The sequence below is a fragment of the Mobula birostris genome, chromosome 3 (assembly GCF_030028105.1).
Source record: "Mobula birostris isolate sMobBir1 chromosome 3, sMobBir1.hap1, whole genome shotgun sequence".
Lineage (NCBI taxonomy): Eukaryota > Metazoa > Chordata > Chondrichthyes > Myliobatiformes > Myliobatidae > Mobula > Mobula birostris.
In genome coordinates this window covers 52,280,502-52,424,680 of record NC_092372.1, presented here as the reverse complement: position 1 = coordinate 52,424,680, position 144,179 = coordinate 52,280,502, and positions in this window count along the sequence as shown.

Sequence of the window (144,179 nt, the reverse complement as noted above, 5' to 3'; positions counted from 1 at the left end):
TGATGTATGTTCTCAGCTTAAAATATCAACAGTTTATTCAAATTGTCCAAATTGTTGTTACAACAGTCCACAGAAGATACAATTTCATTGTTTTTTCCACTCAGTTCTGGAACACCTAGATAATGAAGATGCATAAGTCAGGATGTTCTTCATTGACTATAGCTCAGCATTTAACACTATCATCCTCCTGACTCATCACTAAGCTCCAAGACCTGGACCTCAGAACCTCCCTAAGTAACTGGATCCTCTATTTCCCCGTTAGTACAGATTGGCAATAAAATCTCTTCCACACTGGTTATCAGCACAGGTGCACTAGAGGGCTCAGCCCCTGGATCTGCTTATTTTATACTTATGATAATAGCTCCAATGCAGTCTTTAAGTCTGCTCAGGACACCACTTTTGTAGGCTGCATCAAGGATAATGATTCTGCATATAAAAGGGAGATTGAACATCTGGTTGAGTGGTGCCCCAACAACAATCTTTCACTCAATGTCAGCAAGACTAAAGAGCTGATTATAGACTACAGGAAGAAGCTGGAGGTCCATGAGCCGGCCCTCATTCGGCAAACAGAAGTGGGAATGGCCAGTAGCTTTAACTTCCTAGCTATCAACATAACAGAGGATTGTCCTTGGACCAGTACATAAGTATTACCACGAAGGAGACACGGCAGTGTCTCTGCTTTCTTAGAAGTTTGCGTAGATTGGGCAATCCAGCGAAAACTTTGACCAATTTCCATAGATGCTCAGTGGAGAGTATCTATTTTGACTGCATCAAAGCCTGGTATGGAAACACCAATGCCCAGGAAGGGTAAAGGCAACACAAAGTGGTAGGTACAGCCCACTCCATAACCGGCAAAGTACTCCCTACTATTGGGTATATTTACATGGAGCACTGCCACGAGAAGCAGAATTCATAATCAAAGACCCCCACTATCCATGCTGTTCTCTCTATACCATTGGGCAGGAGATACAGAAGCCTTGGTGCAGTAACAGTTGGTATCGTACAACCATCAGGCTCTTGAACCAGTGTGGGTAACTTCATTCACCAATACTCTGAACTGATTCTACGATCTATAGGCTCACTTTCAAGGATTCTTTACAACTTACATTCTCAGTTTTATTTTTATTCGTAGTTTGTCATATTATGCTATTGGTGTTTGTCAGTCTTGGCCCATTTATGTAGTTTTTCAAAAAATTCTACTGTATTTCTTTTTCTATAAATGTCTGTAAGAAAATCAATCTCCCACGGTAGATTTAGATTTATTTATTAATCACATGTATATCAAAACATGCAGTGACATGCGTTCTTTGCATTTAACAAGCAGCATAGTTTGTGGATGTGCTGAGGGTGGCCCAGAAGTGTTGCCACATTTTCTGGCTCCAACTTAGCATGCCTACAATGTTCATCAGAACAACGCTCACCCGACATACAAGCAAAAACAATAAAACAGCCGTCTCCCACACACCCCCCCCAACCCATATGCACAGACATCCACCCTGAGGAGACAACACCTCCAGGTCTCTGAACTTCATATTATGGGCCAGAACTTACTGAAATTGGGTCTCCTATCACTGGATTTGCTGACCCAGTGGCTTCGGCCTCCAAACTAGAGGAACTCTGAGCTATAATCCAAGACTCGCCAATCATGGACATCTGACCTCAAAACCACTGACCAATCAGTGCCCTCCAGTTTCAGGACCCGCTGACCTCAGAGCTCCAACCCCAGGACTCACTGATCTTGTGAATCACCTGCCATTTTCTTGGGGTCTCATAAACCTCAGGTCTTCATCCTTGGGCATTGCTGGCCTCTGACTTTGGAATGCTTCAACTTTGAATAAGATGTCATAGTTGTCATCAAGGTAATATTCAGGAATATTGTCATGGAGCAGATGTAAATTCAGAAGAGGTTCTCTTGTTTGTGGCATAAGGATCATAGCTGGTGAGAGTCAAATTAAGCTCCCAGTGGGAGGACATCTGTGACTTTGACTGGTGTTATCTGGAACTTCTCTCTGTGTCTACTGCAGGGATAAAGGGAATGAAAAATTAATGATGGAGAGCAGTGCCAGTGCCTTAAAATCTGAATCAAAATGGTACTAATATAAAAGTTTTTAATTTGTTTACTGGATAATGAGATATTAAAAGTAGCTCAGTCATGAAATTAATATATATGAGTTAACATTTTAAAAATGGCACACAACGGATTTTATATCCACATATTTGTGTTCTACAGAGAAGTAACTTATCAATGCATGTAATTTGCTTCATGAACATTTTCAAAAGAGATCCTTTGAAGTATTATCAAAAGCTTCAGTGGGGTGGGAAAGGTAGTAGCTGAACTAAAGAGATTTTTTAAAAATCTAATATCACAATTCTCTATAATAAACTTTAAACCTAATGCACTGCTTGCCACATGAACATCATTGGTGGTGCATCTCAAGGTTGCAAAATTTAAAGAAAGTTAAGGCACAAATTCTTCAGGAATTGACGGTTTGCAGAATTTTGCTGACCTCTTACTCTCACACAAAATTCATTGGGTGTGTAAATACAGCCTCACATGTGCTTTCCTGTATAAGTACAGTGGTGAGCATTTGGTCCATGATGACAGATGAGAAAAGCTCAGTCATCTCATCTGACATCTTTACTGTGACAAGCACAAAAACATACCAGGCACAATATCCCAGCGAGGGAACCCACTCAGTCACATACAGATGGGACAGGTGATTATTACACACCCTACCTACAGTCAGGGTGACCCACAAACACACCAGTAAATTACTGTATAACCCAAGCGAAAACGTAACAATAAATGAGCTTGAACATCTCACCATAATCCCAAGAACAATAAATAACTAGGGCCAGCTGTCGACCATGCCTCTGGGGTGCCAAACTGCCCCCACCTGAGGGGTCACCCATCCCTGGAAGCCCTAAGAGTCCACAACAAAATCCAAGAATCATGGTGGTGGTCGCCACGGAGGGGAGGGAGCTGGGGGGAGAGGGTGGAGAGGCACTGTTTGGTGAGGCACAAGGCGGGGCATTCGGACCGTCACTTCCTTCCTTCATGCTCCTTAGTAGGTGGTGGCCAAGGGCTGACGCCGAGCCAGCTGATCCCAGTGCAGCATGACTGCCTTCCGCTCTGGCAACCACACCAGTTGTACCACATTGGAGATGAGGTCGAGTTGATCTCCCGGCCCCTTCCAGTGGCTTTCCAGCTTGGGAAGTTGTCCTTTCCTCCAGGAGGGGCAGTAGACCCAAATCTGTCCACCCCCAGTAAAGCCCTGTCCTGGCTGCGGGCATCATAAGCCCATTTTTAGCAGCCGCTGGCTGTGCTTTGGTTCTGCCGAGCCGGGTGCTGCAGATACTCCAACCCAGCCTCCCCAGGAATCTTTAGCTCAGGAGTCGGGGGCAAATAACAGATCTACCGGTGTGTGCAGCTCCCACCCAAACATGAGCACAGCCGGCGTACACCTGGTGCTCTCCTGAATTGCCGTGTGGTATGTCCACAATACTAGAGTGGGTGGTAATGCAAATCGCCTTGATGCCAGGATGCAGTCAAAACACTGCACCAGCCTGTCACTTTGTGGGTGAAAAGAGGTGGTCCACATTTTGTTGATTCCCAGCTGCTGGCAGACCTCACCAAAAACCAGAACCTCAAAGTTGTGCCTCTGGTCTCTGTGGAGTTCCTCAGAGGCACTGGAATGGTAGAAGAACTCCCCCATGGGTCTCTCAATGGTGGGCAGGCACCCTGTATGCCTCTGGCCACTTTCTGAAGTGATCCGTGGCTATGAGGACATAGCAATTCTCAGCACCTGTGCAGGGGAAAGGACACACAATGTCAACCAGTATGTGCTCCATTTGGGCCCCCACATGGTGCCCTTCACTGGCTGCCCGGCTGCTTCTGGTTCGTGGAAGCATTGCAGCAGTGCACGGACAGCTCCACATCCTGCCTGCACCCCGGCCAATAGAAGCGCTCTTGCAGCTTGCCTAATAACTTTGCAATCCCGAAATGGCTGCCCCCCACCAGCTCGTGCACCAACCACAGCACCGTGGTGCGGAGCTCCCGGGGGACCGCCAGCTGCAGGAGATGTCCGTTGCCGCCGGGAAACTGCCACCACCAGAACAGCAACCAGTCGTGCACCTTCAGCGCGCCCACTGAGAGCACAGGGCTTTGGTCTCTGGATCCATTGCAGAGAACTCGCTGACCGTCGTCCCACTCTTAGCCATCCCCTCACCTGGGCAGCAGGGGATCGCTCACCTGCTCGCTGCGCAGCTGCTGCAGGTCCACGGTGGGGGAGGGGGGCGTCGCTGCTGGCTGCCACCACTACCGCTGCTTGCCCCTGGCTCGGCTCCTCGAAGGGGCAACAGTAGCGACACTCGGTGGCCTCACAGGGAGAGTGAGAGAAGGCGTCAGCCTTTCAGCATGCTGTTGTATCTCAGGATCGTAGTCCTGGAGAGCTTCCAATGCTGCGCTAGCTGCTCCTCGCGAAGCCCGATAGACAGGTCGGTAATGCGTGGTCTGTGTGAAGCAGGAACCATCAGCCGATCTGTCCCGAAGCTGCCCTGCCGCAAAGCCACGGCTTCAGTGCTGGGGTAGAGTGTTGCCCCCGGCACATCCGCACCGGCCCCCCGGTGAGGCAGCAGGTCTTGTCCAGTGTTGCAGGAGTCGCGCACGTTGGCGAGCCACACCTCATGCTCTGCCGTCATGAGCAGCCACCTCTTCCCTCTCTTCGCTAAACCGTCACCGGTGATGGTAGCCAGCTGGACTGCCATCGTTGTGTACCCCGGTGGGGTTGGCTGTTCCGTGTATGGGAGGACACGCTGACAGATGATGGTGATGGTTGACCCCGTGTCCACCAACGCACGGCATCTGATACCCTCCACCATGCAGTCCACGTACAAGCCTTGCTCTTCACCCAGATGGCCCACCCAGGGAGGCAACAACGGAGAAATACTGCTGGAGATCTTGGGCAACACTGGAATGCCTTTGGGGCCAGGAGGCTAAAACTGCTTCTGCCCTCTCTGCCTCTGCCAGCACCTTGGCCAGCAATGACGGTGATGTCAGGCGAATGTGCTGCTGAAGGCGCTTTGGGGCAGCACCTTAACAAAGGTGTAAAGGGCAAGCTCTTCCTGGGCCACGGAAGGGAACTGGAGGTAGACGTGCTGAGCACAGTAGCGGAGATCTGCTGCAAATGTCACCAAGCTTTTCCCACTCAGTGCCACCTGCTGTCCAGTTCTTCGCTCATTGCTTCCTCCAGTGACCTCAGCTCGAAACATTGCTCCAGCGCCACTGTGAGAGCCCTGCTTAGCCAGCAATTGGTCAATCAGGGCCCGCAGGGCAACCCCCTCCAGTGCCAAGGCAAGATGCTCTGCCACCTCGTGGAGCTCCACCCATTGTGCCATGCGGCAAGTTGGACTTGCACCAGGTAAGGTTCCAGGCAGCTAGTACTTTTGCATTTGGGGAGCTTCAGGGTGGACCTTGTGGCATTAGTTTCTGGAGCCCCTTGGTCCTCCTCTTTCTTCAGCGGAATTGGTGGTGCTTCCCGCGTTGCTCATCCTGCCATGGCTGTGGCGTCTTGGGTTCCCCAGGCCGGGCCACGAGAGTGGCAGGTGATGCACTCTGCTGTGTCTCCTGGGTTGGGGGCCTGAGTACGCTGGCCCGGTCGGGGTCCACTGGGAAGGCACAGGACCTCCCTCCTGGTCGATGACCCGTCTTTCAGAGCCCAGCTCAGGTGTGCAGGTGAGGCATACTGCTCAGGTCTTAAGATGTTCCATCTGACATTGTAGCTCCTCGATTTCGCCGTCAATTTCCGATCTCACTCCTGACACCAATGTGGCGAGCACTCAGTCCATGATGACAGACAGGAAAAGCTTGTTCATCTCAACTAACGTCTTTACTGCAACAAACACAAAAACAGACTGGGTGCTATGACCCAGTAAGAGAACCCATTCAGTCACATACAGAAGGGAGAGGTGATGATCACACATCCTGGTTACAGTCAGGGTGACCCACAAACACACAAGAATAACTGTATATCCCATGCTAAAATCTAACAATAAATGAACTTGAACATCCCATCATAATCCCATGAATGCATTTTAAAACGAGAACAATAAATAGAATCGGTCACTAGGAATGCTGGAGCAGGCTATCGACCATACCCCTGGAACAACACAATACATTTTCAGGATATTCATTAAAAATAGAACGTTACATTAGAACGCGTGCTGCGTTCACCAGCAACTTTGATGTGTGTTACGTTATATTAGATGTTTGAGGACATTGTTAATTAATTACATTTTCCAGATTTCAAGCAAAATGTAATTTATATTGCAAGACCTGACTATTATAATTCTATCTATTTTTACAACTAACAATTTCAGCAGGCAGGTACAGCTGTGATATCTTTCTTTATGCAAATTGTTAGGAAATAACAATTAGCAGCTTTGAGGCCTCACAGTACTGAAATAAGAGGTTAGAACTATTTCTGCTAAAGTTCAGTTTCACTGGAATACACAAATAAGTTTCTGTTGTGTTCTTTCAAAGTGATGGAATCATCTTCCTAGGTAATCCCTTGGAGCTGAGGATAACTTGCTTTCATTTGCAAAAATGGGGGTTCCACAAACTCTGTCACTGGTGGGACACGTGGAGCTTAATGAGGCAGGTAGATAGATAGCCGGATTGAGGGCTTCTTCCACTGTGCTTGGACTTCATGTACACTGTTAAAGAGATCCGAGATGGTTGGTGCCTTACTGTAAATTTCCCTGCTGGTTTGAATGATATTGGGTTAGGGACTACCATGTGTTTGTGAGGATGTCATATTTCTTAAAAGGCACTCTGAGGCTGTCCTTGAAGTGCGCCCTGTCCAACTGCTAATGTCTTCTCTGGCTCTGTAATGGAGAATATGGTGCCCCACCAGGGCAGGCTGAGGGTGATCAGTGTATCATTGCTGAATGTGTTCACCACAGACAAGATACAGAGGGTTTTTCAGAGGCACAGTTGGTTTAGTTTGGCTGCAGGAGAGACTTTGATATCTGATGAATGCAAGAAGGTGGAACTCAGTGTGGATTGGCAGACCTTGAGCTCGGTGCTAGGTTTGACGTCTTGGTTATCTTATGCTCCTTTTCCGTGTTTGGCTGACAGATGCATTGATGGATTTGATCTTGACATATACGTGTGCCCTTGTTGAGAGGTAGCTCCTGAATAATGAGAAGTGATCCAACTTGATCAGGGTTTCATCATAGTATTTAATTACTGGGGAGTGATATTGTGTGGCAAAGTAGTCGATGAAGACCTTTGTCTTCCAGATATTTAGTCTGCAGTCCTTCCTCTTATTTAACTAGTGGAAGGCTTTCTGTGGAAAGAATAAATGAGAGATTAAAAAGAACCAGAACTTGGCACTCCGTCTCACTTACTTACAGTTCCATAATAAACCTGAATTATTGTGTATTAGTTTATTAATTCATTTTATATTACCAGATTCATTAATCCGCTTAATCCTGAAATTATTTCTAGTTAGTGCCAGCTAATTATTGCTTTGTTTAAGAAAGCATTTATTTATATTTCTGTCATTTTATCCTTGAGGCACCCTGTCAGTCGGAGGTTTAACATGGATGTTGCTACCCAGCTGTCTGCAAGATACGCAAGCCTGTATGCAAGCTTGGGCAGTACGATATGAGGACAAACCTGCTGCCTGTGTAGCAGGCTCCCCCAGTCCATGCACCTGATGAATCCAAAGGAAAAGTAGAGACCGATACAGTTTGGCACCAGTGGCATTGCAGGAGTTGCCAGTCAGCGTTGAACTCAATGTGGGACTGCCTTAGGGACTCCAGCTCCAGATATTTCTCTCAGGTTTTACTCCTGAAGCCTTCCCCATGAATGGGCATAGTTGCAAGGCAGTGAAGGTTTAAGATCGGAGCTGTCCTTCACCTAGGTGAGCTGCCAACCATGGCTGCCAGGCCTCATCTGCCTAAACTGACTAATTTTAAGGTGCCAGTAACCTGAGTTTGCCCCATCTCCTGTCAGTGGAAATGGTTCTGCTGGGCTTATCAGCTAAGCCATATATGAAGGCCAGGAGCTGGACTTGGTTGTCAGAGGCTATTTGAGATGCACACCGTTAGGAATATTTAATAGGTGATGGGAGCTTATCCCCACTACCACCTCCAGCTATAGCAACATTGATGAACCAATGACTTTATATTAAATGAAAAAAAAACACTTAATAAACAGGCTATATTTAACAGCGTTCAACAAAGCAAGGTGTGATGCCAAAGCAGAATTTCCATCTTCATTATTTCATTATTTGCTTAAAAGGTACCAGATTGTAGACTTTTCTGAGTTCTGTTGTGTTGTTTTTATGTTGTTCTTAAAGGTTTTGTTGAAAAAACAACCGAGAGTGAGAAAGTACAATAGAAGGAATACTTGCCCAAGGGCGCAAATAAAATTTGATACCACTAAGTCATCAACAATATGGTGGTGTGCCACAATCAGTGCATTTCCTGCCAGTGAATGGCAAAAATGACGCAGTTCTCAAAGAGTGCATGCCCAAATGATTCATAGGAGAAAATAATGACAGCTATAAGGTTTGGAAATTTGTTTTTGTTTGGATAGGGAAGTGGATTTGATTAGATTGAATCAAGGGGAGACATGACTGATGTTCACAAACAGGTATCCATAGACAAGTACATCATTATAGTTTGTAGAAGGCAAAAGCATGCAAGTTGTCTGGAATCGTTATAACATGCATAGTGAATTGCCTGCAAGTTTCTGTGGCCATCATTATGGTATAAATTATATACCTGAATGTGTTTGGTGTTATTTTAGTGTGTTTCGAAGATATGAGGAAATGAGTGGCCGGTCTGGGTTAATTTGACAATCCATAGCTAAGGACAGAAAAAGGACAGTTGTTGTCAACTTTATTCTCCAAGCATTATATATAGATATGGTGTAGCTTCAGTAAACAAAATCCTCTAATCATCTCTTTTTCTCATCCATAGAGTTACACAATGTGTTATATTTCAATAATTGAAAGATTTCTTGCAAATGGTGATGAATATTTGTTTATGGCAGTGAGGTAGACACAGCTTTCAATACATTTCCAGCCCCTGTTTTTTCAAACCAAAATGTTTCATCTCTGTGCCAATGGAATACAGAAGATAGATGGGTTGGATGGATTAAAACTTTCTAACAGCAAATTGCTTTGTAAATCTTCCTGTAAGCCTATGGTAGGAACAGAAGACTGTATTTGAGATGTGTCTAACTGAAGTTCTAAACTTTTTAAAGGGTGTTTGATCAATATAACCTCATATATAATTTATGTTAGTAATAGTTTTGTGGTACAATATTGTAGACTTTCAGTAATTTTTGAAATAAACTGCACAGATCATTGATTTGGTCAAAGTCAAAAGTATGCAATTTCGCATTATGGACTCATTCTTGTACTTTAATGAAAGGCTTTCTGAAAATCCAAATAAACAACATCCACTGACTCTCCTTTGACTATGTTGCTTGTTATTTCCCTAAAGAATTCCAACAGATTTGTCAGGTAAAATTTCTCCTTAAGGAAACCATGCTGTCTTTGGCTTAATTTATCACATGTCTCCAAGTACTCTGAAACTTCATCCTCAATTGTGGACTCCAAAAATCTTCCCAACAACCAAGATCAGGCTAACTGGCCTACAATTTCCTTTTTTCTGCCTCCCTCCCTTCTTAAAGAGTGGAGTGACATTTGTAGTTTTGCAGTCCTCTGGAACCATTCCAGAATCTAATGATTCTTGAAAGATCATTATTAATACCTCCACAATCTGTTCAATGTTGCAGGCTGTCATGTCTTGAGGCACTGCTCCCTCTATCCAGCGTACAGTAGTTCGTGCAGGTGGTTTAGCAGGATGCCCTTTGCACATTTGATGGCCTCTGGTGGAATGCCATCCAATCCTGGTGCCTTCCCAGTGGGCAGGCTGTCGATGGCTTTACCCAGCTCTTCGGCAGTCAGCAATTCATCAAGTTCCTCCATGATAAATAGACGGATCGGACGAGCAGCCTCAACTTTCGCCAGGCTGACAAAGAGAGTCTGGGAGAACAGAAAGCTGATGACGCACACCAAAGTTGCAGTCTACAGGGCCTGCGTCCTCAGCACACTGCTTTACGGCAGCGAGACCTGGAGCTTCTACTACAGACAAGAGCGGCGTCTCAACGCCTTCCACCTTCGCAGCCGGAGACGCATCCTGGACATCACATAGACTGACCGAGTCACCAACAATGAGGTCCTGGCCCGTGCCCAGATACCCAGCCTCTTCACCCTGCTCCAACAACACCGTCTCCACTGGCTGGGCCACGTACACCGCATGTCAGACAGAAGGATCCCGAAAGACCTGCTGTACGGGGAACTGGCCTCAGGCAAGAGAGCACAAGGGCGGCCCCATCTTCGTTTCAAAGACGTTTGCAAGAGAGACATGAAGTCACTGAAAATGAACATCGAGAGGTGGGAGGATATCATAAGCGATCGTTCTCACTGGAGGCTGGTACTACGCAGAGGTCTAAAAAGAGGAGAAGAGAAGCTGAGGCTTGCTGCTGAAGAGAAGCACACTCATCAGAAAAACAGCATCAAGTCAACACTGGAGGACAGCGCCTTCAAGTGCAGTCGCTGCAGCCGAGACTGTCACTCCCGTGTGGGCCTCTACAGCCACAACAGACGGTGCTCTAACAGAGACTGAAGCAAGACTTTCCAGGCGCAGATCCATGGTCTCGCAAGACTAACGGATGCTACCACTACCACAATCTGTTCAGCTCCCTTTTTCAGAACCCAGTCCATTTGATCGAAGTGCCTCATCTACCTTCAGACCTTTCATCTTCCCAAGCGCCTTGTCTTTATTATCGACAACTAGACTTATTTCTGCCCTCTGAAACCCTCAATGTAGAATCTTTGTGGGCAGAGACTGGGCAAGTCCTGATGAATGGTCTCACTCAAAACATCAACTGTTTATTCCTTTCCATAGATGCTGCCTAACCTGCTGAGTTCCTTCAGCATTTTGTGTGTATTGCAAATGCTTTGTCCTTGTAATAATATTTATGTATATAAATGGCCTTCTGCAATGGCCTTCCTTATAAAGCTACTGTATTATATAATTTCTGAGGATTGGGCACAAAGTGGGCCTGTTCACCTCTGATAAGTTTTTGTTGTACCTGGTTGTGTGACATATTATTCTCCAATGAAAAATATGAGCAGGTTGAGGAGGTTCCTTTGCTAGGTTTGGGTTGGACAACTGGCAGTTTTCGGTACAAGAATTAGGCCCAGAAATAGAATTAATAAGCTTGCCAATATACTACTGAGATGGTCACAAATCATGGAGTGGATATTTTGGTTCATCAAGTCTATACATTTTATGGAAGAGTAATCTAGCTTGTCTCACACTCACAGCCTCCCCTCATATTCCTGTTTTATTTTCCTTTCAAATACTTATCTAGTTTTTTTCAGAAAGTCATTGGTTGAATCTGCATTCACTGTTTCCCTGGTAATGTATGCTAGATCCTAGCCAATCATTACATGAAAAGATTATTGTCTAGAAGCAACTACAGTCTTCATATTAGTGGATTTGAATGAGGCAAGGACAGGGGAAGTAGACAAAAAGAAATGAAGTCTACAAATTAGTGGATTCAGATGAATCAAGAACAGGGGAACCCTACAAATCAATAGTCTTTGTCCATCCATCCCCCATTGTGTGAAATCTGAACTGATTCTTTCTCTAGGACAATTTAATCAGAGCAATTCAACGTGGATACAAAGACCTACAGTGAATGACCTGCTAAACCTGAGACTATTTTCAGATGAGTAGCTATATATTATATAATGCCTCTAATAAATCTGACCAGTGATCTGTAATCTCACTAGACTTTGTGTCTGGATCACCTAGTTTGCTGATTTGGACCTGTCGGAGTTGAAAGGAGCAAATACACAAGACTGTTGGTTGTAACCCTGGACTAGAGTCAGGAAGGTGACCCAAGTAGGTCAGGTGACCTTGAACCAATGGGGTGGAGATCCACCAGTTCAACTGATGAAGAACACTTTAAGAGTTAGGAGATCCAAATCTATAGCGCTGATAACTCTCCAGCAACCAGAGACCAACCATCGCAAACACGTGATCGGGACCACAGGGAATATCTGGCCAGTGTAGGCTTCTTTCCTAGGTAATACCTTTCGCTCCATTGACTGCTCATGGAAGGTCAGGGAATCCTAGTGGGTGTGCATATAGTTAGTTAGTTTGTGAACCCATGTGCTTTTTAGTTGAAACAATAAAATTTACTTGTTGGCAAATACAAATTCTCTCTGTGCCTCTCTGATCATTATTACAAAGGGCAATTCCTATAAGAGAATTGGTGTCCTATAACAAGGTATTCCCCCAAACAGCTTTGGCTATTTTATCAGTCATCTTCATTGTAAGATTTTAATCTTCACTCCTGATCTTGTTTTTATGAAAACTGATGCAGTTTGGAAAATGATAGTTGTATTCAAATAATGATATGAAAAGTTAGGACAATGGTGCATTTGTAGCTGCATTTACATGCAAGTTATACATGAACATGGGAAAAATTAAAGAACAATGCCCTGACTTTAACAAAATTATATTAACAATTATAAGTGTGATAAAAATGAAAATAAGCCTGTAATGTAAATTGGCACAGAACTCACTAATATGTATTTAATATTTCAGTAATATTGTAAACATATTGCTTGATTAAGCATTCTTTATTGTCTATATAATTCATTATGCATTATATGTAAAAGTACAAACGAAAGAAATTCTGTAGATGCTGCAAATCCGAACAATACACACACAAAATGCTGGAGGAACTCAGCAGGCCAGGCAGCATCCACGGAAAGAGTACACTCGATGTTTCCGGCCAAAAGCCTTCAGTAGAACTGGAGAACAAAGCTAGGGAGTAGATTTAAAAAGGTGGGGGGGGGAGAGGAGAGATAAACACCAGGTGATAGATGAAATCTGAAGGGGAGGGATGAAGTAAAGAGCTGGGAACTTGATTGGTGGAAGAGACAGAGGCCATGGAAGAAAGAACGGGGGTGGGGGAGGAGTACCAGAGGGAGGCAGTGGGCGGGCAAGAAGATAAGGTGAGAAACGGAAAAGGGGATGAGAAATGGTGAAGGAGAGGGGGTGGGGGTCATTACTGGAAATTTGAGAAATCACCATTTATGCTATAAAGTTGGAGGCTACCCAAACAGAATACAAGGTATTGTTCCTCCAACCTACGTGTGGCCTCATTACGACAGTGGAGGATGCCATGGATAGACATTTTGGAATGGAAATGGGAAGTGGAAATAAAAACGTTGGCCACTGGGGGATCCTGCTTTTTCTGGAGGACAGAATGCAGGTGCTCGATGAAGCGGTCTCCCAATCTACGTTGGGTCTCACCGATATACAAGAGGCCACACTGTGAGCACTGAACACAGTATATGACCCCAGCAGACTCACAGGTGAAATGTCTTCTCACCTGGAAGGACTGTTTAGGGCCCTGAATGGTAGTGAGTGAGGAGGTGTAGGGGCAGGCGCAGCACTTGTCTGCTTGCAAGGATAAGTGCCAGGAGGGAGATTAATGCTTAGGGATGAATGGACGAGGTAGTCGTGCAGGGAGCGATTCCTGCAGAAAGCAGGAAGTGGGGGGGGGGCGTAGGGAAAGATGTGGTGGGATCCGTTGGAGGTGGCAGAAGTGTCAGAGAATTGTGCTGTAAGGTATGTGGATGGCATATGTCATTCTGTCAGCATGTCATATGTGCACACCTCACTGAATGTAAAAGTGAAGTAGGCATGTTTATCCATGGGCCCCCATGTTTTTTCTTTTGGATCAGTTTTATAGTTACAAAACATCAGTGGTGACGAGGTAGTTTTATATTGAATGCAAGATGATTACCTACCTGTTGAAGTGCAGCGAATCATCCAAGTTAAAAAAAAACACAGCACGTTTTCTTCACAAGAGGAGAGAAATGGTTGAGTAAATTACTCATGATGGACTGAACCATATTCACGATGTTTAGTAGGATTTTATGTACAAGGGGATTGCTGTACAGAAACAAGACATTAGATAAAACAAAGAATCTCTTTGGTTCAGCTACCGTCTCTCCCACCCCATTGCAGCTTTAGATAGTATTTCAAAGGATCTCTTTTGAAAATGTTCATGATGCAAATTACATGCATTGATAAGTTCTCTGCAGAACGGAAATAGGGGGATTTAAAATCCATTATGTGCCATTTTAAAAATGTTAGCTCATTAATTTCATGACTGAGCAACTTTTAATATGTCATTATTCAGTAAACAAATTAAAAATGTTTATATCAGTGCCATTTTGATTCAGATTTTAAGGCACTGGCACTGCTCTCCATCATTAATTATTCATTCTCCTTATCCCTGCAGTAGACACAGAGAGGGATTCCAGTTGACACCAGTCAAAGTCACAGATGGCATCCACTTTCTTCATCTTTTTAATGGTCAGTCACACCTACCCATACTTAAACTTCAATGCCCCGCTTAGCTTAATTTGATTCTCACCAGCTATGATTCTTATTCCACAAACAAGAGAATCTCTAGAATACACACCCGCTCCATGACACTGTTCCTGAAATCAGAACGCATCTAAGCTTGATGACAACCGCAGCATCTTATTCAAAGTAAATTTACTGTCGAAGCACTTACAGCATTTGTTCCCTTAGGAGGGTGAGAGACAAGGACAGTAAATGAGTTAGGGGAAAGAGCCAGAGATCAAGTTCAGGTTGCCGCCCCCAGCACATTGTACTGTTTGTTAAACACAAACACATTTCACTGTATGTTTTGATACACATGTGATTAATAAATCTAAATCTAAATTTATGGCTGGGTGGAGAATTTTCTTACAGAAATTTATAGAAAAAGAAGAAGCGTAATAGAATTTTTTGAAAAATAAAACAGAGAATGGAAGTTGTAAAGAATCCTTGAAAGTGATCCTATAGATCGTAGAATCTGTTCAGAGCAGTGGTGAATGAAGCTACCCACAGTGGTTCAGGAGCCTGATGGTTGTACAGTAACAACTGTTACTGAACCTGGTGCAGTGAGACCCAAGGCTTCTGTACCTCCTGCTCAATGGTAGTAGAGAGAAGAGACCATGGCATGTATGGTGTAGGTCTTCGATTATGGATTCTGCTTTCTGGTGGCAGTCCTCCATGTAAATAGACTAAATGGTGGGAGGACCTTGCCTGTGATTGAGTGGGTTCTATCCACAAAATTCTGTAGTATTCACAGTCCCTGGGCATTGGTGTTTCCAATAACAGGTTGTGATGCAGCCAGTCGATATTCTCTCCACCACATATCTATAGAAATTTGTCAAAATTTAAGATATTATGCCAAATCTTCACAAAATCCCAAGTAGAGGTGCTGCCATGCTTTTTTTGTAATGGCACTTACACGCTGGGCCCAGGACAGGTCCTCTGAAATAACAACACTGAGGAATTTAAAGTTGCTGACCTCCTCCACCTCTGATCCTCCAATGAAAATGGCTCATTGGCCCCTGGTTTCCTCCTCCTGAAGTCAATAAGCAGCTCCTTGGTCTTGCTGATATTGATTAAGAGGTTGTTGTTGTGGCACCACTCAGCCAGATTTTCAATCTCCCTCCTTTATGCTGATTTGGCACCAGCTTTGAGATGGCCTACAACAGTTGTGTCATCACCAAACTTGAATATGGCATTGTAGCTGTGTTTAGCTGCACAGTCATAAGTGTAAAGGAAATAGAGTGGGGCATGAAGCACACAGTCTTGTGGTGCACCTGCGATGATGGAGATTGTGGAGGAAATGTTACTGCCAATCCAGAATGACTGGGGTCTACAAGTGAGGACTTGAGGATCTCATTGCACAAGGATCTATTGAGGCCAAGGTCTTGGAGCTTATTGATGAGTTTTGAGGGGATAATGGTATTGAATGTCAAGTTGAAGTCGATAAAGAGCATCCTGACGTACGCATCTTCGCTGTCCAGATGTTCCAGGGTTGAATGAAAAGCCAATGAAATTGCATCTGCTGTGGACCTGTTGCGCCAGTAGGCAAACTGGAGTGGATCCAAGTCACTTCTCAGGCAGGGAGTTGATATTTCATCAACCACCCCTCAAAATATTTCATTTCAGTGGATGTATGTGTGACTGGATGATAGTCATTGAGGCAGGTTTTCACATTCTTCTCAGGCATCGGTACAAGCGAAGCCTGCTTGAAGGAGGTGGGTACCTCAGACAGCCAAAACAGCGGTTAAAGATCTCAGTGAATACTCCAGACCTGATCAGCACAGGTCTTTAGTACTTGGCCAAGTACGCTGTCTGTGCCGGATGCTTTTTAGTGGGGTTACCCTTCTGTAGGGTGCTCACACCTTGGCCTCAGAGACTGAAATCACCGGATCACTGGGTGCTCTGTGTGTTCATGATGGTTCCTTCATGCCTTGAGGGTCAAAGTGAGCATGGAAAGCATTGAGCTCTTCTGGAAGCAAAATCCTGTTGTCACCCATGTCACTTGATATTACCTTGTAAGAGGTGATAGCATTCAAGCCCTGCCACATCTGCGGAGCATCCTTTGTTGATTCAAGTTTAGTCTGGAATTACCTCTTCGTCCATGAGATGGCTTTCTGGAGATCGTACCTGTACCAGGTACCGTGCTATAATAGGTTCCTGCTGAACCTGGCTACTGTGCTCCTCCTCTTGAACTCATTACGATAGGATGGGAAGGAATAGCAATGGACAAAGCAGTGTGAGGTGGCTTTCCAAAAGACAAAATTAAATACTGATGTCAGACACTGTACTCACACATTATGATCCATATCTGTTTCTTGGAGAACAGAATTACAAGACTGAATTCAAAAAAGAAGGGTCAGAGCCGTCTCTATTTCATGAGGACACTGAGGTCCTTTAACATCTGTCGGAGGATGCTGAGGATGTTCTACGAGTCTGTGGTGGCCAGTGTGATCATGTTTGCTGTTGTGTGCTGGGGCAGCAGGCTGAGGGTAGCAGACACCAACAGAATCAACAAACTCATTCGTAAGGCCAGTAATGTTGTGGGGATGGAACTGGACTCTCCGACGGTGGTGTCTGAAAAGAGGATGCTGTCCAAGTTGCATGCCATCTTGGACAATGTCTCCCATCCACTGCATAATGTACTGGGTGGGCATAGGAGTACATTCAGCCAGAGACTCATTCCACCGAGATGCAGCACAGAGCGTAATAGGAAGTCATTCCTGCCTGTGGCCATCAAACTTTACAACTCCTCCCTTGGAGGGTCAGACACCCTGAGCCAATAGGCTGGTCCTGGACTTATTACATAATTTATTGGCATAATTTACATATTACTATTTAATTATTTATGGTTTTATTACTATTTAATTAGTTATGGTGCAACTGTAACGAAAACCAATTCCCCCTGGGATCAATAAAGTATGACTATGACTATGACTAAAAAGAACAACTAATCATGGAAATGCTGATGGATTGTTCCGTTTACCCTGGAAAAAGGAAAGACCTGTAAAATTGAGAAAAAGAGGACACTCCTCTTTATGTTTTCTCCCTAATACATGTTGAAAGTCTCCCTATTATGGCAAAGATGATCAAAAGGCGTTTGAACAGCAGCAAATCAGAGGTTGGGAGCAAGAGAAGGAGCAACTCATGCAAGTTGGTGAGTGTGCATTAAAAAGCAGTGCTTTGCAGGAGTTTGTGTTTGAATAGCGGTGAATCAGAGATTGAGATCATTAGCAAGTGCAAAATAAAAATAAGGCAGGGGCAAGTGTGAGCTTTGTTAGAGTGGACATTGTTACAGTGGGGATATTGAGGCTTTAGCTCTTCCAGAAGCTTGTTTGAGGGAAGATGAAAGCTGTCAACTTCTAGTTTGTTTATTGTTTATTTTTCAGTTTTTTTTATTGTTTCCTTCTTCATAATTGCACAGTTAGAGCAGTAAGGATGCCTGGCAGGATAGCTGAATGCTCCTCTGCGGGATGTGGGAAGACAGGGAGATCTCCAGTGTCCCTAACGACTTTGCCTGCAAGAAATGCATCCAGCTGCAGCTTCTAACAGGCCACATTAAGGAGTGGGAACTGGATGAACTCCAGATTGTTTAGGAGGCTGAGGGCATGATAGACAGGACATAGAGAGGTAGTTACACTCAATGGCACAGGACACAGGAAACTGGGCGACAGTCGGGAGGGTGAAAGGGATTAAATAGCCATTGCAGAGTACCCCCTTTAATAACAGGATACTGTTGGGGGGTGGGGGGGGGAGGTGGAAGGTGGAGATGACCTAGCAGAGGTAAGTCACAGTGGTTATATCTCTGGCTCTATGGCTCAGGAGAAAAGGGGGGAGAAGAGGCAATCTGTGTGATAGGTGATTCATTAGTTGGGTGAACAGAAAGGAGGTTTAGTGGATGAGGACAGGATTCCCAGATGGTATGCTGCATCCCGGGTACCAGGGTCTGGGACATCTTGGATCGAGTGCTCAGCATTCTTTAGAAGGAGTGTGAGCAGCCAGAGGTCATGGTCTACAAAGGTACCAATGGCATAGGTAGGAAGAGGGATGAGGTTTTGCAAAGTAAGTTTAAGGCATTGGGAGCTAAGTTAAGGACAGGATCTCCTGGGATGTTATCTCAGGATTGCTACCTCGTGCTAGTAAGGCCAGAAATAGAAAGATCATACAGTTTAACAACAGGCTAAGGAGTTGGTGTAGGAGGAAGGGCTTCAGATTTTTTTGATCATTTGGCTCTCTTCAAGGGAAGGTGGGATCTATACAGAAGAGATAAACCTTCCTATAAGGATACTAGTCCCCTTCCAGCTCAGGCTGAAATATCCTTGCAGGCAGATTTGCTAGTACTGCACGGGGAGGTGGTGTGGAGATGTGGATTAAGGTAGAGTTGCTGGGGATGGGAACCAGAGTGGCAGAAAAGACATTACAGTGGTTGAGGTGAAAGATAGTGTTAAGACCCCAGGCAAAAAATCAGGAAGTAAATGGTTGATACTGGTGGGACTAATGTTCTCCGTTGTGTATATTTCAATGCAAGTAGTACTGTGGGAAAGGCGGACATGTTCAGGACATATTTAGACTCTTCAGGCATGGCCATCCCCCAGCTTGCAAGACACCATCTTCAAGTACTGGTGAAAATATGGCAGTTCCTTTTCACACTTTCTCCCCTTTGAAAACTTGAGAATTCATCTGGAAATCTCTTTCTTTGGCAAAACCCATTGATCTCCATTTCAGCCTTTCTGAGCTCCTCCACTGAGAGACGACCTCTGCCAATCTGACCCTGGCGTTCTCAATCTCTCTCTCCAAAGAACACTCTTGTTGTTCTTCATCCAAGTCAGACTGAGCAAACATGATGTTCAATTGCTTCCTCATCCAATTAAGAAATGAGAGCAGGTTCTTAAATCTAAGAATCCAAGCCACTGTCTTTCTCAAACAGATCCACGATGAGAAGAGATGGATTATACGTGTTACTGCATACACCTCCTCTTCAATCTGCATGGTATTCATTGTAACACGCCTCTTGACTTTTGGATCATCTAGCAGGAGTTCTTCTGATCAATAGAGAATTCTCACAGACCGTTTCCATTCAGGCTGAAGATATTGAGAGTCCTGACATCCATTTTTCATTCTTCAAGAATGCTTTCATCCTCAACCCGCTAGGGGACACATCTGTTGGGTTGCTTGAAGTGTTTACATACCTCCATTGAGACACCTGTGAGACCTTTAGAGTTCCTGGAGCTCTGCGACAATAGTTTGGAACCTAGAAGTTTAATTCATGACATAGATCAATACAAAAGTATTACCAGTCCAAAAAACTGAGTCATGAAGCTGCATGTGCAATTCTTCCTCCACAATGTGTTCATATAGTTTGCCATTGTAGTGGCAGTGAGCTCCATACAAAAGATGAAAACTGACTTCAGTGGAGCTGCTTTAGATTTTCCCATGACAAAAGCACTGTGCCTGAGAGCCCATGTTGTGCAATATAGGTGGGTTACTACTCCATAACCATCTTTGCTTCCATCTGTAAAGTGGTGAAATTGTGCAGCAGTAACTTCTCCAAAATCTGTGGTCTTCAAGCATCTAACAACCTCAATGTTTTCCAACTGGCTGAGCTCTTGCAGCCAACTTATGAACGACTGACGTTGGCACTGTATAGTGTAGTCCTAGCCAAATTCGTTTGTACATAGAGCTTGTAGGATCTTCTAAGCAGGTGGAACCACTGGACTTAAGACTCCTAAAGGATCATAGATGGAACTAACTGTGGAGAGGATTTCCCTTCTGGTGAGGGGTCCATCTTGGATTGAGACCTTTAAACTTGAAAGTACCAATCTGGATGCACCATTGCACATCCTACACCCTCTTCACCGAAGGTATATCTTGATCCAAATCCAAATCCTTCATGTCTTTCACTCTTCGTTCTTCTGGTATCACGGCTAGCACATCATGTCTGTTGCTTATACACTTTGAGAGTCAAAAGCTGCCTTTTGTTCATATGGATACAAGGTCACAATAGAGAGACACCGCTTCTTCCTCAGCGGATACAGACACAAGGCAGTCATTGACACGGGCAAAGCAAAACTGTCTTACAGCTGAACTGTTCTTCATTGTCTTCTGTGCATTTCCTAAGGGTGGAGTAGGCATTGCTCAGCGATGAAGTTGCTTCATAGAGACATACCACTATTCTAAAGTCCACCAAAGAACCCTCAGCAGATCTGCATCTTCTGCTGCTGTTATAACCTGGTGAAACATTGATTCAATATCTGCTCTGATCACCACTGGTTCTTTTCCAATTCTGGTTATGACTCCAATCAGTGAATTAGCAAGATCTGGTCCCTGTAGCTGGTCATTAAGTGATATTCCCTAAAAGGTCAGTCCACAATCAAACATAAACCAAGTTTCCCTTTTTTGGGGTGTTAAATACCATGATGTGGAATATACCAGACTGTCTGATTATTGCAGTCCGGATCCTCTGCTGACACTCTTTCACCATAACCTTTGGAGATGACATCCTGCATGAAAGCTGTGTGGTCAGTGTGAAATGACAAATCCCTCTTAAACCTCTCCCTTAGATTTACAGCATGCTGTTATTTGGTATGTTAACCTTCTTTCTCATAAGGTAAACTAATCTGGTAGTGGCCATCCAACAGTTTTGCAGAATTTGTAACCGGCTGTATGAACTTGTGGCCTTCTCTTGACTAACCAGGTTGCTCATCTTAAACTGCATTCAGGGAGTCTGCCTCGAACTGCGGCTGGCAAAACTCAACCAGGTTCAAAACTGAGGTCCTGTTTACTGTCAACTCAGGCTGAGCAGTCTCTCCAAACACCATTGTCTCCTTTCAGTGTCCATTCGCAGTCCAAACCAACAATGTTCTAATTGCATAAGGACCATTATTAACACTACAAATCACTTACAACAGTTTCAATGCTTTGGACACATTCATCCCCATCAGCAGCTCAATTTCTGAACCAGTATCTGGCAAATGGACATGTTTCAGTTGAAACCATCTCTGGAGAACCGTCTGACGTGAAATGTTCCCTCCAGGATCAGGCAGACTTTCCTGTGTACAAATATTAGGTAGTTCACTATAGTTTCCACAATTTAAGCCAGCCACTTCCAATCCTGAAACAAAGTAGCTACCCACGGCCTTCTCTTGACCCACGGTGTGTAAGAGAATGTGCCAACTTTTTCCTGTGAGCTTGAGCACGTTCATGAGGCCCACTGTGCAGAACACTGCTGTACTTCATAAGTAACCACTGTCTTGTTAGCCTTTTTGACTTCACTTGAATTGGAATAATGGGAAGTTTACAACCATGATCGCCATCCCCTGTAAGGCCATTGGATACCAGGGCACTACTCACTGCTGTGTCTGATTCTTTCACGGCTTGTTTTGATTCTGCACCCTTTTCCTCAGAGTGAATGCTGGGATGCTTGCTGCTGTATACCCTGCATGAAAGATGCTTCCTGCAATCCTGGCTGATCTGTCCTGTACACAAACAACCATAGTAATAGGGGCTGTGCACAATCCTGATTTGATGGAGACGGACGTGAGAAGCACAAAGGAACATCTGGAGAAACTTCTGAAATGCCCGCTTCGCTGCTGCTACTACTGTGCGATTGAGAATCTCCGGAGGGGAAGGTCCCAAATCCTCGGCTTTGCCTACTGCCTGTTGCCGGGGCCGGGGTCGAAGCACTCGGCAGAGATGGTGCTCGGTGCTTGGTGTCGGAGGACCAGTCGGAGCCTCGAGGTTTTCAGACAGACTCAGAGTCGGACTGTGGTCGGGTGCGTCCAGGATGCTGCATCAGCAAGTTTGCAGCGCTGGAAGCTCATGGCAGGGAGAGTTTCTCCCTTTAACTGTCTGCGTGAGATGATGGGACTTTCGAGAGACTTTGAGACTTTTTTTACTGTGCCCATGGTCTGTTCTTCATCAAATTATGGTATTGCTTTGCACTGTTGTAACTATATGTTATAATTATGTGGTTTTTGTCAGTTTTTTTTTAGTCTTGGTTTGTCTTCTGTTTCTGTGATATCATTCTGGAGGAACAAATTGTATCATTTCTTAATGCATGCATTACTAAATGACAATAAAAGAGGACCACGTGTCCTCATAATCTAATCTAATCTAATCTTTATGAAGGCAGTCTTTTCACTCGGAGCCCTTTTCTCCAGCTGAAGGTACAAACCAAGTGCGTAGTCACCCTCTCAGAATGGACAAACCCCTTTGGCTTCGGCTGTTGAGACCATTTCCCTTCCATTACTTCCAAGTTCAGTTTTAGCTTTATTTTTCACAGTGGCCACTTTAGTGACAAAGCTGTTTCCTTTAGACTTGGAATGAAATTATGACTTAGTTTTGATCACACCTTTGCTTATTGCAGGTTATGGAGCATCCAGTATATTCACAAATACTGTGATTGTTGCAATCTTTGCTTACCTTTCAATAAAAACAACAGTATCAATGAAAGTAGTCTTATGGTTGTGCCTTTCATGCAGTTTACGGACCACCATTCTCCATTTGTCTCTCAGCATTTAGGGCAATCTTTTTACAACAATCTACATATTAGCAGGAATGCCCAGCTCACACATGTACTGCACTTCTTCTATGGCATTGCAATAGCCTCCAAGAAAAAGACTGTAGCCTTGAAGAGCTTTTGTTTCTTCAGATTTGATAGGTACCCCAAAAAGAGCCTTTTGTATGTGGGCAAATGCAACTTTCTGTTCATTACCAAAATGTCCCTAAAGTAAAGTCTGAAGTTTGACATATTTGGGGTCGACATGCTGAGAACTTCTGACAAGTTCTCTATGGTGACCCTTAGTGTACTGTTTAAGGACCTAGAGGCAGTCACTATGTCTTGCCTTCAACACTATTTTCTAAGGCCTTCATGAATGCATGATACTGCAATAGATTCCATTGAAGATTTGAATCTCTCTTTTGGGCAAAGATGAAATACATTTTTGTTGTGCCAAAAGTGTTTTGTTTTCTCCATTTTGCTTCCTCATAATATCAATAATACCGTTTTGTCCTCCATCGTCTGAAACCAGAATGTTTCTGTGCTGTAAATCAACGTCACCATGAGCCCTTTGAGTTGTTGGGTATGGCATCTCTTCAGAATGCTTCATTAGAGCAGTCAGAGAGTAAGCACCCTGAACTACCTTTTGGTGGTCTTGTTCCACGAAACCATAAGGCATAGGAGCAGACATCAACGTTGCTGGTGAACGCAGCAGGCCAGGCAGCATCTCGAGGAAGAGGTACAGTCGACGTTTCAGGCCGAGACCCTTCGTCAGGACTAACTGAAGGAAGAGTTAGTAAGAGATTTGAAAGTGGGAGGGGGAGGAGGAGATTCAAAATGATAGGAGAAGACAGGAGGAGGAGGGATGGAGACAAGAGCTGGACAGGTGATTGGCAAAGGGGATACGAGAGGATCATGGGACAGGAGGTCCGGGAAGAAAGACAAGGGGGGGGGAACCCAGAGGATGGGCAAGGGGTATAGTCAGAGGGACAGAGGGAGAAAAAGGAGAGTGAGAGAAAGAATGTGTGTATAAAAATAAATAACAGATGGGGTATGAGGGGGAGCTGGGGCATTAGCGGAAGTTAGGGAAGTCGATGTTCATGCCATCAGGTTGGAGGCTACCCAGACGGAATATAAGGTGTTGTGCCTCCAACCTGAGTGTGGCTTCATCTTTACAGTAGAGGAGGCCATGGATAGACATGTCAGAATGGGAATGGGATGTGGAATTAAAATGTGTGGCCACTGGGAGATCCTGCTTTCTCTGGCGGACAGAGCGTAGGTGTTCAGCAAGGCGGTCTCCCCGTCTGCGTTGGGTCTCGCCAATATATAGAAGGCCACATCGGGAGCACTGGACACAGTATATCACCCCAGCTGACTCACAGGTGAAGTGTCGCCTCACCTGGAAGGACTGTTTGGGGCCCTGAATGGTGGAAAGGGAGGAAGTGTAAGGGCATGTGTAGCACTTGTTCCACTTACAAGGGTAAGTGCCAGGAGGGAGATCAGTGGGGAGGGATGGGGGGGACGAATGGACAAGGGAGTCGCGTAGGGAGCGATCCCTGCGGAAAGCAGAGGGGAGGGGGAGGGAAAGATGTGCTTAATGGTGGGATCCCGTTGGAGGTGAATTTCCAGCATCTGCAGAATTCCTGTTGTTGACATAGGAGCAGAATTAGGGCATTCAGCCCTTCGAGTCTGCTCCGCCATTCCATCATGGCTGATCCTGGATCCTACTTAACCCCACACAACTGCCCTCTCACCATATCCTTTGATGCCCTGACTGCTCAGGAAACGATCAACTACTGCCTTAAAAATACCACCATCTTGGCCTCCACCACAGACTGTGGCAGAGCATTCCATAGACTCACTATACTGTGACTAAAAAAATTCCTCCTTACCTCTGTTCTAAAAGGTTGCCCCTCAAGGTTGAGGCTGTGCCCTGTAGTTCTGGATAACCCCCACCTTAAGAAAGATTCTCTCCACATCCTCCCCATCTAGTCCTTTCAACATTCAGTGGGCTTTAATGAGATCCATCCACATTCTTCTGAATTCCAGTGAGTACAGGACCAAAGTTGTCAAACGCTCCTCATATGTTAACCCCTTCATTCCTGGAATCATCCTTGTAAACCTCCTCTGGAATCTCTCCAATGACAGCTCATCCTTTCTGAGATATGGGGCCCAAAACTGTTGACAGTACTCCAAGTGCAGTCTGACTAGTGTCTTATAAAACCTCAGCATTATTTCCTTGCTTTTATATTATATTTCCCTTCAAATAAATGCCAACATTGCATTTGCCTTCTTTACCATAGACTCAGCCAATAAACTAACCTTCTGGGTGTCTTCCACGAGGACTCCCAAGTCCCCCTGCACCTCTAATGCTTAAACCTTGTCCCCGTTTAGGTATTAGTCCGCACTATTGTTCCTTTCACCAAAGTACATTATTATACGTTTCCCACTGTATTCCATTTGCCACTTTTTTGCCCATTCTTCCAATTTGTCTAAGTCCTGCTGCAATCGCATTGCTTCCTCAGCACTACCTACCCCTCCACCTATCTTCATAATGTCCACAACTTTGCCACAAAACCAACAATTCCATTATCCAAATCATTTACAAACAATGTGAAAAGTAGCAGTCCCAATACTCACCCCTGAGGAACACCACTAGTCATTGACAGTCAACCAGAAAAAGCTCCCTTTATTCCCATTCACTGCCTCCTGCCTGTCAGCCATTCTTCTAGTCATACCAGTATCTTTTCTGTAGCACCTAGGGATTTTATGTTGTTAAGCAGCCTCATTTGTCACACCTTATCAAATGCCTCTGAAAATCCAGTTAAATGACATTCACTACCTCTTTGACCACCCTGCTTGTTACTTCCTTAAAGAACTCCAACAGATTTGTCAGGATTTCCTTATACAGAAACCATGCTGACTTTGACTTAGTTTATCATTAGTCTCCAAGTACCCAGAAACCTCATCCTTAATAATGGACTCCCAACACCTTCCCAACCACTGGCCTATAATTTCCTTTCTCCCAGTCCTCCATAACCATGCCAGAATCAAGTGTTTCTTGGAACATCATGACCAATGTATTCGTTATCTCTCCAGCAACCTCTCTGAGGACTCTGGGATGTAGTCCATCTGGTCCAGGTGATTTATTCACCTCAAGACCTTTGAGCATGCCTAGCACTTTTTCCCTTTGCAATGGCAACAGCACTCAATCCTTCTCCCTGACACTCACAAACCTCTGGCACACTGCTAGTCGTCTACCACAGTGAAGACTGGTGCAAAGTACCCATTAAGTTCATCGGCTACTTCTTTGTTCCCCCATTACTACCAAACCAGCATCATTTTCCAGTGGCCCAATATCAACTCTCACCTCCATTTTACTCTTTAGATAACTAAAAAGAAAACTTCTGGTATCCTGATTTATATTATTGACTAGTTTGCCCTCATATTCATCTTTTCTCCTCTTATAGATTTTTTAGTTGCCGTTTGTTGGATTTTAATAGCTTCCCAATCATCCAACTTCTCACTCACTTTTGTTATCTTACATGCTCTTTCCTTGGCTTTTATGCAATCCCTAACTTCCCTTGTCTGCCACGGTTGCCTAGCCCTGCCATTTGAAGACATCTTCTTCTGTGGGATACATCTATCCTGTGCCTTGTGAACCATTCCCAGAAACTTCAGCCATATCTATTCTGCTGTCATCCCCACCTGTATTTTTTAATTCCATTGCAATACTGATACATGTGACTTATGCTCCTCCCTTCCAAATTGCAGTATGAATTCAATCATATTGCTTAATCATGTCTCCTAAGGGTTCTTTTACATTAAACTCCATAATAAGATCTGGATTATTTCCCATATAGGTTCAAGCACAAGCTGATCTAAAAATCCATCCCGTAGACATTCAACAAGTTCCCTCTTGCGATCGGACACCAACCTGATTTTCCCCAATCTCCTTGCATATTGATGTCCCCCATTATAATTGTGCCATTACCCTTATTACATACCTTTTCCTGCCCCCTTTGTAATCTCAACCTCACATCTTGGCTACTACTCCCATAATGATTTTTTTCACCCTTGCAGTTTCTTAACTCCACCCTCAAAGATTCGACGTTCTTTGACTCTATGTCACCATTACCTCTTTCTAAAGACCTAATTCCATCTCTCATCAGCAGAGCCACACCACCGTCTATGTCTTCCTGTTTGTCCTTTTGATACAAAGTACATCTTTTGATGTTAAGTTCTCAACTGTGGCCTTCTTTCAGCCATGACTCAGTGACGCCCACAACTTCATACCGACCAATCTCTAATTGTGCCACAACTTCGTCCACCTTATTCTGAATGCTATGTGCATTTAAATACAGTACCCCAGAAGAGGTCCCAATTATCCATAAATCTGATTCCCTGCCCCCTGCTCCAATTCTTCAGCCACGCATTTATGTGCCACCTCATTCTATTCCTATCCTCACTGTAGCATGGCAAAAGCAGCAATCCCTAGATTACTAGCCTTGAGGTCCTGCTTCCCAGTTTCCTTCCTAATTTCTTGTAATTTTTTTTCCAGGACCTCCTCCCTTTTTCTTCCCATGTTATTGGTACCAATATGTACCACAATTTCAACCTGCTCCCTCTCCCTTTTCAGGATATCATGAACGCGTTCAGAAACATCGTGGACACTGGCACCTGGGAGGCAAACTACCATCCCCGTTTCCTTTTTGCATTCACAGAATCACCTATCTGCCTCCCTAGCTATAGAGTCCCCGATTGCTGCTATGTGTCCTGTATATCCCCTGTTGCTCATGTATCCTGAACACTTGAGAAACAAATGAATCAACATTGGCATTGGGTGTTTTTGTTTTTCTCTCTGCCTTTTCGATACAAGGCCTCACACCATAGAACTGTCCTGCTGGAGCACTTCCAGCACTTGCCACACTTGAAGCCATTAGCACATTAACTTTATCCATTTTTGCAGCAATTTCTTCCTCCAACTTAAGCTGTTCTTTCCTGCTCTGTGGTTCCATAGCAACTAATCTCTCCTCTTGATCCTCTAGCGCATGCTTGTCTTTCAATTATCGATGTGCTATTGATGCAGCTAAATCGGCCTCTGTTTTAATATGTGCAGAGGAGATAGTAGGTACAGAAGACTTTGTTCCTGCAGCAGAGCTTCGATTGCTGACATTTGATAGATAGACATTTGGTCTCATGTCATCCTGTGGGTCATCTGCAATATGCATAGTCAAAACATGCCTTGGAATTTGAGAAACGTTGCCTGATGGAAGGTGAGACACATGTTCTCTCATTGCAACAAGGCCTTCGCTGTAATATGTCTGGGTCAACCATTGTTTCACATTCTCTATGAATGCCTTTATAGCTGTCAATGCTTGAAAAACATCCATGCTGTTTAACCCATTTAGTAATGACATAAGTATTTGCTTAGAAACAGCTTTACAGAGATTAGTCAAGTCTTCAAGATGAGATTACACTTGTAAAGCATTTTCCTTATTTTTCCACAAGGTCCTTAATTTTGTTCACATTTGTTTTATAATTCTTTTGAAGACTTTCAACTCTACCCGCCAAAGCTTTTGCAGCAAGTTTAATTTCTCTTTTGCTAGCCCAGACTTCAGTAACGTGCTTCAATTCACTCGTTACTTTCTCTTTATTGTGCAACTCGCAATTAACTCCTTGTTCACCCATTGTACATTTGCAAAACGCACTGGCGATATTTTGTTCAATAATCATAGGCGACAAACAAACTGTCCAGGCATCCACAGCACTTAAACCAGACCAAAGAAACAGTGCTCAATACAAATATCCGCAACCAGAAGAACATTTCAACACTTCAATGAAACAAAGTGACTAACCCCCAGGCAAACACCACGTGATCGAGCAACGGTCCCCAGTGGACAGGCACACTGACCATTCAAAACTGTTCAAACCACAAATGCACGGCACGAATAAACAAAGATCACAGATAATCCTACTGCAAGCTGCTCCAGTTTCGCCAACAGGTCCAAGGCCATCCTTTGCCATAGACTGGTGTTCATTTGGTACAACTATGTTTTGTTGACAAAATGCAGTGGTTACTTGAAAAACAAATCAAAACTCCCAAGACTGAGAGAGGGGCTTGATACTGTATGATGTGCTTCCAAATAGCTGTGTTCCAGGTATGCTTGATCCTTTATTGCAAAACTAGCAAAGACAGAAAATCTTATATAGTGATAAAAAATAAAGCTAGCGTAGCAATAGTGAAATCAGCGAAGTTAGCGTAACCAAAGTAGCAGTCAACAGAAAGTACCCATTCCCTTGGTCTCTAACTAAAACTATGGCACAAAGTGTGAATAAGTGACTATACTCATTTGCTTCTACTATGCCCCAAACTATGTGGCAAATTGCCAACAAGAAATGTGCAACACAAAATGCAGTACAGACAGACAAAAAAATAATTACATGGCTCCTGCACCAGGGAATGGCCTGCATTGCCCTGGAAGAAGAATCTCGTGGATTTTGCTGGGCCATTCATGGGCACAAATTTCTTGCTAGTAGTGGGTACAGCTATAAAATGGCCAGAAGTGTTCCCAATAGCCTCCACCTGGTGTGCTGAGAAACCTCTTCAAGGATTGGTGTTCCAGAACACTTAGTCACTGACAATGGACCTGTTTGTTGAGGAACAGTTTCATTCATTCCTAAAAAAGAATGGAATAAGAAATATTACATCTGCACCCTACCACCCAGCTACATATGGCTTGGCAGAAAGGCTTATCCAGTGTCTAAAGAATGCACTGCAATCAATGTCAGCAGAACACACCACACCGGCACTGAATCAGAAGCTCACCAATTTCTGCCTTGCATATTGCAATGAAGAACATGCCACAACAAACAACTCACCAACTATGCTATTCCTGGGTTGTTCCTTGCACTCAAACTTGGATCTCCTCAAATCCAATCTCAGATGGAGTATGCAGGACAAACAGCTGAGACAAATTGAGGGCTCCTCAAACAAGGGGGTTATAAGTTTTACTCCAGGACAAGCATTCTAGTGAAGGACTACATAGGTGATCAAAAATGGGAGCTTGGAAAGATTAAGGACAGAACTGAACTATTCTCCTACACAGTGGAGATTGCATCTGGTGTCACCTGGAGACATCAGGTGAGAAGAGTCAATTGTTAGAGAAGAAAGGTGTCCAGAGCTGTCAGAACCACTTCCTGCACTCCCAGAGTCAACTCCTGCAATCAACATGAAGGAGTCCCCAGAACCTGAGGTTGTTTCACAGTCACAAGTCTCACCAGCCGAGCAGAGTGACCCCCCCTCCCCCTTGTCAAGAAAGACATTATTCCACAAGAGTAAGAAACTCTGTACAGCAATTAAATCTTTAGCCCGTAATGGGACAAATCAATGTTTACTATGCTACGGATGACTAATATATATATTTGTTGTTTTACAACATTGACTCACAGTGGATTTATTTTACCTGCTTTTGACACTGATCAACAGAAAAAGACTCTCATAGCAAAGTGAAAAAATATCTCATCTAATTTAATTACAAATATCAAACAGAAAATAATTGATTGCACAAGTATTCACCCCCTTCATGTAAGTATTTAGTAGATGCACCTTTGGCAGCAATTACAACCTTGAGTCTGTATGAATAGCTCGCTATCAGCTTTGCACATCTGGACACTGCAATTGTTCTCCATTCTTCTTTATGAAACTGCTCAAGCTCTGTCAGATTGCATGGGATTCGTGCATGAACAGCACTTTTCAAGTCCAGCAACAAATTCTCAGTTGGATTGAGGTCTGGACTCTGATTTGGCCTCTCTAGGACATTAAGTTCGTTTTTTTAAAGCCATTCCTGTGTAGCTTCAGCTTTATGCTTGGAGTCATTACCTTGCTGGAAAACAAATCTCCTAAGTCATGGTTCTGCTTCAGAGTTTCCTCCAGGATTTCCCTCTATTGTGCTGCATTCATTTTACCCTCTACATTCACAAGCCTTATAGTGCTTGCTGCAGTGAAGCATTAGCATAACATGATGCAGCCATCACCATGTTTCTCTGTAGGGACGGTGTGTCTTCAATGATGCGTGACATTTGGCTTACACCAAACATAACATTTAGTCTGATGGCCAATAAGCTCAATTTTGGTTTCATCAAACCATAGAACCTTTCTTCAGCTGACTTTAGAGTCTCCCTTCTGGCAAACTCAAGCTGAGATTTCATGGGAGATTTCTTTCAACAATGGCTTTCACTTTGCCACTGTCCCATAAAGCTGTGACTGGTGAAGCACCTGGGCAACAGTTGTATGCGCAGTCTCTCAGCCACTGAAGCTTGTAACTGCTCCAGATTTGTCGTAGATTTCTTGGTGGCCTCAATCACTAGTCCCCTTCTTGCACAGCCATTCAGTCTTTGAGGATGGTCTGGTCTAGGTAGATATACATCTGTGCCATATTTTTTTCCATTTCTTGATGATTGACTTAACTGTACTCCAAGGAATATTCAGTGACTTGAAAAATTTCTTGTATCCATCTCCTGACTTGTGCTTTTCAATAACTTTTTCACAACATTGCTTGGAATGTTATTTTGCCTTCATGGTGTGGTTTTTGCCAGGATACTGACTCACCAGCAGTTGGACCTTCCAGATACAGGTGTATTTTTACTACAATAAATTGAAACACCTTGTTTGCACACAGGTGATCTAATTTAACTTATTATGTGACTTCTAAAACCAACTGGCTGCACCAGTGATAATTTGGTGTGTCATGTTAAAGAGAGTGAATACTTATGCAATCAATTATTTTGTGTTTTATATTTGTCATTAACTTGGCTCACTTTGTAGTGATCTGTTTTCACTTTGACATGAAAGTGCCTTTTTCTGTTGATCAGTGTAAAAAAAGGCAAATTAAATCTATTGTAATTCAATGTTTTTCAAACAATAACAAAACATGAAAACTTCCAAGGCAAGAATACTTTTTATAGACACAGTATCTATGTATGTATATAAGTATATACTGTATAAGATGACTAGAGAGCAATACAATACATATCTAAGTTGAGATGCATTCTATATTGAGTTGGAGTTTATAGCTAAGCAGGGAGGAGTGTTGTGTATTTAACATTTCAGTAATATTTGAGTAATATTGTAAGTATATTGTTTGATTAAGCATTCTTTGTTGTTTAGGTAAATCATTACAGGTTATATGTACGATACAAGTACGTGAATGGCATACATCATTATGCCACCACATCATATGTGCACACCTCACTAAAAGTAAAAATGAAGTAGATATGTTTATCCATGGGCTCCATGTTTTTCTTTTGATTAGTTTTGGAGTTACAAAACATAACACTCACCAGAAAGGAACTTTACTGTAGGAAGGAATTCCACAAGATGCTATCTGGGAAATTGCTAGAGCTTCTCTGTTTCTTGGATGAGAAATGCGAAGTGAAATGCCCAAAGTATTGTGCAATAAGTGCACACGTGCTCCACTCTGGGAGACCAAGCATGCTCCATTGGTCAGTATGCTCTGAAAGTGTTGAACAACTTTCACATTGAAACTGTGTGCCGAGCACCCTGCAATCTGTTGTGACCTAGTGGCACCTCTGATACATCAATGGTCCAGGGCTAGTTTCCTAACCGGCTTCAGGACCAAATCACTGCAACCCCACATACAGCATGTGGAGGATTTTGAGGGCTTATCCTGTGACCTTACTTCAGTGTAGTAGTTGCCACCACTACTTGGAGAACCAATTTTTTTCTCTCTGTTTACTTCTCTGTTGCTCTTAAAGGGAAAATAATGGAGAATATGCAGGCCACTGGACATTGAAAATAGACTGTATGTGCCAGCATTGCTGATTTACCCAGAAAGAAGAATCTGAACGTTGTTGTGTTTGTTGAAGTGCATATGTCTGTTAATGATAAAATCTGATCTTCTATGAACTACAGCATTTCTGTTTGCTTCAGAGTAGGGACTCAGTTCATTGGTCAGCCAGGAATAATCATCACACTAAATTCCATACCCTCTTAAAATCTCAAGAGATTCTGCAGATGCTGGAAATCTTGAGCAAGGCACATAAAATGCTGGAGGAACTTAACAGGTCAGGAAGCATCTATGGAAGGGAATAAACAGTCAATGTTTTGAGCTGAGACCCATTAGGAAGATCCGATTATTTTGCTCCATAGATGCTGCCTGACCTGTTGAGTTCTGCCAGCATTTTGTTGTGTTGCTCGATACCTTCTTAGGTGTACATCCTCTCAGAGACATCTGTAGAGACTGTGAGAAGGAAACACAATGATACAATGCGCTGATAAGGCAATGGTAGAATTTTTGGATATTGATGATAATTGGCTGGTAAAGTTGGGCAATGCAAAATACTTAACAGAATCAGAATCGGAATCGGAATCAGGTTTAATATCATCGGAATATGTCATGAAATTTCTTAACTTTGAGGCAGCAGTACAATGCAATACATGGTAAGATAGATTAAAAAACAGAATTACAGGAAATATATATATCTATAAAATAGTTGAATTAAATAAGTGGTGCAAAAATTAGGGGAAAAGTGTAGTAAGTTAATTAATGGGTTCAATGTCCATTCAGAAATCGATGGCAGAGGGGAAGAAGCTGTTCCTAAATTATTGAGTGTGTGATTTCAGGCTTCTGTACCTCCTTCCTGATGGCAACAATTAGAAAAGGGCATGTCCAGGGTGGTGGAGGTCTTTAGTGATGGACACCATTTTCTGAGGCACCGCTTCTTGAAGATGACCTGGATATTACTGAGGCTAGTACCCATGATGGAGCTCGCTAAGTTTACAACTCTCTACAACTTACTTTGATCCTGTGCAGTAGCCCTCCCATACCAGACAGTGATGCCACTAGTCAGAATGCTCTCCACACTACATATGTAGACATTTTGCAGCTGTTTTAGGTGACATGCCAAATCTGCTCAAACTCCAAATGAAATATAGCTGCAGTCTTGCCTTCCTTATAGCTGCATTCATATGTTGGGACTAGGTTAGGTCCTCAGAGATATTAACACCCAGGAAACTGAAGTTGCTCACTCTCTCCACTTTTGATCCGTCTATGAGGACTGATCTCTATTCCCTCGTCTTACCCTTTCTGAAGTCCACAATCTGCTCTTTGGTCTTATTGCCATTGAGTACAAAGTTGTTGCTGCAACATCACTCAAAGAGCTGGTATATCTCACTCCTGTAACACTCTCTTGTCACCATCTGAATTTCTGCTTCCAATGGTTGTATCACCAGCAAATTTATAGATGCCATTTTTGCTCTGTCTAGCCACACACTCATGGGCATAGACAGAGTAGAGCAGTGGCTAAGCTCACATTCCTGAAGTGCACCAGTGTTGATTGTCAGTGAGAAGGAGAGTTATTTCCAATCCGTACAGATTGTGGTCTTCCAGTTAGGAAGTCAAAGGATCCAGTTGCAGATGGAGGTTCGAAGGTCCAGGTTCTGTAGCATTTTGATCAGGACTGTTGGAATGATAGTGTTAAATGCTGAGCTGTAGTCAATAATCAGCATCCTGACAAAGGTATCACCTTTTATGAAGTGCAAATTTGGTTTGAAGCAGAAGCTGTAAGGGCAATATTTTGAGGAAACTTTGTCTCCCCACATGGCAAGCTGGAAATTAGTGCAGGTGGTTGGACTCAGATCTTTTAATATATCCAAAAGTATTTCAAGAATTCTTTTGGCGCCCTGGTCAATGTTCATCTCTAGAATAGATTGTCTGGTCGAAGCCAATGTATTTGTGAGACTTTGCTGTACCCAAGGTTGCTGCCTGATTTGCTTACTTTAAAAGTGATTTGCACACCATTGGCTGGACCAGTGTAGGCCCGGCAGGTCAGATAACATTTTCTTGATTGTCTTTCATAATTACATTTCATAATTCAGTGAAAATTAAAAAATCTGCACATGCTAGAAATCCAGAATAAAAACAGAAACCTCAGCAGGTCTGGTCATAGCTGTGGGAAGAGAAACAGAGGTAAACATTCCAGGTTTTAAAACCTTCATTAGAACATGGAAGGAAAGAAAAGAAACTTGTTACCCTACAGGTTTCTCTTTTTCCAATGTATCCCCACATTTACCCTATCAGAGACTCTATCTCTCCTCTACACCCTCTAGAGCTTAAAAAGCATCTTTTCTCACTTCCCCAGTTCTGGTAAAAAGTCTTAGACCTGAAACAACAGCTCTCGTTCTTTTTCCATAGACACAGTCTGACCTGCTGAACATTTCCAGCATTTTCTGTTTTTATTTTACATTTCATATTACTTTCCTGAGCATGTTAATTATATTGCAACCACTTAGTAGAGGAAAGTCAACTCACAAACACGTGAAAGTCAGAAAAGTGAAGAGAGTGTAATTAATGCATAGTTCTGATATAATTTGTTATAATATCCAGACTTATTGGCAATAGTTCAGATCATTGGCTCCAACCACATTAATAACACATGGCTATACTTGGACAGTAGGGGATATTGTTTGAAATTTGAGCCAGTGTATTAAATCACTGCCAATAAGTCTGGGTACTATTAATAAAAGTTATCAAGATGGATGTGATTCCAGGCAATATCCTTGCTTTGGAGGTTTCCTTGTTTTTATGTTTATTTCCAACTGCCAAAACTTACTTTTGACCATAATAAGTCTTAGCAGTTAAAACTTACTGCTGAAACATATCATTTTTTCATTGATTGCTCATATAGCAAGAGTGTTATGATACAGTACTTGATAAAATATTACTAAAACCAAAATAACAATGACAATATTTGCATTTGTTACAAATTCAGGGGAACTTACTAAATATATATTGAGCTACTACAGTAAGTTGATGTTATAGTGCTTCAATATAATTTCAAGCTATTCTGGTTCTTCTCCAAATCAATAGAAGCACAAACCATTGGATATTGTCATTCTGTGCATAATGGAGCATCATGTGCTGTGATTAGAACTACAAAAAACAAGAAATCATTTGGAAATAAATGATAAAAATGCTGTACCTTTTTGTATATATTTGTTTGATGCAAAGGCACGCTGATACTGTAATTAATCAAACATTGCCTGATTTCCCCTGGAAATGGAATGTAATTGACCAGCAACCAATCCGACATTGAAAGTTTGAGAGGAGGGTATTTCACCCAGGTCCACTGCCTAAGTAGCAAAAGGCAGCAGCGAGTTGTGGCACTGTAATAGAACTTTGATCATCGACCGATCCGGGTATTAGAAATTTTAGAGGTGTGGATTTCACTCAGGATTTCATCGGGTGCCAATGACATGGGTAGGACGAGTGATGAGGTTCTGCATAGGAAGTTCAGGGAGTTAGGTGCTATGGTAAAGTTTCTGACATCCGGGTTGTGATCTCAGTATTGCTACCCGTGCCAGGTGCTAGTGAGGCAAGAACAAGGAAGATTATACAGTTTAACACATGGCTAAGGAGTTGATGTAGGAGGGAGGACATAAGATTGTTGGATCATTGGGCTCTCTTCCAGGGAAGGTGGGACCTGTACAGAAGGGACAGCTTGCACCAGAACTGGAAGGGGACTAACAAATTAGCAGGAAGTTTTGTCAATGCTGCATGGTGGGGTTTAAACTTGAGTTGCAGGGGGATGGGAACCAGAGTGCCAGAACAGTTAGTGGAAAGCACGTAGAGGCAGATGTTGGTAAGATCTCAGACAAAACTAGGAATCAAAAGGTTGAACGTGATGCAACTGGTGTCCTGAGCTGCATAATTTCAATGTAAGAAGTATCGTAGGAAAGCCAAATGAGCTCATGGCATGGATCAACACCTGCAACTGTGATGTTGTACCTATTAGTGAAACCTGGTTGCAGAAGGGGAAGGACTGACAGCTCAGTATTCTTGGATTTCATTGTCTTAGATGCCACCCAATGGGAGGGATTAAAGAGTGGGGGGGGGGGGTGGCATTACTAGTCAGGGAAAATATTACGGCAGTACTCTTTCAGGACAGACCGGAGAACTCGAGTAGTGCGGCGTTACAGGTAGAACTGAGAAATAAGAAAGGTATGACTATGTTAATGGGGCTATATTACAGACCACCCAACTGTCCTATGAATTTAGAGGAACAAGTTTGTAAAGAGATTGCAGACCACTGCAAGAAACTTAAGGTTGTTATATTAGTGATTTTAACTTTCCACATATTGACTGGAAATCCCATACTTTAAAAGGACTAGTTGGGACAGAGTTTGTCAAATGTGCTCAAGAACGTTTCCTTCATCAGTACGTCGAGGACCCAATGAGAGGATGTGCAATACTGGATCTGGTATTAGGGAATGAGACAGGTGACAGAAGTTTGTATAGCGGATCACTTTGCATCCAGTGACCACAATGCCATCAATTTCAAAGTAACTATGCAAAGAGATGGGACTAGTCCGTGGGTTGAGATTCTAAGTTGGAGAAAAGCAGGTTTTGATGGTATCAGAAATGATCTGGCATGTGTGGATTGCAACAAGCTGCTTTGTGGCAAAGATATACAAACGTACTTGGAAAGTGAGAGGCCTTCAAAACGAAATTTTAAGAGTACCTAGCTTGTATGTGCCTGTCAGAATAAAAAGTAAAGATAACAAGTGCAGGGAACTTTGGTTTTCAAGAAATATTGACGCCCTTGTTAAGAGAAAGAAGGAGGTGCAAAGCAGGTATAGGCAGGTAGGGACAAATGAGGTGCTTATGGAGTACAAGAAATGCGAGGAACAATTAACAAAGAAATCAGAAAAGCTAAAAGAAGGCAACAAGTTGCTCTCACAGACAAGGTGAAGGAGAATCCTAGGAGTTTCTACAGGTATGTTAAGAGCAAAAGGATTGCAAGGGACAAAACTGGTCCTCTGGAAGACCATAATGGTAATTCCTGTGAGGATCCAGAATAGATGGGGGAGATCCTAAATGATTTTTTGCATCTGTATTTACTCAGGAGACTGATATAGAGTCTATAGAAGTGAGGCAAAGCATCATCATCTTCATGGATGCTGTACACATTACAGAGGAAGAGGTGTTTGCTGCCCTGAGGCAAATCAGGATGCATAAATCCCCAGAGCCTGACAAGGTGTTCCCTCAGATCCTACAGGAGGTGTGCAGAAATTGCTGGGGCCCTAGCAGAGATACTTAAAACATCCTTGGTGACAGGAGAGTTACCAGAGGATTAAAGGATGAGCAATGTTGTTCCACTGTTTTAAAAAAGGCTCTAAATAGAAACCAGGAAATTATAGGCCAAGGAGTCTGACATCAGTTGTGGGAAAGTTATTGGAAGGTATTCTAAGGGATGGATATATAAGTACTTGGATAGGTATGGACTGGTTACGGATAGTCAGCATGGCTTCATGTCCGGTAGGTCACATCTAACCAATCTTATAGAGTATTTCGAGGAAGTTACCAGGAAAGTGGATGAAGGCAAGGCAGTGGATGTTGTCTGCAGGGACATTATTTGTCTGCATCTGACAAGGTCCTGCATGGGAGGTTGGTCAGGAAGGTTCAGTCACTTGGCATTCAGGATGAGGTAGTAAATTGGATTAAACATTGGCTTTGTGGGTGAAGCCAGAGGGTGGAAGTAGAGGGTCGCCTCTCTCACTAGAGGCCTGTGACTAGTAGAAGGTTTTGGTGCTAGGCCCTTTGTTGTTTGTTGTCTATATCAATGATCTGGATGATAATGTACTTAACTGGATCAACAAGTTTGTGGAAGACACCAAGACTGGGGGTGTAGTGGACGGTGAGGAAGGCTATCACAGGGATCCGCATCAGCTGGAAAATGGGCTGAAAAGTGACAGATGGAATCTAATGCAGTCAAGTGCGAGGTATTGCACCTCAGTTGGACTAACCAGGGTAAGTCTTACACAGTGAACTGTAGTGCACTCAGGACTGTGGTAGAGCAAGGTTTTCGGAAATGCAGGTACATAATTTATTGAAAATGGTGTCACAGTAGATAGGGTTGTAAAGAAGCCTTTTGGCATATTGACCTTCATAAATCAATGCATTGAGTACAGAAGATGGGATGTTATGTTGAAGTTGTATAAGATGTTGGTAAGGCCTGATTTGGAGTATTCTGTGCAGTTTTGATCACCTACCGACAGGAAAGATGTAAACAAGGTTGAAAGAGTGCAGAGAACATTTACAAGAATGTTGTTGGGTCTGGAGGACCTGATTTATAAGGAAAGATTGAACAGGTTCAGACTGTATTCCTTAGAACATAGAAGACTGAGAGGAGATTTGATAGAGATATACAGCAGTATGAGGGGTGTAGATTGGGTAAATGCAAGCAGGTTCTTTCCATTGAAGTTGGGTGGGACTACAACCAGAGGTCATGTGTTAAGGGTGAAAGCTGAGAAGTCTAAGGGGAACTAGAGGGGAAACTTCATCACTCAGAGGGTTGTGAGAGTGTGGAATGGGCTGCCAGCACAAGTGTGCGTATGAGCTTGGTTTCAATGTTTAAGAGAAATTTGGATAAGTACATGGATATAGGAGTATGGAGGGCTATGGTCTTGGTGCAGATTGATGCGATTAGGCAGTTTAAATGGTTTTGTCTTTGACCAGATGGGCTGAAGGGCCTGTTTCTGTGCTGTACTTTGCTATGACTCTAAATAACTCTAATTTGGGAATAAGAAACAATATACCATATACAGAAGCGACAACCTTGATACTAAAGTCTTATTCAGTGAAAACTTATGGTGTGTAATAGGAAATAAACCACCTTCCTGAGCAGCAATTAACGAAGTAATTCAACTTATTTGAACATGGATTTTTGGATCTGAATCTTTGCCTTTGAGTAAATTTGTTTAGCGCGTAAAAGTTTAAGTCAACCACTGTGAAGATTGCCTTTCTTTGGACCAAAGGCCATGAGATTGTTAGTGACACATGTGGGAAGTGTAGGAGGATGATGCTGAAATCGGTCATAACACATCTTTAGTTTGTGATTGATTTCCATAGATATTAGTTGCCCACAATATAAATCACTTTGTTCAAAGTGGATTGATAATGAGTGCTTTTATTGGTTAACAATAGCGATTCCCTGGACAAGAAGACAATATTAGCATTTTCAAAAACTGCAGTCTTGTAGCTATTTGTACTTTAAAATCCACATACTTGTTTTGAAGCTTGAGGATATTTTTGAAGGTGGGTCTGTAATCTTATACTGAACAAAAACAGACAATCTCTTGCAACTGAACACAGACAATCACTTAGGGTAGTCATACCTAAAATGGATGCAACATGCTGTGGCGCAGAAATGTGCATTTATTTTGTAGCATTGTATAGTTTGATGCTGCGATGTTTGCCTAGCTTGTCAATTAGCTTGCAGATATTTCATCGCCAGTCGAGGTGACATCTTCAGTGCACAGTTGGCATTTCTCACTGGGGGTGCTCTTGTTTATATAGGCCCCTGTTCACTTGCCTCCATTCTGATTGGCTATGCCTTCAGATGACCTTTGGATTCTATTGGCTCTTAGGGGTTCATAGATGGCGTCTATTTCGATACATTTGTTTATGGAGTACCACACTTCTGAAAATTCTTGTGCCTGCTTTGTATGTGCCTGCACCAGAATGTCCACGGTGTCCCAGTTAAAATGGTGTCTTTCTCCACAGGTGATCCTGTACACCACACTGCTTTTGTTGGCTGTCTTTACTGGTACCTTGGTTCTTGAGACAAGCTCCCCTAAAGTCGCTGTTGGTTTGTGGGCGATTGTGATGCCATGAGGTTCGAGCAGTCGAGCCAACATTTCTGCAATATTCTTGATGTTGGGCAAGGTCAAGGGTTGAGTAAGGTCAACTTTCTCTCCAAAGGAAGCAACTCCTGATGAAATCATGTGGGTAACTGTTGGGCTGGAGAACTTCTCTTCCCTGGCCTGAAGTTCAGTGGTGCTGCAGTGTGTTTGTGCTCCCTTAAGTAAGCTGTGAATGCATCTTCTCTTGTGGCAGGCTGGGTGGTTGCTGTGGTAGTTCAATACTTTGTTCGTGTGCGTACCCTTCCGGTGGATGGATGTCTCTAATGTACCATCTGTCCTTCTCGCGTCAATATATTGTACTCTGCCCATGAAACCATATTCCACTGAATTTAAAGCCATGAACTTCAGAGGCAAAGTGTAATGCACTATATATAGAATCAATTGGCACCACCAGGAGAGGTGAAGGAGGGAGGGGGAGGGGGAGAGTGAGAGGGAGAGGGAGAATGTTAATTATTCTGGAGTGAACTAACTGTTCTTGAATCTGGTGGTGTGGGATGTCAGGCTTCGGTAGCTGCTGCCCAGTGGTAGCTGTGGGAATATGCCATGGCCCAGGTGTTGCAGCTCCTTGATGATGGATGTTGCTTTGCTGAGGCAGTACCTCCTGTAGATGCAGCCAGAAGTGGGGAGGGATATGTCTTTGATGTATTGGGCTGAACTCACTACTCTCTGCAGCTTCTTACGTTCCTGCTCTTTGAAATTGCTATACAAGACCATGACGTCAGAATAATTTCAACAGTACATCTGCAGAAGCATGCTCGGTCGGCTGAGTTCCTCCAGCAGTTTTCCTTTTCTCTGGGTTCCAGAATCTGCTCCATCCATCTGTTCTGTTCAGGAAAATATTCTCGGTGAGATCTGCCAAGTAGTATAACTTTGTGATATTAGAAAAAAATGTCAAATGTTCCTGTGTTGTCGGTTAGTAATACACCCCATTAAATAACTTAAAGCACAAAAAATTCAAAAAGAACTATGTTGGAATGTTTTACACTCCAATAATTGTTTTATAGGGTTTGTTACAATTCTTAAAAAATGCAACCACATATTAAATCACCTTGAACAAACCGAGGTCAATCTCTGGAAATTATGAATTTTGCCCCTCACCCGATATACAAAGTCCTTTCCCCACTTTCCTTATCCCAAAATTTCCCTCCCCCTACTCTGTTTAAGGTAGCCACATTCTAGTGCAGGCCATTCCATTTGATTCCTGTCAAACTGAATGGGTTCCTCCTGAAAAATGGAGAAAAACATTTAACTTTGGCAAAACCTTTGTGCTATCAACCTTTGTTTTCTGCTGCTACCAGTGTAAGGGCTTGATTTGAGAACCCTGGTAGTTCTGCAAAGCAAGCCTAATACGGCAGGAAGCTCAGATCTGGGTGAAATCGGACAGTGGGTGGTTGACAAGTTTGATTGCATTAAACTGTCAAAGTAACCTGCTCTATTCTTTCCCACTTTGATAGATGGAAGCTCTATTATTCATCAACCAGTGTAAGCTTTGCTCATTCTGTGCCCTCAGTCACCAAGGTGTTTTTGACTCCTTATGGGTCTCAGAGTGGGTCAACACATTGGGAGGATCTATTTATTCTGTGTGATTAATAAGTCAGTAAATATGTCAACTGCCTTTTCAGATACACTTCCTTCCTAGAAAATATGCAAAATATACCATAGTGTAGAAGACATCTGTCTTTTCTTTCAACCTGTATGTGTACTGTTTTTTAAATACATTGCATGTTGCTTTGAATATCTTATTTCCACGTCTTTTCCCTCACATGGTTCTTCATCTAAAATATTTGGTATTATATTTGTGCTTCAGGTCGTAAATGATCCAATGTGAATGCATAAAAGAGGAAAGGGAATCTGTTTTCTGGTCCAAACAAAGCAGAATTTGGAACAACCGCAGTAAAGTGTCTGAAATTTGTTTCTTTTTCTGTCACGAAGTTAGCTTTCTGGAGGATGAATATTTTGAATACATTATAATAAACAAAAGAAACCCTTATCTTAAACCAATGTCAGGATTGTCTTCATTGAATATTCTTTGCTTTTATATTAAGAGAGTGAGTTGTTTTATTTTGTTTCCCAAAAAAGTGTCAGTGATAATCAAAGGAATGCAAGTGATTATTATTTTTCACAAGTAGTTCTAGGTGACATATCTCCAATTGTACTATAGCTTGTTTTCTCTCCAATTTTCTTCACTGAAAGCCCAAATTTCCCAGGTAAGATTTGCATGATTTTAGTTCCAAAGTGTTTAATCTGAACCAAGCAAATCTGCAATTGAATTCAGCTCTGCTGGGCCAAGGGGAGCAGAAAAATCAATTACAGTTCCTACTTCTGACTTCAATCCAATATATATTAAATATCTTCATTCTTCATTTTTTGTCCCCGCTGCCCAGAGATAACTCATGCCATCATCCTTTTGCCATCTTAGAGAGTGAAAATGAGTTGTGCCTCGGTCCACCCCAAGGCTGTTGTCAAAATCAGTTTGTGGCTGGATGACAAGCAGATGCTCTGATGTTGAGTTTGTCTGTATAAGGTGAAGTAACGTCATCCCTGCCACTGTAGCATTTATAAATCTCTTGATAAATGAACCGATTTCCAAAAGCAGATTGTAATTTAAGGCCATCTGTTTTATTTGGGCACTTAGATGGACCAGTATATGTTGGCGTAAGAGAGCATCTAGGCACTCTGTCAGATCTCCACTTTCACGGAGCGGATCTTCCAGCAGCAAATTGGTCTTCAGTTCTGCCTCTGACCTTATCAGTGAGGTTATGTGGAGCTTAGTTGCTGATGGTAAATCCCATCAAAGAGTTTTTACCATAGGTTAGGTTGATACTCCAGGTTAAACTGACTGTCAGATAGCCTGAAGTCAAAATAAATAAAGCTTCTAAAAAGTTTAAGGGTTGTTAAAATTAAAAATAAATAAAAAATATCTTAATTTTTTTTAAAATTTAAAAATTATTTACATCAGCTTAAATGAGCTTAGTTGTTAAAATATTTGGATATCAAAAGTATCCTAATATTTTATCTCTCTTTCACAGCCTTTCCTTCCCTTTGAAATGAATGGGAGCTCAGGATCTGCAACAGGTCTAATCTGAATACCACAAAATTCGCAACGTGTACATTGAGTGAATTGATACTTACGTGCAGGATAGTCACTCCTTTGAGGAAAATCTTTGCCAACTGCAAGCTGGATTAGTGTACAAGTGTGGTTTCACATAAGCAGGTGTGCCTTGTACAACTGAACGTGCAAGATATAAATTGATACATTGCCATCATTGCAATACTTTTCTGGGGAAAATTCCGAAGGCACAGGAAAGATACAGGACAGATAAAGGGAGTTGGAGGAAACTGTGGCTGACAAGGGAAGTCAAAGACAGCATAAAGGCATCCATTAGTCTCGCGGGACCATGGATCTGCACCTGGAAGGTCTTGCTTCAGTCTGTGTTGGCAGAGCATCATCTGTTGTGGCTGTAAAGGCCCACACAGGAGGAACAGTCTCAGCTGCAGCCACTGCACTTGAAGGCACTGTCCTTGTTCATGTCTCTCTTGCAAACATCTTTGAAACAAAGATGGGGCCGCCCTTGTGCTCTCTTGCCAGAGGCCAGTTCCCCGTACAGCAGGTCTTTCGGGATCCTCCCGTCTGACATGCGGTGTACGTGGCCCAGCCAGCAGAGATGGCATTGTTGGAGCAGGGTGAAGAGGCTGGGTATCTGGGCGCGGGCCAGGACCTCATTGTTGGCGACTCAGTCAGTCCACTTGATGTCCAGGATGCGTCTCAGGCTGCGAAGGTGGAAGGCGTTGAGATGCCGCTGTTGTCTGGAGTAGAGGCTCCAGGTCTCACTGCCGTAAAGCAGTGTGCTGAGGACGCAGGCCCTGTAGACTGCAACATTGGTGTATGTTGTCAGATTTCTGTTCTCCCAGACTCTCTTTGTCAGCCTGGCGAATGCTGAGGCTGCTCGTCCGATCTGTCTGTTGATCTCGGGGTCTAGGGAGAGACTGTTCGTGATGGTGGAGCCTAGGTATGTAAACTTGTGAACTACCTCCAGCTTGTAGTTGTTGATGGTAATGGCAGGAGGTGCCCAACGCCTTGGCCCAACACGTTGGTCTTCTTCAGGCTGATGGTCAAGCTGAAGTCCTGGCAGGCTCTTGAGAAGCTGTCCAAGAGGCGTTGTAGTTGCTCTTCAGAGTGTGTTGTCAATGCTACGTCGTCTGCAAACAACATGTCCCTAATGAGTACTTCACGAACCTTGGTTTTTGCCCTCAGCTGGGACAGACTGAACAGCCTCCCGTCCGATCTGGTGTGGAGGTAGACACAATCAGTTATGTTCCAAAGGCATGCTTCAACATGACTGCGAAGAAGATGCCGAACAGGGGGCAAGCACACAGCCCTGCTTCACACCGCTGAAAATTAGTGGGAAGGTAAGCAGCGGGAAGCTTTTAAAAACCAACAGAAGGGAACTAAAAACACCATAAAGAGAGAAAAGATGAAACATGAAGCTGGCCAACAGTATAAAACAGATACAAAAAGTTTTTTTTCAGATATATAAGGAGGGAAGAGAAATTAGAGTGGATATCGGACCACTGGAGAAGAGTCTGGATAGGTAATAATTGGGGAGAAGGAAATGGCCGAGGAACTTAATAAGTATTCTGCATTAGTCTTCACAGTGGAAGACACTAACAGAGTTCCAGACTTGTGAGAGTGACAGGGGCTGGAAGTGAGTGTCATGGCCTTTATTAAGGAAGAGGTACTTGTGAGGCTGATAAGTCACCTGGACCAGATGAACTACACCCTATCGTTCTGAAACATGTAGCTGAAGAAACTTTGGAGGCATTTTTCAAGAATCACTAGGTTCTGGATTTTTCCTGAGGATTGGAAAATTTCCAAGTCACTCCACTATTTAAGGGAGGGAAACAGAAGAAAGGAATTTTTAGGCCAGGTAGCCTGACTTCAGTGGTTGGAAAGATGTTGGAGTCTATTATCAACGATGAGGTTTCAGGTTATTTGGAGGCACATGATAAAATGGACCAAAGTCAGCATGGTTTTCTAAAAGGGAAAATTTGCCGAACAAATCTTTGAGGAAATAACAAGCAGGATAGACGAAGGAGAGTCAGTGTGTGTGGCCTCCGTCGGTCGTGGTCAACCATGGGTACTGTGCCTCTGGTAGTCACTGGTTTGTTGAGCAGCGTCGTCTGTGGCTATTGAGGCCGATCTTGGAACGGCAGGCTCTGCCACAGTTGCTGCATGTGTAGGGCGTCGTGGTATTGTTGTCCGCTGTGCTCTCCGGTTAGCTCTCCGCTCCTCAAACTGACTCAGGGTCACTCTTTCGCCTTGCTCTAGGTATTGCTGAAGAGTACCTCGCCATTTGTTGCGGACATCTGCTGTATCCTCCCAGCACTCTATGTTGATTTTTAAGGCTTTCATGTCGCACCTGCAGAGGTCCTTGAAGCGAAGCTGGGATCTACCAGTGTTCCTCTTACCTGTCCTCTTGCCTGTTGCTATTTCTCCATAAAGAAGAGTCTGCATTGTCTTAAAAGCGCGAACATTGTGGGAAGTCCAGCACGGAAGAGGACCTCAGAGTTTGGGAAGTTGTCTCTCCAGGTGATGCCGAGGATGCGGCGAAGGCTACGCAGGTGAAAACTATTGAGTTTTCCCTCCTGCTTGGAGTAGATGGTCCAAGTCTCGCTACCATACAGGAGGGTGCAGATAACACATGCACTGTACACAGCAGTCTTGGTCTTCGTAGCGAGTTTCAGATTCTCCCAGACCCGCGAGGAGAGTTGAACAAGGATCAATGCTGCTTTGCCGATACGCCTATTGATTTCAGCATCAAAGGAGAGAGTGTCACTAATGGTCAACCCCAGGTATGTGAACTTGTGGACCACTTCTAGATCTTAATTGGTGATGGTAATGACTGGTGTCTCCACTACGTTCTGCAAGGACATTTGTTTTCTTTAGGCTGATGGTAAACCCGAAGTCCTTACATGGATCAGAGAAATGGTCTATGAGAGTTTGTAGTTGCTGTTTGGTGTGTGAGGTTATAGCAGCATCATCGGCAAAGAGCATGTCACGCATTATGATCTTTCGCACCTTTGTTCTTGCTCTCAGGCATGCAGGGTTGAACAGGTGCCCATCAGACCTGGTGCGCATGTAGATGCCTTCTGTCGACATGCCAAAGGTGTGCTTCAATAGCAGAGAGAAGAAGATGCCGAATAATGTTGGGGCCAACACGCATCCTTATTTGACTCCACTACGAATAGCGAAGGGTTCTGATGAGCTGCCATCATACTGAACAGTAGCCCTCATGTCGTCATGAAATGACTTGATGATGCTTTGGAGCTTCGGGGGACAGCTGATCTTGAGGAGGATCGGAAAGAGCCCATCCCTGCTGACAAGGTCGAATACCTTGGTCAAGTCGATGAAAGCGACATAGAGGGGTTTCTGTTGTTCCCTGCACTTCTGGTGTTGATGGAGTGAGAAAATCATGTCGACAGTTGACCTCCTTGCGCGAAAACCACATTGGGACTCAAGGTAGACTCGTTCTGCCCGAGTTTGTAGACGTGCCAGAGCTACACGAGCAAGGACTTTGCCGACAATACTCAGGAGGGAGATACCCCCGTAGATGTTGCAGTTGCTCCTATCACCCTCGTTCTTGTATAAAGTGACGATTTTGGGGTCTCGCATATCCTGTGGTACAGCTCCTTCCTTCCAGCACTGACAGAGGACCTCGTGTAAAGGTTGGAGGAGTGAGCTCTTGCACTGTTTGATCAGATCAGGAGGAATCGCATCATTGCCAGGAGCTTTCCCTGGGGCCAGACTGTCAATTGACTTGCTGATGTCCTCAATGGTTGGTTCAGAGTCGAGTTCATCCATGTCTGCTAGACAATCGATGGCATCAATGGCTGAGCTAACAACATTTTCCCTCGAGTAGAGCTCAGAGTAGTGTTCTACCCAGCTTTCATTTATCGGTGATTATTTCACCACTGGATGACTTCAGAGGTGCTGTCTTGCTCTGCGATGGGCCAAGGGCCTTCTTGATACCATCATACATCGATCTGATGTTGCCTGTTACGGCTGCTGTCTGAATGTCCTCACTGAGCTGGAGCCAGTACTCATTTGCGCACTGACTTACAGTCTGTTCCATTTTGCTTCTAGCAGCTCGAAGTGCCTGGAGTGTTTGGTCGGATGGTGAACGCTTGTACTCTGTGAGAGCTGCACGCTTGGCTTCGATGACAGGAATCAAGGTGTTGGACTTTGCCTCAAACCAGTCACTGCTCTTTGTGGTCTTTCTTCCAAAGATAGAGAGTGCTGATTCGTGGATGGTGTCGCGAAGGTGTGACCATTGTTCTGTTGCAGTATCTCCTTGTGAGGAGGTAGTCATAGCACCCTGTACTGACTTGCCAATCTGGTCAACCTTTTCTGACTGTTTCATCTCTGTTGTGTGGGGGGGAACGTCGAGGTGGGGGGGAGTTGTGTTGACGCAAGGTTTTCCAGTTTGTTTGGCGTGGTGGATTTTCTTCGGACGTAGTTTGATCTTGCAGCGTACTAAGGCATGATCCGTATCGCAGACTGCACTGTGGTATGAGCGGGTGATTAGTACAGAGTTGATGAAAGAGCGCCTGGTGATGATCATGTCTAGCTGGTGCCAGTGTTTAGACCGTGGATGTTGCCATGAGACCTTGTACTGTGACTTCATCTGAAAGTAGGAGTTAGTTACACACAGGCCATGATAGGAGCAGAACTCCAGGAGATGTTGTCCATTGTCATTTATTTTGCCAATTCCAAAGTGGCCAAGACAAGACGGCCAGGACTCGTTATCGGCTCCCACTCTGGCATTGAAGTCACCAAGGAGAACGAGGTGCTCGTCACTGGGAATAATCTTGACAACATCTTCTAATTTGTCGTAGTACATGTCTTTTGCCTCAGAGGTGAAGTTCAAGTAGGGGCATACACACTGACGAGAGATACTGGGCCATTACTGGTGTGTAGGCGGAGAGTCATAAGTCATTCTGATCTATTTTCTGGTGTCCACCATTTACAACAAGGAGTTCCTAACGTCAAAACACACTCCATGCTCGCGGGGCTCGTCTTGGTTCTTTCCCTGCCAGAAAAATGTGTAGTCCCTTTCCTTCAGTGTACCTGAATCCGCCAAATGTGTTTCTTGTAGGATAGCTTGAGCCTTAGTAGCTCACTGTTAATGACCACTGTTTTTTGTGCATCTTCGATACCCTTGAGGTTTTTGACAAGTCCAGTCATCATTGTGCAGACACTCCAAATTGGATTCTCAGAAGGCTTTTGAGAAAATACTGCACATGAGGCTGCTTAACAAAATAAGAGCCATGGTATTACAAAAAAGGTGCTAGAATGGATAGAAGATTTGATAACCGGTAGAAGGCAAAGAGTGGGAATACAGGGGAGCTTAAAATAAAAATAAGTGGGAATAAAGGAGGCAAAGGGGATCTTTCTGGTTGGCTGCTGGTGAACAGCAGTATGCTGTAGGGATCAGTTTTAGGATAATTTCTTTTCATGTTCTACGTCAATGATTTGGATGAAGGAATTGATGGTTTTGAGACTAAGTTTGCAGATGATATAAAGATTAGTGGAAGGGCGGGTAGTGCTGAGGAAGCAGGGTGTCTGCAGAAGGACTTATTCAGATTAGGAGAATGGACAAAGAAGTGGCAGATGGTACATAATGTAGGGAGATGCATGGCCTTGCACTTTGGTAGAAGGAATAAAAGTATAGACTATTGTGTAAATGGGGAGAAAATTCAAAAATCAGAGTTGCAGAGGGACTTGGGAGTCCTTGTGCAGGATTCCTGATAGGTTAACTTGCAGCTTGAGTCAGTGGTAAGGAAGGCAAATACAATGTTCGTATTCATATTGAGAGGGCTAGAATACAAAAGCGAGAAATGCTGAAACTTTATAAGGCATTGGTCAGACCGCATGGAGTATTGTGAGTAATTTTGTGCCCTTATCTAAGAAAGGAATTACTGGTATTGGGGAATGTTCAGAAAAGGTTCAGGAGAATGATTCCGGGAATGAAAAGTTAATGTAAAAGGAGTATTTGATGGTTCTGGGTCTGTAGTTCCTGGAGTTTAGAAGCATGAGGGGCATCTCATTGAAACCTACCGAATATTGAAAGGTCTGGATAGATGGATGTGGAAAGGATATTTCATATAGTGGGGGAGTCTTGGAGCAGAGGGCACAGCCTGAAAGTTGAGGGATATCCATTTAGAAGAGATATGAGGACAAATTTCTTTAGCCAGGGAGTGGCTACAGACGACTGCACAGGCCAGTTCTTGATTAATCAGGGCATCAAAAGTTACGGGGAGAAGACAGGAGAATGGGGTTGAGTGGGATAATATAACAGCCATGATGGACTAGCAGATCAGACTCAATGGGCCGAATGGCCCAATTCTGCTCCCCAGTCTTATGATTAAATTTGATGTCCATGCTGTCAGATTGAAGGCTACTCAGGCGGAATATGAGATGTTGTTCCTCCAACCTGGGAGTGACCTCATTGTACTTCGAGCACCTTCAGTCCCTGCAACAAACAGGATTTTCCAGTGGGCAACCATGTGCGTTCCACTGCTCATTCCTATTCCAACGCGTCATTCCGTGGTCTCCTCTACTGCCATGATTGAGAAGGGCGAGAGGTGAACCAGAACAGGGACTGGATGCCACAGCACCAAAGTGGTTAGCTGCAAAGTTATTACAGCTTGGGTCACCCCGGAGTTCGAAGTTCAGCTCTGGTGCCATTCTGTAAGGAGTCTCTGTACGTGGCACACCGTGGATTATGTGTGCTTCCTCTGGGTGCTCCAGTTTCCGTCCACAGTCCAGTGACACACTGGGTAGGTTAACTGGTGATTGTAAATTGTCCTGTGATTAGGTTAAGTTTAATTGGGGTTGTCAGGGGTTGCTGGGGTGGTGTGCCTCGTAGGGCTGGAAGGTCCTACTCCATGCTGTACCACTAAATAAATAAATAATCTTTGGCATGTGAGAGGAAACTATTGCAACTGCTGGAAACCCCTGTGGGAGAATGTGCAAACCCCACATAGACAATGCTAGCGGTGTGGAACGTGGATATTGCTTGCAGAGCCGGAACTGTGTATGAATTCTGAAGTAGAGGGGAAATGCTACAGATTATCAGCAGGTTAGGCAGCATCTGTGGAAGGAGAAGCAAAATTAATGGTCAGTGACCTTTCATCAGAACTGAGAAAAGTGAGAAAATAAGCATGATTATAGACTCCCCTTCTTTGCAACCCAAGTTCAGACATGAGGAAGAAGAGTGGGATCCTTTTCTAGTTTTCATTTCTCCAGCCAGTTCTGAATCCTAGTACAAAGCAAAACTAGGGAGGCAGCAGTAACTCTCCTACTGCATCCTGGTCCAACAGTGATCTCCTGTTCCTCCACTTTAGTATAGAATAACCACTGTTCATGATGCATTCTCCTATAAAGTAAGAACCAAGCTCAAATTGTTTGACACTTTCAGTACATGAAGTCATAGTTGTTTAATAGTTATTTCGAACCCTTGAGAGTCACATGGTTCTACAAACAAATTTGCTGATAATATTAAATTGTGAGAAGTCACTTAGAACCTACAGTAGGATATAAATAAGGTTAAGTGAGTGGACAGTCACTTGCCATTTTGGAAATAGAATGAAACGACAAAATAAGACCATAAGACCATAAGATATAGGAGCAGAAGTAGGCCAGAGGAATCAGAGAATTCTAACATATGAAACACAAGAAGTACATTCAGGTATACTTATTAGAAAGGTTACTAGAACATTGGTCCTTATTCCAAGAGGTTTAAAAGTAGGAAAAAATTGTGTAACTTCACAGGGCATTGATAAGAATGCACCTGAATTAGTCTCCACATTTATTGGAATATGTGCTTACATGGGGCACAACACAGAGAAGGTTCACTGGGTTGATTCCCGGGATGAAGGGGCTGAATTATGATGAAACATTGAGCAGTTTGAAGTTGAGAAGGACGAGATGTTACCTTATTGAAATATAAGATTCTGAGGGGGAATAGACAAGGTGGACTCTGAGTAGGTATTTCCCTGGTAAAGTTATCTAGAACCAATGGTCATCAACTCAGAATGAATGGATTGCCCATTTCAGGCAAAGGTGTGGAGGGAATTCTCCACGGAGAGTGTTGTGACTCTGGAATTCCTTACCCCATGAAAGCTGTGGAGACTGAGATATTTCATATATACAAAGTAGAGACTGGCAGAGATTTATTTACAAGATAGGCATAGACTGAGGTATAGTTGTAGGAAAATGGAGGCCAAGATTGGATCAGTTCTGACCTTATTGAACCTCAGAATCAAGGGGCTGACTTTCATATCCTGCTCCCATTTCCTTTGCTGTTATGTCAATATCCTCTAAAATGCTTAATTTACTCATTTCAGTGATAACTGGGCCAGTCAATATCCGACATATTATTACAACTTTAGATTAATCACATTCATCTCTTCATGTGTTAGTCCTCCTAAAATAATGCTGACTTATTATTGCGGATTTTACTGTGTGCATTGCTGCTGAGCAACAGGAGGTGAGTTTATCACAGCTTGTGAAACCATGGACTTTGCCCTAGTCTCATGTTGGTTCTTGTCCACTTGGCCATGTATTGCACTTGTGATTAGCTGCTTCATAACATCTGTGAATTAGTGTTCATTTACATTTTAAAATTACTGTTACTTCAGGTAAACTAAACCCCAACCATACCCTATTCTCTCATCTTTTGGAATAGCCATAATTTTTTCGAAGTGGATTTTATACACTGCCAAGATCAGAACATGTGTTAGACCCCCAGGAGTCAAGGAGTTTAATCAATACCTTTCAGATAAAACCTTAGAAACATTCTATTCAAAGATTTGATATTAAATTGATTTATATTAAGGCTGACTCGGATATCTCTTCGCTGCATTAGTAGGTTCAGTTCTCCTGTACTCAATGAAAGTTTCCCTCTACCGCCATGTTGAGGCCACACTCTGGTTAAAGGAGCAGCATCTCACATTCCACCTGGGTAGCCTCCAATTTGATGCCATAAACATCGATTTCTCTAACTTTCAGTAACTTATCCCCCTCCTCTTCTCTCTTTTTCCTTACCCCATTCTGGCCTCCCTCTCATTCCTTTCCTCATCTGCCCATTAACTCCCTCTGGTACCCTTCCTTCTTCCCTTTCTCCCATGGTCCACTATCTTCTCCTATCAGATTCCTTCTTCTTCAGCCTTTCGCCTCTTCCACCTATCATCTCCCATCTTCTAACTTCATCCCCCTCCTCCACCCATCCACCTTCCCCCTCACCTTTTCTTACCTATCACCTACCAGCTTGTACCCTTCTCCCCCGCCCCCCCACCACCACTTCCACTTTCTTATTCTGGCTTCTTCTCTCTTCCTCTTATCCACAGATGCTGCCTGGTCTGCTGAGTTCTTTCAGCATTTTGTGTGTATTTATTAACAGGCTCAGTTTTACCTAAGATTTTAGGAGGTCCATAATGTTGATGGAGAACTGGTAATAATGTCTGTTCACCATGGACTGAAATTATACTTAGTACTCTGACAACCTCATCGATATACAGTACATCCTGAATTAAGTAAGTTTTTCTTTGCAGTTTATTTTGTGACAAGAATATTGTCTGCCAAAACTGGAAAATGTCATATGTCAGGCTACTGTTTATCAATTACAGCTCAGTGCTTAATGCAATGATCCCTTTAGTACAAATCACCAAGCTTCAGAACCTGAGTGTCTGTGCCTCCCTTTGCAACTGGATTCCCTCTTTCCTCACTGAAGGACCACAGTTAGTACAGATCAGTGATAATACCCTCTCCTCGCTGATGATCAATAGTAACACACCTCAAGGATGCACGCTTAGTAAACTGCTCTACTCTTTCTACACTCGTGACTGTGGCTAAGCACAGCTCAAACACCAGTTATAAATTCATAAATGACACCATTGTCATTGGTAAATTTTCAGTCAAGAACGAGGGGTCATACCTGAGTGAGGTAGATCGGCTAGTTGAGTGGTGTCACACCAGCAACCTTGCACTCAGCATCAACAAAGCCAAGAAATTGATTATGGACCAGGAAGGGAAAGTTAGGAGAACACACTGTTTATTTAAATTGTACTTTATAGTAATTTTATGTTTTCACACTGTACCGCTTCCACAGAAACAATTTTCATATCATATAAAATAGTGATAATAAATCTGATTCTGATTCTGCAATATCAGCGCTGTTGTAATTTCACTTCTACCTAAGTGAATGTCATAATTCTGAGATTTTAATTTGTAATTTCTCTTGAACTGTGATTGGAGTGAACAATCCTGTAGGATTTCCTAGTGGCCAACCATTTTATTTATGATTAAAGAAACAGCTTGTCTAATAAAAGGCTCCTGATGACAAATGTAATGGTGCTGTTAATGCCACTTGTTTTGGGCTTCTTGCTGGCTGGTGGTGCTGCTTATTTTTTATCAGCAGATGCCCCTGCTCCAACTTTTTCTAGACCTAGTGAAAGATTATTGGCCTGAAAGAGAGGGCCAAAAATTTGTTATTAGTTACAGGTGCTAAACATGTAATGTAGCATGTGCATTGAATTTTGTATCCAAAATGTGGTTTTGTTGAAGCTATTTTAGAAGCAGATTACAATGTGCTCATGCTACTACATGTTACACCTACTTTTTATGACTAAGAAGAAACTTCAATCCCTTTAATTGTTTCTTCTTCACAGATACTGTCTGACTTTTTGAGTGTTTCCAGGATTTTCTCTATTTGTTGTAGTACTAAAATTGCTCTGATGAAGATTAACCTACGTCTCAATAACTCTCATGGATCAGGTCTGAGCTGATAGAGGTATCAAGGGAGCTGACAGACTATACATAACTGTACCAGATTTTTAACTGTGTGCATATCTTTTAACAAAAGAGAACTCTTTAATGTAAATATTTTCATCTAGCAACTGTGATGTTTTGAAGATGTCATTACCTTTCATGAAGTCACTAAGATAGCTTGTATGTACAAATTGCTGGACCAGCATATGTAGCATTTTGTGTTGAATGGCATTCTTCTAACGATTTAGAGTACCTATTTTAAGGAAAAAAATTTTGATGCTATACCATCAAAAGTACTTATCGGATAATTCACTTCATATTGAACCTTTAAAATTTATTGCAAAGAATGGGGCAATTTGGTTCATCGTTATAATCTTACTGAAAGAGAGCTTTTGAAATGAATCCCACATTCTTTCAGATTTAGTTAAAAGTTAGAGCAATGTTGCTAGGATAGTAGTCTTAAATTACAATGTATCTCGACCTCATTCTGGTTCTTCTTAAGTTTGCTGAGAGCTTCTGTCTCACATACCTTTTCACATAGAAAACTTAAGTTCTCATCTCATCGAAATCTTTGGTTCTAGATGGGCTGAAGGGCCTGTTTCTGTACTGTAGTACTGTATCACTCTGGCTGATAACTCCTTTGCAAAGTAAAGACTGAAATCTCCTTGACATATGGACATAAAGTACTTAATATAATCTCTGGACCATGGCTTAACAGAACTATAATGACACTATGAGTAACTTCACTAAAACAACTGAAAACTACTGGAATGCTCAACATTTTGGAAATAACAACCAAGCATCTTCACTGCAACATTTAAAATGATTAGAACTCCAACAGAGCATGAAGCTGAAATCAAACCCAGGGCTATATAAACACAAAATAACACTTATTGATTAATCAGCCTTTCACTGTCATAGTTTACCATTTCACTTCTCAGTGCAATTTAAATGTTAATAACCCCATCATCAATCACCAGAAATAAACAAATCCAACAGTTACCCTCAAGCAAGACTGTCATTCACTAAGTCTGTACTTATCAGTTCCAAAGCAGCTTTGAGTCTATTTGATATGAATAACAAAATGCTTTCCACATTCATTCACTGAATGTAGGGATTACTGGCAGGGACAGTATTTATTTCCCATCCCATTGAATTCCTTGGGTGTGTTGGAGAGCTAACGTCTTGAACTACTGAAGCCTTTGGTACAGTGTAGACAATATATACTATGGTTGTGGTGATTTGGTAGTTCAAGGTGGTGATGTCTTGTCTCCCTTTCTCTTCACCATTTACACCTCGGACTTCAACTACTGCACAGAGTCTTGTCGTCTTCAGAAGTTTTCGGATGACTCTGCCGTAGTTGGATGCATCAGCAAGGGAGATGAGGCTGAGTACAAGGCTACAGTAGGAAACTTTGTCACATGGTGTGAGCAGAATTATCTGCAGCTTAATGTGAAAAAGACTAAGGAGCTGGTGGTAGACCTGAGGAGAGCTAAGGCACCGGTGACCCCTGTTTCCATCCAGGGGTTCAGTGTGGACATGGTGGAGGATTACAGATACCTGGGGATACAAATTGACAATAAACTGGACTGGTCAAAGAACACTGAGGCTGTCTACAAGAAGGGTCAGAGCCATCTCTATTTCCTGAGGAGACTGAGGTCCTTTAACATCTGCCAGACGATGCTGAGGATGTTCTACGAGTCTGTGGTGGCCAGTGCTGTCATGTTTGCTGTTGTGTGCTGGGGCAGCAGGCTGAGGGTGGCTGACACCAACAGAATCAACAAACTTATTCGAAAGGCCAGTGATGTTGTGGGGATGGAACTGGACTCTCTCAGGGCTGTGTCTGAAAAGAGGATGCTGTCTAAGTTGCATGCCATCTTGGTCAATGTCTCCCATCCACTACATAATGTACTGGGTGGGCACAGGAGTACATTCAGCCAGAGACACATTCCTCCGAGATGTAGCACAAAGCGTCATAGGAAGTCATTCCTGCCTGTGGCCATCAAACTTTACAACTCCTCCCTTGGAGAGTCAGACACCCTGTGCCGATAGGCTGGTCCTGGACTTATTTCATAATTTACTGGCATAATTTACATATTATTATTTAACTATTTATGGTTCTATTACTATTTATTATTTATGGTGCAACTGTAATGAAAACCAATTTCCCCATGGGATCAATAAGGTATGACTATGACTATGACTATGACGAGGTGTCAACCACTGCCACAAAAATAAGAGTAGTTGAATTTATCTGGTTCAATATTGATAGGATTTTATTGGCTATCCATTTTACATAGAGCAAATTTTTCTTCCTGTTCAACCCAATATAAAATAAATTCAGCCGTGTTAAGAGGGTAGTTAAAACTAAAATTACTGCATAATACTTAGTAGTACAGATGATGATATTTGATAAAATTAGATTTTCTCATTGTAACATTTATTGTTGACAGTCAAATGAGAACAGACTGCATAGCTGAGGTCGAGGGCATTACAGAGCACATGAGATTTAAAAAACAACTTCTCAAAAGCCGAGTTCTTACTCTTAATGTATTAGTTATCAATAGTAAATAGGCAGTAATTTGGATCAGACATTGGCTTTGTGGGAGAAGCCAGAGAGTGGTAGTCGAGGATTACAATAGACAATAGGTGCAGAAGTAGACCATTCGGCCCTTCGAGACTGCACTGCCATTCTGAGATCATGGCTGATCATCTACTATCAATACCCAGTTCCTGCCTTGTCCCCATAACCCTTGATTCTCCTATCCATAAGATACCTATCTAGCTCCTTCTTGAAAGCATCCAGAGAATTGGCCTCCACTGCCTTCTGAGGCAGCGCGTTCCACACCTCCACAACTCTCTGGGAGAAGAAGTTCCTCCTCAACTCTGTCCTAAATGACCTACCCCTTATTCTTAAACCATGCCCTCTGGTACTGGACTCTCCCAGCATCTGGAATGTATTTCTTGCCTCTATCTTGCCCAATCCCTTAATAATCTTATATATCTCAATCAGATCCCCCCTCAACCTCCTTAATTCCAGTGTGTACAAGCCCAGTCTCCCTAACCTCTCTGTGTAAGACAGTCTGGACATCCCAGGAATTAACCTAGCGAACCTACGCTGCACCTCCTCCACAGCCAGGATGTCCTTCCTTAACCCTGGAGACCAAAACTGCACACAATACTCCAGGTGTGGTCCCAGCAGGGCCCTGTACAAATGCAAAAGTACTTCCTTGCTCTTGTACTCAATTCCCTTTGTAATAAAGGCCAACATTCCATTAGCCTTCTTCACTGCCTGCTGCACTTGCTCATTCACCTTCAGAGACTGATGAACAAGTACTCCTAGATCTCTTTGTATTTCTCCCTTACCTAACTCCACACCTTTCAGATAATAATCTGCCTTCCTGTTCTTGCTCCCAAAGTGAATAACCTCACACTTATTCACATTAAACGCCATCTGCCAAGTTTCTGCCCACTAACCCAGACTATCCAAGTCACCTTGAATTCTTCTAACATCCTCATCACATGTCACACTGCCACTCAGCTTAGTATCATCAGCAAACTTGCTGATGTTATTCACAATGCCTTCCTCTAAATCATTGATGTAAATCGTAAACAGCTGTGGTCCCAATACCGAGCCCTGTGGCACCCCACTAGTCACCACCTGCCATTCCGAGAAACACCCATTCATTGCTACCCTTTGCTTTCTATCTGCCAACCAGTTTTCTATCCATGTCAATATCCTCCCCTCAATGCCATGAGCTCTGATTTTACCCACTAATCTCCTATGTGGTACCTTATCAAATGCCTTCTGAAAGTCAAGGTACACCACATCCGCTGGATCTCCCGCGTCTATCTTCCTGGTTACATCCTCGAAAATCTCCAATAGATTAGTCAAGCATGATTTGCCGTTGGTAAATCCATGCTGGCTCGGCCCAATCCTATCACTGCTATCAAGATTTGCCGCTATTTCATCTTTAATAATAAAGCATCTTCCCCACTGCTGATGTTAGGCTAACAGGGCGATAGTTCTCTGTTTTCTCCCTCCCTCCTTTCTTAAAAAGTGGGATAACATTAACCATTCGCCAATCCTCAGGAACTGATCCTGAATTTAAGGAACATTGGAAAATAATCACCAATGCATCTGCAATTTCCAGAGCCACCTCCTTTAGTACCCTAGGATACAGACCATCTGGACCTGGGGATTTGTTAGCTTTCACTCCCATCAGTCTACTCATCACCGTTTCCTTCCTAATGTCAATCTGTTTCAGTTCCTCTGTTACCCATGTCCTTGGCCCACCCATACATCTGGGAGATTGCTTGTGTCTTCCCTAGTGAAGACAGATCCAAAGTACTTATTAAATTTGTCTGCTATTTCTCTGTTTCCCATAACAATTTCTCCCAATTCATTCTTCAAGGGCCCAACATTGTTCTTAACTATCTTCCTTCTCTTCACATGCCTAAAAAAACTTTTGCTATCCTCCTTTATATTCCTAGCTAGCTTGCGTTTATACCTCATTTTTTCTCCCCGTATAGCCTTTTTAGTTAAGTTCTGTTGCTCCTTAAAAATTTCCCAATCATCCATCTTCCCACTCACCTTAGCTCTCTTATACTTCTTTTTTAATGCTATGCTATCTCTGACTTCCTTTGTCAACCACTGTGGCCACTTTCCCCCCTTTGAATCCTTCCTTCTCCGGGGGATGAACTGATTTTGCACCTTGTGCATTACTCCCAAGAATACCTGCCATTACTTTTCCACTGTCTTTTCTGCTAGGATATCCGACCAGTCAACTTTGGCCAGCTCCTCCCTCATGGCTCCATAGTCTCCTTTGTTCAACAGCAATACTGACACTTCAGATCTGCCCTTATCCCTTTCAACTTGCAAATAAAAGCTTATCATATTATGGTCACTACCTCCTAATGGTTTATGGTTACCACTCTGACTGGAGGCCTGTGACTAGTGGAGTGCCACAGTAATCAGTACTGGGTCCGTAGTTGTCATCTATATCAATGATCTGGATGATAATGCGGTTAACTGGATCAGCAAATTCGCAGATGACACCAAGATTGGGGGTGTGGTGGAGGAAGGCTATCATGGCCTGCAGAAGGATCTGGGCCAGCTGGAAAGATAGGCTGAAAAATGGCAAATGGAATTTAATACAGACAAGTGTGATGTGCTATACTTTTGGTAGGACCAGCCAGGGTAGGTTATACACAGTAAACAGCAGTTCACTGAGGAGTGTGGTAGAACGAAGGGTTCTGAGAATACAGGTCTATAATTTGTTGAAAGTAGCATCACAGATAGATAGGGTCATAAAAGGAAGTTTTGGCGCATAGGCCTTCATAAATCAAAGTCTTGAGTACAGGAAATGGGATGATATGTTGAAGTTGTATAAAATGTTGATGAGGCCTAATTTTGAGTGTTGTGTGCAGTTTTGGTCACCTACCTACAGGAAAGATGTAAACAAGGTTGAAAGAGTACAGAGAAAATTTACATGGATGTTGCCAGGTCTGGAGGACCTGAGTTATAAGGAAAGGTTGAATAGGTTAGGACTTTATTCCATAGAATGTAAAAAATTGAGTGGAAATTTGATAGAGGTATACAAAATTATGAAGGGTACAGACAGGGTAAATCCAAGCAGGCTTCTTCCACCGAGGTTGGGTGGGATTACAATCGGAGGTCATGGGTTAAGGGTGAAAGGTGAAAAGTTTAAGGAGAACATGAGAGTAAACTTCTTCACTCAGAGCATGGTGAGAGTGTGGAATGAGCAGCCAGCACAAGTGTTGGATGTGATTTTGATTTCAACATTGAAACGTAGTTGGATAAATACATGGACAGTAGGAGTACAGCAGGGTAGGCACGCTGCAGCTCAATGGGAGTAAGCAGTTCAAGTGGCTTGTTTCTGTGCTGTACTTCTCAATGACTTTGACTCTGTGACTCTAATAGACCAAAACATCTGAAAAAATTAGGAAGGAAGGATAGTATTCAAGTGTAGATGCACAACTAGGCATAGGAGCTCTGATATGCCTTAGTCCTGATCACTACATCTATAACTGTGAAGCAACAGAAATATATAAGAATACAAGAAAAAGAATCAGCAGTAAGCCATACATCCAATCATGCCTATTTCAATGCCCATTGAGATCATGACATTTGTTTTGGTCTTTTCCTACCCATATCCCCTATTTTCCCTTAATATGTAAACCATTTAACCACTTAGTAGCAAAGCCACTAAAACCACCTTAGGGGGGAAATTCCAAATGTTCACACAGGTGAAGAAATACATACCCAATCCATTCTTGAATAACCAATCACTTATTTGGAGTTTATTATCCCAGGTTCTAGTCACACCAAGGGTAACATCAGAGAATGTGGAATAACACAGAATGGCAAGGTATGGGGAGTAATACAGAATGGCAGGTATGGGGGGGTAATACAGAATGGCAGGGCATGGGGAGTAATACAGAATGGCAGGTATGGGGGGTAATACAGAATGGCAGGGCATGGGGAGTAATACAGAATGGCAGGTATGGGGGGTAATACAGAATGGCAGGGCATGGGGAGTAATACAGAATGGCAGGGCATGGGGAGTAATACAGAATGGCAGGGTATGGGGAGTAATGAAGAATGACAGGGCATGGGGAGTAATACAGAATGGCAGGTATTAGGAGTAATACAGAATGACAGGGTATGGGCAGTAATGCAGAATGACAGGGCATGGGGAGTAATACAGAATGGCAGGTATTGGGAGTAATACAGAATGACAGGGTATGGGGAGTAATACAGAATGACAGGGTATGGGGAGTAATAAAGAATGACAGAGTATGGGGAGTAATACAGAATGACAGATTATGGGGAATAATACAAAATGACAGGGTATGCGGAGTAATACAGAAAGACAGAAACGAGTGAATTTATTATGGGGAACAAGGAAATGGCAGACGAGTTGAACAGGTACTTTGGATCTGTCTTCACTAGGGAAGAAACAAACAATCTCCCAGATAGTGACCAAAGGACCTAGGGTAATGGATGAACTGAAGGAAATTTATATTAGGCAGGAAATGGTGTTGGATAGACTGTTGGGTCTGAAGGCTGATGAGTCCCCGGGACCTGATGGTCTGCATCCCAGGGTACTTAAGGAGGTGGCTTTAGAAATCGTGGACACATTGATAATCATTTTCAAATGTTCTATAGATTCAGGATCAGTTCCTGTGGATTGGAGGGTGGCTAATGTTGTCCTTGTCTTCAAGATGGGAGGAAGAGAGAAAACAGGGAATTATAGACCAGTTAGCCTGACGTCGGTGGTGGGAAAGATGCTGGAGTCAATTATAAAAGATGAAATTATGACACATCTGGATAGTAGTAACAGGATTGGTCCGAGTCAGCATGGATTTACGAAGGGGAAATCGTGCTTGACTAATCTTCTGGAATTTTTTGAGGATGTAACTATGAAAATGGACAAGGGAGAGCCAGTGGATGTAGTGTACCTGGACTTTCAGAAAGTCTTTGATAAAGCCCCAGATAGGAGATTAGTGGGCAAAATTAGGGCACATGGTATTGGGGGCAGAGTACTGACATGGATTGAAAATTGGCTGGCTGACAGAAAACAAAGAGTAGCGATTAATGGGTCCCTTTCGGAATGGCAGGCTGTGACCAGTGGGTACCGTAGGGTTCAGTGCTGGGACCGCAGCTGTTTACAATATATATTAATGATTTAGATGAGGGAATTAAAAGTAACATTAGAAAATTTGCCGATGACACAAAGCTGGGAGGCAGTGTGAAATGTGAGGAGGATGTTATGAGAATGCAGGGTGACTTGGACAGGCTGGGTGAGTGGGCAGATGCATAGCAGATGCAGTTTAATGTGGATAAATGTGAGGTTATCCACTTTGGTGGTAAGAACAGGAAGGCAAATTATTATCTAAATGGAGCCAACTTAGGAAAAGTGGAAGTACAACGAGATCTAGGTGATCTTGTACATCAGTCACTGAAAGCAAGCATGCAAGTACAGCAGGCTGTGAAGAAAGCTAATGGCATGCTGGCCTTCATAACAAGGGAAATTGAATATAAGAGCAAAGAGGTCCTTCTGCAGCTGTACAGGGTCCTGGTGAGACCACACCTGGAGTACTGTGTGCAGTTTTGGTCTCCAAATTTAAGGAAGGACATTCTAGTTATTGAGGGAGTGCAGCGTAGGTTCACAAGGTTAATTCCTGGGATGGCGGGACTGTCATATGTGGAAAGATTGGAGCGACTGGGCTTGTATGCTCTGGAATTTAGAAGGCTGAGAGGGTATCTTATTAAAACATTTAAGATTATTAAGGGATTGGACATGCTGGAGGCAGGAAGCATGTTCCCGTTGATGGGTGAGTCCAGAACCAGAGGCCACAGTTTAAGGATAAGGAGTAGGTCATTTAGAACAGAGTTGAGGAAAAACTTTTTCACCCAGAGAGTGGTGGATATATGGAATGCTCTGCCCCAGAAGGCCATGGAGGCCAAGTCTCTGGATGCTTTCAAGAAAGAGATAGATAGAGCTCTTAAAGATAGCAGAATCAAAGGTTATGACAGATTATGGGGAGTAATACAGAATGACAGGGTATGGGGAGTAATACAGAATGACAGAGTATGGGGGGTAATACAGAATGACAGATTATGGGGAGTAATACAGAATGACAGAGTATGGGGAGTAATAGAGAATGATAAACAGGAGACAAAAAAATGAATGGGATATGTGGAAATGCACAGAAACGCAGCAGAGGGGAAGAAAAATAAGATGACCAACAGAACATGGGGAAATGCAGAGAATGACCAGTAGGGAGAGGCACAGAATGGCTCACCCAGCACGGGAGATACAAGGAATGACTAAAAGAATGTAGGATACACACAGAAGAGAATGGAGGCATGCAGCAGGTCACAATCATCAAATTTCTAAAGCAGTTTAAGGATACCCACTGCAATTTTGCATGGCATAATGAGCTGGGTGATGTGAATGATCTTACTTATGACAGCTACTATTTGAAAGTGAATCAAAATAGTACTCTTGCTACTCATGCCAATAGGGCAGGGATAATAGTTTCCCACCTCTGGAAACTGGCTATCTTGTATCAGGAGAATTCACAAGAAGTAGAGTACTGTTTTCCTTTAATGACATAGGCACCCTTTCTAATTATATTGATGTTAGTAGGTTGTCAACATTAAGGATTTCTTTTTGAAATTCTAGTGAATTTGACCTGGACTAAAGCTACTAACGGAACGTAAACAAATGCTTATTGCTTTGTAAGTATATTTTTACTCAAAAAGCTTTTCATGTAATCAAGCATTTTGAGTCTTAGTCTGAGAACTAGATCAATACCGAGGTCTTTGATCTGACTAAAGTTGACTTTGGCAGTAATAAAAGATTAAGGTTAATGCTTTTAGAAACTCGAAAGATTTGTTGATTTAAGTATTTGAATATACACATATGAATCTTGCTGTGATGTGTAAGATTTTGATATCAATATAAAGAAGAGACCAAACTGTCATTATTTTGAGGTGGGATGGCAACAGTCTCAGATTGAGGGTGGGTATTTATGTATTGATCAGTTTACTCTGTCTCCAGTTTCCTCAGATTGAGGGAAATGGGTGGGTATTTATGTATTGGTCAATTTACTCTGCCCTTGATTTTATTTCTCCATTTTCTAATCTCCCATTAACTCCTAAAGACACCTAACCCTCAATGGAGTACTGCTACGCAGTAGTTACATGTCCAGGAATAAAACTCTCAGTTCAATTAATCTTTAAAGACTACTATTTTATATCCCTTTATTATGAATTTCCACTTCACAATATATTCGAGATTTGAAGCCAAACTTATTTAACTCGGTTGGCTTTTTCTCTCTATGATCCCATTACGTATGTCGGCAAATATACTCTTCAATTCACTTTACAGTTTACGTTGATATAATATGATAGATTTATTGCCAAATTAATTGTCACCCAAATTGAAGTAGCCACATAAATGTCACAAAGTACTTTAATTATGCCACAGGTTTTAATTAAATTATGCAAATATATTCCTTGATCGAGAGCTGTGAAATTTCAGTGATAGATGTCTGTAAACTATCTGATTCAGAGGATTTTTTTTGCATATTTGTACCAGGAGTGTGCCATCAGCTATTTTAATGAACTATAGGTAACTAGAACTCATGTCTGGAGCCGGCATTAAGTTTCTGCATGTAGGGATAGATGTGGTGTTTTAACACCCATTTCACGAAGTCTATCAAAAAGTGGGTTTTCCTTGTAATGATGAGCCAATGCAATACATAAAAGCACATTTGTAAGTAAGTTTGTATCGGTCCTAACCAGTCAGCTTTAAAGTGATTGCTCAAAGCCATCATCAAAAAGTACAAGTTAAATATTTTGCTTAAAAGGAGCTGTTGAATCAATCTCCTCAGAAGTCCAGATGTGGTCCTCAGCCCCCAAGAATGAGTGTTCCTTGGCTTTATCTCTTTCATTATTCTTACACCCGGTTTTCAGTGACCAGCTTGCATATACTGCATCCGGTGCTCCCGATGTGGCCTTTTATATATTGGCAAGACCCAACGCAGACTGGGAGACCGCTTTGCTGAACATCTACGCTCTGTCCACCAGAGAAAGCAGGATCTCCCAGTGGCCACACATTTTAATTCCACATCCCATTCCCGTTCTGACATGTCTATCCACGGCCTCCTGTACTGTAAAGATGAAGCCACACTCAGGTTGGAGGAACAACACCTTATATTCTGTCTGGGTAGCCTCCAACCTGATGGCATGAACATCGACTTCTCTAACTTCCGCTAATGCCCCAGCTCCCCCTCGTACCCCATCTGTTACTTATTTTTATACACATTCTTTCTCTCACTCTCCTTTTTCTCCCTCTGTCCCTCTGAATATACCCCTTGCCCATCCTTTGGGTTCCCCCCCCTTGTCTTTCTTCCCAGACCTCCTGTCCCATGATCCTCTCATATCCCTTTTGCCAATCACCTGTCCGGCTCTTGGCTCCATTCCTCCCCCTCCTGTCTTCTCCTATCATTTTGGATCTCCCCCTCCCCCTCCAACTTTCAAATCTCTTACTAACTCTTCCTTCAGTTAGTCCTGACGAAGGGTCTCAGCCTGAAACGTCGACTGCACCTCTTCCTAGAGATGCTGCCTGGCCTGCTGCGTTCACCAGCAACTTTTATGTGTGTTGCTTGAATTTCCAGCATCTGCAGAATTCCTGTAGCTTGCATAATCCTGTTGTAGCCCTTTAGCAGTCTAACTTTAGATCAAAAAGTTCATAGACACTTGGATTTGGTTTGTGAATGTCTGAACCTAAAGCTGAATTGACATGGGCTAACAGCTGCATATATCCTCACAATCCACATGCCCCTGCGTCTGGGCCAGATGTAGAGGGCTGGAAGATGCTGATCCACTGCACTTGATAGGTATCTGGAGAAGCCTCAGGGGCAATCAAGCTCTACGTAGTGTACCTTGTCCTCTAAATGCTCTGACAGTTTTGACAGGAGGTGAGGCTTGAGTAGAGCCACTCCTCCAGTAAAAAATTAATAAGGCATTGCAAGGGTTTTTAGATAGTTGAATCAATTAAAGTAAATTTTATTTTAAATAGATATTTTAAAATATAAAAATACATAAAATTATCAAGGAAATGTTTTGTAAAAAAGCAGGTTATTATTTATCTGCTCCTCTCCAGGCCACGATGAGTAGGAATTCACCACTCCAAACCTAATCAGACCTAGTATCACATGGCCAAAGCTTCACTGGTAGGCTCTGTGCAGTTCAGCAATGGGCCACATTGACAAGTTCATTGTCCCAGACTTGCAGCAGGTCCATTAAAATCCCAGATTTACCTACCTGAGAGCAGTTGAACGTCAATGGATTCTTTTAGAAGTACCTGCCATAAGTTGGCTCACATTTTCTTGTGCATGGATAGCCCTCTGCATTGACTGTTATATAAAGTACACTGCTATCAGACCAGCAAAGGTCAGCAGGCCTTACTTCTTGTCCATTTGCTACAGCAGCTCATGATAAAGTGCAATAAATTGCATGCCCCAGCATGCCCGAAAATACCCTTGATGTCACATTCTTTTATAAATAACATGGTTTTATTTCAACAGAGACATTGCATTAAATGTTAAAATCAGTCTGACCTTTGCTGTGACATTTATGAGCTAAATGTGACGCAGTAAAATTAGTCTTTCTCAAAAGTATTGTCAAAATAGATCATTATGTCATTTGAAGTTTACAGGCCTGAGAAAAGAACTTGGGGAACAAAATCCCGGTGAATTAAATTTAGGAAATATCCTCCTGGATATTAATCTGGAATATTAGAAAGAAATGTTTTTTGAAAACACCCGCACAGCAAAAAAAGTTCCTGCTCCCTTCTCAATTTTTCCAAATATAGAAGTATGGTAAGTATTTATCACTTGTGGTTTCGATGTCTGTTCTGCACCTGTTTCTATTGTCTTTGGGTGCATTACAATGTCTGCTTTCATTGTGCAGAACAAGTGTCCAATAGAAATTATTGATTAGCCACAGGCAATTTTAGCCGCAGTAAATTTCTTACAATAGACAGAAATAGGGAAGAGAAAAACATTTTCATAGACCACTTTAAAGCTAGGCGTCTCTTGGCCTGCTGTCTGATGCAGTGTAAATCAGTTTGGCATGTTCCATGCCAATATCTATGCCAGTATCCTACCTGATCTAAACTAAGTGATGAGAGTGTGTGGCGACAACGTACATATGAAATCTAACATTCCAGATTGCTCAAGATTTTGAGTGATAAGTCTACCCAAGCATAGGCCAGAATTGATGACATAAGGATCGGAAGATGCTGCAATCACGTGACACACAAACTGCTGGAGAATTTAGGGGTTAAGGTGGCAGTTGCGGAGGGAAGCAGGCAATCGACGATTTGGACTGAGTCCAGATGAAGGATCTCGACTAGAAATGTGAATTGCTTAAAAGACCAGATACACAGGAGCAGAATTAGACCATTCAGCCTATCGAGATGTTCTGCCATTCAATTATGTCGGATTTATTTTCCCTCTCAATGCCATTCTCCTGCTTTCTCCACAGAATTGTTGCTGCCTTTACTAATTAAGTACCTATCAACCTCTGCCTTAAATGAACCCGATGACTCCACAGCCATCTGTGGCAATGAATTCTACTGATTCAACACCATTTGGCTAAAGCAATTCCTCATCACCTCTGTTCTAAAGAAATGTCCTCCCATTAAGGCTCTCCCACTGTTGGAAACATCCTCTACATCTCCACTCTTTATAGGGCTCTCAATATTCAAAGTTTAAAGAAAATTTATTATCAAAGTACAGTACATATGCAGCCCTGAAATTTATTTTCTTGTGGGCATATTCCTTAAGTCCATAATATAATAATAATCATAATTGAAACAATAAAAGACCACACCAACTTGGGTTTTCAACCAGTGTGCAAAAGAAAACTGTGCAAATACAAAAAGAAGGAAATAATAATTAAAATAAATAAGTAATAAATATTGAGAACATGAGATGAAGAGTCCATAGGTTGTGGGAATATTTTAATGATGAGGGAAGTGAAGTTGAGTGAAGTTGTCCCCTCTGGTTCTAGACCCTGATGGCTGAGGAGTAATAGCTGTTCATGAACTTAGCGGTGTGAGTTCCGAGGCTCCTGTACCTTCTTTCTAATGGCAGCAGTAAGAAGAGAGCATGACCTGGGTGGTGGGGGTCCCTGATAATGGATACTGCTTTCCTGTGATAATGCTTCATGCAGGTGTGCTCATTGATGGGGAGGGATTTACCTGTGATAGACTGGGCTGTGTCTACTGCTTTTTGTAGGATTTTCCATTCAAGGGCATTGGTGTTTCAATACCAGGGTGTGATGCTGCCAGTCAATATGCTCTCCACTACACATGTATAGAAATTTGTCAGAGTTTTGAATATCATGCTGAATCTTTACAAACTCCCAAAGTAGTAGAGGTGCTGCGGTGCTTTCTTCATAATTGCACTTACGTGCTGGGCCCAGCACAGGTCTTCTGAAATGATAACACTGAGGAATTTAACATTCCTGACCCTCTCCACCTCTGATCCACGAATGTGTACTGGCTCATGGACCTCTGATTTCCTCCTCCTGAAGTCAATAATCAGCTTTTTGGTCTTGCTGACATTCAGTAAGTAATTGTTGCTGTGGCACCACTCAGCCAGATTTTGAATCTCCCTCATATATGTCGTTTTACCATCATCTTTGATTCGGCTGACAACAGTGATGTCATGAGCAAACTTGAATATGGCATTGGAGCTGTGCTTACCTCACAGTCATAAGTGTAAAGTGAGTAGAGCGAGAGGCTAAGCTCACAGCTTTGTGGTGCACCTGTGCTGGCGGAGATTGTGGAGGAGATGTTGCTGCCAATCCAAACTGATTTGAGATTGCAAGTGAAGAAAATGAAGATCCAATTGCACAAGGAGATATTGAAGCCAAGGTCTTGAAGCTTATTGATTAGTTTTGTGGGGATGATGGTACTGAATACTAAGCTGTGGTCGATAAAGAGCATCCCAGTGTATGCATCTTTGCTGTTCAGATGTTCCAGGTTTGAGTGAAAAGCCAATGAGATGGCATCTGCTGTGGACCTCTTGTGCTGGTAGGCAAATTGGAGCGGATCCATGTCGCTTCTCAAGTAGGAGTTGATATGTTTCATCACCAGCCTCTCAAAACATTGTGGATGTAAGTGCTACTGGACAATAGCCATTGAGGCAGGTTTCCAGGTTCTTTTTAGGCACTGGAATAGTGAAGTCTGCTTGATACAGGTGGGTACCACTGACTGCTGAAGCACAAGGTTAAAAATGTCAGAGAATACTGTAGCCAATTGACCAGCACAGATCTTTAGTACTTGGCCAGGTACCCCATCTGTGCCAAATAATTTTCTTGGGGTCACCCTCCTGAAGGTTTCATGCACATCAGTCTCAGAGAATGAAGTCATAGGATCATTGGGGCTGTGGGATTTAATGAACATTCCTCCACATTTTGATGGTCAAAGCAAGAATAGAGGACATTGAGCTCATCTGGAAATGTGAGCAGAGCCATCAAACACTCCTCATATGTTAACCATTTCATTCCCAGAAACATCCTCTGCACTCTCTTCTGTGGTGGTACTGGGTTTGCTGACTGCAATTTTTTAAACTCAAACTAAGACCTTAAGCCTTATCAGATATAAATAGCCATACGTACTCTCACTAATTGGAGATGATACTACAACTACCCAATCTTCAAAGACTAGTTCACTTCTGTGCTTATTCTCCTTGGTGAGTTGAGCTGCCCATACCCACTATTTGAGCAGTGGGTTGTCCCTGCCTACCAAGGAGAAGATACATCCAGCTAATAAAATAGTTCGAAACACAGTACATTTATTTTCAGTGATACAAATTTAAATCCAAGCAACATTTTTAAAACACATTTAAAACTCATCAATGATTTCTATCTTATAACACAATCTCAAATTGCAAACCATTTCTAAGAGACAAAACATTTTCAAAACAGATACAATTCCTATAAAGTAAAATGACACACAAATGATGCAGACAAACAAGCGAACAGATCATCTGTCACAGAAATCAAAGCCAGAGAAATGGATTATAGTTCATCCCATGTTCCCTTCATGCTCTTTGTTGTTTGTTACGCCACTCCTAATCAGCTTGAAGTGTTCTCTACATTTATACAGCTTCTTTGCCACTTCTGTGTTTTCACACGTATAAAATTTCCACAGATACCCTTTTTACACAAAAGTTTTAGAAGCTTTTTGGAGACTTAGTTCCCAACTACCCACCATTGAAGCTGTGAAACTAACTTCTGAGTACATAAAACAGCCAACTATAAACACATCAGTTATTTGATACACTAAATAATATTATCCATCTGGTCTGCAAGCTTCTCTGAACAAATCAACTTAGCCAGCATTATCTGCTTTGAAAAAAGCCAAATTAAGTAACTCATTGTCTTATACTGCACCTCTTGAGCAGTATGACAGATGTTGTTGGCTTGCAGTCTACTTCTATAGACAATGAGTCTGCTATATACATTGCTTGTTTGTAAAGCTGCTCTGTAGACACTATTTTGCCTTAACTGATTACTGCTTTCCATTTACATTTCAGGAAGTGAAAAATGGCTCCCGTTCATGACCAGAAGCTAAACAATGTTAATTGGAAGTTTACCTACATGTCATAAGGGTGGTGGCTGGGAGCGGACCCAAGAGCAAGACACAGACACTGAAGTACTAGGGACAGGACTAGGATGCAGGGCAATGGCAAGGACATGGACAGGAAATCCAGGAACCTGGAACAGGACTGAACAAGAGCTAGGAGCCCGGGCTTGGACTTTGAGCCAGAGACTGGACAAGGACCCAGTACCTGGGTCTTGCCTGTGGCTCGGACCCTAGAACTAGGCAAGGACGAGGCTTGGCAGGCAGGCAGGATGAGCCTGGAGACTTCAGGCTAGAAGCTAGAGGCTCGAGACTTGGCTTGGCTTGGCAAGAGACGAGGCGATGCTTGGCAGGAGGCTAGAGGCTTGAGACTAGAGGCGAAGCCGGGGGCCGGGGGCCGGAGACTAGAGGCGAAGCCGGGGGCCGGAGACTAGAGGCGAAGCCGGGGGCCGGGGGCCGGAGACTAGAGGCGAAGCCGGGGGCCGGGGGCCGGAGACTAGAGGCGAAGCCGGGGGCCGGGGGCCGGAGACTAGAGGCGAAGCCGGGGGCCGGGGGCCGGAGACTAGAGGCGAAGCCGGGGGCCGGGGGCCGGAGACTAGAGGCGAAGCCGGGGGCCGGGGGCCGGAGACTAGAGGCGAAGCCGGGGGCCGGGGGCCGGAGACTAGAGGCGAAGCCGGGGGCCGGGGGCCGGAGACTAGAGGCGAAGCCGGGGGCCGGGGGCCGGAGACTAGAGGCGAAGCCGGGGGCCGGGGGCCGGAGACTAGAGGCGAAGCCGGGGGCCGGGGGCCGGAGACTAGAGGCGAAGCCGGGGGCCGGGGGCCGGAGACTAGAGGCAAAGCTGGGGGCCGGGGGCCGGATGCAGGAGACTAGAGGCGAAGCTGGGGGCCGGGGGCCGGAGGCAGGAGACCTGAGGCGAAGCAAGGCTGGGGGCCGGAGGCAGGAGACCTGAGGCGAAGCAAGGCTGGGGGCCGGAGGCAGGAGACTTGAGGCGAAGCAAGGCTGGGGGCCGGAGGCAGGAGACTTGAGGCGAAGCAAAGCTGGAGGCTGGAGGCAGGAGACTTGAGGCGAGGCTTGGCAGGCTCCTCCTGGGCAGGGCGCGGTACTCCTGGGCAGGGCGCAGATCACCACCCGACAGAGGCAAGGGCCAGGAAGGGACAGAACCAACCCCAGGTAACAGCAAGACAGCCTGACTTACCTGGGCAGAGGCAAGGGACAGGAAAGGAGCTAGGTACAGGGTGACTCCAGGACCAGACAGCAAGACAAGGCAAGGCTACTGGCAAAGCAAGGCAAGACAAGAACTTCAGGTGAGGCAAGAGTTACCAGCAAGACAAAGCAGGGCTTCAGGCAAGGAAACAGAATGCAGGGGAAAGGATACAAGGAGTAAGGACAAGAACAATCCAGCCACCACACCCTGGTCTCTGGAGGTACTTATGCAGCCAACCCCAACGAGCATCAGCTGCCTCAATTTGCTCAACAAGGACAGAAACAGGGTAGATAGGGAAACCTGGAGCAAGGGTCAATGGACTGGACCGTGAACCAGAATACGGACTTCACGGACCGGACTATGACACTACAACCATTTAATCTTACAATTGACAGCTGCTGTGTTTCGAAAGCAAGCTTGGCAAAAACATGAGAAGCCTCTCCCCCCATCTAGAAAGTGAATATAAATCATACTCCAGTATCAGCACATCCATTCCTAGATAAGGGGCCCAACTGCTCATGATACTCCAAATGAGGTCTATTAATACCTTAGCATTATATCATTAATATTCTAGTCCTCTTGAAATTAATGCTGACATTGCACTTGCCTTCCTTACTACCAACTGCAAGTTAGCATTTAGGGAATCCTGCACTAGGACTCCAAAGTCACTTTGCACTCCAAATTTCTGAATTTGCTCCCTATTTAGAAAATAGTCTATGCCTTTATTCCTTCTACTGAGTGTATAACCATACACTTCCACTGCCACTTGTTTGCCCATTCTTCTGCTTCCTCAGAACCTTCTGTTCCTCCACCTACCTTTGCATGATCCACAAACAACCAAACATTCAAAATATATAACATGAAAAGAAGCAATTCCAACACCAACCCCTGTGGAAAACCACTAGTTCCCAGCAGCCAATCATAAAAAGCCCTTTTTATTCCCATTCTTTGCCTTCTGCCAGTCAGCCAATCTTTTATCCATGTGAGTAGCTTTCCTGAAAGACCGTGGCTCTTATCTCATTTAGCAGCCTCATGTGGGCTTCTTAGAACCTAGAACTTTACAACACAGTACTGGCCTTTTGAGATCACCATGTTGTGCTGACCTTTTAACCTACCCTAAGATTAATCAATCTGCTCTTTTCTGTTTCTTCCTGTGTAGTCCTCCATTTTTCTATCATATTTGAGCCTATCTGAGAATTTCTTAAATCCCCCTAATGTGTCTGCTTCTGCCATCATCCCTGACAGGGTGTTCCACACACTCTCCACTCTCTGTGTGAAAAAAAAAACTTACCACTGACATCTTCCCTAAAATTTCCCCAAGGCACCTTAAAATTATACCTTCTCATATTTGCTATTTCCAAGCTGGGAAATATACTCTGGCTTTGACGTAGTCAAAGGCCTTCTGAAGATCTGGAATTCCAAGTAAATATCCATTGATTCTCCGTTGTCTATCTTGCTTGTTACTTCCTTAAAGAATTCCAATGCACTTATCAGGTAAGATTTTCCCTTAAGGAAATGATGCTGACTTTGGCTCATTTCATTGTGTGCCTCTAAGTACCCTAAACCCTCATCTTTGATAATGGACTCTAATATCCTGCCAACCACTGAAGTCAGTGGAGTGAAATCTGTGATTTTCCAGTCCTCTGGAATTAATCCAGCATCCATTGATCCTTTAAAATATAACTACAAATGCCTTCACAATCTCTTCAGCTACAGCTTTCAGAACCCTGGGTGTAGTCCATCTGGTCCAGGTGGCTTATCCACATTCAGATCTTTCAGCTTCCCAAGCTTCCCTTATTAGTAATTGTTCTACAGTCACTTCTGCCTCTGACTGTCTTGAATTTCTGTCTTTCTTTTCCTGCTTAAAGCTGATGCAAAATATTTTTTCAATTCATCCAACATTTCCTTGTTCCCCATCACTATCTCTCCAGTAGTCTTACCTGCCGACTTTTGCCTCTATTTTACTCTTTATATACTGTATGTGAAGTTACTCTTTATATATTTAAAGCTTATATTCAGTGCCTCATTTTTCAGTATGTAAATAAAAACAAAACATGCACAAGGAGTTGCTTATGTTGGTCTAACGGTTTATAAAGATAAACGTTAATAAAGCCAGATAAGGTGTAATCCTGACTATAACAGAAGAGTTCTCTTTTGCCAATGATGCTAAAGGTTTTACAAATTACTTTAAGAAGATGGCACATTATAAATGGCTTTTTAGTTGTTTTGATGTCTCAGTGGGTTGATGTACTGTCCAGGAAGAAACTGAGCCACGAGCATTGGGGTAACTGCCAGATTTCATCACAGCCTGTTCTGAGTCAGCTGATAAAAATCCAAGCCAAGGTAGTGATGTTACAATTTGTCTTATTTGGCTAAAGAACAAACAACAAAATAAATCAACTATAGGCCGAGATTTCCCTTGCTATTCAATTATCCTGCTGGCAAATGCATGTGTCTGGAGACTGAGTGCAGATACAATTGGTCAACTTGCCCACCGGCATTTATTATCTTGATTCATTTATGAGAAGTAACTATTAGGATGAGATTTTCAAAGAGCCAACATCATCTGCATTCCAACATAACTCATAAGGAATAATATGATGATTCCACACTTCCAAAGGACCGACATATGGTCCGGGGACTGAAGGTTATAATCTTGTTTTCTTTATGTATAACTTAAACACTGTAACAGTAATAGTCCTGGTGAGGTTCTCAGCCCAAAATGTCGACTGTTTATTTCCTTCCATAGATGCTGCCTGAGCTCCTCCAGCATTATATGTGTGTTGCATAAGATTTCCAGCATCTGCAGAATCTTTTGTCTTTAACATTAACATTAACTTCTTCAGGAGAAAATGAATTACTAGAAAAGCATCGTGTTGGATCACGGCTGTGCTTCTCTTCCCCTTTTGCTGGATGGCAAGAGATGAACTTGCCTTTTGTGACCACAAGGCTCCCATGGTTCTGTTGAAGGTTAGGACACACATTGGAGGTAAAAATATAATTCTTTGCCAACTAAATGTCCTGATGGCTTTCTGACACAATTGTAAAATTCTTCATTTTTTAAATGAATAGCACTTTTAAATCAACTTCATGTAAATAAAATTCAACGTATTTAAAATATTAATAAAGTAAAAAGAACAGTGTGAAAGAACACATAAGAATCTATGAATATAGGAATGGATGTTACCTGTTTCCTCAAACTTGCTCCACCATTCAATATGATCTGCTCCAGCCTAATCACTTCTGCACCAGTTCTACACGTACCCTTTAATTCCTCAAACTTTCAAAACATTAATCTACATTTTATTCTTCAACAACCTAGCTGCCACATGCCTCTGTGATAGCAAAGTCCAGAGATTCATCATTATTTGTAAGAGAAAATTCCTGTGTAGCTCAACATCAAGTAATGACCCTCTTATGTTGTATCTATTCCCTTCAGTCAAGGATCTCCCACTATGAAAGTACTTCAACATCTACTCTGTTATGACTCCACACGATCTAATAGGTTTCAATAAGATCGCTCTTAATTCTGAACTTCAAAGTGTACAGCTTCTTTAGCCAGTCATGATAGGACTATCCTCTCATCTTAGTAATTAGTCTGGTGAATCACTTTTAGATTGCCTCCAGTGCCAGTATATAAGTTCTTGAATAAACTGACTAAAACTGTGCATAGCAATTCAGGTGTGGCCTCACCAATTACTCAGTACAATTGTAACAATTCTTCTAAGCTCTCAACTTCAAATCCATGTAAAAAATTGGCTGACCTGTCATTGCCTTCCTAACCACTTGCTCCAGCTGCCTGCTAAACTTTTGTGATCCTTACACAAGAACAGCTAAATCCCTCTGTACTGTATTACACCAATTTGCAGTGTTTTCCTTATTTTAGATAACAGTTTCCTTTTTGACTCCACTTTCCCATGTGTATAACCTCACACCTTCCAGCATTAAACTTAATTTGACAAGTTTTTGTCTACTCACTCTATCTATTATGCAGCACTCAAATATTCTCATTGCAAAATGGCCTTGCACCTATTTTTATTTGTCAGCTTTACCTATGCTCTCAATATACCTGCCATGGATGGCATAAATCTGTTGTCATGCACTGGGAACATCAATGTTCCCTTGCCTGTGAACTTCATGCTCTCATGTTGCAGTGTGCAAGTGCAGAGGTCCAACACTCCACTTACAGAACTAGTATCGAGTCATTGGTGCAATTTGTCTCAATAACGTAGACCAGCTTTTCTCAAAATTTTTTCCCTGGAGGAACCTTGGAATAAGTTTCATGTCTCAGGGAAACCCTGTGCAAAAATTATTATATCTGCAGCTCACGGCATGATCAGCAAGTTGTAGATATAATAATCCAAAAATAATTGTCAATGCTTTTTTGAGTACAGAATGAATTTTTAGCCAAGCTTTCTTAAAAAAAAGGTAGTTAAGCTTAGCTTACCTTTCTTGAAATTAATCTCTTTCTTTCACTTCCATAAATTTAAAGAACCTATAAGGCAAACATAAATACATTTCTGTTAAATAGCTCGCTTGACCCAAATTGCAATTTAATTTTTCTAAAGGTAGGCTCAGTAGATTTAATTTAAGTAAGGGTTGTAAATTGACTTTAATTAATGCTATTTACAACGTGAAAATTTATTGACAATGTTGAATAATAAAGTTACTAAAACTATAAGCTAAAGTATTATGAATAAAAATATAGCTTAAGACACAATTTTATAAAGAATTTGAAAAAACATTTTCTTAATAAGTGACATGATCAGGTTCAAATATAGGCCTAGCATGTGAAACCTGAGCTTGTTTTTTCAATTCTGGGTTGAGCTTGAGATAAGCACACACTGATTTCACCTTCAACTGAAATGAAACTATTTCTATCCTTACTCTTGATGTTTATTAAATAAGAAAAAGCTTGTTAACACATGTAAGAAGTTGAAAACCACACCAAAATGTTCATCGTTTTCCTATCAATGGCAGGATACTCTTCTTTCACAGAAATCCAGAACGTGTCCAGGGGCAGGTCAGTAAATCTCATCTTGAGTGCATGATCAGAGTGCATCTCACAAAGTTCTTCCTCTTCTCTCAAAGTCAAGTTCTCAAGCTGAGTAGAAGATTCAGAGAAAGGGTCCTCATACACTTGTTTTGAAAGGGAGCTAAAATATAGTTCAATTTTGTTTGCAAGTTCTTCCAGGTGGTTTTCAATAAGTCTCATATTTCCTCACTCTGAAACCCAAGCAGCAGTGGAAACATTTCAAGATTTCCTTTTGAAAAAATGATTTTTTCAAATATTCAAACTTGAGGAAATCTGCAGATGCTGGAAATTCAAGCAACACACACACAAAATGCTGGAGAATGCAGCAGGCCAGGCAGCATCAATAGGAAGAGGTACAGTCAACATTTTGGGCGGAGACCCTTCGTCAGGACTAACTGATAGAAGAGATAGTAAGAGATTTCTCCCCCCCCCCCCACCCCACTTTCAAATCTCTTACTATCTCTTCTTTCAGTTAGTCCTGACAAAGGGTTTCGGCCCGAAATGTTGACTGTGCTTCTTCCTATAGATGCTGCCTGGCCTGCTGCGTTCACCAGCATTTTTTGTGTGTGTTGCTTTCCAAATATTCAGTTTCCTTTTAAATCCAAGAATCTTGTCACTTGAAGTCAAAACGTTTTCTCCAGGACCTTGCAGAGACTTGTTCGTATGATGAAAAATATCTGCTAAGTAGGTGGGTTTCTGCAGCCATTCTTCATCTTCAAAGCACTCAGCAAAATCTGGCCTACTATTCTCTTGAAAGTACTTCTGCAATTCACCTTCCAGCTCAATCACCCTGTTGAGAACTCTTCTTCTGCAAAGACACCAGACTTCTGCATGCAGCAGGAGACTGGTCTGCTCTTTGTCCAGGTTTTCACACAGTTTTTTAAACATTCTCGAGTGAACTGGTCTTTGTTTAATAAAGTTAACCATTTTTGTAGCATCATCTAGAACTTCTTTTTATTTCACCTCCAAGAGGTTTTGGCATCAATACCTCTTTGTGAAGAAAGCAGCGTGTTGTGACAATGTCAGGATTTTCTTTTTTTACAAGAGAAACAAAACCTGTCATGGAGCCAACCATTGATGGGGCACCACCAATACAGATGCCAACACAGTTCCTCCAAGACAGATCTTTTGTTTCCAGATATGAAGAGAAAACATTAAACATATCTTGGCCTTCGCTTGTTTCAGGCAGCTCTTTGCAACAGAAAAAGTTTACAAATCTTACAAATGCTACAACATGACATTTATTGGTGAATTCTGTTGACTCATCAACTTGAATAGAGAAGCTGTTGTTTTTCAGTTTATCACACAAAAAAACCTCTTCGGCATCATGTGACATGTCATCAATAAGTCAATTTTTCATACTGTTTGAAGGTGGCTGCCTTCTTGTCCGAACAAAAGACATGCAAGAGCCCATTCTCAAGGTACATTATGTGGCTGACTGTGCTCTTCTCATGCACACAGAGGATGCACTACAGGTTGCAGAAAGTCAGTTTGCCAAGGCTGCAAGGACCTTTGGGTTAATGGTTATTCTTTCTTTCTTTTTCCAATATTTTTATTAAATTTCATATACACAAATACAGAATTCATAAGGATACTTATTATAAACCAAAATAAGGAGCACAGAATGCACTATATATAAATCACACTGATACAATCACGGTATCCCATATTCATGATCAATCAAATAAAATAAATTGAATTATGAAATACAATAATATGGTTAATTATACAGGTTTCCCCCGCCATCCAAAGGTAGAGCGTTCCTATGAAATGGTTCGTAAGCCGAAATGTCGTAAAGCGAAGAAGCAATTACCATTTAATTATATGGGAAAATTTTGTGAGCATTTGCAGACCAAAAAATAACCTACCAAATCATGCCAAATAACACATAAAACCTAAAATAACAGTAACATGTAGTAAAAGCAGGAATGATATGATAAATACACAGCCTATATAAAGTAGAAATACTTTTCCACAATCATTAATGAACTGTTCTCTGTAGTGAAAATCTCATGCAAGCGCCGTTGGCAGAAAATCTCACGCAAGCGCTGTTGGCAAAAACACGGCACAAGCGCTCTCCAGTAACCTTTAAACTATGAAGCTGCCAAATCATATTAAATAACACGTAAAAATACACAGCCTATATAAAGTAGAAATATGTATGTACAGTGTAGTATTACTTACCAGAATTGGGAAGACAGCACCGAGCACACTGTTGATAGTGTGTTAGGCTGAGTCGGAGTTTGGGTGGTGCAGTGGCCCTCACCCTCCAGGCCGCCGAGCAATACATTGCCGTGAAGCATGCAGGGGTACAGCGGTAGCCGGGAGGCACACAGCACATCTTTAAGAAAAAAGCCAAAACAAACATGCTAATTGATTAGGTGCCACCCGGCACGTAACCGTCGGCCCAGATTACGTGTCGGCGGCACCTAATTAATTAGCATGTTTATTTTGGCTTTTTTCTTAAAGATGTGCTATGTGCCTCCCGGCTACCGTTGCATTCTCCGCTAACCGGTGTCTGTCCGTGGCCTGGGGGTTGGGGTGTCATCTCGTCATCATCTATTTCCATTAGGGCAGACAGGTTATCTTCTATCACTGCCCGCCTCGATGTGGAAGGTCGAGGTTCATCGTCTGCTGTGGCAGATGTGGAAGGCTTGGTTGACTGCTGAGCCTCGAGCATTTTTCTATCACACAGTTCTTTGTAAGGACTCAAACCATCCTGAAAATATCCCCTAAACCGACGTACCCTTTCAAAATTAAAGTCGTACTTTATCATTACTTATTCGGTTTCGATTGTTATCCTTTCCCCTTCCAATTGCATCAGCTCTTCATCTATCAGATCTTGGTCATGGGATGCCAAAACCTCTTCAACATCATGTTCGTCAGCTTCCACAAGCCAAACTCATTTTGTCCTTACTTCGCTCACCACGATTGAAACGCTTAATTATGTCTAGTTTTACGCTAAGTGTAACACCCTTACGAGCTCTTTTAGGCTTTTCTGATACTATAGAACTCATCTTGCAAATGACTGTTCACAGGCATGTGTTTAAGCAATGCTGGCGAGAATGCAGTTCCGAATCCGGGGAGAGCGGCTGCTCGGGGCGCGCGCTGCCTTTTATTGGGCGCTGATTTTTTCACGCGCTGATTTTTTTATCGCGCGCTAATTTTTTTTCGTAACAGTGAAAACACCTTCTGAAAGCGAAAACAGGGTACTAATGTAGGTCTTTCGTAACAGTGAGATTTCGTAAAGCGAACGTTCGAAAAGTGGGGGACACCTGTATTGTAAAAAACATCTACACCCACTACCAAGACAAAGCTGGTTGGTAAAAAAAAGGAAAAAAGTGTACTTTACCATATAGTGTTTTATAATAATAGCCCAGATCTATATTTTAATAACAATAACAATTCGAAGATTTTCAAAATAGTTTTGAAAGGGTCCCCATAACGTTTGAAAATCTTGATTAGAATCAGAAATCGAACAACGAATCTTCTCTAAATTTAAACATGACATAACATCGCATAACCATTGAACATGTGTAGTGGGGGGCAGGCAACCTCCTTCCATTTAAGCAAGATTGCCCTCCTAGCCATAAGAGAAATAAAAACCAGTACCCGCAAATGAGAAGGCTGCGAAATTATAGCTCTTTCCTCAACAATACCAAATAAGGCAGTCAAAGTATTGGGCTTAAAATTAACTTTAAGATGTACAGAAAAAGTTTGGAATACATCTTTCCAATATTTTTCAAGGCTTGAACATGACCAAAACATACGAATTAGTGAAGCCTCTGCCGTATTATATCGGTCACAATAAGAAGATAAATCTGCAAAAAAACGAGAGAGCTTGTCTTTAGACATATGAGGCCTATGTACCACTTTAAATTGCAGGAAGGAATGACGAGCACATAATGATGAAGAATTAACCATTTTGAAAATAGCCCTCCAGGTCTCATCCGATAATGAAGTCTGTAAATCCTTTTCCCAATCTTTTTTTAACTTTGTCTGAAGGAATCATTCTCAATCCCAACAACAGACCATAAATATAAGATATTGAGCCATTATCAAAAGTTTTCAAATTAAAAATTACATCCATTATGTTCTTATCTGGGCTGGTAGGAAATATATGTAGTTTAGATCTTAAAAAATCTCTAATCTGTAGATATCGAAAAAGGTGGGTATTTGATAAGTTATATTTCACTGAGAGCTGCTCAAAAGAAGAAAGAATCCCTCCAACAAACAGATCCTGAAATTGTTTAAAGCCTAATCTATCCCATTCTTTAAAAAACAGATCAGTTGTAGATGCCTTAAAAAAATTAGGACAATTAGGACTAGAGAGAGAAAATCTCAATAAACCAAAATGTTTTCTAAACTGTAGCCAGTGTGTTTAACCACCAAACTATCAGTTAATTTATTTAAAGATAAAGGAAGAGAGAATCTGAGAAGAGAAATAATAGAAAATTTCGTTACAGTGTTGGCTTCCAAAAAGACCCATATTGGACAATCCTCATGATTAATATAATATAACCAGAACTAAGATTTTGTATGTTAATTGCCCAATAATGTAACCCAAAATTGGGTAGAGCAAGGCCTCCATGCTTTTTAATTTTTTGAAGGTGGGCTTTATTTAATTGGGGTTTTCTGTTCTTCCATAGGGGTTTTCTGTTCTTCCATATATAGGAAGAAAGAATCGAATCTAAAAAATCAAAAAAAGACCATCCTCTGGGTCCCCCCCCCCCCTTTTCTCCCTAGGCCTCCCGTCCCATGATCCTCTCCCTTCTCTAGCCTCGTATCCCTTTTGCCAATCAACTTTCTAGCTCTTAGCTCCATCTCTCTCCCTCCTGTCTTCTATCATTTCGGATCTCCCCCTCCCACTCCCACTTTCAAATATCTTACTATCTCTTCTTTCAGTTAATCCTGACGAAGGGTCTCAGCCCGAAATGTCGACTGTACCTCTTCCTATAGATGCTGCCCGGCCTGCTGCATTCACCAGCATTTTTTGTGTGTGTTGCTTAAATTTCCAGCATCTGCAGAATTCCTTGTGTTTGAGTTGTCAAATCACCATTGGTTTTGCAAATTTGTTTAATTTGCTGTTTAGCTATAAAGGTCTTCAATTGATTAGCCAATAGTTTACCAGTTTTTTCTCCATGTGTACAGAATTGGCTCCTATCTTTTAAAAGTTGGCTTTCCATTGGATATGTTATAAGAAGATCACATTTAGTTTTAATTTCAATATGCCTTTTGTGCAGTTCAGGATATGGTGCCAAAGCATATTTCTGGTCTAATTGTTTTAATTGATTAATTAAGTCAGTTCTCTCTTTACTAGCTTTTTTTCTTGATATATGCAGTATAGGAGATAATTTGTCCTCTAATATATGCCTTAAAAGTGTCCCAAATGATAAGACTAGAAGTCTCCTCCAACACATTTTCTTCAAAAAAAAGAGTAATTTGATTCTCCAGGATTTTTAGGAAGTCCTTATCAGATAACAAAGTTAAATTAAAACACCAAGATCTATTCATATGAGTGAAACCAGGAAGATTTAAAGATAGAAATACAGGAGAATGGTTGGATACAGCTATTTCTTTATATTCAATGGATCAAACTAATGGAATCATTTGACTATCAATAAAAAAAAATCAATCCTGGTTTAGGAATGATGGACATGAGAGAAGAATGAATACTCCCTTTCTGCTGGGTGAAAAAAAACCACCAGACATCAACAATATCACATTTCATTAGAAAGGATTGAATAAATAATGCTGATTTATTAGGTGTGACTGATTTAGGAGAAGAACGATCTAATACTGGGTCTAGACAACAATTAAAATCTCCTCCCATCACTAAAGAATAAAGACTCAAATCTGGCAGGAATGAAAAGAAGCGCTCAAAAAATCCCAGGTCATCCACATTGGGGGTGTACACATTAGCAAATACAATTAATTTATTATATAGTTTCCCTGACACTATGACAAATCGCCAATTAGGGTCAGAGACAACTTTATGTTGAACAAACAAAGTTGTATTGTCTATAAAAATCGAGACCCCTCAAGATTTTGCTCTGAATGAAGAATGAAATTGTAAACCCCTGCACCGATTAAAAAGGCATGCGTTGTCACAACTACGTACATGCGTTTCTTGTAGAAAAATAATGGGGGCCCTTAACTTTTTAATATAAGCAAAAATCTTATTCCATTTCATAGGATAATTTAACCCTTTCACATTAAAACTAAGTAAATTAATATTTCGATCCATTTTAAATAGTGGTTAACAGAAGAGTTAAAAGATCTGACCATAAATTATTAGAACCAGAGAACGAACCATAAAATAAGGTACTCAAACAGAAAATTTGGATGGTACCCCAACCCCAGCTTCCGGAGAAAAAAGATATAAAGAAAAAAAGAAACCCGTCCCCTCCCCCTCTTAAAGCCAAAAAGCCAGCCAAAGGATAGTCGGTATGCTAAACCCTAAAGACAACCCTCCCAAAGAAATCCTGTTGACAAAACTCCAATCATTCAAGGTTATTATGTTCCTACCAAGAGAAAACAGACAAAATAAACTCAGATCAGAAATCCAAAACTTAAGAGGATTCATTTTAACAATTTCAAAAAAAAATATATAGAAAAACTTCAAAAAAAAAGAATAAAGTAATAAAAAATAGCGAAGAAAATATCAAAAAGTAAAATATATAAACGGTCAAAATGTAAGTTTGTTAAAACCTTATTCTATCCAACATTAAAAAGATAATTGCTCTTGTAAGAGATATAACGCAATTAATCTTCTGCTTTCAAAAACTTCTGTGTGTGTTCAACTGATCCCAGCCATTTCTGCACACCATTTTTCTTAACGATTCTAAGATGTGCGGGGAAGCAAAGGGCTTAAACCCTTTGTTATAAAGCAGCGACATAACCTCTTTATACGGCACGTTCAGCTATAACCTCCGGTGTATAATCTTCCATGAATCTGATCATCTTCCCATTGTAATCGATCATTCCTACTCGACGGGTATAACGGATTAAAAGCTCCTTAGTATGAAATTCATGAAAACATAAAATAACTGACCTAGGTCGTTCCCCCGACTTTGGTTTTGGGGCCAATGACTGGTGGGCGCGATCCAACTTAGGCACAGACAGCAATAAGTCAGGGAATAGCTGCTTCAGAAAGCTTGCAAAGAACTCCATGGGGCGGGCATCATCAATTTATTCTTCAAGACCCAGAATACGTAGATTGTTCCTCCTGCTTCTGCTTTCCAGGTTGGTAATCTTCTTTGTTCATTTTTCATTAGATAATAATAATTTTTTGCAGAGCTTACTCATGTCTTCTAAGCCTATTTCCAGTATCGGCAAAGTTTCTTTATTCTCCTTAATTCGCTCATCATGTTCGATTAGAGTTTGTTGAATAGTATCCAACTTGATGTTAAGGCATCGAAATTCCTCAGAAAGTTCTGTTCTTTGCTTTTTAAAGAAATCTCCAATTGATGGCAAAGTGGTTGGAGAATCATCTTCTTTTTCTTTTGCAGAGGCTTTAGTCTTTCTCAAAGACATAATACAGCAATATTGAGATTTATAATAAGGTTTCAAAAAACTGGTAGGAAACAAAAAGATAGGTAAGGTAGGAGCAAGTTCAAAAAGATGTTACCCCATCGGCTGCCAGCAGGGCTCTGAACGGTAATTCTGAAGAAAACAATGATCCTCCATCAGAACCATCCTTGGGCTGTTTACAACCCATCTTGGCTCACCATTGACGACTACCTCTCACCATGGTTGAGCAGTTCACCTACCTGGGAATCGTCATCTCCAATGTCGCTATGGTGGTAAGGAACATTGACAATAGACTCGCCAGAGCCAGCAGTGCCTGGGGCGCCTCCAGAAACGCTTGTGAAAGAACTACTGACTGCGTCTGTCCGCAAAAAATCTAGGTGTGCAGGGCTCCCGTCGTCACATCTCAGCTGTGCGGCTCCAAAGCCTGGGTCTTGTACCGCAAGCAAATCCAGTTACACAAGTTCTTCCATCAGCACTGCCTCTGCTCCGTCATGGGTATCAGCTGGCAGGGTCGTGTCTCCAACAACGAAGTCTTTCAGAGGGCTCAGCTTCCAAGCATTGACGCCCCTTTGCTGCTCGAGCAGCTCTGCTGCTCTGGCCATGTGTCTCGTATGGACAACTCCAGGCTACCGCAAGCCATACCTTACGGAGAACTCTCTCAGGGCAAGAGAGATGGTGGTGCCCTGTGCAAGAAGTACAAAGACCAATGTAAGCAGCAGCTCTCTCAGCGAAATATCAAGTTCAAGGAGTGGCAGAAACTAAATTGTGACAGAGAACGCTGGAAGATGCAGATCCATGGTACAGCCAAGGATTTTGAGGAATCCAGAAGAACGACTGCTGAAGAGAAGAGGAGATGCAGGAAGGATTCTACTCCTCAAGTGTTGCATCCTAGCTGTTCCTGTATCCCAACTGCTCCAGAGTCTGCAGATCCAAAATTGGCCTCTACTGTCATTAATGATCGTGTCTTCGCTCCTGGGGACTATTCTTCCCTCCTGATCTTCACAAGTGAAGAATCAGCCATCATTACCATTGAGCATGAAACCTTTTCAATTTCTCATACTGCATCTTGTTCTGGCATTTTACCCACTATAATCTTACATGCTGCCATTATTAGGCTTCACCAACTGTGTGACTTCTCTTCTGCTGGGTAATAAGTCCTGCTACTATACAACTTCCCTGCTGTACATTTTAACTGACTGTGTCTTTATTAACAAAAACTTTATTCTTTTTGTTTTGCGATTCCAGTACCTGTTTAAAATAATCAGCACTTTTATGTGATTTGTAGTTCAGTGTCTTTTCAATTTTGCTGGAGTCATTGCTGCATTTGGAAGTTGTTTGCTGGGGACTAGGCACAATGGAATAGGACAACTTGGATCACCAGTCCATGTAAAACTATTGATAAGTCACTTTCATTGTAAAGATGGACTTTCTCCTGTCTGCTGTTGCTCTAGTGCAGTGAAATGACTCAGAAGATTGTAATTCAAAAATCGCCACATTGGACCTCAGACATGTTTGTAAAACACAGGGGTTAATAAAGTCTAAAAATGGATGAGTCCATTCAATGCTCGGAAAACACACTTCCCACCTGCATCAGCACTCTCCCCTCCATGCAATACAACGCTCACCAAGTCTCAACAGCCTTCCTTATCTCGCGTCAAAAACTGAGAATGGACTTAACCAAGTGAACACGATCCTACTGCACGCTGCCATACTGGGCTGAGGAAATTCTAACGAGATTGTTAAGGGGGCTGCTCAGTCACTGCTCAACGTTGCAAGTGCTAGCATTGCACTCCGCGTGAAGTTCAAAAATAATGTTTTTTTTAAATCACGATCTCTCGCGGAACCCGGGCAACCTCTTGTGGAACTCAAGGGTTCTGTGGAGAAACCCTGATGTAGACAATGAATGCATCTATCTTTAAAAATTGTTAATATTCTAGGAGTCAGCAGAAGAACAGTAGCAATTGCAAGTTTGGATTTTGTTTCTGTACTTTACCTTTGACCTGTTGAGTCTATGTGAAAGTCCATCACTTTCAAAGGCTGAGTACAGAAAAGCTCATCTTACTTATTAGCTGAGTGCGTGGAAATTTTATCTTATTCACTGGTTGAATGTTGAGAAAGCTTTTCTCACTTGTTGGCTGTGTGTGTTTATGAAAAACTCCCCTCATTCATTGGCTGATTATGTGGCAAACACACCTTATTTTTTTGCTGATTTTGTGGGAAAACTCACTTCATTCATTGACTCAGTGTGTGTGGAAAGCTCTCCTCATTCATTGGCTCAGTGTGTGTGGAAAGCTCTCCTCATTCATTGGCTCAGTGTGTGTAGAAAGCTCTCCTCATTCATTGGCTGATTGTATACCAAACTTATTCATTGGCTGATCTTTTTTTGGAAAACTCAACTCATTCGTTGGCTGGGTTTAAAATAGCTCTCCATGCCCCTGATAATTTAGGTATGCTTTAATGGACTACTGACAAATACCTTGGAAAACTTGGATATGAGGATTGAGAAAGTGTTTATTGAAAACAGTGACTATAATCAAATCCAATGAGCAGTCCTTTATTTTAAAGTTCAATGTTCAGAATTTAAGTACATTTATTATCAAGCTATGTATACTATATACAACCTTGAGATTCGTCTCCCTTGAAGACAGCCGCAAAACAAAGAAACAGAAAGAAAAACAAATCGTGCAAACACCAAAAGCAAGCAAGCAACTGAAGTTGACGAAAGTGTGTCCATGGCAACAAAGACAGTTATTAATGCAGCCAGTCCAGGAGCCACAGCCTCAGTTAAGTGTAGAGAACAGTAAACCTCGCTGATCAGGGAGCTGAACCAGCCCATCCCTCACCTCCGGCTCCAACATCCTGAACTTTTCAGTCTGGCTTGGTGCTTAAGTCGTCCAAACCTCAGGTTGTTTCTCACTCTCAGACCCAGTGTCTGCCACTTCACTATGATCTCAGGCCCAGATCCCACTTCTTTGATTCATCCTGTACCCAACCTGTCTAATTCAGCCTGGCACTTAAATCAATCAAACTTTAGGTCTCTCCACACTCTCTGGCCCAGGCCTGGGCCCCATCACCTCAGCTGTGTCTTGCCTCAGTTCTGCCACAGCAAATTGCCTCCTAGTTTGCTCTAGCAATAGTCAAACATTGGCTCATTTCCCACTCATAAGCCTGGGCCCAGCTGCCTCAGTTCAATCCCATAAATGTCATGCCTTAACCATCTTGCACCTTCAAGATTTTGAAACTGAAGAGAAGCAAAGGCACGATTCTTCTGTCAAATTAAATTCAGTCAACTCCGAGAGATACCATGAAAACATTTAAAACCAAGCAAGTCTCCATATGGTGTAAAATAGTTCCACTTGTATCTTACTTCTTTTACTTGTAAAACATGTGCACTTAAGGATGTGACAACTTCAAATGTTGTGTGCTGATTCTTTTCAGCTGACAGCTGTGTATTTGTTCAAGAAGTACACCAGTGGACAGTTTGCTTTACAGCACACCTTGGTCTTTGGTAACAGCTCATTTAATGGAAGTTTAAGTAAATGTTATACATCTGTTTCAGAGGATTGCTTCACTTAAAGCGAAGAAAAAAAGCAGGAGCAGCAACTAACAGGGAAAATGTCTACTTGTCATCCTGTCACAAATGATTTTGACTACAAACCAGGAGAGGATTGAGGTCTAAATTAATTTAAAATCGTTGGGAAGGAGAAAGGGTGGCATGAGTCAGTCCTAGGCTCTGGGGATCAAAGTGAGAAATAAAGATGTTTAATTCATGAGCAATTAGAAGCAGGAACTTAAACCCACTGATATTCTTAATCAGCTTTCTTATCCTTCAACGACCGGGAACCTGAAGCCATTTGTGGTATTCCGAAAACCTTTGCTTGAGATTAGCATTTTGCATTTGAACAATAACCATTGGCTCTTGGATCAATATGATTCAAAACCATATCCAAGGATTTCCTGTTGTAGGTACGATTGAGAGAAAAGGTCAAGATCTTTTCTTGTACTTATGCTGGAAGGTCTACAACTACAGCTATTTAATTCTATCTTTAACTATGAGTAATGCATGAGAATTTTTGAATAGTGGAATTAAGTGAATCTGTGAGCTCAGAACTATTTTGGTGAAAGCCTATTAAAACTTTGAGTGTTATTTTTATTTGAAAGTATAATTGCAAATGTCAATTAGACTTTGCTACAAAATCCAGATCCAATATATGAAAAGAAGTGGTAATCATAGAAGCGGGTGTTTATAAAAAAAGTCCCTGTAGTTTAAATGCTCTGAAAAGTCTTGCCAGAAGAAGTATTTATGGGATTCTTACAGATGATGAAATATCAACATTGTGGCAAAGTTTAAGAGAACAAATATTCAGCAACTAATCTTACTTGATGTTTGTTAATGGAGAACACAGTATCTTAAAAGAGAGGTTTAGGGAAGGCAATGGTATGGTAGCAATCCTGAGAAGCTGTCCGAGGCAGCAAAGACACAGAATCTGCAGCTGAGGAGCTGAGGTAGTGTAGAGTCAGGCAATATCAAGATGGAAGTTGATGGCTTTGGTGCATTTATATGTGCAGGGCACCTTTAAGAGCTGATTGATAAGCCAATATTATTCAAGTCAATTCAAGTTTAATTGTAATTCAGCCCTATGTGAATACCCATGTATACAGTGGAATGAGACAGTGTTACTCTGGAGCCAAGGTGCAAATCACAGAACCGACAGTCACATATTGTGTGTACAAGATAACAAGCACACAAGGTATACGATATCAGTAAAGTACAGCCACACAAAAAAATAGTCCAGACCCTGAGTCCATGAATGCCGCAGAAATCTGCAGTCAGCCACAATGCAGCTTGTCTTCTGCCGAGCGAACACTGGAGGCCGGCACCGACTCCAGCCTGGACACTGTGCCGCACTGCCACTGGTGGAGCACACCAGCTTCGACGCCTCTCTCCTGGTGGCTATAAACAGGCTACACTGCAACTTGAGGCCTTGACCCACGAATGCCACGGACATCTGTAGTCAACCACAATATAGCTTGTCTTCTGCTGAGCAAATACTGGGTGAGGGGCAGCACCGACCACAGCCTGGATGCCATGCCACACCACCCCTAGTGAAGCAAACCAGCTTTGCAGCCTCTCTCCTGGCAGCTGTAAACAGGCAACACTGTGGCTTGAGGCCTACTTCAGGCTCTGACCAAGGCCACACATCTCCCCTACTGTCTGCTAATAAATCAGTGAATTAGACTTGCAGCACTTCAATTATCGATGTACAAAAGGGTCTTACAATCACAAAAAAAGTGACTAAGATGATCATCACTTGCTATTAGTCTGCATGCCTCCTTCGTGCTCCCACTCCTCGAAGCCTCTCCAATGCAAGCGGCAGCATGATCTGCACCGTCCAGCTCCTTCCGTTGATGGAGTAGACTTGTGATTATAAAAAAAATATGATTAAATAGGATGGTAGTGGCCTTTAGAGCAGAAAATAAATAGCTGTTGAGTATTTATGTGCATTTGTGAGCCTATTTCATTCAGTTGTGAGTCTGCTGCATTGATTAAAGGAGCTTTACTTCTGTTATTTGCCTTAGAGGGCAAGAACACTAAAGTGTCCATTATAAGATGATACATTAGCACTGAATGTAGGATGTTGCTGCTTCAGAGAGTAGCAGAGAAGAAAACCAATATAAAGAAGCTCGAGCCACATGAGCAGACTCAGTCATTTAGCCTGGATATAAAGCAAATGGAAATTCTCTTTAGCATGAACAGCATCATCCAGCTCCCAGGGAGCAGGCAGAACAATGAAACATGGTCAGATGCAAGAAGAGGATATTATTGGTGGCAGGGCTGGTGCTGTTTGGTGTTGGTGAAGGTATAAAGCCAAGAACTACAGACAAGGCATAGATGAATATTCCTATAACTAATAAGCTGGTGCAGGATAGGAGTCAGGCAGTATTTCAGAGGTAGAAACCAACAGCCATTATGTATTCGTATATGCAAGTCTTCTTTGGAGACAACGTGAGAAACAAGACTTCTTTGTGCAAAGCAGTGGGAAATTTTTGAGTGTCACATGTTTGTTATGTGCAACCAAAGACCAAAGGAAATTGTCTGTAAATATGTGATCAGGCTGAAAACCCTGGCAACAAACTACATTTTTTTTTTCAGACAATTTTATATTAGGTGTCTGGGTTACTTTAGTAGGTAGGCTGATGAGTGAAAGAATCCAGGAGGAGGTATTTGATACACTGTGAGAGACGCACAGAGTAGTTGCCTGACTGGAGATGACATATGAGGCAGTTTAAGTCAGGCCGCAATTCCAGGATCCAAGCAGAGAATGTTAGAGGCGGCAATAGTGGAATAGTTTCTTCATGGACAAGTCACATGAATGCTACAGGTTCATTTAGATTTAGATTTTTTAGCTTATGAGGACACGCAATCCTCTTTTATTGTCATTTAGTAATGTATGCATTAAGAAATGATACAATGTTCCTCCAGAATGATCACAGAAAACAAGACAAACCAAGACTAAAAAACTGACAGAAACCACATAATTATAACATATAGTTACAACAGTGCAAAGCAATACTGTAATTTAATAACAGCAGACCATGGGACGGTAAAAGAAAGTCTCAAAGTCTCTCAAAATTCCCATCATCTTGCGCAGACGGTAGAAGGAAGAAAAACTCTCCCTGCCATGAGCTTCCAGCACCGCAAACTTGCCGATGCAGCACCCTGGAAGCACCCGATCACAGCTGACTCTTGAGTCCGTCTGAAAACTTCGAGCCTCCGACCAGCCCTCCGACACCGAGCACTGAGCACCATCTCTGCCGAGCGCTTTGATCCCGGCCCCGGCAACAGGCAGTAGGCAAAGCCAAGGATTTGGGGTCTTCCCCTCTAGAGATTCTCGATCGCACAGTAGTAGTGGCAGCGAAGCAAGCATTTCAGAAGTTACTCCAGATGTTCCTCCATGCTTCTCACATCCATCTCCATCAAATCAGGATTGTGCACGACATCCTACTTACAAATACGATATCATTTCGGAGCGGCCACGTGCGCTACGTTACGTCGCCATCTTCTCCTCTCCTTTGGTGGGAAACTAGCAGGCTCTCTAAGCTCTAAAGGCAGGAAACCCGATGTGGAGGTTATGAGAGCTACCTGGTCTCAGAATGCTTGTTTAAGATGGTTCAGTGCCACAATTCTCAGATATGAGTATATATCCTTCAAGGAATAACTGTCAATATACATGGTAATCTTCACCTGTTTCTGATCTAAAGCGATATGTATTTGGAGAGGTTCGACTGAAGTTACAGCAGAACTGAACAAAGAAGAGGTGGAAATAAAAATACAGATTGGTATCTATAGGATACCCAAGAAGTATAATAAGGACAATATGTTTAAGGCCACTTTATTGATTGAGGAAACCACTATCAATATGCATATTGATATTGTTACACACTAGTCTGTTGGATGCCTTAATGCAATACTTCAACCACGTTCTGCTTAGACAGACCAAAATGGTGTTTGGCGCCCACATAGGAGGGTTTGTCCGAATTATCAGAGAGATAAGCTGGTTTGCTGGTGGTGGCTTATGGCTATGATTGTCTATTGCATTTCTGGACAGTGAATATATACTAGTGATCATGTGCAGGAATTATAGTCACTCAGGTTGAGGAGCTGTGTATTTGAAAGGATTATACCATTGGACAGTGAGGAGATCTCATAAACACTCATGACTTGGCACCGCTGTCTCTAAGGTTGTTGTCTGCTTGGATGCTGGAATTATGTCTTGAGGTAAACTGCCTCACGTTCTCGATTCTAACGACTGAACCACTCAGTATTGGCTGCACCAGAAAGAGAGCTCTGTCTAAGTGTGCTTGAGGGGCGGGAAGAAGTCTTCAAGTGGAAGGGCCTGGCAAACTAGAGTTACAGCTGCAGAATTATATAGAAAATCATAGAACTCCATGTTGTGAAGGAAAAGATAATGAAGTATTGTCACATTGCAGTTAGAATTTTATGCTAATCTATCTGAATGTGAAACTTGTGCTGAAAGGAGAATTAAACAGTTAGACCTATGACCTTCCTGGTAAGCAGTAAAACAGTAGATTGACTAAAGTATATGGATGTGTTGCATGCTAAGGCAATATAACTTTTAGGATCTATAATTTTGCCATTCAGCATTAATAAGATTATAATGAAAGGAACGGACATGTGTGATATATTTCCTTTAATGCGTTGGTCAGAGTCTCTGTGGAACAGGGTGTGTGGTAAGAGGTCATTTTGAGATACCTGCCTTTGAAAGTATCTCTATTTCAGTGGGCTTGTATGGTGATTAAACCTTGAAGCGCCCTTCTAAACTGTGGCAGATTTGCTGCCAGCATCCAACCAGTTTAGCAATCTGAAGTGATTTCTGGTAAATTTCTTTTGACCTTAATAAAAGCTGAAGATCTGTTTTCTTTAAACACACATATTTTAAATATTTCAGGTATCAAAGACAGTAGCTGTAAAATGATGTGTTTTAGAGATATTTTTGAGGAGTTTTTTTGTGCAAGCAGAGCCTTATCAACCCCTGCTGCACAGAATACATGAAACAAACTGATAGCAGACGTGAGGCTGGTGTTGACGCCATTCTTAGAGTGGTTAGTCTTACAGATCACTCTTTGATAGAATAATATAGATACCCTGAAATCACACTATTACAAGAAAACATTTCTAGTCCTAACACAAATATCTTCATTAACTTTCAAATAAATATATTAAGATGTTAACGGAATTGGTTCTCAACTTCGTATTACTTCGAGAAGTTGATTGGAATTTGATACTGAACATTGAAACTAATGTACACAGGGTGAAGAGATTGCCTTGTGAGAAGTGGTGTACAGATTGGTTCTATACTCATTTGAATTTAAAAAGAATAAACGGTATCTTATTGAAATATACAAGATTCTGATATAATTTGACAAAGTTAATGCTGCGATGATATTTTATTGCACAGAGATATCTATGACTTGGGGGTCATGGTTCTAGTATAAGGGGTCACCCATTTCAGGATGTGGAGGAATTTATTCTCTCTGAAGTTTGTGAATTTTTATTATTCTCTACTCTAACTGTGATGGAAATGGAGTCACTATTATGGCTGGAAAGATTTTGGGTTTACAGGGTAGTCAAGGGTAATGGGGAACAGGCATAAAGGGGAGCCACAAGAGACTGTAGGTTGAGATAGACAGTATGAAGAGGTGCTTTGGGGTTGGGAGGTGGGGCAACAGCTGAGGGCAGATCAGCTACAATTAGACGAGGTTCATGAAAATGATTCCAGGAATGAAAGGCTCACTATATAAGAAGCACTTGATGGCTCTGGATCTGTACTCACTGAAATTTAGAAGAATGAGAGAGGATCTCATTGAAACCTATCTAATGGTGAAAGATCTGGACAGACTGGATGTGGAGAGGATGTTTCCTATAGTGGGGAAGTGTAAAACTAGAGGGCACAACCCCAGAATAGAGGGGCATCCATTTAGAATGGAGATGAGGAGGAATTTCTCCAGCCAGAGGGTGGTGGATCTGTGTAATTCATTGCCACAGGTAGCTGGGGAGGCTAGGTCATTGGGTGTATTTAAGGCAGAGGTTGATAGGTTCTTGATTATTCAGGGCATGAAAGGTTACAGGGAGGAGGCAGGAGACTGAGGTTGAGAGGGAAATGAATCAGCCATGATGAAATCGCAGAGAAGACTTGATGGGCCAAATGACCTAATTCTGCTCCTATATTTTATGGTTTTATGTTTTCTTGTGGAGAAAGCTTGAGAGGCCATACATTCTATAGTGGTTCTTTTAATCTGCCACTCATTCAGCTACAAAATGGGAATAATTTATTGAACATTTTTATACCTGATTTGTTTTGTGACTTTTCATTGTAGTACATCTGACCTCAAAGGTTCTGTGTACTATGTTCTGATGTGATGAGTTGGAATTAATTATCTTTCAATGTCATGGTCAGGGCATTCAGAGTAAATGATACCATTAAATTAGACCCTTAGCAAAATGTCCTTTGGGCATTGCATTACCTTAGTGTTATTTGCTATAAAAAGATGTTTTGATTTCATGATTCTGAAAGACTGTATGGAAATAATTTCTTCTATAAAGTACTTCCATGCTGTTACTACTTTTCATTTCTGAAGAATGTTGATTACACTTCATCAATTGCAACAATATATCTAGCATAGTTTATAATAAAGGACATCATTGTCATAGCTGTTATGAGCTCTTATTACAGCTTCATATCCACTGACCTCTCATCACTTCATGACTTAAAAAAGGTTGCATTGGAAACACTCAGATAGATGGGTCTGAACAGCTTCAGAATTAAATTCACATCACACTGTGTGTCGCAGTAGAAAGAGGTGAATACATCTACGTGCTCATCCGTTAGCAAAACACAATATGGTTTCACTCCAAAATCAATACAGATGCTCTAGCAGCTTCTGTGCATCTATTGAGTAAAGAGAACAAAGTTCAGTGCCTGTGTTTATGAAAGGATCATCTGAAAATTAAGAGCTTCCTGACTTTCCCTTTCACATGTATCAATAGAGTTTCAGTCATACAGTGGCATACAAAAGTTTGGGCACCCCTGGTCAAAATTTCTGCTACTATGAATAGGTAAACGAGTAAAAGATGACCTGATTTCCAAAAGGCATAAAGTAAAAGATAACACATTTCTTTAATATTTTAAGCAAGATTACTTTTTTACTTCCATCTTTTACAGTTTCAAAATAACAAAAAAGGAAAAGGTCCTGAAGCAAAAGTTCGGGCACCCTGCATGGTCAGTACTTAGTAACGCCCCCTTTGGCAAGTATCACAGCCTGTAAACGCTTTCTGTAGCCAGCCGAGAGTCTTTCAATTCTTGTTTGGGAGATTTTCACCCATTCTTCCTTCCAAAAGGTTTCTAGTTCCGTGAGATTCTTGGGCCGTCTTCAATGCACTGCTCTTTTGAGGTCTGTCCACAGATTTTCAATGATGTTTAGTTCGGGGACTGTGAGGGCCATGGCAAAACCTTCAGTTTGCACCTCTTGACATAGTCCATTGTGGATTTTGAGGTGTGTTTAGGTTCATTATCCTGTTGTAGAAGCCATCCTCTTTTCATCTTCTGCTTTTTTACAGACAGTGTGATGTTCACTTCCAGAATTTGCTGGTATTTAATTGAATTCATTCATCCCTCTACTAGTAAATGTTTCCCGTGCCACTGGCTGCAACACAAGCCCAAAGCATAATCGATCCACCCACGTGCTTAACAGTTGGAGAGGTGTTCTTTTCATGAAACTCTGCACCTTTTTTTCTCCAAACATACCTTTGCTCATTGTGGCCAAAAAGTTCTATTTTAACTTCATCAGTCCACAGGACTTATTTCCAAAATGCATTAGGCTTGTGTAGATGTTCCTTTGCAAACTTCTGATACTGAATTTTGTGATGAAGATGCAGGAAAGGTTTTCTTCTGATGACTCTTCCATGAAGGTCATATTTGTGCAAGTGTCACTGCACAGTAGAACAGTGCACCACCACTCCAGAGTCTGCTAAATCTTCCTGAAGGTCTTTTGCAGTCAAACGGAGGTTTTGATTTGCCTTTCTATCAATCCTATGAGCAGTTCTCTCGGAAAGTTTCCTTGGTCTCCAGACCTCAACTTGACCTCCACTGTTCCTGTTAACTGCCATTTCTTAATTACAGTACAAACCGAGGAAACGGCTACCTGAAAACACTTTGCTATCTTCTTATAGCTTTCTCCTGCTCTGAGGGCATCATTTATTTTAATTTTCAGAGTGCTAGGCAGCTGCTTAGAGGATCCCATGTCTGCTGATTGTTGGAACAAGATTTGAGGAGTCAAGGTATTTATAAAGCTTTGAAATTTGCATCACCTGGCCATTCCTAATGATGATTGTGAACAAGCCATAGCCCTAACAAGCTAATTAAGGTCTGAGACCTTGGTTAAAGTTATCTGAGAGCTCAAATCCCTTGGGGTGGACAGGTGCTGGCTGGAGAGAGAGTTGAGTTGTGACTGGAAAATGGCAGAGAGAGAGAGAACATCAAGGAAAGAGCCAAGCTGTTGAAGGAAGTTTTTGGCGAGAGTGGAAGTGAACTAGTGATGGAGGTCAGCGGAAAAGAGGAACGGAATGGAAAGAGGAAGAAAAGAAAGCAGAGCTATGGGATATCAAACTCTGAGGAGTCAGCGGGTGATCAAAGCAGGACAGCAAAACAATGGAAAGAAGATGAGATTAAAGCAATTATAAAACTAAGTGAAGACGGGGTGTCATTTGGTGATTGGAACCTGATTCGTTTGACGAAGATGCTCAACAAAATTTTAGGTGAGATTAAAGGAGCAAAGATTTTACGAAACGGATCACTATTAATAATTTGTCGGGATAGTACTCAGCAAGGTAAAGTGATAAGATTATGTAAAATAGACGGCAAAGAAGTACAATGCTCAATACCCAACAATAGAAAGTGGACCAGAGGAGTTATTTCGGGGATACTGACAAAAGTTACTATGGATGAGATTAAACAGAACACAAAAGGAGCAAAAATTATTGAGGCCAAACATTTGAAAGTTACAAGAAACGGGAAAAAAGTGTGATAGTTTATTGGTAATGATTAACTTTGATGAAGAGAGATTGCCGACTAACGTTTACTTAGGGTACATGTGTTATGCGGTTAGAATATATATACCACCGCCTTTAAGATGCTATAAATGTCAGAAATTCAGCCACATTGCGGTGGTCTGCAGAGGAAAACAAAGATGAGAGAGGTGCACTGGAGAATGTGAATATGGGAAATGTGAAGCGGGAGCTAGGCTGAAATGCTGCAATTGTGGCGAGGAACACAATGCAGCTTATCGAGGGTGCATTTATAGCAAGAAGGCGGCTGAGATACAATATGTAAAAGTAACTCAAGGAATCAGTTATGCAGGGGCAATGAAAGAATTTGATGAAAAAAAGGCTGTCAAGCAAACAAATACAGGGAATAATAAACTGGTGAATTGTGAGAGCTGTAATATGAAAAATAAGGATACACTATTAATGAGTAGAAAGGAGTTCGTGCTTTTTATGATGGATGCAATTAATTGTTCAGTGCAAATAAGCAAAAGAACTGAGAAAATTAAATTATCGTCAAGTCTGCAGAAAAATAACTTGGTATTAGAGGAATTAGGTGGGAAGAAGTCAAAGAAACGCTGAATGGAGGATCCAACAGTTCACAGGCAGGGGAGATGGAATCTTAATGGCAGTATATTTATCGCAAATGGTCAAGAATTTAAGAAATGTTTTAGAATTTAGGGAAAATCCTCAGATTTTATGGTTGAAGCCCAGGGTAAATGTGCAGAACTCCAACAACAAAGAAGTACCCGACAAGAACAACGGTGAGTTGGAAAGAGATGGGAAAATGGAGGAAATTATTACAAGGATACAAAAGGAAAAGGAATTTGTTGCAAAGTGAATTATCTACGTTCAGATTATAAAATGAGAACATGGAAGCAAATGAAGAGGAACTCCGAGGTCTCAGTAAACAACTGCAGGCTACGATCCAAGAAAAGGAAAACATGAAAAAGCAGATAGACTTGGAAAAACAGTAATTTTAAAAGTATAACATGCGATAATTACTATTCTTTAACAAGACAATTTTAGTCTTACAAGTGATGTAGATGAAATCAATATAATTGAGGTAATGCAACTACGCAAAAACGTGACAAAATTAGGGAAGAATGGCAGTTTGCGGCATTATCTAATGAGCGCATTAAGCAGTCACGAGGAATTGCAACTACAGAGTGATGCTAATAGCGAACTGCAGGCTGAACTAGATTGTCTAAAGTAGAGAACTCCAGGACATATTTGGTTGGAACACCACAAGTCTAGCAGGTGGCGGTAATGCACTGAAAACTGGTTGCTAACCACCATAAAACAAAAAAAAAGAATCATCCCTTGGGGTGCCCAAACTTTTGAATGGTGCTCCTTTCCTTTTTTTCACTCTAAAATTGTACAAAACAAAAATAATACACTAATCTTGCTTAAAATGTTGAAAGGAATGTTTCATCTTTAACTTTATGACTTTTGGAGATAAGTTCATCTTCTACTCACTTAACTATTCACAGAGGTGCCCAAACATTTGCATGCCACTGTATGTTCCTAAAAATATTACAGAAGTAGTGTTTTTTTAGCTATTGTAAAAGCCTTTTATCCACAGCAGCTGCATTGAAATAATTATATACACATTATTTACATGTCTGTGTGATGAACTCACAGAATGTTTCTCGAAGTTTTGTCAATGTAAGCAAAAAAGATGTCACAAAGTTGGAAGTTTGTGAAACAGCCTTTCAGCCCGTTGTGTCCATACCAACCATCTCAGCTAATCAAATCTTTCCTCTCAACTTCCCATGATTGCTCCACCCAACGCCATCTACAGTATACAAGGGGCATTTTGCTGTAGCCAACTAACAAATGAACTAAAGGATCTTTAAGATATAGAGTAGGTGCATGGGAAACCCACACCCTCATAGGGAGATGTAAGCTTCACAAAGGTAGCACCCAAAGAACAAACCTGGTCTTTGGAGCTGTGGTGCAGCAACCGTGAGAAAGCATCTGGTCTGGTCGTGTACCTGGCTGAGTACTAAACACCTGTGCTGATTAACTGGCTGAAGTGTTCACTGATATCCTTAACCTCTCACTTTGGCAGTATGAGGTGCCCACCTGCTTCAGGCAGGCTTCGATGATATCAGTGCCTAGGGACAACATGGTAACCTACCTCAATGACTATCATCCTGTAGCACTTAGATCCACTGTGATGACAGGCTGTTTATGAACCATATCAACTCCCACCTGAGGAGTGACTTGGATTCACAACAATTTGCCTAATGTCACAACAGGTCAACAGCAGATGCCACTTATTGGCTTATCACTCAGTCCTGGAACATCCCGACAGTGAGGATGCATGCATCAAGATTCCCTTCATTGACTACAGCTGAGCATTCAACACTATCATCTCCTTGAAACTAATCAATAAGTTCTAAGACCTTAGCCTTGATTTCCTCACTTATAGTGAGAAAGGATTGGCAACAACATCTCCTCCACAACCACCATCAGCATTGATGCACCACAAGGGTATGTGCTTTGCCCCCTCTTCTACTCACTTTCTATTTAGGACTGCGAGGTTAAGTACAGCTCCAGTACCATATTTAAGTTTGCTGATAACACCACTGTTTTTGGCCAAATCAAAGGTGCTGATAATTTGTCATGTAGCAGGAAGACTGAAAATCTGGTTGAATAATGCCACAATTACAACCTCTCACTCAATGACAGCAGAACCCAGGAGCTGATTATAGGCCACAGGAGGAAGAAACCAGAGGTCTATGAGCCAGTCCTCATTATGGGATCAGAGGTGGAGAGAGTCAGTAACTTTAAATTCTTCGGTGTTATCATTTCAAAGGATCTGTCCTAAGAGTTGTCATTACAAAAAAAGTTAATAATTACTCTTCAACCATCAGGCTGCTGAACCAGTGTGGATAATCCCTCTCCCCTCAACACTGAACTGATTCCATAACCCATGGATAAAAATTCCATAACTTTCAAGGAGTCTACAGCTCAAGTTATCTGTATTCTTTATGAACTTAATTGTTTATTATTATTTGTTTAATTTTCTATCTGCACAGTTTGTCTTCTTTCGAATATTGGTTGTCTGCCAGTCTTCCTTTGTAGTATTTCATTGATTTTATTACATTTCTTTATTCTACTGTGAATGCCTGCAAAAAAGCAAATCTCAGGGTAATTATGGTAACATTACGAACTTTGATAATAAATGTACTTTGAACTTTGAACGTGGAACTCTGAAATGTCCCAGTGAGATGCCATAGTGAATTTATGCAATGCATTCCATGACCTTGGGTGGTTGCAATTACTTTTTACAACTTGGGTATGAATATCTCTTATTTATCTCCATGATAATTTTGTTGGAAATGCTCCTTTGAACTACTCTGGCATTAGTCATATTAAAAGCGCCATGCAAGATTGAATTGTTGTAGTCTCAGCTATACAGCATATGTAAAGCAATATATAATGATATTGCACATAGTTAACCCAATATGCTATATTCTGAAGTATCAGGAAATGTAGAGGAGGCTTGACCCAAAAGTGGAGCAGTGGAGTCGATTTAGTGGTGAGCGATAACTTTTATAATAAACTGCAAAATAAGAAGTCATGAGGGGCCACACAACAAGAGAGAACTGATGCTAAACAGAACAAGACAGCAGGGACCTGAAGGTTCGGAGCAACTGGTTAAAGCAGGCTTGTTCAATTGGTGAACAAAGGACTGTGGATGAGAGCTGGGTTTAAATAAGCTGCAGGTGCTCAGTTGGAAATGAGTGACGGGTGACTCCTGTTAGCTGGGTGGAGACTGGGAGGTGCCTACGTGTGCAGGTCTGACAGAACCCCGCACCCCCAACTACAGCTGGCACTTGACATCCCAGGATGATCTGCATGGGTCTGGTTGAAATGTTCATTGAGTGATAGATCCAAGATGAAACTGGACAGCAACCAAGACCTCTCCTCTGGGCTTTACCCTTCCCAGTTGACCAGTCACTGCACACCCCACCTATAATGATGTGAATCCATCAACTGACAAACTGTGTACGCTGGACCACTTTGACCATCCTTGGTTCCAAAGGTGCAGGCTCAGGTGGGTTAAGTGGTCCATAGACAATGGGTTTGAAGTAGGACACGTGAAAGGTAGGTTTGACCTTGAGGGATGGTGGCAACTGGAGATGGAAAGTGACTGGTCTAATGTGATGGGTAATCTTAAAGGATCCACTTTACTGGGGTGAGGCTTGTGGGAGTCGATGCACAGGGGAAGATCTCAGGTTGACAGCCAAACAAAGTCTCCAGGTTGGAGTCATCTGGCTGCAGTTACCCTGGCAGCAATAGGTGCAGTTGGCATCTAGGATGGACCACCGTGTCCTCTGCTAAGCATTCTGCCATCGGTGAACCGGGGTCCTGGAGGATAGGATATCCACCACTGGCTGCTCCATAAGGAACAATGGGGGTTGGTAGCCAAGAAGCATTTCAAAGGGTGACATACTTGTGGCAGAGGAGGTGTGGTAGATTGTGGGACATTTCAGCCCAGAGGATGTTTTTCTTCCCTGTGGGAGAGCTAGAGGTGGGAAAGCATCACAGAAACTTTCCCGATTGTTGGATTGTCTCTTTCTGACAGTCCACTGGCCTGCGGATAATAGCTGGAGGACAAATTCATTGAAGTGCAGTGGAGGGAGCAGAAGATTTGTCAGTAGCAGGAGATGAATGATGGGCAAAATATGACACAATGCTCTGGGGAAGCTGTGGAGGTGAACTATATGCTGAAGAATGTGGTCCGCAGTCTCAGCGGCTGACAGAAATTTGGGAAGAGCAATGAAATGGGCTACATTAGTGAACCAGTTCACCACTGTCATGATCGTTTTGCAGAAAATCCAGAGTTCATCGTGCACCTGGAGAGGGGTGGGAAGTGCCTGAGAGCGCACGGCTGTGGCACGTACATACAGTCCTCAGGTCTGTCGGCTGGAGCAAGCTCGTGCTGTTCTGGTTCTCAAGGTCCCGAACAATTAGGGTGAGGAACTGGAAAGATAGAATGATGGGCTGAGGGCCAATCTCCATTTCAGCTGGGTTGAACTGTTGTGACAGAGTGCCTTGGTGTTCTTTGAGCTGAGTCGATAGGAGATGGTGAAGCTGAATTGAATTATTTGAAAAAGTGGACCCAGCGAGCTTGACATGGATTGAGTTGGCAGGTCTCTTCAAGGGATATGAAGTTATTGTGGTCGGTCCAAATTAGGAAGGGCTTGGTGTTTCCCATTGGCCAATGTCTCCTTTTTTCCATTTAATGGCAAGTAGCTCCCTGACTCCTATTCCATAACTCCATGTGGAGTTGAACTTGCGTGAGTAGGAAGCACAAGGATGTGTCTTCTTGTCCTGCCCTCTCTGGATGTGGATGGTGTGTGAATCCATGTCAGATGCATCTGTGTCTACCACAAAAGGTCTGCTGAGGTTTGGATGGTGGAGAATGGGAGCAGTAATGAAGCATCTCTGGAGCTCCTTGAAAGTGTTGTCCACAGCAACAGACCAGGTTATCTGTGAGGTATATAGGTAAGGGAGGTGAGAGGAGAATTGTTTTGTTTGTAGTTCTTGATGAAATGGTAGTAGAAGTTGAAGAAGCCCAAGAAGCACTGTAGCTGTTTGAAGGAGCACAGTCAGGCCCATTCAACATTGGTGCACACTTTCTCTGGATCCATGGTTATCCCTTGGTGTGAAATGACATAACCCAGGAAAGAAATGTCTGGGGTGTGGATCTGGCATTTCTCTAGCTTGCAGTACAGCTGGTTTTCAAAGAGATGCTTAAGAACTGAATGGGCATTTCAGACATGGTCTTGGGGGGTCATTGGAGAAGATGACGTTTTCAATGTAGATGAACACAGACCTGTGTGGCGTGTCTCAGGGTGTCTCATTGATGAAGGTTTGGAAAATGTTTGGACTGTTGGAAATTCCAGAAGGCATTACCAAGTATTTGTAGTGGCCAGTGGGTGTTCTGAATGCCGTATTCCACTCATCTCCCTGGTGGATGTGGATCAGCTTGTAGGGACTCTGTAAATCCAGTCTGGTGAATACTTGGGCCCTGCTGAGTGTTTCGAATGCACTATCTATCAAGGGAAGAGGCAAGCAGTTCTTAGGTGTGATTTTGATAAGTCCATAGTGGTCAATTCAGGGATGAAAACTCCCATCTTGCTTTTAGACAAAGAAGAATTCTGCACCAGCTGGGGATTGGGATGGTCAAGTGAAGTTGTGTAGTAGAGCTTTGACAATGTAGTCATTTATGGCTTGGATCTCATGAGGGGAGAGGGGGAACAGACAACCTTGGGGAGAGGGGAAACAAACAACCTTGGGGAGTGGTAGTGTCCAGGTGGACACCATTGGTGCAGTTGTGTAGTCTGTGAGGCAACAGGGTGCTGACCTCCCTCCTACTTAATGTGATGACAAGGTTGTGGTATTCCTGTTGGAGTTTAATAAGCTTGACGGTTTTCCTCCATATCCATGGATTTACAGGGTGAGGACAACTGTGGTTGCAGGCAGGTGGATCCCCAACTCAGCAGTGAACTGGCTGACCAGGCATGGGTGGAGAACCAGGGAGACCCAAGATGAGACGAGTGTTAGGTGAGTTGACCAGGAGGAGTTGGATGGACTTGTGGTGCTCTCTGATGCTCATGTGCACAGGCTATGTACATGCTCTGACCATTCCAGACACCAAGTGATCTCTGTCAATGGCCATGATGCAGAAGGCCTGAGAGATAGGCTTGGTAGTGTCCAAGCTGCACACACAGATTCCGTTTTCCTGGATTTGATGCATTTGGTGCATGGGTGATTGGCTGATCTGAAGTAAAGATACAAGTTGTTTTCCCCCTGACACTTACAGTTTTAGGGGGTTAAGGGCACTCTCCCTAACTCCCTGAGTTCTGCAGGCAGTGATGATGAAAGTCCTGCAGCCCGAAATGTTTCTGGGAATGGAACCAATGTTCTGGTTCATGGTCCCGGATGGCTGTTCCAGAAGACACTTGTCGGTACGGAGGGCTAGAGTGCTGAGGCTTTCAAAGTTGGTGGGCATTTCCTGGGTAAGCAGCTTGTCTTTCAGCCACTTTGAGAGGCTAGGGTGGTAATAGGCCAGCAGCACTTCTGCGTCCCAGCCTCACTCCATCGCAAGGGTCCTGAATTCCACCGTGTAATCCCCCACTGAGCATGAGCCTTGACATATCAGATCTGCTCTCCCTCTTCCACTTCCCGGATGGTTGAAAACCCAGCCCATTCCTCACATTTATTATTATGGAAGGTTAGTTTTATTGTCCCAGCTAGCAGAGGCCCAGTCAAGAGACAGAGATGACGGAGGCCGTCTTGGCTCAGTCTGTAGCATACAGAGACAGCTGGAGCTCAAAGCATAAGACACCACTGGGACAGGAAGTTGCGGCATCAAGTTGGGGATCCATTGAAGTGTTGGGGCACTGGAATCGGGGGCTCAGAGTAGGGTGGACAACTGTTACAGGGTTGGTGTATCAAGATAGAGAGTTGGAAGTGAGTGGTGAGTAGATGGTCATTGGTTTTCTGCTGCTTCTGGATCATATGCTTATTGATAGTTCACTCATCCTGTAGGAAATGCATTGGAATTGAGCGGTGCAGAGTGGTGAGGATGATATAGTGGTGAGCGATAGCTTTAATAATAAACTGCAAAATATCAAGGCACAAGGGGCCACAAAATAAGAGAGAACAGATACTAAACACCACAAGCAATAAGGTAACCGGAGGCCAGGAGCAACTAGTTGCGGCCAGTTGGTTGGATGGGTGAACAAAATCCGTGGATGAGAGCTGGGTTTGACTAGGCTGCAGGTGTTGAGTTGAAAGCAATCTCCTGTTAGCTGGGTGGAGACTAGAAGGTGCCTGCCTCTGCGGCATGACATAAAGGCAAGATTCCAGGGTAAATTGATGAGTGAAAATTGGGAAGAAAGTAGACACTGCAGTAGCAATGGTGGGAACGAGAACATTTTTTTTGGTGTGATGTGAATCTATTTTCTTAGCTGCTGGTTAGAGAGTGTTACTCCACTTCCTTACTTCAGTCATGGATTTACTGTCAGCCGCTGAGTGAGAATGTTAGGGACTGAAGGGAGAGGAAATCAGAGCCCATTCCATTGCTCAGGTAAATGCAAGAGTGAAGGAGGCTCATTTCTCTTATTTACTTGCACATCCGTTTTGCTGGTGTGTGAGCTATGTGAGTTGAGAGTTATATTACATTTTCTTGCTTGCTACTTTGCTGCTCTGTGGGGAGGGGTGGTGGTCGGTCATAGTCACACTGGGCATCACAGCAGTGTAGCGGTTAGTGCGATGCTATTACAGCTCAGGGCATCCCAGTGTTCAGAGTTCAATTCTGGCATCCTCCTCATGAATGTGTGGATTTTTCCCAGGTGCTCTGGTTTCCTCCCACAGTCCAAATCCACACCAGATAGGTTAACTGTCATTGTAAATTGTCCTCTGGTTAGGCTAGGCTGAATCAGGTTTATTGGAATTTGCGGGGATGGCATGGCTCGAAGGGCCAGAAGAGCTTACTCTAAACTGTATCGCTAAATAATGAAAAATAATTGTTCCTCAAGGTAAAGAAGCAGTCATGATCTATTCTGCAGCTGACAGGAAGGGAGCCAAGATCTATTAAGTTGGGGCGAGGGAAGGCACACAGTCTGCTCAATGGCTCAGCAAGGGGGAGAGGTGCAGTTTAGTTGAAACTGAAAGAGCAAGCTGGTTGTCATTAAAAGAGGGCAAGTATGATGGGAAGGCTGAAACATGAAAAAGGAATTTTCTTGTCCTGAGGGCAGAGATAATAATTGCCATGGTGAAAGTTAATCACCGAGCACAAAATGATTGCATCTTTTACTGAAATGGAGATTAAGTCTGGCGCACAGACACAACAAGAACTGCAGTTTGCTTTAGGAAAATGACAACAGTGGAAGAGCAGGAAGACCACAATATTGATAGTAGGTTCCTTGGATGTTTAGGAGGAGGCTTTAGAGGTAGTGGTGATTACACAAAGAAAGAAAGGTTCAAATATGACTGAACCACAGTGGGCCAAAACACACTGGCTGTGACCAAGTGACAATGATGGAAAGTGTTTGTGTACAGCCACTTAAGGTGGAGTAAATTCTGGAGCTAGGCATGCATGCTATGAAGCCAGGATTCACTGAATGAGTCAGGGGATGAATCTGTCACTACGTCCTGCTGCCGGGCTCCACATAGGACCCAATGATGGGACTAATTCTTGGTCATACTCATACAATGACAGCATGGTAACAAGCATTTTGGCCCAATTACTAAACCTCTAATTAGTTTAAATTTAATCCAATCCCATTTATTGTCTCTACATTTGAATCCAGACTCACTTACACAGTAGGGATAATTTACAGGTGCTAATTAACCTACCAAATCTACGCATAGTTTAAGATATGGGAAGAAACTCAAGCATCCTAAAGAATCCCAAATGGTGACAGAGAGAGCATTCAGATTCCACAGAGACAAGACCAGAGGTCAGCATCAAAGTAGAGTTACTGGATCTATGAGGCCATGGCTCTTCTAACTGTTGCACCTATGGGGAAGACCCCAAGGAGAACTTACTTTGAGATATTGCAGTGATCAGCCCTGACTAATTTCAATGGAGATTCACGACATTCTAGTTAAGAGACAATGAGAAACGTAGTCTGTCTCCACACCCAATTTATTGTTTATTTTAACTGTTCCTAAGTGTTTATACACCTCCTGCAGCTAATAAAGTGGCCACTGAGAGTATGTTCATGGACTTCTATTGCTATAGCCCATCCACTTCAAGGTTTGACATGTTGTGTGTTCATAAGTGCTGTTCTGCATACCACTGTTGTAACATGTGATTATTTCAGTTACTGTCACCTTCCTGTCAGCTTCAAATTCAGACCATTCTTCTCTGACCTCTCTCACAAACAAGGAGATTTTCTCATAGAACTGCTCTTCACTGGATGTTTTTGTTTTTCGCACAATTTTCTAGAGAAAGTCGTGTGTGAAAATCTCTGGAGATCAGCAGTCCCTGAGATACTCAAACCACCTCATCTAGCACAAATAATCATCCGATGGTTAAGATCACTTAGATCACATTTCTTCCCCATTCTGATGTTTGGTCTGAAGAACAACTGAACCTCTTGACCATTTCTGCATGCTTTTATGCATTGAGTTGCTGTAACATGATTGGCTTATTAGATACTTGAATTCATGAGCATGTGTACAGATGTACCTAATAAAGTTGCATCGAGTATATGTATATTATACTTGGGTGAAAAGACAATTTTGAATGAAGTTGAAGGTGACATCGGATGTACGACAATTCTGGCGGGGTTTGCAAGACGTTACTTCCTACAAAGTGAAACCCAATAGCATGAATGGCAGCGATGCTTCTCTACCAGATGAACTCAACGCCTTCTATGCCCGCTTGGAAAGGGAGAATATAGCTACAGCTATGAAGATTCCTACTGCACCTGATGACCTTGTGATCTCTGTCTCAGAGGCCGATACTAGGTTGTCTTTAAAGAGGGTGAACTCTTGCAAGGTGGAAGGTCCCGATGGAGTACCTGGTAAGGCTCTGAAAACTTGTGCAAACCAACTGGTGGGAGTATTCAAGGACATTTTCAACCTCTCACTGCTACGGTTAGAAGTTCCCACTTGCTTCAAAAAGGTAACAATTATACCAGTGCCTAAGAAGAATAATGTGAGCTGCTTTAATGACTATCACCTGGTAGCACTCACATCTACAGTGATGAAATGCTTTGAGAGGTTGGTCATGACTAGAGTGAATTCCTGCCTCAGCAAGGACCTGGACCCATTGCAATTTGCCTATCATCACAATAGGTCAACAGCAGATACCATCTCAATGGCTCTTCACATGGCCTTAGACCACCTGGACAATACAAACACCTATGTCGGGATGTTGTTCATCCACTACAGCTCAGCATTCAACACCATCATTCCCACAATCCTGATTGATAAGTTACAGAACCTGAGCCTCTGTACCTCCCTCTGCAATTGGATCCTCGACTTCCTAACCACAAGACCACAATCTGTGCAAATTGGTGATAATATCTCCTCCTTGCTGACGATCAACATTGGCACACCTCAGGGGTTTGTGCTTAGCCCACTGCTCTACTCTCTATATACCCATGACTGTGTGGCTAGGCATAGCTCAAATACCATATATAAATTTGTTGATGATACAACCATTGTTTGTAGAATCTCAGATGGAGATGAGAGGGCATACAGAAGTGAGATATGCCAACTCGTGTAGCAGTGTTGCAGCAACAACCTGGCACTCAACATCAGTAAGACAAAAGAGCTGATTGTGGATTTCAGGAAGGGTAAGATGAAGGGACATATACCAATCCTCAAAGAGGGATCAGAAGTGGAAAGAGTGAGCAGTTTCAAGTTCATGGGTGTCAAGATCTCTGAGGACCTAACCTGGTCCCAACATATTGATGCAGTTATAAAGAAGACAAAACAGTGACTATACTTCATTAGGAGTTCAGAGATTTGGCATGTCAACAAATACACTCAAAAACTTCTATAGATGTACTGTGGAGAGCATTCTGACAGGCTGCATCACTGTCTGGTATGGGGGGGCGTGGTGGGAGGGGGGTGCTATTGCATAGGACTGGAAGAAGCTGCAGAATGTTGGAAATTTAGTCAGCTCCATCTTGGGTACTAGCCTACAAAGTACCCAAGACATCTTCAAGGAGCCGTGTCTCAGAAAGGCAGTGTCCATTATTAAGGACCCTCAGCACCCAGAACATGCTCTTTTCACACTGTTACCATCAGGTACAGGAGTCTGAAGGCACACACTCAGTGATTCAGGAACAGCTTCTTTCCCTCTGCCATCCAATTCCTCAATGGACAATGAACCCCTGAACATTACCTTGCTTTTTAAATATATATTATTTTTTTTGGCACAACTTTTCATCTATTCACTATATGTATACTATAATTTATTTATTTATTTATTTATTTCCTCATTTCCTCTTCTTTTATATTATGTATTGCATTGAGTTGCTGCTGCTAAGTTAACTAATTTTACGACACATGCCGGTAATAATAAACCTGATTCTGATTCTGATTATAAAAATTATTTTAAAATAAAATGATTAAAATAATTGATGATTAAGAAATGCCTTTCAACGTAAGTGACAAGGCAGCTTTTGACAGGAGGCTAAGCTCTACTGTTGCTCTGTCTTTGACAAAGCCTGACAGGGCCAATTTGGGGGTAGAACCACTGCCCTGAAATCTATTTATTGTTCAAACCCTACAGCCAAAGGAAAAGTGCTGATGGTATGTAAAACTTCATTCAGCATGTAGCCATTGTATTTGTGTGTATGCAGGACCACAAGTGGTGATTCTGGCCACAATCATGATTCAGCAAGATCCCATCTAATGGGAATCCAGCAACTAGTCTTTTTAGGCAATTGGGAGTAGCGTGTGACTCATATCTTGAGGAGATGAAGTTCATTACTGGCATTCTCGAATCAGAAACACACAGGAGGAGGCCGAGTTACAATTTTACCCTGGATTGGCATATTTCTTAACAGCAAAACCTGCCAGTGAAAGTAGCAGTCATCTCCAAAATGTAAGGCTGTTTTGTTGTGCTTGCTCTGTGTCAGGAAGAGCAGAAATGCTACCTGCTACATGGAATATGAGAAATAAGGACAGGATTAGGCCTTTCTCACCTCTTGTGCCTGCCATTCAATGAGACTATTTACTTCAACAACACTTTCCCTTTATTCCCTTAACTTCTAAAATCAATTTGTCTTGTCGTCTCTCAGTGATTGACCCTCTATGGCCCGTCTGAGCAATGAATTCTAAAGACTCACATCACTCTGACAGAGAAAAGTTCTTCTCAAATCTGCTCTGAATGCCTGACGTCTTATTTTAAGTGATCTTGGTTCTTGACACCACAACCAGGGGAGCTATAAACTGTACATTAGCTCTGCCAAGCCTTGTAAGAAAGTTGCTTATTTCACATTTCATTCTTCTGAATTCTTCAATGGATAGGCCCAGTTTGCTTAACCTCTCCTCATGTGACATCCCTTCCCATGGATCAATCTATTTGCCTCCAAGAAGGTACTGTCTCTCTGTGCATTAGAGGCACATGGAAAAGAACAACTGCCTGTTTCTCTGTAAATTCTTTGTTTTAAGAGAGCATTTTGATATTTTAAATACACCCCTCCAGCATCTTAGTGAGTGAATGTGAGAAAGATACTGAGACAGATAATAGCTAGCTACTCTGCTAAGGAATAGCTAGCTATTATCTCCACTGTGAGATTGGAATCCATTTTGCTGGCATTGCTGGTTTGGGACACCTCCCCCCTCTTTAAAAATTGCTCAATTGGATGGAAAGATCTTTGAAAGTACTGTCATATTTCCAACTTCAAAGGAAGCAAATTGCAGGTTTCTTGACAAGAAGGAGTTGAAGTAGATGCTTGGACCTGTTGTGTTGTTGCTGCTGGGCAGACCTTAAAGGATCTCTTGCTATGGTGGCAACATGAAAGCTTGTTGCAGGGCTGTGGAAAAACATGAGGGAGGACATGACAACCCCCAGGTCAATTATTTTCCTTCATATAGAAGTCCCACACCAAAGTCATCACACATCATTTCAGGATGATCAGCAAGCCAAACATCTCATCATGTTACATCGAAGTGTGGAGATTCAGACATGCAAGGCTCTCCGCCTTCATTCCAACAAATTTTTACAGGAGCACCATCGACAGTGTCCTGGCCGGTCGCGTCATTGTGTGGTATGGAAGGCCCTACAGAGGGCAGTAAAAAATGCTGAGGGTCACCTGGGTCACCTTCCACTTGCTTGTGAAATTTAGCCATAGCATTGTGCATGAAGGGCCCAAAAGATTGTTCAGGATCCCAACCACCCATCCCATAATCTCTTTGACCCACTACAGTCAGGAAGGAGATATAGGAGCATGAGGAGTAGGACTGCCATATTGGTAACAGTTTCTTCCCTCAGAATATCCCACCACCACTGAGGTCTTGTCAAGAGGACAGCGAGCTGTCTATGTCTAGTATTTGATCAATCACGATTCAAATTTGCTAAATGTCATTTCAAGTACACGTGTAAAGGAGGACAAAATATTTGTTACTCTGGATCCAATGCAACACAAAAATACCCCTCAATATGATAAAGAACACAGTAATAAAAATTAATAAATATAAATATATGATAACTTATATACATAGCTGGACTGTATGTTCACAAAGTGATGCTAGGCACGGGAGTGTTTGTACATAAGGTGGCTTTGATAGGAAATGATACGGTAGTGGTTTGTGGGGGTGTGGAGAGGTGGGTTGGTGGGTGGTGTGTTGATCAGCCTTACTGCTTGGAGAAAGTAACTGCTTTTGAGTCTGGTGGTCCTGGCATAGATGATACATAGCTTCTTCCCTAATGGGAGTGGGACAAACAGTGGTTGGATCTTTCATGATGTTACTGGCCCTTTTCTGGCACAATTCTCTCTATATTTACTTGATGGCGGGTAGGCTGGTGCCAGTGATGTGTTGGGCAGTTTTGACTACTCGTTGTAGAGACTTCCTGTCTGTTGCAGTGCAGTTCCTATACCAAGCCATAATGCAGCTTCTCAGGCTGCTCTCTACTGTGCATAACTATGGTTGTGCATAGTTCAGCTCTCTTCAAACTCCTCAGAAACTAATGAAATTAGTGAGCTTTCCTGATTATGTAGGATGTGTTGTGGAATCTTGAAAGGTTGTGAGCGGTGTGCTCTGCCAGGATTTTGAAACTCTTTACTGCCGATATAAAGAGATGTGTGAATGGTGCAAGTTCTCCTGAAGTCCATAACCATCTCCTTTGTCTTGTTGACATTGAGGAAGAGGTTATTTTCCTGGCATCAAGCCTCGAGCTCTTCCACCTCCTTTCTGTAGGCTGCCTCATCATTGTGGATGGTGAGCCCACCACTGTCGTGTCATCGGTGGACTTGACAATGTGATTACTCGGGTATTTGGCCATGCAGTCATGTGTGAGTAGAGTCTACAGCAGTGGGTTCAGGACACAGCCTTGGTGGGAATCCCTGTTGATGATGGGGAAGGAGGTGTACTTAGGCTGGGAAGTAGGAGTTTGTTCACATGGGTCTGTGGGACTATAGTATTGAATATGCGGAGCTGAATTCCAGAAACAACATTCTGAGATGAGTGTCCTGGTTTTCTAAGTGTGTCAGGGCCAGGTGCATGGCAGATGTTATGTCGGTGTTTACCTGTGCTATGCGCTTCATGTGCATTTTAAATTACATTTTATTAACTTATTTGTGCTAATATTCTGTTTTATGTGCTGTGTATAATCTATGTATATACTGTTCATGGACTCAAATAACAGTGAGTTTCCTAATCCCTTCAGTGTTGCAAAATGGGCCAGGCAGATATGTGCCAAAATACAGTTGCCAAAATGGCAATTTCCATCTTGATTTATTCTATGACTTTTTCATGACTAACAGTCTTTCTCGATATTTACAGTAATGTTCAGTTTGATGGAGGGATGGGTGGGGTGTGTGAGTTGAAACGTGTAGTGCTGAACTTGCAGATGTAAATTATTGATATGCTGTGATCTGCTGGCTGGTTGCCTTACCCTTTGCTGGCCGTGCCAAAAATTTGGGTTACTCAGCACATTAGTCACCATAAATGAACATGGTGCTACTGCAATTATATATTTTTTTCGAATGAAAGGAAGCATTACAAATAAATTTGTCACCCATATTGTGAAAAGAAAAAGAAGAAATCCCAGTACCTTTCATTTTACAGAGAAATAGATAAACTCTGGAAACAAGGCACAGATATGATGCATGTCTACAGATGGCCTCTTGCTGATCAGCTACGCGATTGACAGATTAAATATTTGCATTAACCATTATGTATAAAGGTGTACAAAATACTGTGACCATGGAGTAAACATTTTGTGAACATTGCAATCAAATACAAGGACGGAACATGAAAATATAAACTTATGCCATTGTTACTTAAGTGTCTACAGTTCCAAGAGTATGGAGCAGTATTCCATGACAACAGTGTGCTAGAACACAGGAGTGCAGAGCAGTATTCCATGGCAACAGTGTGCTAGAGCACAGGAGTGCAGAGCAGTATTCCATGGAAACAGTGTGCTAGAGCACAAGGGTGTGGACCAGTATTCCATGGCAACAGTGTGCTAGAAGAATTTCATGTGTCCCGATGCTGGGCTTTGATCTGAAATATCAAAAATTCCTTTCCACCCAACTGCTCAAAATGCTGAGCCTCTCCATTAGATTGGTTGTTGCTTCACATTCCAACATCTGCTGTCCCTTGTGTCTTTGTTTGGCATGTTACTGAATACTGTTAGAAGTTGGAAGCATGACTTCTTTTGGCATTGGAGGGTTGACTTTCATTAGGCTTTCAAAGGTTGCTGGACTTGCAGGATAATTACCTTATAAGTAACATATGAAGAGTCTTTCATCATCTGAAGTGGAGTATACTTCTTAATACCTGAAATAACAATTATTAGATCCAAGTATCACATCAGAGAATCTTTATTTTCTGCACTTTTCAATTCTTCATATGGTTTTCCTCTCATCCAAAGATGGACTGATTTTCCAATCTTGGCACCCTCAGGCTTTGAACTGAGAAGTAATTTTGCTTACAAATAACATTTGGAAGAACAGTAAATAATAGGAAACAGGAAAATGGATATTACTATAGTCTGCTTTATGCATAAAAATAATAAATATTTCATGCCATTTACTTATCTTGAATTAAGGTTTGCTTGCTGCATATTTAGTGTAGCTCAAACACCCTTGCTACCGGGATAAAAAACTTTAACCCTTTCAATTCAGCCAACATTCTCAAATACTGACTGTTGTTCGAATCTCCAAATATAAATTGTGGTAACACACACAAAATGCAGGAGGAACTCAGCAGGCCAGGCAGCATCTATGGAAAAGAGCATAGTCAACGTTTCAGGCCAAGGCCCTTCATCAGGACTGGAGAAAAAAAGACGAGGAGTCAGAGTTAGAAGGTGGAGAGGGGAGGGAGAAACACAAGGTGAGAGGTGAAACTGAGAGGGGGAGGGGTGAAGTAAAGAGCTGGGAAGTTGACTGGTGAAAGAGATACAGGACTGGAGAAGGGGGAATCTGATAGGAGAGGACAGAAGACCATGGAAGAAAGAAAATGGGGAGGAGCACCAGAGAGAGGTGATGAGCAGGTAAGGAGATAATGTGAGAGAGGGAAAATGGACTGGGCAATAGTGAAGTTGACGGGGGGGTGTTGGGGAAGACATTACCAGAAGTTAGAGAAATCGATGTTCATGCCATCAGGTTGGAGGCTAGACAGACAGAATATAAGGTGTTGTTTCTTCAACCTGAGTATGGCCTCATTGTGACAGATGGAGCGTAGGCGTGCGGCGAAGCAGTTTCTCAATCTACGTCGGGTCTCACCGATATACAGGAGGCCACACCGGGAGCATCGGATACAGTAGATGACCCCAAGAGACTCACAGGTGAAGTGTCACCTCACCTGGAAGTACTGCTTGGGGCCCCGAATGGTAGTGAGGGAGGAGGTGTAGGGGCAGATGTAGTACTTGTTTCACTTTCAAGGGTAAGTGTCAGGAGGGACATCAGTGGGGAGAGACGAATGGACAAGGGAGTGTCATAGGGAGCGATCCCTATGGAAAGCAGAAAGTGGGGGAGGGGCAGGGAAAGATGGATTTGGTGCTGGGATCCCATTGGGGATGGCAGAAGTTATGGAGAATTATGTGCTGGACGCAAAAACTGGTGGGGTAGTTGGTGAGTACAAGAGGAATCCTATCCCTGGAAGGGTGGCAGGAGGACAGAAAAAGTGACATTGTTCAGCCGCCATATAGATTGTGGTTCCGTGGCCCACTTCATAACACAGCCAGCCAGATTCATACTGTTGACATTCCAATTGGCGTCTAGGCCTGGACATTCACTCAGTATTCTGGATGGTACAGAATTAAATCATTTATATGTTATATTCACCTGGTGCAAGTGTCTCTGGATGGACATGATGCACAAAACTGAGGAAATCTCGTGTGTTCTTTGATTAATGGACATTCAGTCTGATCAAATCCTTGTATTTGGGTCTTGCCAGTTGCTTTTAGACTGGTGTACACTGTGTTCATTTGGCTTGGCAGAGATATCAGGTTATGCTATTGTTAGCAATGCAGAATACAAGCTGAAAATTCAACACAGGCCAAGACAACTTTTTTCCACAAGCGTGTTGAACTAATTGATGCCAGTATTCCTAATAATTATCTGGAATTTGCAACATTTTCTGTGCTTCCTCCGTATGGTTTGTTCATAATTGTATGAAGGACGTGTTGATGCAGAAACTACAAATTGGTTAGCAGTAGTACCAAGCTTCTTTCAGAATAATACTTACCAGATTCAGAATGCTGCTAGAACTGAAACTGATTGAGGAGGATAAGTAAAAGCATTAAAGAGCAGCCTATAACATTCAGTGAACTGCTTTTTACAAAATTGTAAGAATTTTGAATAGTATGTACAGTAATGCACTTGGGAATTATTGACCAATGATGAAACATGAAGGCTGTAACAGAATTAATCCAATGCTGATCCCCTCTAGAGCAAATCTGATCTGTATAACTTTGCAACTACAGGTTAAAATTTCCATATTGCCCTAATGTCTATGCATTTGTAAAATCCTGTTGCACCAATGTCAGTCAAATTAAAATATAAAAAGAGGCTACTGCCGCCTTAATAAATAAGGATAACGTTTCAAGTACTTTTTCTGAGCAACAATACAATTGGGAAGCATGACCCACAAGACACCCACAAAGCCACTGATTACTTGAAGTTTATTAGCTGAGTGCAGCACATGATAATAAATGGATTTTTTATTAATGGGGGGAGCAGTAAAATGCAGAATTTGCTAAGTTTATTGTTATGTTTTGCATCCTGGCTTGCAATGTCCAGCAATTCATAAAAGACAATGGACATCACACCTTGCAAATGATAAATTGGTCTTGGACTCAATACATAAACACAAGAAATAGAAACAGACATAGGTTACTTGGATCCTGATGCCTCTTCTATTATTTGGTCCGAGTATGGCTACTCTTTTGTATTTGAAATAGTTTCTGACATTAACCCCATATCCCTTGATTGCCCTAATATGCAAGAACCTATCAGACTCTGCCTTGAACATTCTCCATAACTGAGCCTTCTCTCACACACAGAATTCCAGAAGCCTCTAACTCAGAGGGAAGAGATATCTTCTCATCTTAGTTTTCATCATCTACCTGTCAATTTTGTTCTGGCTAACTAGGATGAAAATATCGAAGAGGCCCTTGGACTTAATTTAATAAATAAATTAATCCATGAGGCATAGGTGACCCATAGCTAAGCACTGACAACAACAAATATGCTGGATGTCACAAGATTTTGGGAGATGGTTGTAGGGTTTATTGTCATTGGAGAAGAAGCCTAAAGCCACACTTGGGCTCTCAAGAAGTTCTTAGAGCAAAGTGCTTAGGGCCTTTTGGTTTTATTCAGACCAAAAGCACAACTAAGCTCATGACCTGATAGAGGTGTATGAGATGACGACCCGATAGAGGTGTATAAGATGATGACCTGATAGAGGTATATAAGATGATGAGAGGCATTGATGGTGTGGGTAGTCAGTGGCTTTTTCCCAGGGCTGAAATGGCTATCATGAGAGGGCACAGTTTTAAGGTGCTTGGAAGTAGGTACAGAGGAGATGGCAGGGGCAAGTCTTCTATGCAGAGAGTGGTGAGGATGTGAAATGGGTTTCCGGCGATGGTGGTGGAGGCAGATACAATCTTTTAAGAGACTCCTGGATAGGTACATGGAGCTTAGAAAAGTAGAGGGCTATGGGTAACCCTAGGTAATTTCTAAAGTAAGTACATGTTCGGCACAGCATTGTGGGCCGAAGGGCCTGTATTGTGCTGTAGGTTTTCTATGTTTCTATGAACAGTTCACAGTTGCTGCCTTTTCTCATGATATCGATCATATGATTGCATCTATCCATCCAATTCCAATGCCATCACAGCAGGCAAACTGCAGTCCTGATGGGTGCATGCAATATTATATCAGGCACAGGACCTGCAAAGAAAGCAGCAAAGTTGAGATGTGTAAACCAACAGCTAGGAGTTAATATCAAGGTTTCATGTACAGAGAGCAGAAGCATTGAAAATGTAGTTAATAAGGAAATCTTCCAGTTTTTACAGGTGTAAGGTAGGATTGATAGCAAGCATTCTACAGCAATGAAGGTAAACAAGTTGTAAAACAATACCAAAATGTTGCGAAGGGACAAATAACACAATTTTCCTCCTTTGATTGCACACAATTAGAATTTGTGCACTCATAGATATAGTATAATGGTATTCTCTTGTGAGAGCTCTGGTGAAAAATCAATCAGACACCCCAACAACCTTTTGCTATAGGTATTAATCCTACCAAGAATTTTGGATGTTATCATTGGCATAGGTTTATTATGCATGTAAGTGGCCAACAGTGTTAACAATCTGCTAGAAATCTGGCAAACTTGATCAGCTCCATATCCTTTCCATTGAAATCCAGGAAAGATCTAATTTTAAACGACCTTGGTAACTTTTCAAGTCCAAAAAAATTGAATGGGCACCATCCATGAAAATAACTAGTTCCCTCTGAGATTATACACCTTTTCCATTATTCCATGAGACATTTTGGAAAATCAATGACAGCACCTCCTGTTAACATTGATAAATTACATGCAAAACTTTATACAACTTAAGATACCTAGTGTTGTCAGAAAGAAAGTAATTAAGACAGGAACACAACAAGTAGCCAACAATAATAGCTTGTAGCAAGCAAATAAATTACTGACTTTCTGGTATTTACTAACCAAAATCTCAACTTAACATTTGTATTTCTCTTGGCTTCAGGGTGGAAATTTGCCTATTGTAATAAGTCTTTATTTTTCAATCATTCATAAAAAATGCTGTCATGAAGCAAACATTCAATCATTATTACTTTTTTTTTCTCCTCTGGGGAAATGTATTCCAGTTCACTCATTCTCTTTTAATTAGAACTTAATCAATCATATTTCCAGTTGATTGATAAATTTATCATTTAAAAATAATTTCTACCCTAGAGAAAAATATCTTTCAACCACAGATTGTCTAAAAGCAGTTTAATCCATATCTGTATATTGATATTTTTGCTAGAATATAACAGTGCATAAATTAGCTCTGAATTCAGTAGTCAATTGCCAAGTTTAAAGGCTCCTGTAGTGCCTACCATCCAGTAGGCGCTACAGGAGCCTCTGCTCCCACACCAGCAGGCACAGGAAGAGCTTCTTCCCTGAGGCTGTGACCCTGCTGAACCTCACATCACAGCGCTGTGCAGTATTCAACCCATATTGTACTGTTTCAATACTTTTATATTTGTGTGCTGTAGCACTTACTTTTTATTCAAGTTATTTTGTAAATAACATTATTCTTTGCAGTTCTGGTTAGGTGCTAACTGCATTTCATTGGCTATGTATCTGTCCTCAGCACAATGACAAATAAAGTTGAATCAAATCTAATCTAATCTAGTTATGTCTACATTATGACTGATCATCACAACAAGGCAATAAATGAATATTAATTTCATCTACTGCTAGCTCAAATAGCACCTCTTTCAAAAGCACTGCACAGGCCATTCTAATTGGAGCAGACTTTGGATGACATTGTTAGATTGGTAGTCATTAAGAGACTAAAGTGTGCCTACATGTTGATTTTCATAATTTGTTTTTCCCTAATCTTCCACCAGCTTTCTCCTTAAATCCTGGGATGCTATATATTTTCTCAGCATTTCTTCCTAAATGAAAATTTATTTGCTCAACTGTTCATTCATACACAATCTAATCTAATTGGTCATTTGTTTTCATAGAGAATTGTTGCTCAACCTCATCCCATCCAGTCCTTGATTAGTATATCATACTTGAATTTCCAGCAGGAGAAAATAGAATCCTTCCTGAGTTTTCCCCCACTCTCTCTAATCCAACAATAAGATATTCACATCACAAGAGATCCTGCAGATGCTTGAGCAACACACACAAAATGGTGGATGAACTCAGCAGGTCAGGCAGCATCTATGGAGGGAAATGAACAATGGACATTTTGGATGAAGGGTCTTGGCCAGAATATAGACTCTTTGTTAGATGTTGCCTCACCCGCTGACTTCCTCCATCATTTTGATAAGATATTCATTCCTCTTATCACTGCCCATAATAACTTTGTGTGGGCTTGGAACTGAACCTGAAGGAGGAAGGTGCTCTGAGTGACGCGGCTGTGGCTTTTCATCTGGCTCTCCTGTTGATGAGCATGTTGGTTCTTGCTATCTCACCATTTTGTACACCGCTTTTGACTGCGGACCTCCATGCTGTCTGGTCTTCAACTGTTTCTTCCCGAGTGTTGAGGTACATGCCTGCTAGCTTCATGTCGTGCTTGCAGACATTCCTGCAGCTGAGGCATGATAGTTTTTGTGGCTGTAAACTTCACTCATCTCACTATGCAGCATGCCCTTGGGAATGTGTCCCTGGTCCATCCGTTTGACACTGTTCAGGTCCTGCACCTGGTGACAGTGAGGTCGGGCTGATGCCAGTGGTGGGACTGTGGATGCTGCTGCCATGATAACCAAGGCAAGAAGGCCAAGCTTCATGGTTAGCTCTAACTCCAGCATTGAAGTCTCCTGGCGGGTACGAGCTTTCAGTGCTTGGGATTCTGAGTATTTACCAGTTATGTGCCATCTGAATAATTCCACAACGACAACTCCTTATAGAATTGTGTCTTGCAGATTTCCTTAAAGTTATTGCCATGGAGCTCATCAGATGAACTGATCAATCACTGAGACCTCCATCAGTCAGGCTCAACCATGGATGCATCCTAGCTTTCTAGATATGCAAGCCCGGGTTGTATGATATGGAGAGAAAACTGTTGCCCATGTTGCAAGCTACCCCTCTCCACGCATCTGATCAAGCCCAAAGGAACGGCAGAGACCAACACAGTTTGGTATCAGCAGTGCCAATATCCATCAATCCATCAATAAAAAATGCAAACTAACATCTTTCACTTCAGCGCACGCAAGACATTTCAGGAATGTTGCGCTCAGTGATGGAAATTTTCAAGCAAATTTTTTTAAATTTAAGATGGTGTTGACTTAAAGTGTAGCCAGTGTTTTTAGCTACAGACATTAACACATTGAGAACGGGTTAAAAAGCTCTTCTGAAGCCATAAATATCTCAATTATTTTTCTCAAGTAAAGAAAAATGATTTTCTGTGTTTCTGATGGTAGTAATCAAGAAAATGGAGAAAATCTTCTTTGGTGTTACTCACAAAATATAAAGATTAACTGTTTCTTGGAAAATGCATTCTGATCAAAATGAAAGATAAAGTATGTGTTGCAGTGTTACTTTATGGACAATTTACTCAATGTCAGGAAGAAATCTGTTAAAGTCACACACTTTGAACATTTAAGAAGCACTTAACTTGCCAAGGCTCAAGGACAATAGATCAACTGCTAGTAAGTGGGATTATGATCAAATTAGCTCCCTCACCTCTGCCCCTCAATTTAGGTACCCTCAGGGCTGTGTCCTAAGCCTCCTCCTTTACCCCGTGTATACTCATGACTGTGTCACCACCCACATCCAATCTACTAATTAAATTTGCTGACGACACTACACTGATTGGCCTAATCACAAATAATAATGAGACAGCCTACAGAGATGAAGTCATCATCCTGACACAGCAGTGTCAAGAAAACAACCTCTCCCTCAACGTCACAAAAACAAAGGAGCTTGTTGTGGACTACAGGAGGAATGTAGACAGGCTAACTCCTATAGACATCAGTGGATCTGGGGTTGAGAGGGTAAACAGCTTTAAGTTCCTTGGCATAAACATCACCCAGGATCGAGGTGGTCTGTACATACCGGCTGTGTGGTGAAAAAACGCACAACAGCAGCTCTTTCACCTCAGATGGTTGAAGAAGATTGGTATGGTCCCCAAATTATAAGAACTTTCTATAGGGGCACAATTGAGAGCATCCTGACAGGCTGCATCACTGCCTGGTATGGGAACTGTACTTCCCTCAATTGCAGGACTCTGCAGAGAGTGGTGCGGACAGCCCAGCGCATCTGTAGATGTGAACTTCCCACTATCCAGGACATTTACAAACACAGGTGTGTAAAAAGGGCCCGAAGGATCATTGGGGACCCGAGTCACCATAACCACAAACTGTTCCAGCTGCTTCCATCTGGGAAACGGTACCGCAGCATAAAAGCCAGGACCAACAGGCTCCAGGACAGCTTCTTTCACCAGCCCATCAGACTGATTAATTCATGTTGCCACAACTGTATTTCTATGTTATATTGACTATCCTGTTGTACATACTATTTATTATAAATTACTATAATTGCATATTGCTCATTTGAACGGAGACATAACGTAAAGATTTTTACTCCTCATGTATATGAAGGATGTAAGTAATAAAGTCAATTCAATTCAAAAAAGTATATATTGCTAGGCATAGACATGTTGGCCCAAGGTGCCCTTTTCATTGCTTTGAGGTGCTGCTTTTTGCATTGGATGCTTAAGAGACAGGTTCTTATCTTGTCATGGTCCGGTCCGTGAAGTCCGCATACCGGTTCATGGTCCGGTCCGTCGATCCATATTCCAGGTTTTCCATTGTTCTGTTGGTGCTCTAATTGAGGCACATGATTCTTGTTTGGGCAGACACATAAATACCTCCAGAGACGAGGGCTTGGTTGCTGGATTGTTTCTGTCATGATCCCTTCTTGGCCCCTTCCTCCTGAAGCTGTGCCCTACAGCTGGTGTCTGAAGCCTTGCCTGCACCATTGTCAAGTTCAACTGTTGGAGTAGGACTGGAGCCTTGCTGTGTCAGGGTAAGAAACTTTCTGTTGTTGTTTGGAACTGTCTCTGTGTCCATTCCTTTGCTAGGTAGGTCTGGCTGTTTGCTGTTACCTAGTGTTGGGAACTGTCTGTGTCCATGCCTTTGCTAGGTAGGTCTGGCTGTTTGCTGCTACCTTGTGTTGGGTACTGTCTCTCTGTGTTCTGTGTATGAGTCCTGGCCCTATGTCCTGTCCCTAATGAGGGGTCCTGGCTCCCTTGACCAAGTCAAGGCTTTGTGTTCTTGTCCTGTCCATGTGCCTTGCCCAGCCTGGTGCTGGGGTTCCCTTGTCCTGTCCAGGAGTCACCAGTCCAGTCCTGTAGCTATGTCATGACTTACTGTAGTTCTGGAGTCTGAGCCAAGACCCAGGTTCTGGATCCTTGCCCAGTCTCTGGCTTGGAGTCCATACCCAAGCCTTGGAGGAACCCAAACCTTGACATGTCCTCACCTTGGAACCTATGCCATATCATGTCCTTGCCTAGTTCTGGGGTTTGAGCCCAAGTCAAGTCCCAGTTTCTGGGTCCTTGTCCAGTCTCTGGCTTGGAGTCCAAGCCCAGGCTCCTAGTTCCCAGTTCCTAGTCCTGGTCCTGCTTGACTAGACAATGTCCTAGCCCAAGTCTGTGTTCATGTCCCAGCTCCTACTCTGCACCCAGTCATGTCCCAGCTCTCTAGTCAAGTCCTGTTCCTAGTACTTCTGTGTCTTGCATTTGGGTCTGTTCCCTGTGCCCCATTATGACATATCTATAATGTAAAAGATGTTTGGAAGGGTGAGTACAAAAGAAATTTGATGATGTAAGAACTATAATTGTCATGGTCCAGTCTGTGAAGTCCACATTCTGGTTCACGGTTTGGTCTGTGGACTCAGGACTCTGGGTCTTCCAGCTGTCCCTCGTTTGGTGGAGTTAATCACAGGCACCTGATTCCCATCTTTGGGCTTGGAATAGAAGTAGCCATGGGGTTGCGTGTGGGCTGCTGGTTTGTCTTGTCAGTCCCCCTTGGAGCAACCTGCTGATGGAAGGCTAGTGAAACTATTCATGATCTCTAGGCCTGGTTGGAGGACCACTGTTTCATGGAGCCTTGTTGCCACGTGTTGGAGTAGTCTTTGCGGTATCGATTTGGCTGTTTCCCAGGCCAGCTGAGTGGCTGTCAGCCACTCCGAGCTGGGTAGGGATCCGGCTGTTTCTGTAGCCAGTGGAGGTTGCTGGCTGTAACTGTGACTTGGAGCAACCCTGAAGCAGAGATGGAACTGTCTGTCGTTCTGTGATGTTTGTCTCTTGTCCTCTCCTCCGTAGGGTAAGTCAGGCTGCTTTGCTGTTGCCCGGGTGGGGGGGGGGGGGGGTGGATCTGTCTTGTCCTTGCCTCCGTGGGGTAAGTCAGGCTGTTTTGCTGTTGCCCTGCCGGGGAATATGTCTTGTCTTTGCCTCTGTTGGGTAAGACTGGCCATTCTGCTGTTGCCCAACAGGTGGACCTGTCCCACCCTGGTGTGGAGAGGTTGAGTCCCGGCTTGTCTAAGAATAAGTCCTGGCTCTGTCTATGTACCGTCCTGTCTCAGGTTAGTGTCATGTTAATGATGAGTCCTGGCTTCTTGAAGGACAAATCCCGGTTCTATGTTGATGTTCAGTTCTCAGTGGGTCTCTCAGCTCCAGCCTCCAAGTTATCAGCCTCTGCATTTCAAGGTGAAGATCCCAAGCCAAGCTCCAAGAACACAAGCCTGAAGGCCCCAGCCTGCAGCCAAGCTCACGACCCAAGGCCCCAGCCTTGTCCTGTCCTGAAGTCATGTCATGTCATTACCTGGTTCTGGGGTCTGAGCCCGAGGCAAGACCTAGGTTCTGGGTCCTCGTCCAGTCTCAAGCTCGAAGTCGAAGCCTTGTCTCCTAGTCCATGGTTTCTAGTCCTGGTCCTGCTTTCCCTAGCCCAAGTCTGCATTCTTGTCCCTACTCCTGGTCTGAATCCTGTCACGTCCCTACTCTAATCAAGTCCTGTTCCTTGTACTTCAGTGTCTGTGTCTCGCATTTGGGTCCGTTACCAGCAACCCACTGTGACAATAATTTCTTTATAGATATCACTTACACATTATCTTATTTAATGTAGGGGTTCCCAACCTTATGCCATAGACCCATACCATTAACCAAGTGTTTTGTGGATTTAAAGAATAAAAATCTGACAGAATCCAGTGCATTGGAAATGTGTTCCAATCTTCATGAACAGTAGTTTAAATATCTCCCATTTAAAAGAGTTTGAATAAATCTTGGTAAGAGGTGAGGTAAGAGTTTGTCACACATAATTTCGAGATGTGAAATGGGCTGGATCTATGATATAGACTGTAAAAGGAATAGATCCGATAGTTTATGTATAACGGGAGATTTCATTCCCCCGATAATCTACACCACATGCTGGAATTGTCTTCAAATGATATTTTCTCTACAAAATAATTGTGTGAACAGTGTTATGTACCCCTAGGGCTCATATTTTTATGGACTATTAAAGAGAGTTGTTCAACACAAGCACCTTGTTATTAAGAGAGGCAAAGACTGCTTGGAGATGGTGTTATGGTTTCTCTGCAGTGTGTTTACACTTTTGCAAGTACACTGCCAGCTTCTGTGGTGTTGGAGAAGGGTGGAACTACTTGATGGACAGCTGGTGTCCAGCATGGTGAGATAAATAGGTCAGCTGGTAGACACACACATGGTTTTGGACACTGAATGAGCTTTGTGCCCACAGAAAAGTGGGTTTTCAGAGGATCGATCAGGAGAATCGATCAGTGGCTTTCGCAGTGGGGGGAAAAGGAGTGACCGATGGGAAGTTATCTGTGTGTCCAACCCTCGCCTGGGTTGATAACTTCATCACAAAATGGTTCCCTTTGTTGTGGTCACATTTGGTGACTTTAAAGGAAGTTTGCAGAGGGGAGAGGAAGGTTTGAAACAGAAAAAAACCTAGTGATAGAGAGGTTACTGTTTGGACTCTCTCTTAGTAGCCTGTAAGGGTGAGTTTGAGTTCTATTCAGATATGAAGGTGTGACTGTCGTGTAGTTAATCCACAAGAGTGGGTTCTCTGGTGAGGGGAGTACCTTTGTGAATACCACTTGTGTCTTACCCTTGTTTGGGTGTGGTAGTTCACTTAAGAAAGTCACCCCTGTGGCAAGTCACTGTTGGAGTTATTTTGTATGTTGTGGAACTGGATGAGTGGCTATCACATTGTGTGTTTGGGGCTGGTTCCCTTGAAGAGGGCCCCCTCAGTGATAAGCTACTGTTGGCGATAATCCAAATGTGGATTCTGTTTGAGTATCCTGTGGCCACCACTTTGGAATAACCCGTAGCTGAATTCGGGTGTGGTACCACTTGTGTTGAAAGGATATTCGTGGAAGATCACTGTCGGTGATATTGTGTGTGGAGTGGAATAACTTTAGAAATAAGACCTACTACTATTGTTATCTTGTATGGCTGTTATGGAATCTGTGGAATATCAACATAATTGCCTTCTCTTGACACTTACCCTAGATTACAAATCTCTCTCTCTCCGTCACTACTCAACTAAACACCATGAACTGAACTTTACTCATCACTAAGACTGTATCTATTTACCCCTAGACTTGAAGAAGCTTGTTTTTTTCTATTTCCACACTTGTATCTATATAATCATTGCTAACCTGTTTAATATATCTGATTTTATATCACTGTATTGCATAGTTACTAATAAATAGTATTAGTGAATAGCAATACCAGATTCCAAAGTGTTTTCTATTTCTGCTGGTTCTTTAACCCATCACTGGGTACGTGACAACAGCCTGTCCATAAAAGCACACTTTACAAAGACTTGCCTCCATTTATCACCCACCACTGCTACGCAATGTTCCCACTCTCCAGCACTAACCCACCAGCAGGCTTCATTGCACCTCTACAGCTAGATCAGTTTATACAGCACTGCTCTTGTTTGAAAATGTCAATGAGAGCTGGTGGCAATAATATGCTACAGTTTCCAGTGTAGTCTGATGGAAGCAACAATGAAAAAGTGGTCTTATTGCATGTGTTACCTTGCCTTCTCCTGAGATGAGGGTAGTGAATCTGTGGAATTCCTTGCCATAAACTGCTGTGAAGGGCGAGTATTTAAAGCGGAGGATATTAGGTTCTTTATTAGTAAAGGTGTCAAAGATTACAGAGGAGGCAGAGAATGGGGTTGAGAGGACTAATAAATCAGCCCTGACAGAATGATGAAGCAGACTTGTTGGGCTAAGTAGCCTAATTCTGCTCCTAAATCTTATGGTCTTATGATCTAATATCAACCTTTCTAGAGCTGACAGTGTTGCTAGTCAGAGACACTCTTATCTGCAATTATATATACAATTTACATACAGGACATGTACTGTAGTTCCCCTACAAACCAGCAGAGTCACAGTGCTTGGGGGGTGGGGGGCATGGTTATCTTGTGTTACTCTTGATTTTTGTGCAATGCCTTTTTGGATGTTCTCTGAGTTGTATTTCCAGACATAGGCACTTTGCAGGATTTAAGCAAATAAATAAACTCCCTAAAGGATTAAATTTAATCTCTGCCATTTTGGTATGTTAAGTTAGAACAGCACATCTGTCAGGTGGCAAGACTGCTCATTCTTGATTACTTTTTGGATCATACAACCCAGGACAGAGTATTGGTGCAGAGTATTAGAAGTGAGCAAGCATGGCTTGAGCAAGCTTGGATTGATTCAGACCTCGAGTGCATTTAGTGTGGAATTTGTATGTTGTCCTTGTGATGGTGTGGAAGAATTTAAGACTCTTTGGATATGTAGGGTTAACCTAATATCTTGTGAATACTCTTAAAATTCAGCTAAAGTCCTTGCTCTTAGAATTTAGCTGAAAGCCCTCGATGTCTAAAGAAAAATGTTATGGCGCTGCATTTACGTAATGCTGTTGTTCATTAAAATTTAGGCCAAGTTCAAAGTCACGTTGTTTGTTACATTTTGGGTCTAAGTTCACAGTCAAGCAACATTATTGTTAAGTGCTTTTAGTCATGTGTGCTGTCTATATAATGAAGCATGTCTGAAAGCTAACCAGAGCTTCTGAACACCACTTTTAGGAAAAGAGGCTCTCTGTAATATAACATGTATCTCAATTAATGATTTGGAATGCAGGAAGGAAATGGAGAGCTTAGTTACACGGTATCAACACAACATCCTTTCCTTCAGGATAAAGATGTTGGCATTGATTTCAGAAAGGGGGCAACGTAGCTGCTCCTGCCTATATCAGCAGTGTTGATATTGAGAGTTTCAGGTTCACAGGAGTGAATATCACCAGCAGTCTATCTTAGTCTGTCAATGCAAATGTCACTGACATGAAAGCTACCAATGACACTAATTCCTCAGGAGGCTGAAACAATTGGCAAGTCTCTATCACCCCATACCATTTTTTATTGATGCACCATAAGACACAGCTGGATGCATAATGGCTTGATATAGCAAATGTTCTTCCAGTCGCCACAAGAAACTGCAGAGATGTGGACACAGATCAGCACATCACGGAATCTAGCCTGCCCTCCATGGACTCTATTGTTCCTGCTGCTACAGTAAAGATGTCAGGAAAGACAGGCAGGTGATAGGGCAAATGTGTAGCCATTGGGATGAGTTGCAGTGCAAAAAGTTGCAGTGAAATCAAAGCAAAAAGTATCAAATACTGGTCTTAAGGTGTTGTACTTAAATGCACGCAGCATAAGAAATAAGGTGGATGATCTTGTACAGCTACAGATTGGCAGGTATGATATTGTGGCCATCACTGAGACCTGGCTAAAGAATGCATGTCTCTGGGAGCTGAATGTCCAAGGATACACGGTGTATTGGAAGGATAGGAAGGTAGGCAGAGGGGGAGGTGTGGCTTTATTGGTAGGAAATGATATTAAATCATTAAAAAGAGGTGATATTGGATCAGAAGGTGCAGAATCTTTATGGGTTGAGCTAAGAAATAGCAGGGGTAAAAGGACCCTGATGGCAGTTATTTATAGGCCTCCAAACAGCTGCAGGGATGTGGACTACAAATTACAACTGGAAATAGAAAAGGCTTGTCAGAAGGGCAGTGTTATGATGATTGTGGGGGATTTTAACATGCGAGTAGATTGGAAAATTCAGGTCGGCACTGGCTCTCAAGAGAATTTGTAGAATGTCTGCGAGATGGCTTTTTAGAACAGCTTGTTGTTGAGCCCACTAGGGGATTGGCTGTACTGGATTGGGTATTGTGTAATGAACCGGAGGTGATTGGAGAGATTGAGGTGAAGGAACCCTTAGGAGGCAGTGATCATAACATGATTGAGTTCACTGTGAAATTAGAAAAAGAGAAGCTGAAATCTGATGTGTCGGTGTTTCAGTGGAGTAAAGGAAACTACAGTAGCATGAGAGAGGAACTGGCCAAAGTTGACTGGAAAGAGAAACTGGCGGGAAAGACGGCAGAGCAGCAGTGGCTGGAGTTTATGCGAGAAATGAGGAATGTGCAAGAGGTATATTCCAAAAAAGAAATTTTTGAGTGGAAAAAGGATGCAACCGTGGTTGACAAGAGAAGTCAAAGCCAAAGTTAAAGCAAAGGAGAGGGCATACAAGGAAGCAAAAATTAGTGGGAAGACAGAGGATTGGGAAGTCTTTAAAACCTTACAAAAGGAAACCAAGAAGGTCATTAAGAGAGAAGATTAACTATGAAAGGAAACTAGCAAATAATATCGAAGAGGATACTAAAAGCTTTTTCAAGTATATAAAGAGTAAAAGACAAGTGAGAGTAGATATAGGACTGATAGAAAATGATACTGGAGAAATTGTAATGGGAGATGAGGAGATGGCAGAGGAACTGTGAGTATTTTGCATCAGTCTTCACTGAGGAAGACATCAGCAGTATACCGGACACTCAAGGGTGGCAGGGAAGAGAAGTGTGCGCGGTCACAATTACGATAGAGAAAGTACTCAGGAAGCTGAATAGGCTAAAGGTCGATAAATCTCCTGGACCAGATGGAATGCACCCTCGTGTTCTGAAGGAAGTAGCTGTGGAGATTGTGGAGGCATTAGCAATGATCTTTCAAAAGTCGATAGATTCTGGCATGGTTCCGGAGGACTGGAAGATTGCAAATGTCACTCTGCTATTTAAGAAGGGGGCAAGGAAGCAAAAAGGAAATTATAGACCTGTTAGCTTGACATTGGTGGTTGGGAAGTTGTTGGAGTCGATTGTGAAGGATGAGGTTACAGAGTACCTGGAGGCATATGAGAAGATAGGCAGAACTCAGCATGGATTCCTTAAAGGAAATCCTACCTGACAAACCTATTACAATTTTTTGAGGAAATTACCAGTAGGCTAGACAAGGGAGATGCAGTAGATGTTGTATATTTGGATTTTCAGAAGGCCTTTGACAAGGTGCCACCCATGAGGCTGCTTAACAAGGTAAGAGCCCATGGAATTACAGGAAAGTTACATATGTGGATAGAGCATTGGCTGATTGGCAGGAAACAGTGGGAATAAAGGGATCCTATTCTGGTTGGCTGCCGGTTACCAGTGGTGTTCCACAAGGATCAGTGCTGGGGCCGCTTTTTACATTGTACATCAACGATTTGGATTATGGAATAGATGGCTTTGTGGCTAAGTTTGCTGACGATATGAAGATAGGTGGAGGGGCCGGTAGTGCTGAGGAAATGGAGAGTCTGCAGAGAGACTTGGATAGATTGGAAGAATGGGCAGAGAAGTGGCAAATGAAGTACAATGTTGGAAAGTCTATGGTTATGCACTTTGGCAGAAAAAATAAATGGGCAGACTATTATTTAAATGGAGAAAGAATTCAAAGTTCTGAGATGCAACGGGACTTGGGAGTCCTCAGGCAGGATATCCTTAAGGTTAACCTCCAGGTTGAGTCAGTAATGAAGAAGGCGAATGCAATGTTGGCATTCATTTCTAGAGGAATAGAGTATAGGAGCAGGGATGTGATGTTGAGGCTCTAAGGTGCTGGTGAGACCTCACTTGGAGTACTGTGGGCAGTTTTGGTCTCCTTATTTAAGAAGGGATGTGCTGACATTGGAGAGGGTACAGAGAAGATTCACTAGAATGATTCCAGGAATGAGAGGGTTAACATATGAGGCACGTTTGTCTGCTGTTGGACTGTATTCCTTGGAGTTTAGAAGAATGAGGGGAGACCTCATAGAAACATTTTGAATGTTAAAAGGCATGGACAGAGTGGATGTGGCAAAGTTGTTTCCCATGATGGGGGAGTTTAATACGAAAGGGCATGACTTCAGGATTGAAAGGCGCCCTTTCAGAACAGAAATGTGAAGAAATTTTTTTCGTCAGAGGGTGGTGAATCTATGGAATTTGTTGCCACGGGCAGCAGTGGAGGCCAAGTCATTGGGCGTATTTAAGGCAGAGATTGATAGGTATCTGAGTAGCCAGGGCATCAAAGGTTATGGTGAGAAGGCGGGGCAGTGGGACTAAATAGGATAAAATGGATCAGCTCATGATAAAATGGCGGAGCAGACTCAATGGGCTGAATGGCCTACTTCTGCTCCTTTGTCTTATGGGAAAATCAAAGACCTCCATCCACCCTCGACATTTTCTCTTCTCTCCTCTATACAAAAGCCTAAGAACACATACCACCACTGTTATAAGACTAAGTATTCCCTGATTGGATAAGTTGGACTCTTGACCTCTCAATCTACCTCATTATGATCTTGCACTTGATTGTTTCTCTGTAGCTACTTTACTTTAGATTATTATTGTTCAATCTTCTTCCTCAATGCACTCTGTTAGGGTATGATCCCTATGAACAGTTTGCAAAGAAAGTTTATTACTGCATCTCAGTCCATGTGACAATAATAAAGCTATTCCAATTCCATATGTGGTAGCGAGGCAGTACCAGTGACCTGGGTTCAATTCCTACTGTGGTCTATAAGGAGATTGTACATTCTTCCTGTGACTGTGGATTTCATTCCAGGTGCTCCAGTTTATCCCACAGTCCAAAGACATACTATTTGTTAGGTTACTTGGTCATTGTAAATTGCCCCGCGATTAGGCTAGGGTCAACTCAGAGGGTGCTGGGTGGCGTAGTTAAAAGGGCCGGAAGGGCCTATTCCACATAGTATCCTAATAAATATAGTGGGGGGGGGGTGGTGCTGAGGGGATTACTTGAAGTCTGGCATAGAATTGATGGACTGTATTGTCATCTTCTATGTTGTAAGGAAATATGAGTCTGCCTGGCCTTCAAAACCCCTCAGAAAACCAGGGAATCAGAAGTTAAGCTGAATACACTTTTCTCAAGCTTCATTCCTTGACTCTTATTCCCTCAGAAAAAAAATGATGTTTCAGCTGTAACATTCTGACTAATTATGCATAAGTATAACAAAAATTAAGTCATGCAATAAAGCTAGGCTGAGAAAGGAAGGAGCCGAGCTCTACGTCTCTTTTACCTGACTGATGCAAATCTATTACTGAGTGAACATTTTGGGGGCTGCACAGATATCTTGTTAACCATTTAACTTTGTAGAGTATCACACAGAAGCAAGCTTGTCTGCCCACCATGTCTGTGCCAATCATAATGGCATATAGACTGACACCTTCCGCTGGCACATAGTCTGTGTTCCACCACTCCCTGCCAATTTATGTATCTGCTTCAATTGCTCTTGTATCTGCTTCTACAACCTCGCCTAGAAGTGAGCTCCAGACATTACTAGATGTCTAGATTACTAGATTGGTGGGAGAGGGAGAAGAAAAACTCACCTCCCCAATCTCCTTTAAATTCTGTCCCTCTCACCATAAAACTATTTAACTGTTTTACTCCTATGCTGATCAGAATGCAAATAATCAGTAGGAATTTGTGTTAATTCCTTCTGGATGCTATTGGTGGGCACAAATTGGTTTATTTTTAGTATAATTAACAATTACTCAAGAAAATTCCCTCAAAATAATTGCTGGTTAAATAACTCAGAGATTAGACTTCATATTTTGCTTCAGGTTTGCTTCACATCTTCATTATTTTGAGTAAGAAGGATTAGTGTCTAATTGTATTTAAATAAAACCCAGTTTCAGCAATACACAATCAAGTTTCCCAGCATTTCTGTTTCTACTGAACCTGTCTAGTTCACACTGTGTCAGATATAACAACAAGAAATTTCAGGTGAAAAGTTCTTGAAGGTGCAGTTATTCCAAAAGTTAGTATCACTTCTATAATACTGGATAGGATAGGATAGGATAGGATTAGATTAGATTATGAGGACACGTAGTCCTCTTTTATTGTCATTTAGTAATGCATGTGTTAAGAAATGATACAATTTGTTCCTCCGGAATGATATCACAGAAACACAAGAAAAACCAAGACACAAAAAAACTGACAAAAACCACATAATTATAACATAGTTAAAACAGTGCAAAGCAATACTGTAATTTGAAGAACAGACCATGGGCACGGTAAAAAAAAAAAAAGGTCTCAAAGTCCCATCTCACGCAGGTGGTTGAAGGAAGAAACTCTCCCTGCCATGATGTTCCAGCGCCGCAAACTTGCTGATACAGCATCCTGGAAGCAACTGACCACAGTCTGACTCTGAGTCCATCTGAAAACTTTGAGCCTCTGACCAGCCCCCCGACACTGAGCATCATTTCTGCCCAGCGCTTCGGCCCCGGCAACAGGCAATAGGCAAAGCCGAGGATTTGGGACCTTCCCCTCTGGAGATTCTCGATTGCACAGTAGCAGCGGCAGTGAAGCAGGCATTTCAGAAGTTTCTCCAGCTGTTCCTCTGTGCTTCTCATGTCTGTCTCCATCAAATCAGGATTGTGCATGGCCCCTATTTAACAAATACAATATCAATTTGGAGCGGCCGCGCGTGCGCTGCGTCGTGTTGCCATCTTCTCCTCACCTCCTCCAAGCATAATAGACATATTTCTTTAGATTGTCTGGAATGGACCAGAGAACAAGTAGGACAGCAAATGGAGGAGGGATGGGCAAGGGAAACCATGGTAAAGAGTGAGGTAAGAATATGCTGACAGAAGATTAGTGATCTAAATAGGGTCAAGGCACAGGAATCATGAACACAAGATTGTGCAGATGGTGGAAATCTTGAGCAGCGCACAAAATGCTGGAGGAACTCACAAAGTCAGGCACAGGCAGCATCTATGGAGGGGAATAAACGGGGGATCATTTCTGACCGAAACTCCATCAAAGACTGTAAAGGAAGGGGGAAGAAGTCAAAATAAGAAGATAGGAGGAGGGAAAGGATTACATGCTGGCAGGTGAAAGGTGGAACTAAGTGAGTGGGAAGGTGGGTGGGTGAGGGGGGAATGAAGATGCTGAGAGGTGATAGGCGGAACAGGTAAAGGATTGAAGAAGACAACAGGAGAGGAGGGGCACGAGAGGGTGCTGATGGGCAGGTGAGAAGAGAAGCATTGTGAGAGCAACTGGAAAGGAGAATAGAAGAACAAAAGAAGGGGGGAGAAGAAATTACCAGAAGGTGGGAAAAATCAACATTCATTTTATATTTGCCGAGCTACGATGATGCATAACAGCAACCTCTTTAAGCTCCTCTGTAGAAACCGCATAAGTTCTACTTTTAATATCTCTCTTCCCTTTTCAAGATGGTGGGAATTCTGTCAGAGACTCTGACCGAGAGTTACACTCAGACTTTGGTTCTTCGTGGTGGTGGGTCCCACAACAGGCTGTTTTTTGATACCCCAAGGACGCATCCAAGAAGATGAGCATGGCTGGTACCGCCAAATGAAGCATTGCAGAAGAATATGGAACATCAGGAATAGTGGATCAGCTATCAAGGGCTCTGGACTCGGCAAATTGCTCTCTGTCTCTCTCTTGTTGGTGGGGGAGAGTTTGCTGCCGCCTCAAGTCAGAGCACTTGGAAACAAAAAGCGATGTGGCAGACTTTATCATAAATCAGTGGCTTGTTTGTTATGTCTCCCCTCTCACTGTGAAAGGTTGAGACCTCCTCTGTCCCTGAGAGCCTGTGGAATGTTGAATTGTTGGGGTGAATGATTAGTTTTGTTGTACTGCAGATCATGGTCTGTCTTGGGAGCTTTGGTGGGTGGAGGGTGCTGATGTTTTATTTTGCTGAAGTAGGTTGGGATGGGGGGGTCATTGCTTTGCTGTTGTGCATGGGAAGGGGGGAGTAGAGGGGGCTTTAGGATTCAAATGTTTTTTGTCATTCATTGTTTGGGACACTCCTGTTTTCATGGATGTCCGTGAAGAATAAGAATTTCAGGTTGTATATTGTATGTGCACTCTGATATTAAATGGAACTATTGAATTATTGGGTTGGACACTACCCAGATGGAATATAAGGTGTTGCTCTTCCAACCTGAGCGTGGCCTCAGCATGAGAGAGGCCATGGACAGAAATATGGGAATGGGAAGTCAGATTCCGATTCATATTCATTTATGTTTTATACAGTATACATCAAAACATAGTGAAAGGTGTAATTTGACAAAGAAATCACATAGTGATCCCTATGGAAAGTGGGGGGGAGGGTATGGTAAGATGTGGTAGGATCCCCTTGTAGATAGTGGATACAGAGGCTCATGGGTGGGTACATCAGGGAAAGGGGGACAATATCCCTATTATAGAGGCAGGAAGATGAGGTAAGGGCAGATATGTGGAGAATGGAGGAGATGTGGGTGAAAGCAGCGTAAATGGTGGAAAGGAAACTTTTTTGAAGGGAAACCCTGTTCTTTGAAAGATAGGGGAAGAAGAACAGTGGTCAGAATTGCAAAATGAGCAGAGATCAAGAATAGGAGAACAGAGGTGGAGAAGGAGAAAGAAGAGAAGCATCATTGAAAAAGGAAAGTGAAGAGTGAGAGGGAGAAAGGACATGACATTCATCTGAAGAGGAAGCGATTGCAAGAGGGAAGAACACTGTCCAAAGAAGGGTGGGAGCCAAATTTTGGGAGGAGAGAATGGTGTTTAGTTGCTCCTTTTGAGTATATTAACTGTACAAATTAGGGAGAGAACTCAGATATTTTGAGTTAAGACCATTCTATACTCAGAAGATTTGAAATTAAAATGCTAATGCAAGTTAGAAATTGTTTACTCACTAAAGAGGAATTATATTAACTGAAGATACTAGTCAGCTGATTCACAAAGTTAGTGAAACAAGGCTCCAGATATTATAAATCTAAAACAAAAATAAAAATGTTTGGTGTTAGGAAGAGAGGGATGAGGAAAAAGGATAGAGATCTAGGATGGAGAGACAGTGGTCATAAGTATGGGAAGATAGTAATGAGGAACAAGATGGAAGCAAAGATAGGGAGAAGGAAGGAGGCATTTTTTTAGAAGAGGACATGATTGGGAGAGGGAAGGAGTCTATAATCAGAAAAGAATAGTGGTGCTGGAAAATGTGAAATCAATCAAGTGATAACAGTGAAGTGAAACTTGCTGGCTGAAATGCTGGGCCCCAAGTTCAACTCATGGCTTTTAGCTGTTTCTTTTAATTTAATAAAAAAAAAAAAAAAAAAATTCAGCAGGGTTTGAAACTTCCATGGAAGTCTGAGAGACAGTCAATGTCAGATAGCAACAGATATCTGCTATTGTGCTTTTTTGTTGGACTCTACATGGTGTTCAATTGCTGAGTCCAATTTAGCTGGCATTGCCAATCATTGCCTTGGGTAATTAGCAGTCAGAGCTTGTGCAGGAACAAGGACCTATGAATTTCAAAGGGAAATCTCACCACGTGGATCAGGAAGGAAATTGATTACAAAAGTTGTATAGTATACCCCTGCAATACAGGGGAGCTATTTTCCTAATAAACTATTTGTATTTTGATTTTCTATGATGCAAATCCTTGACAAAAAATGACAACTTTTCATTTATTTTGCATTTAGTCATTTAGTTTCTTCTTTCACATGTTCTGTAAGAGCAAATTTTTATTCAGTACCCAAATTGTTTTGATAGTGTTTTGTGAAATCAATAGGTGAACATTTCTGTTACCTGAACTGCCTAAATACCAGGATACATTATAGTAGTTTAATGTCTTTAACAACTTCTATACATCTGAGAATTTTATTTAACTATTTCTGTTACTTTATGAAAATTATAACTTCTCATTTTTTAAATCATTCACCTCAATTCAACGCTTTTCAATGTTTTAAAATGTCCTGACAGGATTAGAGTATGTGACAGTTAAGAGGTGATAAAATCATTGATATCTTTGACAGAAGGTAAAGCTCCACCACACCTTTGCTTTCTGTAAAATTTCCAAAGTCAGCCTGTTGACTAATTGCTGCTGAAATATGCCACTTAACATGGGGCCAGCACAATTGTCCCTCTGTATTTGCCCCAGGACGACTGGACATGTAGACAGATGAATAGTGACTCTGGGTGTAAGTCATGTGCACCAGGATCCAAGCCAATAGCTTGGATTGACACAATCTCCATCGAAGTAGGCTGCATCAGGAGTCAATGTGTTACTAGTACTTTCAGCATTTTCAGTTCCAATCTGGATGATTCTAAACTGAAAGAAATAAATGCAATTATACTTTGTAAATATGCAGTATTGCAAGGCACAATATGCAGTATTGGAAGGCACAAGCTATATAATGCATGTTAAGCTATTCATTCTTGATAGACTAAAAATTACATTATATCTTAAAGCATATTATTCTGAGATATTTATGTAATATCAGATGTAATATTAAAATCCATTTTGTATGCAAACTCAACATCAATAACTTGCAAACATGCTGCACTAAATTAAAATTTCTTTGCCTCCGGTAAGGAAGTAATATATCTAACCTGGTTTGTATATGACTGACAGCACAACCTGTACTCTTTTAAAAATTGCAGTTCATACCAGTACAAACTAATTATTCGACTGTCTTGAACTGGACTTGAATGGTACATGACAAGGCATGCTAGGAATAATAACTACGCTAGGTAAATTGGACTTCATTAAATTGACATAATTCATTTCCATTTTATAATATCATTTAAAGCAGATTATACTGCTCCTAGCTGTACAGGCCAATATGGGAACTTGATCGTAACAATTATAAATGGTCCAGTTGTTTATTTAAAGTTTTTATGCAGGAGTTATTTATCTTGAATATGGATGGGAAGGTTGACAGTGCTGAAACTAAGTACAAAGGTTCTAGGCAATTACTCAAATATTCAGTGAGGATTTCTGGATTTTATCCAGTGAGCATATTTTGCCATGGAGAGTAGTTGAGACAAAAAGCAGAGATGTAGTAGTCAAGGAGAAGTTAGATGAATGGATGGGGAAGAGTGGAATGGAAGAATATATGGTAGAGTGAGATGAAGTAAGATGACAACTGACTTGTGAGGACTACAAATGCTGGGGATAGACCAACTTGGACTTTTGTTTATGTCAATGAGATTTACAGGAAGATATTTCTTGGCATTGCAGCCTGCCACACCCTTAGGTCAACTGCAGGGTCATCAGCTGGGGACCACCACTTACTGACCTCCAGCCAGCTTTCTTACATTCAGCTGCCAAGTCTGAGTACTTCAGCCTCTGCCAGTCATGGGCAGCCTTCACTTCATCCTTCCATGGTATGGTTAACTCAATGTAGAGGGCTGTCTTGGTGGCCATGGACCACAGTACTATATCTGGGTAGAAAGATGTGGTGGGATTTCTGTGGAGATTTATCTGTAGCTGTCTGCCAAGATCTGCCCTCATGTAAACTCTATGTAATCTTGATCTCTGGTCCTAACTTCAAGTGATGGGAACCAATGGGAACATGGCATATGAAATAGTTCATCTGTAAGTACACCTACTTGCTGCTAAACCTGGAGCAGAACATCCTTCAAGCAGACTGAATCAACACAATGTATTATATTGAGGTCACTATCTTGTTGCAGTGTAACATGCTGCTAATTTAGGCTGTTCAGAAGAGGGTTCTTAAAGCACTATTTTTCATGGTGTTCTTTTCAAAACATTGGTGTCAGCAGGCTGACATTACCTTAATTGTAGGTCAATGTCAATCTCAGTAATAGTCAGTTGTATTATGGAAAGGTATCCAACAGCACAAAGTAGAAAATATAAAGTTTATTAGAACAAGTATACATTAGCATATTAGGATAGAAATGCAACATAACAAACAAGTTATGCAATTGAGTGGTCATCGACGGAGTGGTCTGAGTCAGAGCGGTAGGGCTTTGACTCATTCAGGCTTCAAGGTAAGTGGTTTTTTCCCTTGCATATTTTGAAAAATAGACAGCATGTCTGTAGGGTTAGTACTTTGATCTGGGTGTCAAATGTGGGAATTCTGGGAATTCTCCAGTCAAAGAACTAAGTCAAAGATACTCTGCAGCAAAAATGGCAAGAAGAACAGGCAGGTGAATAGACAGGATAATTTGCTGTGCAATAGAAATAGCAAAATCGATAACAGTTACTGAACTAAATGTACTATACTTAAATGCACACAGCATTAGAAATAAAGTGGATGACCTTGTACAGCTACAGGTTAAAAGATATGGCATTGTGGCCATCACTGAGTCATGGCTAAATGATCGCGTGTGATTGGGAGCTGAATGTTCAAGGATACGTGTATAACATAACATGATTGAGTTCACTGAAATTTGAGAATAAGCTGAAATCCAATGTGTCGGTATTTCAGTGGAAAATTACAGTGGCATGAGAAACTGGCCAAAATTGACTGGAAAGGGATACTAGTGGGAAGGATGGCAGAGCAGCAGTGGCTGGATTTTATGCGAGAAGTGAGGAAGGTGCAAGACAGATGTACTCCAAAAAGAAATTTTCAAATGGAAAAAGGATGCAACCGTGGCTGATAAGAGAAGTCAAAGCCAAAGTTAAAGCAAAGGAGAGGGCATACAAGGAAGCAAAAATTAGTGGGAAGACAGAGGATTGGGAAGTTTTTAAAAGCTTACAAAAGGAAACTAAGAAGGTCATTAAGAGGGAAAAGATGAACTATGAAAGGAAGCTAGCAAATAATATCAGAGGACACTAAAAGCTTTTTCAAGTATATAAAGAGTAAAAGACAGGTGAGAGTAGATATAGGACCGATAGAAAATGATGCTGGAGAAATTAATGGCAAATAAGGAGATGGTAGAGGAACTGAATGAGTATTTTGCATCAGTCTTCACTGAGGAAGACATCAGCAGTATACTGAACACTCAAGGGTGTCAGGAAAGAAGTGTATGCAGACACAATTATGACAAAGTACTCAGGAAGCTGAATAGTCTAAGGGTAGGTAAATCTCCTGGACCAGATGGAATGCACCCTCATGTTCTGAAGGAAGTAGCTGTGGAGATTGTGGAAGCATTAGCAATGATCTTTCAAAAGTCAATAGATTCTGGCATGGTTCCAGAGGACTGGAAGATTGCAGATGTCACTCTGCTATTTAAGAAGGGGGCAAGGAAGCAAAAAGGAAATTAGACCTGTTATTTTGACATCGGTGGTTGGGATGTTGTTGGAGTCAATTGTCAAAGATGAGGTTATGGAGTACCTGGAGGCATATGACAAGATGGGCAGAACTCAGTATGGTTTCCTTAAAGGAAAATCCTGCCTGACAAACCTATTACAATTTTCTGAGGAAAGTACAAGTAGGCTATACAAGGGAGATGCAGTGGATGTTGTATATTTGGATTTTTAGAAGGCCTTTGACAAGGTGCCGCACATGAGACTGCAAAACAAGATAGGAGCCCATGGAATTACGGGAAAGTTACATATGTGGATAGAGCGTTGGCTGATTGGCAGGAAACAGTGGGGGGTAAAAAGGATCTCATTCTGGTTGGCTGCCGGTTACCAGTGATGTTCCACAGGGGTCCGTGTTGGGGCCGCTTCTTTTTACGTTATACATCAATGATTTGGATTATGGAGTAGATGGCTTTGTAGCCATCTTTGCTGATGATTCAAAGATAGGTGGAGGGGCCGATAGTTCTGAGAAAATGGAGAGTCTGCAGAGAGACTTGGATAGATTGGGAGAATGGGCAAAGAAGTGGCAAATGAAATAGTGTTGGAAAGTGTATGGTTATGCACGTTGGTAGAAGTAAATGGGCAGACTTATTATTTAAATAGGGACAGAATTCAAAGTTCTGAGATGCAACGGGACTTGGAAGTCCTTGTGCAGGATACCCTTACGGATAACCTCCAGGTTGAGTCGGTGGTGAAGAAGGCGAATGCAATGTTGGCATTCATTTCTAGAGGAATAGAGTATTGGAGCAGGGATGTGATGTTGAGGCTCTAAGGCACTGGTAAGACTTCACTTGGAGTACTGTGCAGTTTTGGGCTCCTTATTTAAGAAAGAATGTGCTGACTTTGGAGAGGATTCAGAGGATTCACTAGAATGATTCCAGGAATAAGGGTTAACATATGAGGAATGTTTGACCGCTCTTGGACTGTATTCCTTGGAGTTTAGAAGAATGAGCGGGGACCTCATAGAAACATTTTGAATGTTGAAAGGCATGGATAGAGTGGATGTGGCAAAGTTGTTTCCCATGGTTGGGGAGTCTAGTACGAGAGGGTATGGCTTAAGGATTGAAGGGCACCCATTCAGAACAGATGCAAAGGAATTTCTTTAGCCATAGGGTGGTGAATCTGTGGAATTTTGTTGCCACGGGTGGCAGTGGAGGCCAAGTCATTGGGTGTATTTAAGACAGAGATTGATAGGTATTTGAGTAGCCAGGGCATCAAAGGTTATGGTGAGAAGGTGGGGGAGTGGGACTAAATGGAAGAATGGATCAGCTCATGATAAAATGGCGGAGCAGACTTGATGGGCCGAATGGCCAACTTCTGCTCCTTTGTCTTATGGTCTATAGGAAAGATAGGAAGGTAGATAAGGGGGGTGGCGTGACCCTGATGGTAAGCAATGATATCAAATCACTAGAAAGAAAGGACATAGGATCAGAAGAGGTAGAATCCTTTATAAGTTGAATGGGTACTTTGGATCTGTCTTCACTAGGGAAGACAGAAACAATATCCCAGATGTAATAGTGGCCAAAAGACCTAGGGTAATGGATGAATTGAAGGAAATTTATATTAGGTAGGAAATGGTGTTGGATAGGCTGTTGGGTCTGAAGGCTGATAAGTCCCCAGGACCTGATGGTCTGCATCCCAGGGTACTTAAGGAGGTGGCTTTAGAAATCGTGGACGCATTGGTAATCATTTTCCAATGTTCTATAGATCGGGGATCAGTTCCTGTGGATTGGAGGGTGGCTAATGTTGTCCCTGTCTTCAACGTGGGAGGAAGAGAGAAAACAGGGAATTATAGACTGGTTGGCCTGACGTCAGTGGTGGGAAAGATGCTGGAGTCAATTATAAAAGATGAAATTACGACACATCTGGATAGCAGTAACAGGATAGGTCTGAGTCAACATGGATTTACGAAGGGGGAATCGTGCTTGAATTCTGTAATTTTTTGAGGATGTAACTATGAAAATGGACAAGGGAGAGCCAGTGGATGTAGTGTACCTGGACTTCCAGCAAGCCTTTGATAAAGTCCCACATAGGAGATTAGTGGGCAAAATTAGGGCACATGGTATTGGGGGCAGAGTACAGACATGGATTGAAAATTGGCTGGCTGACAGAAAACAGAAGTGATTAACGGGTCCGTTTCGGAATGGCAGGCGGTGACCAGTGGGGTACCGCAGGGTTCTGTGCTGGGACTGCAGCTGTTTACAATATATATTAATGATTTAGATGAGGGAATTAAAAGTAACATTAGCAAATTTGCAGATGACACAAAGCTGGGAGGCAGTGTGAAATGTGAGGAGGATGTTATGGGCAGGCTGGGTGAGTGGGCAGATGCATGGCAGATGCAGTTTAATGTGGATAAATGTGAGGTTATCCACTTTGGTAAGAACAGGAAGGCAGATTATTATCTAAATGGAGTCAAGTTAGGAAAAGGGGCAGTACAATGAGATCTAGGTGATCTTGTACATCAGTCACTGAAAGCAAGCATGCAAGTACAGCAGGCAGTGACAAAAGCTAATGGCATGCTGGCCTTCATAACAAGGGGAATTGAGTATAAGAGCAAAAAGGTCCTTCTGCAGCTGTACAGGGCCCTGGTGAGACCATACCTGGAGTATTGTGTGCAGTTTTGGTCTCCAAATTTGAGGAAGGACATTCTTGCTATTGAGGGAGTGCAGAGTAGGATCACAAGGTTAATTCCCGGTATGGCGGGACTGTCATATGTCGAAAGATTGGAGCGACTGGGCTTGTATACTCTGGAATTTGGAAGGCTGAGAGGGGATCTTATTGAAACTTAAGATTATTAAGGGATTGGACATGCTGCAGGCAGGAAGCATGTTCTAGCTGATGGGTGAGTCCAGAACCAGAGGCCACAGTTTAAGAATTAGGGGTAGGCCATTTAGAACGGAGTTGAGGGAAAACTTTTTCCACCCAGAGTGGTGGATATATAGAATGCTCTGCCCCAGAAGGCTGTGGAGGCCAAGTCTCTGGATGCTTTCAAAAAGAGATGGATAGAGCTCTTAAAGATAGTGGAATCAAAGGTTATGGGGATAAGGCAGGAACTGGATACTGATAGTGGATGATCAGCCATGATCACAGTGAATGGTGGTGCTGGCTCGAATGGCCTACTCCTGCACCTATTGTCTGTTGTGTCAAATTAAGAAATGGCAAGGGTAAAAAGACACTAACAGCAGTTATATACAGGCCTCCAAACAGCAGCTGGGATGTGGACTACAAGTTACAGCTGGAATTAGAAAAAGTGTGTCAAAAGGAAAATGTCAAGATAATTATGGGGACTTTTAATGTAAAAGTGGATTGGGAAAGTTAGGAAGGTACTGGATCTCAGGAAAGGGAGTTTGTAGAATGCCTATGTGATGGCTTTTTGGAGCAGCTTGTCCATAAGCTCACCAGGGGATCGGCTGTTTGGATTGGGTGCTGTGTAATGAACCTGAGGCGATTAGGGAGTCTGAGGTAATGGAACCCCTTGGAAGTAGTGATCATAATATGATTGAGTTCAGTCTCAAATTTGAAAAGGAGAAGCTGGTATCGGGTGTATCGATATTTCAGTGGAACAAAGGAAATTGCAGTGGTATGAGAGAGGAAATAGCCCAAGTCGATTGGAAAAGTAAGCTAGATGGAGGGATGGTAGAGCAGAATTGGATGAAATTCCTACAAGAAATAAGGAAAGTGCAGGAAAAATATATTCCAAGAAAAAAGAAAACCATGAGTGGAAAAATGGCACAAATGTGGCTAACTGGAGAGGTTGAGGCTAAAGTAAAAGCAAGAGAGATGGTGTACAAGGAAGCAAAAATTAGTGGGAAAACTGAGGACTGGATGACTTTTTAAAGTTACAGAAGGAAACTAACAGTCATTAGGAAAGAAAAGATGAATTATGAAGGGAAGTTGGCAATTAACATAAAGGATACTAAGTTTTTAAATATATGAAGAGTAAAAGAGTGACATGGGCAGATATAGGACTATTTGAAAATGATGCTGGAGAAATAATGGGTAACCAAGAGATGGTAGAGGAACTAAATGAGTATTTTGCATCAGTCTTCATAGTGGAAGACATTAGCAACATACCTGATAGCCAGAGGTCTCGGGGAATAGAATTAGGTGCAGTCAAGATTACTAGAGAGAATGTGCTTGGACTAAGAATAGATAAGTCTCCTGGACTGGATGAGGTGCACCCACGGGTTCTGAAGGAGGTGGTTTTGAAGATTGTGAAGGCATTAGAAATGAGCTTCCAGGAATCAATGGAATCTGGCATGGTTCCGGAGGACTGGAAGGTCACAAATGTAGTTCCACTGTTTAGGAAAGGAGGGAGACGGCAAAAAGAAAATTACAGACCTATTAGTCTGACATTGGTAGTTGGAAAGTTATTGGAGTCGATCCTCAAGGATGAGGTTATAAAATATGTTGAGGTGCATGACAAGATATGCCCAAGCCAGCATGGTTTCATGAAGGGAAGATCCTGCCTCACCAACCTATTGGAATTTTTTTGAGGTAATCTCAAATAACATTGACAAGGGAGAGGCTGTGGATGTTGTGTATTTGGATTTTCAAAAGGCCTTTGATAAGGTGCCACATAAGAGGCTGCTTAATAAGATGAGAGCCCATGGAATTACAGGAAAGATATTAGAATGGGTGGAGCATTGGCTGATAGGCAGAAAGCAAAGGGTGGGAATAAAGGGATCC